A 131850-nucleotide genomic window follows, 5' to 3' on the forward strand; every position below is an offset into this window, starting at 1 on the left:
TTCAGTGCTTATGTCAAGCATATTTCACAGGGTAGCAGGAAATTGTTGCTTGTGCATGTGTGTAAATCACAATTCTAAGCATTCTCCGCTTACACAGCTAGCAAAAAAGTTTGTCACTTGTCCTGTAAGCGGGAATTGGTGATCACAAGCGCGGAATTCAGGGAAAAGCAGAGGCATAAAATTGGGCTGATTGATGGGTTTATCACCATTGTTTTCACATCTAAAACTGAACACTTCTTCTTGTTTTCTCATCATCCTGTTATTGGCACTAAATAAATGTACTGTTGGATTTGTAATAAATATATATTTTTCAATGAGAAAGATAAATAATGTTTTTAACCAATAACAAAGTAGAGTTAATTTGCCATCTGGTTCCAGGTGCTATTGTGAATGTTTCCAGTGTGAACGGTGTGATGCCTGTAAGTATTAACATTCAACACTCTTTAACTCAAACTTAAATATTTTTATATACATTTTGTAACTCAAGAAAAAATCCTCTACTCTCTTAATATAAAAGAGTGAAAAACCACTCGTTCTGTCCGCCATACCACTCTTGTAAAGGGCCATGGCGGGCAACTCTTTTTAGAGTGAAAGACAGGTACTTTAAACTCGATTTAGAGTGAAGTTTGTTCCAATTTCACTCAAACAGAATGACACAGAATGACTCACTCTCAAAAGAGTGAAACTGACACCAATTTTTACTCTTTTACATTAAGAGAGTATATGGTTTAGCCTAAGTATGGGTGCGTTCGTTTAGCTTCCCTGGGTCGACCCTGGTGTGTGGCGTTTTTTTTTCCAGGACGAACATGGGTAACTATCTGCACACTTTCGTCCTGAAAAAAGAAAACGCCACACATGGTTGTGTAGCATCAAGTGAGCGTGTGTCACGCACTTACACAACGCTGTTCAAATTGGGGCACCCCATTAATCCAGTAATTAGGCTTATCTCACATAATTGAAGTTTTCGTTAAGGCATATATAAAGGGGAAAGCATTCTAGAGAACAAGTAATGTATATGAAGATAAGAAGAAACTATAGTAAATAACTAGTAAACTTGCGGGTACAACCATGTGTAAATCTCTTAGGGTCAGTGTTGGCTCTGAAAAGAGCCGGTTGGGTCTTGACGTTTTGAACAGTAAACTCTGCTTGTCTTCAGGAGAGAAAGATGCTGTGAAGAAGAAAACAAATTGTCCTGATCAATAAAAAAAAGCGGATATCCCCTTTAAGGCCCGGTCACACAGGCCTGGATAACGAGAATGAAAACGAGAATGTTATTCAATGCACGCCCTCGATTGGTTGAATGAGCGCGGGCTTATTCTGTGTGGAGAAATTCAACCAATAGACTCCGTTCTCTTTGCGTTGTGATCCTTATCGTTTTCGTTAAAGCAGAGACTTAATTTACAGGCCTGTTATAAGGAATGAGTGACCAATAATGGCCGATCGATCTCAAACCACTGCCAGTTACTGTTTTCATAGTTGTTAGCAAAAACCAATTCCATAATATTCCTTCAACAGAAACTTTGTATACATTCATAAACGGACTGCCTTTGAAAGTACTAGATTGGATGTGAACCTGCGACTGATTTTACAGCGCGCAGTATACAACTGAGCTATCTAGCCCTAATGCTAGGCAGTCTCTAGGTGCAAGTCAGATGAATGGTTTCTTCAGAACTGGAATACAGGGACAGTTAACACCATTTTTATTTGTTTGTTCACCCAGTAATGTAGCTTAACAGCAGACATATTTAATTATTTTCAAAATACTTGTTCCTATAAGAAACTAATCCAACATTTCCTGAATAAATTATTCTTTTACACAAAAGCCTGTAGCAAGTTTGTCTACATTTTTTTAACCACAATTATTACTTACTTTAATGGTTGCGCCATCCCCCTCCCCAAGCAGCAGTAACACTTTAGGAAATGGCATTTTATCTTCCGAAAAGGCAATAATTATAGGTGAAGAAATTATACCGTGAATTTTATTACAAAAATATTATTAGCAAACTACACGTTAAAATACAATCAGGTTATAAAATGGTGCTTAAAAATGGTTGAGTGTAATTAAAAAGAATTAATATATTTTTTATACAAGTATGAAGTGACTACAACCTCTTCTAGTCGAAATGGTCTGAACCCAAATTTGATTTTATGGTCTGAACCCAAATTTGATTTTATGGTCGAAATTTAATGAAAAAAAGAAAAGCAGAAAAACAAGTTTAGATTTGAGTGTCACCAATTAATCGCCCAATGAAAAATTTGTAAGGACGATTAAAAAAAAATAAAAAAATATGTTGTTACACAAATTTTGTTGTCAAAGACCTCACCTAGTTTGGGTTTACATAAAATAATCATTATTGCACGAAATTTGTCCTCATCATTTTGGTAGTGAGATAAATCATACTCCTATCCCTTACCTTCAAATCATTTATTTTCTATGGGTGCGTTCAATTAGATTCCCGTGTCGACCCTTCGGTGCTGACTCAAGTGAACCCCTGACATAAGCTAACCGAACGATCACACTCGCCCTCTCATGGTGACGTCATGCACCTCGGGCCAGCCCCAAGTGACCCACTCCACAAGCAGGGCACTAGGGGCTGATCCAGGTGTGCCCCTGGAATGACGTCAGAGTTCTGCGAACGCACCGGGGTCGACACGGGGAAGCTAATCGAACGCACCAAATGGCTCACCCACTAGAGTTGTACTGGTCCTTTCAGGAGTAGAGCCGTCACAATAGCACCCAGTGCAAAGTCTACTGCAGGTTTCTTCAGTATGCCAATCAAAGTCCCGGAGAGACCAGTTCGGCGAGTCTCATCCGAGCCCGCCATCCTCTCCGCCGTCCCCGATTCCAGCGTGTCATCATCCTCATCCAGATCGTCTTCATAGTGGTCCTCAAGATGCTGCACTCGGCTGGTCATCTCCTGGGTCTTGCTGCACCGTCGGGGTAGGATCCCGGCGCTGAACAGGCCGTACTGATGATGATGAGTGGGGGCCGTCAGGTCCAACAGTCCCCCTGAGAGTGTCCTTAGCGTCTCGGACTTGCGGCATGGCGAGGACCTCGTCAAAGACTCCACTCCTGAGAGCCTGTCTCTGCATTCCATAAACTCCTTGGGAGAAAAAATAAACAAATGATATCGTCCCATGAAGCATTGATCACTAAAGCTTTCTTGCATTCTTCATTCCTTGTCACATTCTCTTTGTTCAATTTTAACTTCATAGAGCTGCACTTCAGAGACCATCATTTCTGTGTAATCAACATCAAACGCCCAGACATGACTGATAGTGTTCAGCTTTTGACATAGCCTTTTCTTGTAAAAATGTCTGTAAAACTCAATCTGGAACAGATATTTGGTTTTGTTTTAAAAATAAAGATACTATGTAAACACGGGAAAAATTGAAAAATGTCAATTCAGATCATGAGCTTTATTTTGACTCTTTTCGGTTAAGTGGAAGTAGGTCAGATATTGCAGCCATTCCCATGCAGAATTTAACCTTCCTATGACGACTAATGAATGACAGAAAAACGAACCAGCTTTCGCATTGCGTTGTTATTGAGTTCACATTGAAACACAATTTTCCACATCAATATTGTTAGCGTCCTTTCTCCGATAACATTTCACTACGCCCTTCCAAGCACACGGCAACAAAATTTTTGGGGAAAAAAAAATCTTCAGGTTAATCCACTGACCTCATCACTTGAGGTGCTATCATCAAATGGAGCCAAGCTGCCATCATGCTGTGTTACAGACCCCTGACTAGTCTCCCCTTCAAGCAGTGAACCATCATCACTGTGTCCCAACAGCAACCCCTGCCTAGCCTCCAGCTCTTCCCTCATCTGTTGACGTCTGATGCAGAATTCCAGCATGGCTTGCTGTATGACTCGGGCAGCGTCGTTCATAACCACTAGGCACTCCCGAACTTTCCAGCCACGATAAGCTTAAAACCAAAAATGATAAGAAACAAAGTTTACCATCAAATTTAAGATTTTTTAGAACATGGGACATATCTAGCCAATGTAAAAACTGAAGGTTCATTCGAAGAAAGAAACTTTGTCTTGCTCTTGCAGCACCTGTAAGTAAGTAATACATACCTGCTTGTATTAGAACTGCTGCCTTGAGTTGTCGATCGCTCTGTTGCTTTAGATATCTTCTCCACCATCGCTGGATGCATGTCACAACCTTTGACATCACTAGTGCCCTCTGACCTTCCAACTCTTCAAGCTAGTGCATTGGAAAAACCAAAAATTAGTTTAGAGTAAAGCACATTGTAGTATCCTTGCACTACACACTAACACTGTAGAGCTACCCAATCTATAGACATGTGTTTCTCATCCACATTCCAATATCATGATCCAACTAATGAATATGCATATAGAGACCACCACCCCATGCAGTGATTGTACCCTTGAAACAGTAGCCCATTGATAAGTATATATCTTACATTGTATGTGTACTATAAGCAAGACATGTGTGAGACACAATAAACCAAGCAAGCATCAAAGCAACAGCTCTTGTAGAACTCAAGACATTACACACATGTTCAGAGTAAACTCATTCGTGGTGTTTGAAGGGATACAATGTACCTAAGCAGAGCTGCTAACATTTGCATCTTGAAGGTCTCGTGTGCTGTGTAATGCACATAAAATAACCCAGAGCACTTATAAATAATAATAACAAATTCTTATATAGCGCATTTCACAATAAACCGTATCAATGCGCTTTACATTAGTCCCCTGGTCATTGGGCCAATAAACATCCCTTTAATCTTTCTCAGCTCCCAATAGGGAGTATACAGCCCCGAGCTGCCATGGCGCTCCGAAAGCTTTTCATTAACAATATCAACCTCTACCCTCCCAGGTACCCATTTATACCCCTGGGTGCAGAGAAGCAATTATAGTAAAGTATCTTGCTCAAGGACACAAGTGTCACGACCGGGATTCGAACCCACACTCCGGTGAATTAGCACCACAACTTGAATTCGATGCTCTTAACCACTCGGCCGTGACACTCTACAAACTTATCTTAAAGAGAAGGGGAAGGGGTTCGTCTCGCTGTTCCTGGTCTAATTGACAGCACATTGCGGCACAGCATCTTGTAAACCATTACATGGTGCTTTAAATGAATTGGTCTCATACTTGAAGACGTAGCTCCCCAAAGGGGTGTACCATCAAGCAGGCCTGAATCCTTGATTCTGATTGGTCGATCCATAGCAACAAGGAGGTGATATAAACTTATATCGCACAGCTATTATCACACCCTGCGTATTGTGTGCCGAGAAGTTTTTGTCAATTCAAAAGTGGCGCGTTTGCGTCAAATGCTGATCGCCACATGCGTTGCTTGAAGTTTGCTTGAAAATAAATTTGTTATCACACGCTCGCTCGTGGAAATACAGACAAAATATAGCACATCTGTCTTCCATATCCAATGGCCTCAATGGATATGGTCTGCAGTAGTGTTGTTTTTTTTGTATTCCACATGCACTTGTACTGTGATAAATACTATGAGCACCCATTATTATTATTGTTTTTATTATCGTGATTACCTGACCATCGCGTAGGAATATCTTTGTCTTTCCAAACTGCGCCGTTGCAGGTTCGTTCTCACGATCCTCCTCCAGATGGAAGATTCTCTCCATGACGGAAACGCACATTCTCTTGCTAGCCTCTCGACTTCCGCTAGATTCTTCTCCATTCATCTTGCCACCATTGAGATGGAGAACTCTGTAGCGATCGTAAAACTCTGTGTAGGGCATTCTAAGAATTAAAATAAAAACAATTAAGAGCCAATTGTGAGATTAAAGGGTCTATGTACTTTTTTCTAACACAAAACACAATGTCCACAGACTTACATTAGACTTAGTTTGAAGATAATGATGGTAGAAAGCTTCCCTTAAAATATTACTTACTGAGGTGCTGTAGTTTTTGAGAAATGAGTAAAACAATGTCACGGCAAACGCCTTCAGTGCCTCTGTGAAGAATTAGGACCAGACATTGCTGTTTCACCCATTAAGAAAATCAAGGGCTACCCTAGGTGATCAGGCATTTTGTACACGCTGCTCCAAAACTATGGAACAATCTCCCTCCTTGATGACTTTCAATCAAAGTTAAAAACCAATTTGTTTACTTCAAGCAACTAATTCATTCTTGCTCTGTTTGTGTATTTGTTTTTTTCATTATTCTCTGTATTTTATTAACGTTCTTGTATTGGGCAGTAGAGTATATTAAAATAGGTCACGGCACAATAAAAATGTCCGTATTATTCATGCAAATAGATTTTGATAGATGCCAATGATGGAGTAAAGGCCGAGTCACACTGCAGCGATAATGAAAACGATCATGACGCAAAGAGAACGCATTATATTGGTTGAATGAGCGCGTGCGTATTCTGCGTGGAGCAATTCAACCAATAGAATGCGTTTTCTTTAACAATCATAATAAAAGAGTATTTATATAGTGCCTTATGCCAGGCCTCAAGACGCTTTCCACTAAAATACAATGTTTTAAAAGCAACACTAAATAATAATTAATAATAATAATAATAATTTGGGGGGCTAATCGTCCTTACTCGCAGCTAAGAGCTGAATTGCGAAGGACGCGGCTACAACGTGTTCGAGAAGCAGGCATGCAAGGGCGCATTCAGCTGCCAGCCACATCAACCCAATATGACCACGGAGCACAGCCAAGATCGAAAGTGTTTGATTTTTTCCTGAGGGAGGAAAACCGGATAGTCTGGAAAACCCTCGTGGCACAGCAGAGAACCAACGCACAACTCAACTCACATATGGCCCCGACCGGGAATCGAACCGGGGTCACCTTGGTGAGAGGCGAGCGCTTTACGCACAAGCCAACCGTGCCACCCAAATAGAGACAAGGCAGTCTAAAAATCACAAAAAGAGTAAACAAATTAAAATTAACACAACCACCAGGAGCAAACCATGATTAAAAAATACTAGAGGTAAGAGGTTACCAGCACCTCGCCCTAACGACAAGAACCTAAGCAACAACATACTTAAAATAATTAAATACAATGACAAAATTTAATTTTGGGCCGTGATCGTTATCGCTGCAGTGTGACTCGGCCTTTATGGTGGTAATGGAAGGTTTTCACTGCACAGACCTTGCTGGGAAGCCCTTGGCGCTGATGGCGATTGTCTCCAGCACTCCACAGGCCCTGAGTTGACTGACTACATGGTTGCTGTCAAAGTCCCCAGGTTGACAGGTCAGGTTGGGCTTGATGCAGCGGATGTAGTGAGGGGCTGTAGACCTCAGGGTACCCATCAAGCTGTCCAGAGACGTCTGGTGAAAAAAGAAATATCATCGGTCAATATAGGGTGTGTTCCACTAGCTTCCCTGGGTCGACCCGATCGCCCCCCGGTGCATTCGAATAGCTTGGATGGACGTCATTCCAGGGGCTCACCCGGGTCAGCCCCCAGTGCCTAATGTGGAGCGTGTCACTTGGGGCTGGCCCGAGGTGCATGACGTCACCACGAGAGGGCGAGTGTGATCGTTCGATTAGCTCTTGTCAGGGGCTCAACCGGATGAGCACTGCGGGGTCGGCATGGGGAAGCTAACTGAACGCAACCATAGACTTGTTTTGCAGTAACACCATGTGTGTGTCTACTTGCCAGGTAGAGTTTGTTCTTAGAGAACTGTCTCGCTTTATTCTACTCCCGCGGAATAGATTTATCAGATGTTCAGGAGACTTCTCAGCTCTGAATAGAACTGTCCTGCTTTTTAACTACATGTACTACCCGGGCGGAAGGTAGAAAATGGGCTGGAACTACTACTTTAGCTTATTATAGGATCGTGGAAGGTAGAAAATGGGCTGGAACTACTACTTTAGCTTATTATAGGATCGTGGAAGGTAGAAAATCGGCTGAAACTACTACTTTAGCTTATTATAGGATCGTGGAAGGTAGAAAATCGGCTGAAACTACTACTTTAGCTTATTATAGGATCGTGGAAGGTAGAAAATCGGCTGAAACTACTACTTTAGCTTATTATAGGATCGTGGAAGGTAGAAAATCGGCTGGAACTACTACTTTAGCTTATTATAGGATCGTGGAAGGTAGAAAATGGGCTGGAACTACTACTTTAGCTTATTATAGGATCGTGGAAGGTATAAAATGGGCTGGAACTACTACTTTAGCTTATTATAGGATCGTGGAAGGTATAAAATGGGCTGGAACTACTACTTTAGCTTATTATAGGATCGTGGAAGGTATAAAATGGGCTGGAACTACTACTTTAGCTTATTATAGGATCGTGGAAGGTAGAAAATCGGCTGAAACTACTACTTTAGCTTATTATAGGATCGTGGAAGGTATAAAATGGGCTGGAACTACTACTTTAGCTTATTATAGGATCGTGGAAGGTAGAAAATGGGCTGGAACTACTACTTTAGCTTATTATAGGATCGTGGAAGGTAGAAAATCGGCTGAAACTACTACTTTAGCTTATTATAGGATCGTGGAAGGTAGAAAATCGGCTGAAACTACTACTTTAGCTTATTATAGGATCGTGGAAGGTAGAAAATCGGCTGAAACTACTACTTTAGCTTATTATAGGATCGTGGAAGGTAGAAAATCGGCTGAAACTACTACTTTAGCTTATTATAGGATCGTGGAAGGTAGAAAATCGGCTGAAACTACTACTTTAGCTTATTATAGGATCGTGGAAGGTAGAAAATCGGCTGAAACTACTACTTTAGCTTATTATAGGATCGTGGAAGGTAGAAAATCGGCTGAAACTACTACTTTAGCTTATTATAGGATCGTGGAAGGTAGAAAATCGGCTGAAACTACTACTTTAGCTTATTATAGGATCGTGGAAGGTAGAAAATCGGCTGAAACTACTACTTTAGCTTATTATAGGATCGTGGAAGGTAGAAAATCGGCTGAAACTACTACTTTAGCTTATTATAGGATCGTGGAAGGTAGAAAGTCGGCTGAAACTACTACTTTAGCTTATTATAGGATCGTGGAAGGTAGAAAATCGGCTGAAACTACTACTTTAGCTTATTATAGGATCGTGGAAGGTAGAAAATCGGCTGAAACTACTACTTTAGCTTATTATAGGATCGTGGAAGGTAGAAAATCGGCTGAAACTACTACTTTAGCTTATTATAGGATCGTGGAAGGTAGAAAATCGGCTGAAACTACTACTTTAGCTTATTATAGGATCGTGGAAGGTAGAAAATCGGCTGAAACTACTACTTTAGCTTATTATAGGATCGTGATTACTACCACGGAATGAGTTCATATTTGTTTCACTGTTTCGACTAGCTTGCCTTTGTTTCAACGGTCAGTTAACAAAAATATTGCATCTCTATTTCTTTATAATGTTGTATTTGCAGGACTTTAAATTTGGTTGGAGTACAATCAGGTGAGGTTGGGTTGGCAGAATGGTAACTATTCTTCCACCATTATTCTTCTATTGGTTCACATCCAACCCGGGGCACTATGTGGATTGGGTTTTCACTCAGTCCCTAACCTGACTAAGTGGATTTTCCCTGGAGTAAGTCTAAAACCGAAAGTTCCTTATTTTGCATGACTAAGACTTACCTTAAACTTAGAGACCACTGTTTTGGCTGGCACTTTCCCATTCTTTCCAGATTGGTTCTAAATTATGGAAACAAAAGTGCATCCAGAAATGAATGAAAGTTACATCTTCATATTATATTTATTCTGTTGGTAGCTATTCATCAAGTAGGAAGGTATTGTCTGACGAAATAAACATTTTTCTTGATAATAAAATATATGAAAAAACAAAGCATTTATATTGCGTTCTAATTAACAAAGGAAAGTACCAGAGTGCTTCAAACACAATAAACAACAAGCAAAGAGAAATAAACAGATTTTGCAACCAAATCAATTGAACAAGTGGTTCTTAAGAGAATTCTTGAAAAAGTGCATCCAGAAATGAATGAAAGTTACATCTTCATATTATATTTATTCTGTTGGTAGCTATTCATCAAGTAGGAAGGTATTGTCTGACGAAATAAACATTTTTCTTGATAATAAAATATATGAAAAAACAAAGCATTTATATTGCGTTCTAATTAACAAAGGAAAGTACCAGAGTGCTTCAAACACAATAAACAACAAGCAAAGAGAAATAAACAGATTTTGCAACCAAATCAATTGAACAAGTGGTTCTTAAGAGAATTCTTGAAAAAGTGCATCCAGAAATGAATGAAAGTTACATCTTCATATTATATTTATTCTGTTGGTAGCTATTCATCAAGTAGGAAGGTATTGTCTGACGAAATAAACATTTTTCTTGATAATAAAATATATGAAAAAACAAAGCATTTATATTGCGTTCTAATTAACAAAGGAAAGTACCAGAGTGCTTCAAACACAATAAACAACAAGCAAAGAGAAATAAACAGATTTTGCAACCAAATCAATTGAACAAGTGGTTCTTAAGAGAATTCTTGAATACTGCTAGTGAGCTAGAGTGGCAGATGAACTTTAACCCTTTCAGTGCCAAGGTTGTATATGTAAATGTACAATCTATTTTATGTATTCTGAAAGCTTTAGTATCGTACATGCACAATCGTTTTTATGTAACCAAAATGTGTCATTATTCGTTAATGTGAAACCAATAATACATGTCATCACAAGAGGGCATTATCACTAAAGACTTTGGGCGGTACCAAGTCAACACAAATCAGCAAGACTCATTTTGTTTGGTTAGCAATTAACTGTTCAAAGGAACATTACAGAACTGGTTTTTGCTAACAAAACAGTTGCTGGCTGGGTAAGCACGTTGTGCAATCCACCATACACATAAACTGACAAACCTGTAGAAGTTTGAGATCAATCGGCTATCTGGGTCACGAGAGAATAGTGAAAAACCGATTACAAACTTTGCATTGCATCGATGCCAAAATAAAAATGAATAAAACACTCACTGATTGATAAACTCCAAACGCGAAGTTAGATTGTTCATTTCTCATCAAATATGACATTTCAGACAGAAATATTTCAAGAGATGTTTTCAACTATCATCATCATTAGACCTTGTAAGTTTTATGTAAATCTGTGATCTTCACAATTTTTGTTTCTTACCAATTCTGTAATGTTCCTTTAAACGTGTTACAGAATTTTGAAAACTTTGAAAATCTTCGGCTAGCAATCCTCTTACCTGAATGCCTGCCAGGTCTATCTGCACCAAGTCACAAACGAATGGATTAGCGCTGCTGGCTGCCAGCTCTATCAACTCAATAGGAATGTGATCCTGTGTAGGTAAGCAAATTAATCCATACATTTAATATTCACACATGCTTAAACTCTAAACTAACAAATCAGACAGGGGGGCTTTCACAGGGGGTTTTCATAGAAAGAACTTTTAATATTCAACATGTTTAAACTCTAAACTAACAAATCAGACAGGGGGGCTTTCACAGGGGGCTTTCATAGAAAGAACTTTTGAATTTCAGTTTAATAATAATAATAATTCTACACTAGTGCACTTAAAGCGAAGGTACACGTTTAGTAATTACTCAAAACAAATGTTAACTGAAAAACTGACTTGGTAACGAGCATTGGAGAGCTGTTGATTGTATAAAACATTGTGGGAAGCGACTCCTGAAGTAACAGAGTTTTTGAAAAAGAGGTAATTTCTCACTAAAATATTAAAAGACTTCTAGCTAGAAGTCTTTTACTCCTATCTGAAAGCACACAAATTCGTCCAATAAGGTAATTTTTTCTTTCATCATTTTCTCCCAACTCTGATGACCAATTGAGCTCAAATTTTCACAGGTTTGTTATTTTATGCATATGTTGAGATACACCAAGTGAGAACGCTGGTCTTTGACAATTGCCAATAGTTTACCTTCCCTTTAAACTCTAAACTAACAAATCAGACAGGGGGGCTTTCAAAGTGGGCTTTCATAGAAAGAACTTTTGAATTTCAGTTTATTAATAAACAATAATTCTACACTAGTGCACTTAATCTAGATAACACAAACTTTAAAAGTCAACCAAACATTTCCTATACTATGTTCTTTTGGAGAATTGTTTGTTGCTCATCATGACGGGTGACACATTCCCCAAATCGTTCCTTACCTTGTTTTTCTCAATCAGCCCGTCTACACTGTATGTGACGTCTTGAGCATAGTGCTTGATGACAAATGCAGCGTGTCTGACGGAGACAGGTGGTTTACAAATGTAGCTGCCACGGATACCATCAACAAGTCTGCTACCGAATGCTGAGACATCCCTCTGCCGATTCAGGCGACATTCCTGCATGGATGCAAATCAGAAAACATTTCTATCAAATTCCATCTACCTCTTCATCTTCTGGATTCTGGCGCCAACTTAAATAAAAACGCTGAAGACTGTTATGAGACACATTGTGATGAGTGCAAAATACTCTTCTCTTTGGCATGGGGGCTGTAAAATGCAGGATGTTTTATTTAAAGCTGTATGAGGCTTTATGAAGATGTAGAGTAGAAGAGCAGTGAAGAAAAAGCAGAAGTAGAGAGACTGAATTGGGCATTGTTCATGTACACTGGGCTATTAACCGGAGAATGACTGAGAATAAGGGAATCAATGCGTGGTGAAGAGGTTTTCAACTAGTGGTTCAAACCCGCTGTGGCCTGGTTCTTGATAATTTTACCAACACTTTTTGGTCAAAAAGTAAAATAAATGCACAAATTATAATTGTTCAATGATTTCTTTCAACGCAACACCCCTCCAACTATGAAATGGTAAGGCCCTCGGGTAAACAACTCCTTATAAGGAGACTGCTGTGCGTGTCCCGCATATCGCGTGATGTGGCATAACTGTTCCAGCCGCTGCTCTTGACCAATAGGAATGAAGAAACTGTCCTAAGCACAGGTGCAAGCTCGCGTGTCACGCCCATGAATTAACACTTTTTACTGGTGTTATATCATCCCTTCAAACAACCCCTCGTGATGCTCTCTCTGTCTTAGGTATTTATGAATGGAAAATAAGACACTATATATTGGTTAGGAAGGGTCAGTGTGACATGGTCAGTGAGAATGAGGGTAGCCAGAGGTGATTTAACAAACCCATAAATTTGTCCAGTCTGGACACTGGTGTATGGGTTGGCATTGCATTAATTGGGATGGGCTTTATCAAGCCATCTTAGGGGAGTAATAGTGAAAAGGTTGTGTTGAACTGTTACCTCATTCATGAGAGAGAAGACGCTTGATTTGCCCTCGATGACATCTAGACACGGCTGGTTGTCGGTGAACGAGAACAAATGCCATGGGATACCTTCAGCTGTGTACTCCTCCTGCAGACAGAAAAAACAAATTATCAACATTCATTAAAAAAAAATCGGAGTTTGACCACAACAACTCAGAATAATAATAATAATAAGACTTGTAATGCGCACATATCCACCCTGCTGGGTGTTCAAGGCGCAGAAAGTTAACATCCTTTTCAGTAAATTGAATTACTTGGGTCAGTAAAAGCAAAGTTTACCTTTGTTTTGTTTTAACCATTTGAATGTTTTAATCCTTTATAAATGTAAGGTGTATACAATAAAACTAACTGTAGTTTCTGTTATTTTGACGAGGTCCCTAAGGCTAACTAGTCCGTCCAACCAGTGAAAAACAAAGAGAAGGGGAAACCAGCAGTTATCTTTTGTGGGACAATCTTGCTCAACCTGCATGTCAAGAATGAAACACACAGTGCATAATGAGCTTGACGCCCGTTACTGTGCCCTCCAAATCTTACACCCAAGTAAATTGGAATCTTACAAGCATGTAATTGGTAATGGAGGGAGGCAAAATATTTCAAATTGGTCTTCAATTCATCAGGCATAATCCCCTTGCTTAAAGCAAGAATAAACCTTTGGTTTTTGAAACCCGTTTTATTTCAGCAGAAAGAATCCCCAAGAAATTGGGCCGTACAGCGTCTAGTTTCAACTGCATCCACTTTTACATTAAGCAATAAAAGCACTACAGAGCCACTCTGTGCAAAATATAGTGTAGAAGGTACACTGTGCGGGGCGAGGAAATTTTTGTCTGTGTTTACTAGACTGTAATTCTGTTCTGTGTAAACTTCAGCCGAGCATGCAACTTGATTTTATTTTACACAGGGTTATTTGTAACGGCGAATTTAAACTTCATTAAAGGAAGAGTTGCATGTCTGTTAAAATACAAGATTCCACATAATGTCAAAAACATCAAATAAAGGGTTAACAAAAATGAATATGACCTACCTGCTCCGATCGCAAGAAGTGTGCCACAAAGTGCTGCTGGAGTTTCTCATTTGCATAATTTATGCAGAGTTGTTCTAGGCTGTTTGATTGGAAGCTCTCGAACCCATAGATGTCCAACAGACCAATGAATGATCGCCACTGGCCGGCACAGGTGGTCTTATTGATGAAGGTCACCAACCACACAAACAATCTTCGGATAAGAGAAAAGTTTTAACTTTGTGTTATTGTCTTGTAAAGGCACTGGACACTATTGGTAATTACTCAAAATAATTGTTAGCATAAAAACTTACTTGGTAACAAGCACACAAGATTAATAAAATGGCAATAAACTGAATAAGGTTAGACGTTTCAGTGAAATAAAAATATATACATTTATTTACAAGAACAATTGTCAAATAGCCAAATCAGACAAGCACCAATGCGGTCATCTGGTAGGCCAACTCAAAAACTGCTCTTCAGGAGTAGGAAAGTAAAGTATAATAAATGTGCATAAATTAACAAACCTGTGAACATTTGGACTCAATTGGTCATCGAAGTTGCAAGAGAATAATGAAAGAAAAAACACCCTTGTTGCAAAAATTTGTTTGCTTTCAGATGCCTAACAAAGGCATCAGACCTGAAGTATTTTTGAAATTGTTTCAAATGTTTCAACCTGATTAAAGGCAGTGGACACTATTGGTAATTACTCAAAATAATTATTATCATAAAACCTTACTTGGTAACGAGTAATGGGGAGAGGTTGGTAGTATAAAACATTGTGAGAAACGGCTTCCTCTGAAGCGAAGTAGTTTGAGAGAAAGAAGTAGTTTTCCATGAAATTGACTTCGAGACCTCAAATTTAGAATTTGAGGTCTCGAATTCAAGCATCTGAGAGCACACAACTTCGTGTGACAAGGGTGTTTTTTCTTTCATAGTAATCTTGCAACTTCAATCAAGCTCAAATTTTCACAGGTTTGTTGTTTTATGCATATGTTGAGATACACCAAGTGAGAACATTGGTCTTTGACAATTACCAATAGTGTCCGGTGTCTTTAATAAGTTTTATCGCCTATTTTGAATAACATGAACATGAACTTTTACGCTTCACAAACAAAAGAAATTCTGCTCAGGAATATATGTACCTTGCGTATAACAGTTTAGCCATGCAATCCCGTCTGTTTCCGGCCTCCTCCGCTGTACAGGGTCTCATGAAAATGCTCTTTCTCTTGCTGTGGGATGCAGTGATCTTCCTAAACATCAGACACTTCTCTAGCTGCTCCGGGTCCAGACCCAGGAGTTCTGTCGCAAACTTTGACGACAGTAGGTAATCTAAACATGGGAAATGAGAGCAAAGTCAGCTAACATTTAATTTAATTTAATTTAATAATAATAATAATTACTAGTTCTTGTATACATGTAGGGCATTTAACAACAACCGTATCAACGGGCTTTACACTTGTGCCCTGGTCATTGGGCCAATAAAATTCAATTAATCTTTCTCAGCTCCCTGGGGAGTATACTGCCCTGAGCTACCGTGGCGCTCAGAGGGCTTTTTCAAACACAATATCAACCTCTACCCTCGCATACACTTATTTAAACACCTGTCATTTTGTTGGGAAAGTTTTTCATTGCCTGTTGTTGCTGAGCGCCACGATCTAGATGGAATGGTGCTATACAAATCTGGTTATTATTATTAAAGTAAAATTTAGCCCTGAAATCATCATATGAAAGTTAAATAAATGAGTACATTTGACAAAAGTTGCTGGTAAGGAAGAAAAGTAGTGCGAATACAGTTGACAAAGATTTTATGATAAGGAAGAGTGGGTATTGAATGCAGCTGACAACATAAGTCGCTAGCTACACTAAAGAAATGGTTGAATTGGTCCTTGATGTGAACTTTCAAGTTGGTGAAATGAAAACCGGAGCGCTGGGAACTTCCTTTGGCTGTTGGCTGGAAACAAAATATATTACCTTTATTGTCTTCATCCACTTCGCAGGGTTCCAGCTCGCCATCGCTGGTGAAGCAGATATTACCGAGGTGCAGCAGGCCAGACAGTACCTAGCGACAGAGAGTTGCCAAAGAAATAACAAATCATTCACATTTCAAGATAGTCAGAAAAAGAGTTAGAGCCTTGGAGAGGTTTATCTCCAGAGATAAAACAGTTGGCCTGAACATCTGACGTTACACTTTATGAAGGCAGTGGACTAATAATTATTAGTATAAAACCTCACTTGGTAACAAAGTAACGGAGAGCTGTTGATAGTATAAAACATTGTGAGATACGGCTCCCTCGGAGGTAACGTAGTTTTTGAGAAAGAAGTAATTTTCCACGAATTTGATTTCAAGACTTCAGATTTAGAATTTGAGGTCTCGAAATCAGGTCTAAAAGCATACAACTTTGTGTGACAAGGGTGTTTTTTCTTTCATTATTACCTCGCAACTTCAATTGAGCTCAAATTTTTACAGGTTTGTTATTTTATGAATATGTTGAGAAACATGTACACCAAGTGAGAAGACTGGTCTTTGACAATAACCAATAGTGTCCAGTGTCTTTAAGGCTTGTTAATTATGCCTACTCCTGAGGCGGATTCCGTAGGAATGTAGACAAGGGTATCAACCACTAGAGGAGCCTGGCTGGTAGAGCAGAATGCACCACCTTCCCAAAAAGCAGTTATGGTGAAGTGCCTTGCTCAAGGGCACAAGTGTCAAGATTCAAACCCATACTCTGCTGCTGAAAACACCGGAGTTTGAGTCCGGTAAGCTTGACCGCTCGGCAACGACACACCAACAGACATGCAGATAAGGATCTCAGACTTGAAGTAAAGTCTATGTTTTACCTGGAATATATCCCTCTGATGGTTAGCAGAGAGGCCCACGTTAGTCATTGCTGCTCTGGTGGACCTGAAGGCATGATGGTCTTCCAGGACCTCGGCCTTGCCGTCACCTACTGGTAGATACCTCAGGCTGTGGTCCTCCTTTCCGAGACCCAACCACTCCTTCTCTTCAGCTGTTGATCCATGATACAACTGCAAGAACATTATTATAATAATAGTTAGTGGATAACAGTACGAGGACCCGGTCTTTACTGCTTGGTAATGACCGGGTTGGTGGCTGGCTGCTGTTAACAGACCAAGCCTGAAGCGATGTCTGATAACACAGTGAACCTTTTCCCTTGTAAAGCAGAGCAAAATGCTATGCAAAATGTGTCAGTTGCAACTCAAAAACATTATTTGCAACTCAATATTAGCATTCACTGTGCACAAAATCTGCTCAGTTGATTGCAAAATGACACCATTCCCTGTAACAGCCTTTTGTCTTTAAGCCATTCGGAAAACTTAGGTCAAAATTTCAGGCCATCAGTTTTCGTCTTTATTTGAAAGAATGCAACAACTCACACAAACCTCAAACCCCAAGACCCAAAACAAAATAAAACAGTAGTTAACATACTTGGTAAAAGATGTGAAAGTTTCTCTCTCCAGAGGACTGGTGAACTACTCTAGTCTTCTCCAATAAGTACGTCTGGATGGAAGCACCAATAATGTGCTGGCCCCTGAAAGAAAACAGGATTCAATACATAATGAAACTGCTCTGCCGACATCAACCTCCTAGATCTCTCTCTGCTCCTCTTCCCAAAACTTCCTCACCACCACCACACGATGTACTAAATCATACGGCTCCAAGGCGTTTTCATACACCTCACCCAATTTGTGGAATGCCCTACAATCTTCACTTAGAACAGCTGATACCCCGGACAATTTCAAATCCAACCTCAAATCCCACATATTTCAACTTGCATTCGCTCGATCTTTGTAAAAAAAAATCAGTTTGTAAAATGCATCTCTTCCAGTTATGTTTTGTGCTATATAAGTTTCATCTACCCAGGAAAAAATTCCCATTGCAAAAAATTAATGGGATTATATGGGATCCGATTGAAAATTTAAATGTGATTAATGTGATGCAATGGGATTGGTGTGGCATTTGGGACATATTCAATGGGATCCACAGGGGATCCTATTGAAAATGTCAATTGGATTCAATGGGAATTTGTTTGTATTTGTATTATTATTATTATTATTATTATTATTATTAAGACAAATAACTAGATTTTGTAACATTAAGGTTAACTTTATATATTTTGTTTTTTTGTCTTTTGCTGTAATGGAGTTTCAGCATGTTTGAGAAGTTGTTTTAAAGCCATTATACACTTTCGGTAAACAGTATTGTCCAAGTCCCACACTTCGTGTATCACAACTTATATATAAAATAACAAACCTGTGAAAATTTAGGCTCAATCGGTCATCGGAGTCGGGAGAAAATAACGGGAAAACCCACTCCTGTTTTCGCGCGTTTCGCCGTGTCATGACATGTGTTTACAAAAAGTAAAGCATTTCATGGAACAATATTTCAAGAGAAGTCTTTCATTGTTACCTTCTGTAAACCCTGTAAATCATTTGTAAATCTGTGATTTTTTTTTCTGTACCGAAAGTGTAATGGCTTTAAGTTTGGATGAATAATTTCCTCTGTGAAAAAAAAAGAAAAAAAGAAAGAAAAAAGCAAATTTTTATATTTTGTAACAGAATCAGTCAAGTGGAAAGAAATATAAGCAGAGGCTTCTTTCTGCTTACCTGTCGAATTGAAGCTGTATGTATTTGCCAAAGCGACTGCTGTTGTGGTTCCTGGCTGTGCCTGCGTTCCCGAATGCCTCTAAGATTGGATTTGAATCTAGAATCCTTCTCTCGATGCAGTCACCGGGGGACGGCTCAAAACCGCTGTAGATAAACAACAGAGATTCAATTCAATTCAATCCAATGTAGTGTAACATTTACTTCCATACTCACAATAAGAAACAATTTGAGCCCATCCTAAGTTAGGACGAGTTACTCCTTTTACATTGATCCCAGTGTTTCGTGAAATCGGCTGCCCATGTTATTCCCAGTGTCACCATTATACATTAAAACAGGGCTCGCTCTTAACACTAGCCCTGTGTTCATTGTCTAGTGACAACTGCTTCATGTACAGGCTAGTAAACACTCTTGCCCTATGGGCTACTAAAAACTGTGCAACCTTACTTCTTTAAAATGTTTATATTTCTTCCATTCACAGATGTGAATAATACATGGTTTAAATGTGGTAATTTATCAATAAAATAGAAATTAAAAACACCCATATGGACCCAAATAAAGTGTTACAATACAAGCAGAGAGTAAACATAACCAATGATATTGATAGTGAAAAAATGTAAACATGTCAGTTGTGAATAAGGAGGCTGTTCAAATAAGCCAAGGATTGTGGGGGACTTTGCCCTCGGGCCTGTGGTCCTGTTTAAAATTGAAGCCCTGGAGTGCAGGGCCCAATTTCGTAGAGCTGCTAAGCACAAAAATTTGCTCAGCATAAAATTTCTTCCTGGATAAAAACAGGGTTACCAACTAAATTTTCATTTATTACATATTGCTTGTTACTGGTATTCAGCTGTTGTTTGCTTATCCCGCAAAACACGTAGAAATTTGGTTGGTAATCCTGTTTTTTTCAAGGCAAACATTAAATGCTAAGCAAATTTTTGTGCTTAGCAGCTCTAAGAAATTGGGCCCAGATTGCATGTTAAGATTTAGTGCACATCTTATCGAGCACGATCACCTATAAAGTGTGCACTGCACAGTCACACATAAGGAATCTGGTCGGGTTAAGACCCCTTGCATATATGACCGCGTCACAATCTCAGACAGCGTCCTGGCTGTAGTAATAAGAAAGGCCTGTTGGATGAACGTTCTGCGTGGTGGGTCCATTCTATTATTTGACCCTTTGCGCCTATCCAGGGGTTTCCATATAGCAGCGTAAGTATTCCTTACCCAGGATTGTAGACTGCTACAGTGGCAAGGTATTTCATCAGGCAGCGGGCTGTCCAGGTCTGGATAACAAAGATTAGAAGAAAAAAAAAAACAGAAAAAAAAACCCCATAAAGCTTGGGAAACCAAATCAAATGGGTACATTGCCGTCGTTGCACTGCAAAAACTTCCATGGTATTTTTACCACAAACTTTTACTAATGTGCATGGTGCTACAACTCTTACGGCGAGTTTCAGAACGAGCTTACACACTGTTCTTGCGCCAGGCCTGGGATTTCATCCTTCAGAGGGCAAGCAATTTTCACTTTGCAAGGGAATTTCCATTTATATATTTTTCGTTTTTTTTTGTTCTTCTAAGGATCAGCTGAAGAGGAGAGCCTCTCGACAGGAACTGTGTTTCTTTTCCTTCGAGCTCCAGCTGTTTCTTTTTCTTTACTATATTTAAATTGCTCTTTGCTTGGGTTTTTTCCCCAATATTTGTAAGGTAGTGTATTTAAATTGCTTTTTGCTGTATTTGTCAATGTTTTTAACCTTATTAATGTGCATTATTGTAGTTTTGATTCCCGAGAGAAATAAAATAAATAAATAAATAAATAAATTTGAAAATCTTAAAGTCTATAGGAAACTTTTGAATGGGCACAATGGCTTTATACAGCACTGGTTCTATTCAGAACCCTAACTCATTACAGAGGAACATGTAATATACACTGTAGACGCAAACCTCAAAGTCTAGATTGTCTGCACTCCAATCCAAAGGCACTGGACACTTATTGGTAATTAATCAATTCAAAATAATTGTTAGCATAAAAACTTACTAGGCAACAAGCAATGGAGAGCTGTTGATAGTATAAAACATTGTGAGAAACGGTTCCCTCTTAAGTGCACACAGTTTTTGAGAAAGAGGTAATTTCTCACTCAAATAATAAAACACTTCAGCTAAAGCCTTTTATTATGCATCTGAAAGCACACAAAGTTGTGCAACAAGGGTGTTTTTTTTTCATTCATTATTCTTTTGCATCTTCGTTGACCAATTTTCATCGGTTTGTTATTTGATGCATATGTTGGGATACACCACGTGAGAATACCAACATGATCGAAGGTGTCCTGTATAAAACAAATGCTGTATGACCTGTGGTCTTGCACTTACTTTACCAGCTCCGCTCTCTCCGCTAACAATGATGGACTGGTTGAGGGGACCCACGCCATGCTCCATTTGACTGTACGCTCTCTCAGCCACAGCGTACACATGGGGTGCTTTAGTCTGTATAATCCAAGTCATGATAACAATTATTTATTTATTTTGTATATTATTCATTTACACATCCAACAAGCACCAATAACAGGATGAAGGAGACCAGAAACTTAGTGAAAAAAAAAAACTAAGTTTTGTTTGAAGCAAGCCCATAAAGCCATTTTGAGATATGGCGGACACAATGCTAACACTATTAATATTTGGGTAAATTTGTGTGTATATACCCAAACAAAACAGTACACTCCTATCCCGTCCGCCATACCTCAAAAAGGCTTGTAGAAACAACTTAATCACATTTTCCTGATGGGTATTATGTGTAAACTTCTTGTCTATGTTCAAGGAAATTTCATTTAACGATATTACAGTGAGGTATTACTAGGGAGGTTTAGCTGCACGTTCCGTGTAAACTTAGACGTCTCACATTTTTAGCATACGTGAAATTACCACGTCATATGTGACCACACATTTTTTTTTTTTCACGTTCACGTTTTTGCTCACGTAACGTGCAGCTAAATCTCGCTATTATTCAAGTGAAAAACACAAGACCATCGGGCTTGTCAAGTCATGGCTTCAAGGCCTGTGGTCCAGTGTTAAAGTCGAGCGTTGTCACTCCTTAATCACTTTTTTTATAAAGCCTTTTCCAGCGTAAAAATAGGACAAGCAAAATAAACTTTAATCCACCTCTCATTGTTAAGATTGTTTCAGGTGAAACCCCAGGAAGAGTTTGAGTGGATTACCGCAACACCAACTCACCTTAACAGCGCCCTCTCTGTAGCTCTGCACAGCCTCCTCTCCATAGCACCCCTTGACTTCCCTGAAGGGGTTGACCGCTATCAGAGTGATGCCAGCCGAAGTGCTGTAGGCTCCAGTGTGGAAACGGGAACGCAGACAATGAAGGACTGTGAGAAAGTTAGCAATAATAATTCCCAAAATAAAAACAGGATCAGCTGTCAGTTTCACCAAACTCTGCCTAACTCAGGATTAATCGACTTAGGACGAGTTAAGTTTTGTAACCATAGACGTCAGGATGCATTGAACCCATACTAAGTTAGGACGAGTTACTCGTCCTAGTTAGGATGGGTTACTCGTCCTAACTCGAGACAGAATTAGTCCTAACATTTTGTGAAATTGGCTGAAGAGTACATGTGTAGGAGGGTTGGGACATTCAACCGCTTAACTGTTTCAATTGTTAATATACTTTTGGTCGGGCAGTTGTATCAGCGTATCATTCAGACACACTAGCTTGTGCCTGGCGATAGCTGCTTAGCACACAAATTTGCTTAGCATGAAATTTCTTCCTTGATAAAAACGGAAATTTGGTTGGTAATCCTGTTTTTATCAAGAAAGAAATTTCATGCTAAGCAAATTTGTGTGCTTAGCAGCTCCATGAAATTGGGCCCTGATAGTTTTTGACACGGAATGGGCTCTCACCTGCAGCTTCACAGAGTGGGTTCAAAGCCGTCAGATCATCCGTCTCCTCGCAGCTCTTCAGGTTACCACTGATCGATGGGTAGTCTCCTTTTGGTGTCACTACAGACTCCTGGAAAAAAAGGTGAGGGAATGAATGCATGGCTCAAAATTTGGGAGAAACCCCCAAGACTGCTGGGTTTGTAGCTCAAAACATTTTGGGGTAGAAGATTAGATTTTAAATTGAGTAGAAAAAATAGCGTACACAATTTAACAATTGAACTGATATATTGGAAGTTTCAAAGCATTAGCAAGATTTATCCCATTTAGATCATGGGTAAGTATTCTTTTAACAATCAAAAGATTTATATATATTATCTTAAACAAAAGACAAACAGACTTGGGTTTACTGGCCTAACGCTAAAAATCACTGGCCTCAGATCCAGTGTAAAAGTCAAGCCCTTTATTAAACAGAACTTGTCCTTTCGCCTGATTTACCCCCTGCACTGCTGTGAGGTCGTGTCCGAATTGGCTACAGGTACGGCTAGATTTTGCGTCATCATGTGTTGAAGTATGGGACGTCCTTAGCACCAACACCCTTAGCAACAGCCGTAGCCATTGCAACTAATTCGGATACAGCCTCACACATGGCTAATGTTTGACCTACATGTATGGTCTGCAATTTTGGGAGTAAAAATTTTGCGTGCAACAACTAATACACACTGCACAGTAACTGTAATAAGACTGCCAAAATGGTGCTAACAAAATATATTTAAGGCAAAGACATCATGTTCACTTGGTCAGCACCCAATAACCAACAAGTTGCATTTGTGAACCAAATTTCAATGTGATTTTCACTTTTCAGGATTTAGCAAACAACAGCTGAATACTAGTGACAAGCAATATGCAACAAAATGGAAATTTGTTGGTAATCCTGTTTTTATAAAGGAAGAAATTTCATGCTAATAGCAAATTGTTGTGCTTAATAGCAGCTCTATGAAATTGGACCCTGATGGACTGTGGAACCATGGAAACAAAATCTCACCTGACCACTGCTCAGCTTGATGCATAAACTTCCATCTTTTTCAACTGATGTCACTGACGCTGGTAACCAAACTTCAGTGGGATCTCGAACCCACACGTCAAGGCCCTAAAATGAAAGAACAGTTTAAAGGAACATGTTGCCTTGGATCGGTCGAGTTAGTCTTTGGAAAGCGTTTGTAACTGTTTGTTATAAAATGCATTATATGATTAGAAAGATATTTTAAAAGTAGAATAATGATCAGCACAAGTATCACTCGAAATTGCATGGTTTTCCTTTTACCTCGTTTACTCACACGGTCGGCCATTTACATATGGGAGTCAAATTTTTTATGGGAGTCAATATTTTTGACTCCCTTAAATGGCCGACAGTGTTAGTTCGCAAAGTAAAAGGAAAACCACGCAATTTCGAGGCTAATTTGTGTAAATCATCTTTCTAATTAATGCATCTTATAACAAACAGTTACAGACACTTTTCAAAGACCAACTCGATCGATCCAAGATTCCAAGGCAATGTGTTCCTTTAAGCTCGCTTGTCAATCTCAAGTCCTCTGTTTAAAATCTTAACAAACACATACATGAAGAGAAAAATGTCTCAGCCTAAGCTGAACAAGCTAATATAAACTGCTCACAAAAAGTAAGGAAACTTTTTCAATCCAGTATATTTGTTATTATTTAATACTCTCTTTGTATATGTTATATATCATTGCAAAGCTGAACTGTTCCTCTTTAAAATGATACCACAATTGCAATGATTACATGTTGCTGAACTTGACCACATTAATGAGAATGAGACAAAGTCACAAATCAAATGTGCCAAAATTAGCAATTTTGTGTTACCGTGTGAACAATCAAATTGACACTGTAATTCAAACAAGCAAGACAACTTACTGATCTTAATCCACTTTATTGAGACAAGAAGTTTGGTATAGAGCAAGACAACTTACTGATCTTATACACGTAATACACTTTATTGATACAAAAAGTTCAGTAACGAGTGGACAATCCAAAGGCGTTGATGACAGCCTGGCACCTTCTTCTCATGTTGCACACAAGTCTTGTGATGCACTGATGATGAGGGATGGCGTTCCATTCTTCATTAAGGAACCTGGTTAGGTCAGCCACAGTTGATTTATTGGTGGTTCTGGCGCGGACAGCGAGGCCAAGCTGGTCCCACAAATGTTCCATGGGATTCAGGTCTCGACTGTTAGCGGGCCAATCCATCCGGTGCACCCCAACATTTTTCAGGTAGTCAGTCACCAGTCGGGGTCGATGGGGGTGAGCGTTTTCATCGTGAAAGATGGCATTTGGTCCAAGAGTCTGCAAGTATGGGACTGCATTTGGCTGTAGAATATCGTCTTGCAAATACCCATCAAACAAGGTGTTCAGGATGAGGGTTAATTGTGTCCACTGGTGCAAATCTTTGCGTACACTAATAATGGTTCTGAAAAGCTTGCATCGGTTTGATTATTGAGCATTACCTATTGACCATTCACAGACAACGGTAATTTTGGCTCATTTGATTTGTGACTTTGCCTCATTGTTATTCGTGTAGCCAAGTTCAGCAACATGTAATCATTGCAAATGTGGTGTAATTTTAAAGAGGAACAGTTCAGCTTTCCATTGATATATACCATATACAAAGAGAGTATTATATAATAACAAATATACTGGATTGAAAAAAGTTTCCTTACTTTTTGTGAGCAGTTTATTATAAGTCTTGAATAGGGCAGGGCAGCTTCATTGTTTACCGCCTGTAAAAAGATGATAAAGTTTTATAATTCCTAAGAACTTAGGGTAAACTGGGGTAAAAGCGCCCATGGGGTAAAAACGCCCACTTGACTTGTTTCTTCCGCTAGTAAAAAAAAGACAAATAGAATTACTAAATGAAATATATTTCTATTAAGGACAATGCATGGGAAATATAATAAAAAGAAGAATTAAACTCATTAACATGTTTTAAGGATGCATAGTTGCTGTAAAAAAAAAAAAAAATTAAAAAGTTTTGAAAAATGCCTGTCGAAGGTTTAACCTACTAAACCTAAAAAAGAAAAAAAACCAGCACATTGTGTATTTTTTTTATTATTCCATAGTTGATATATATTCAGAAGGGTTAACTACAAAGTAATAAATGATCACAATATTCAAATGAATTTTAATATTTTGCTTACTATTGTTTTGCAAGTGGGCGTTTTTACCCCAGGATAAATCAAGTACCTCGGGGTAAAAACGCCCAGTAGCATCCTTTAACATTGAACTCTATTAAAGCCCCATTAGTCATCAAAAACCTCATTATAAATAATTTGACAGCCAAATTTGTATCTGCCTCATTAACTAACCACCCTTCCCACTTGTTGTCTTTTGTGTTGTCCAACCTCTTTTGGTCATACCAGCCCCTCCCTCTGCCCCCCCCCCCTCCGTCAACCTCTTCTCCGTTCATCTCTTGTTGTCCTGTGTGCTCTGATCTATTTCCACCACTTGACTGTCTCTGTTACAACAGTAGGCCTTACCTATTACTGTTTGAGTGTGTTGTGTCCTCATTAAAATCTGGGAGGTAGATTCTGTCACATGCGCAAAACATGTGAGAGCACATGCGAGAGCACATGTGAAAACACATGCACAGCCTATGGACACACATGCATACATGACATGTTGTACAAGTACTGTATCTTTCAGAAGCCAGTCACACTTGGGGCTCACAGGAAGGACTCTTTTACTGAAGGTAAATATTTCAATTTCAATATTCCTACAAACTTTTAAACAATCTATTAGGCCAGTGTTATGTAGTCAATATTTCTTCATTAAGGCTTGCATACAAGTGCATGTAGGTCTGAAATATTAGGGTCAAGTTGTTAAGATTACATAGACCTACTGGTATTGCGTGTACCAGGCATATGCCTATGAGTTGGTCTTGCTATCCTACCATAGGCCTTGGTGCCTGCATCCACAGCAGCCCACTACATAATTAGTGCTGCCCGTATTTCAAGGGTAAACAGTAACCCTACATGCCCTAGGGCATTTTTCAAGGTGCAAGGTGGCATTGGCTTTATTTAATTGAGTGATTTTTCTTCCCCAACCTTTCGCATTCCAAACACTATTCTGTTGCCTAGCCTTTAGCCTTTCTTACATCTTTTTTTTCAGAGCAAGATGCCTCGACAGTATCAGAAAACTGGTTTGCGACAAAAGTATAGCACAATCACTCTAAAAACTGCCCTCTGCCGAGTGCAGAGAGGTGAAATAAGTCAACGTGAAGCAGAAAGGCAATACAAGATTCCAAGACGAACACTCAGAGAGCACATCGCAGATCCCAATCTTAAATACGGATCAGGAAGAGCTACAGACCTTTCGCATGCAGAGGAGGAACTCTTGGTAACAGCCATTATTGCAGCTGGGGAGTATGCATGTCCAATGGAGAAATCAGATATACTAGACATCACAGAAGAGTATGTCGCATCTCTGGCAAAGAAGACCCGGTTCAAGAATAACCGTCCAGGCGACGATTGGTTCTACGGCTTCACAAGACGCTGGATGACTGAACTTGCTCCTAGAAAACCAGAGGTGTTAACCATCTCTAGGGCTACATCCTGCAATGAGTTTGTCATATCAAAGTTCTTTGACATTTTAGAACAGAAAGTTGATGAGCTAGGAATCCGTGATTCTCCTGCTCAAATCATCAATCTGGATGAGACAGGCTTTGTCACCGATCCAAAATGCAAGAGAGTATTTGTAAAGAAAGGGAAACGCAACCCCAGTGTTGTCATTCCAGGTAGTGGGAAAGAAATGTACACTGTCTTGGGATGTGTTGCTGCAAATGGTAAAGTGTTCCCCCCATATATCCTCTACAAGGCCAAGAACTTGTATGATTCTTGGTGTGTTGGTGGTCCTTATGGTGCAGGGTACTCGACAACTGATTCAGGATGGATGGAAGGGACAACACTGGCCTCATGGTTCGAGAAGCGCTTCTTATACCACGTCAGACACATCAAGAAACCCATTCTGGTTTTGTTCGATGGGCACAGTAGTCACATCACTGTAGATCTAATAACCACAGCCAAAGCACACGATGTGCACCTTCTCTGTATGCCACCGCACTGTTCGCACGTTCTACAACCATTAGATGTTGGTGTGTTTGGCCCTGCCAAAAAAGACTGGAGCAAAATCCTGAAGCGGCACTACAAGGGTAGTCGACTGAAAAGTGTTGACAAGTCAACTTTTCCTGGCCTGCTGAAGCAGCTGTATGCTAAGGCTTTCCGTAAAGAGCATGTTATCTCTGGCTTCATGAAAAGCGGAATATATCCAGTGGACAGACATGCCATTCCCACAGAGAAGCTTCTTCCAGCCAAGGTGTTCTTCCGTCCAGATACAGATACACGTAGGCCTACATGTAGCACGGTACAAGTTAATCAGGACACACAGATGAGTCCAGACCAAGTTGCAGCTTCATGTTCCAGTGTAGATGAAGGTGAGACCACACAGCCAACACTTAGTCCAGCACCTGATCTTTCTTGGGACACACAGAGTCCAGCCCACGTTAGCTCTCCACCAAGTCCATTGGTTTCTCCTTCTAGTGAAGATGACTCCCTCACTGATCCTCTCACGCCAAAGCGAGCAATGAAGGTCGCTGTGCTTAACTCACTTCAGAAACGACAGGCACCAGTTAATGAAAAGAAAAGGGGGAAAGCTGTGAAGAGATCATTTGGGGAATGCCTAACAGACGATGAAGTGGTTGTAAGGCTTCAAACAGAAGAACAAGAAAAACAGAAAAAGAAAGCAGAAATCAAAGCGAAAAAACAACTGGCTAAAAGTAAGAAAGAGCAGCTGCAAAAGAATCGAGAAGTAGCAAAAGAGAAAAAAGACCTAGCACAGAAGAGGAAAATGGAACAAAAGAAAATGCAAGCGACATCGAATGACAACAAACAAGAAACACTAGTAGCGTCACAGGCAGCAGCTTCATCAGGGACAGTACACTCGGCAGGATCTTCTGAAAACGTGATTTCTGCAAATTATCAAGTGGGAGAATATGTGGCAGCTATATATGAGGAGGATTTATACATTGGAGTAGTGATGCTACCAATCACTCCGACTCATGTGACCGTCAAATACATGCTGCCTCGTGGCACCAACAGATTCATTTGGCCAGAAAAAAATGATGACATTCTCCAGACTCGACGCTGTGATATCCTCTGCAAATTACAGACCATCATTCCAACTACTGCACGCCACTGGGGATTAAATCAAGAAGACTTGGCTAAAACTATGGTCAAATTCAATAAATGGCAGATAAATATGCATTGAAATAGCTACTATCACAAAGCAGGCTAGAAACATATATGTAAATTTATGACTAATAACATTGATTTTGCTTGGGGTAAAAACATGATTGACTTTAGTAAGGCATGTTTCAAACTGAATTGACCGAATATGTTTTAAAGTTGCTTGTAAAAGCATGATGTAAGATATAGAGTCAAAGCTTTCTAAGTAATACTGAAAAAAAAGAAAAAAAGAAAGAAAAAAACAGTTTTAGTATGAAATGCGTCTTCTAATCTTAGGTCTTAAAAGAAATATCAGTGATCCAAGCTTGATTTTACAAAGAGCTAAGAATGGCCTTATTTGCAAATCTTTGCAATCTTAACTGACAAGTCATTTTAACATGAGTCTTAGTGCTTTGTGAAATCAGGAGCTTCTGGGACGATTTCCTGGGAACAGTGTGCTTCAGTTATGGGCTTTGTAACCTTAGACCTTTCAAAGTTGGTACATAAAATAAGTGTTAAAGTTTGTTGTGCGTTAATTATGTGCGCTAATGTTTCAACCTTCCACATAAAATTACGGTTTCAAATGATTGAGTTTATAGTTATATAATGAACTAACTGTGTTTAAAAAATTGTTTGTAGTTAGTGTAGGTTCCTCAATATTGAATCAATTGAATAAATATGATTCCACTACAAAAACCTGTATATAATAGCAATCGCTTTTGGGGGTTTACATATGCGCGGGCGTTTTTACCCGGGTCTTGGGCGTTTTTACCCCAACACCCGGGTAAAAACGCCCGCCAAACTTCCTTTCAAAAAGCAAGGAAAATTTCCCTTTATCAACATAGTGAGTTTAATTTTATATTTGCACACAATAGAGGAGATATGTAATGGATAAAACCACACATTAATTTCCCTCTGTCTCCAAGAAATTCGGAGACATTTCTCATAAACTAGAAAAACGGGCGTTTTTACCCCAGTTTACCCTACCTCTCTGTATTGTGGTTTTCGCTTCTGTGGTGTAGCTTTCCTTGGCTTCTGCAAAACATTTGAAAAGGTACATTTTATTGACCAGAACTTTATTCAGAAAATGTTCATTCCATTTTTTTATTTTGTTTTTTCACTTGATTTTCTTTTTTATTTATTACTTGAAAACAAACACAATTTAAGGCTTTTTAAAATATGGGTTTGAATCCGACCAAGCTTACCAGACTTCACAATGACTAATATTTAGAATAAATTAGTATTGTCATATATTGCTGAAATCATACTTTAAATTCATATTATTATTACCAGATTACTATTACGCATACAGACAGTGGAAAAATTACACTCTAAACTTTGTGTGCGTGCATGCTGTTCATCCCGAAATAATATTCTGAAATTTAAAACTTTGCGCGTTGCACGTGAGACTGGAAGATAAATTCCTTATAACACGCGCGCTTGTGGAATACAGAAAAATATAGCGCTTCGTCCCATATCCAACTTCGGCCTTGTTGGATATTGGACGAAGAAGCGCTATATTTTTCCATATTCCCCTCGCGCTTGTGTGATAACTTATAATATTTCTATTTTAGTTAGCGGTAAAAGCCAATGTTTGCATGAATCATGATGAGTATACTGGCTGTTACCACTTTACCAGCTTGGTTGGTTGGTAGGTAGACCCTAGCCCTATATAGGACTCTTTTCTGTACACAGATACAGAGTCCTAACTATTGAGGCCCGTTTCTGGGGCGGAAAAATTTCAAAGCTTCATAACTCAAATCTTACCTGCAACCATGGCAACAAGCCACTAACTTCAACAGATTCACATTCCATGGCGGCCTACATTTTTCTGCGGTGGGTTTTGGTCCTCATATTTTCCTCAAATCCGTCATTTTCGTGAAATAATGCAGCTCCCAACGTTAACAATTTCCCGTTAGTGGTCGTTTTCTCACAGTGTTGTCCGTTGTCGTGCGTACGCATATACATTCGCGTGCAAGTTGCATGATGCAAGCTTGACGCATAAATTCTTGGTCACCGTATCTTGATTGCACAGCGTTAAAGGCTACTTTTTCCTAACAAAAAACACAATGTCCACAGATGTACATTAAACTTACACAATTTGAAGATTATGATAGTAGAAAGCTTCTCTTGAAATTTTACTTACTGAGGTGCTGTAGTTTTTGAGAAATGAATAAAAGTAATAATTTTCGTCTCAGTTTTAGCATGTAAAAACGTATTAACCAGTTATGCTATGGTTTTGGTATAATATCATAACTGGTTAAGGGGACTTTACGTGCTAAAATAGTTTTGGTCTCATGAGACCAAAATTATTTTGTGACTTGTTTTACTCATTTCTCAAAAACTACACAACCTTAGTTAGTAATATTTGAAGGGAAGCTTTCCACTATCATTATCTTCAAACCCTGTAAGTTTAATGTAAATCTGTGGACATTTTGAGAAAGTACACGTACCCGAATCCTTTTACACGCAAACGTAATTCAAGATTTGCGCGTCGTGCGATTTGCGTACACACGGCAGACTATGAGAGTACGAACACAAATTTGAATTTCTTAACGTTGGGAGCTGCATTATTTCATGAAAATGACGGATTTGTGGAGAATATATGACGATCAAAACCCACCGCAGAAAAATATATGCTGCCATGGAGTGTGAATCTGTTGAAATTAGTGGCTTGTTGCAGGTAAGATTTGAGTTATGAAGCTGTGAAAATTGTTTGCCCCAGAAATGTACCCTGATGTCCAGGATGTCACTGTACAATGTAGTACAAAACGAAAGTGTAAGGCCGCCAGGGCTAGGTATGTAGACCCAGTAATTGGGGCGTACTGCTTTTTCAAAAATGTGTCATTCTTTTTATCGACCACGATCCGATAATGAAAAAATTTCAAAAAAAAAGGAGTACAGCGCACCAGTTACTGGGTCTAGTGTAGTTGGTTGGTGTTTATGAATTTGCTGAGTTCACTTCAATTCACTTGATTGGCTGTGGGATTGAAACTCAACTGAATGACTGTTATTTATTCAAAGGAAACAAACGGATAACTTTCTGTATGGATGGCGCGCCACCACTTAATAATTCACTCATTTTTACAAAAAGGGATATCTCATTCTCATTGAATGAAATAATATTTTATTAACCTCAATGATTGAGGTCAATAAAATATATTATTTCATTAGGAAGTTCATATTGAATGAAAAAGTGGTGGCGCCATACGGAAACTTTTCCAAACAAAGTGTAGTGTAGTTGTAGTGTAAATAGTAATACAAATATATGTTTTTAAATAGGCTTAAATAAAAAAATTAACAAAGTTATTTCAATCATTCATAATATCATTATCGTCATATGATAATAATATAGTAAGATTAACAATATTCCATCATGATGATTGCAAAATTAAAGGAACACGTTGCCTTGGATCAGTCGAGTTGGTCTTTGAAAAGCATTCTGAACCATTTGTTATAAAATGCATGGGTAGAAAGATGTTGTAAAAGTAGAATACAATGATCTACTACACAAATATGCCTCGAAATTGCGTGGTTTGCTTTTTACCTCGTCGACTAACACTGTCGGCCATTAAAAATTTTGAGTTTGACTCCCATACCGTTTACTGTGTTAGTTCATGACGTAATACTAACTAATAAAAGGAAAACCGTGCAATTTTGAGTGAAACTTGTGTGGATCATTATTAGTTGCGATAACGTAACCCTCCTCCCGACGGCCGCCATGCCGGGCGGCCGTTGGGAAGAGGGTTACGCTATCGCAACTAGATCATTATGTTCTAGTAACTTTAAAACATCTCTCTAAAAGTCTAACCATGCATTTCAAAACAACGGTTTCAAACGCTCTTTATATAATTTATAATTATAAATAAAGACCAACTCGACAGATCCAATTCCAAGGCAGCATGTTCCTTTAATTATTTTATAATAATAAAATAATATTAATTATTAATATAATTTTATAAAGAAAAAGCCATACCTCCAATGATTGATGATATAGCTAGCTATCTAAGTTCAGTCAGAACATAAAAAAGAAAAAGGCATAGTTTTTTCTGTTTAATTTTTTTAAATCAACACCACCACTAACTTAAAATAGCGCCCTCTAACGGTGTTCAAACGTCATTTGTAAAGTGAACGCAGAAGTTTAGTTTTTACAGCCGTCCAACAGTCGGTTTATTTCATTATTCTGTCTAATTCCAGATAAAAACTCCCTCCATACTCCTCATGTAGAATAAAAGAACAACATAAAATCCTCTGAAAACGAAATGACAACTTACCTTTCGCCATTCTTTCTTAGAATCCAGAAATATATTTCCGATTTTTGATGTCACGGCTTTCAAGGGAGCAGCCATTTTGATTTGAGATCTTTCGAACTTGGCACATCAAACAAATTGACCAATCATTGACGCGGTATGAAGCTCCTCCCATTATTTATTGAGTTTGGAGAAAAGCTGTAGAGGGCGCTATACAAAATGTCATCGTCAATTTTGGTAGCAGACTACGGATCGTCTGATTCCGAAAATGAAGAAGAAACAACAGTTGAGAAGAATAAATTGGAGCTTAAAGAGTAAGCAGAGATTTCCCAAAATGTTTAGTTATTGTTTAGTGCAAATGTACAATTGCAGAAAATGGGAAAAATGCCAATTAAAACAAACTAAAGAAGGACTGAGTTTGTTTTTATTTTGGACGTTATTTTTGTATGACGAGAGATAGTTAACATGGATAACCGGTGTGCATGCAGAGAAACTTGCCCGGTCAAATTCAAAAGTTTGTTTGTCTGTTTGTAGGGCAAGCTTGTGTTTGGTTCAACTTTGCGCATTCACACTCACCATGGAACTCACACAGTCACCGTTGAGGCATCAATGAGTGTATGTCAGACTGAAATTGTGAATTGCCATTATGTGTATGGCCAAAGGCTAGCTGAATCCTTTTTGCTTTAGTTTATTATAGAATAGATAATAAAATCAAAAGAAGTAATCACAGTAACACTAACAGTAGGGGAACTTCGGGACGCGGTGGCACAGACTTATCAGATAGGTAAAATCCATTGTTCGTGGTAATGTGTGCGTGCACAAAATTACGTAAACAATGACATTTACCTGGACTGGTGAGCCACCAAGCTGTCGGTGTCACCTAGCGTTCCAAAATCTCCCCATCTCTGACTGATCTTATGAAAGTCTTTCAAGACAGTCATGGTAATTGTTTTTTCTGAGTAGAAATATTAAATGCCTTGCATTGAAATTAAATTAATGATTTGCAATGAGGTAATCATCTGAAAGTCAAAGATTCAATTTCAGTGTAATAGTCCAAACATAGATGAATTCCAGCACAAAGATAGATCAAGCTTTATAGCGTCTGATAGTGATATTTGATACTTCAATTTAAAGCATTATTGATTATTTTTCTCATGTAGAGTTTCGTCAGGAGTGAATCTTCTCGCAAGCACTGAAGAAAAATCTGACAGTGATGCAGATGATGATGTTGCCAGTAGGACACAAGATGGAGCCCTCTCCAAGCGTGGAACAAAATCTAACCATCAAAAGGAGCCCGAGAAGTTACCCCTACCCAGTGTCATTGGACTTCTTCCAGACCCATCAGCACCAAGTACACTAGCCCCCTCTTCCATCTTTGCCAATCCCTTTCAAGAGGCAGAACAGCACAAGTTGTCCATCTTGGAGCAGCACGTGAAGCTCACCTCTGCACAGACGAAGGAAGCCGAGCTCGGCGGTAAGAAGAAAATCTGCTGGAAGTTCCGCAACGGCAGATGCCGCTTCGGACACAAATGTAAGTTTGCACATGATAGTGACGTCCCATCGACAATCACAACAAGCAGTCATCAGGAGTCGTCGCACTTGGTGCCAGCAGCTGGTAATGAGAGAACTAGTTTTAGGGAAGAGAGCATTCCTCATGAGGGGTGGTCAGCGCAAGGGGATGGTGAGGATGGGGAAGAGGAAGTGCAGAAGAGAAAGCGCCGACCGGGCCTCAGCCAAACGCTCATCCCCTCCAAGAAAGTGATGACAGCCTACAATAGACAGAACATGCAAGAGAACCCATGGACACAGCGTTGATAAATGTGGCATAGATTTGAATCCCAAGTCAATTATTTAGGAATTAATGGAATGGGTGGTGTACCTGTAGTGTCTGAAGCCCTCGCCTCTCACTAATGTAATGTGGCCCTGGCTCGATTCCCAGCTTTTACATGTCACCGCTGTTCAGAGCTCTACATCGAGTGCCAATTAGTTTTGCGCATGCGCGAGATTTTCAGAAAGTCCAACATGAGATGAATTATTCATAGCAGTGACCCCATCGCTGTTTTGTGCATGTTTCTATGACTTTAACAGCGAGACCGAATGACGTCAACGATGAGTTTTGTTAGACTGTTGTGAGTAAAATTGAATTTCCCTGATATTAAAACAATGTTTGTTGTAGAGGAAAATTATTATTTTATCAAATTATTCCGTTTATATAGCAGCAAACCCTCTCTGGAATTATCAAAATCAGTGGGATTCCACCGACGTTTTTCTGACGCGGCCTACATGTTTCACATACAAACTTAACAAACGCATACACTGCACAATGTTTATACAATGTGCACACGTCACAAAAAGCGCAATTGCCCAATGCTTGTGTACATTACCCTTGATAAAAATTCTTCACCAGAACGTCGTCATGTGTTACAAAAATAAACAGGGAATTGTTTTCAAAGGGTTTGCTTTCTCAATTTTGAGTGGAAAACATCAGTTGTTATATATTTCTTACGTGTGAGGTCTATTTCTCAACAAGAAAATTCACATTACGTAGATTTTGAAGGATCAATTCGACTCAAAATCCGACCATCGCAACTAACTTCATTGCATATTCATGTTTAGTCTTCCATCAATCGCGATGACCCCAGATCGTTTTCAACGGTTGAAAGGCTATGTTTTGTTTACGATTTTGACTCAAGAGGGCGCTCGTCAACAATTTCCCACATGCGCAAAACTAACTGTCTGCGAGTAAGCAGCGGTGATGTATTATGTAAAAAAAAGCTATGCATTGGTTCCCAGTTTTTTTGTCTAGGCCCTCTGGTTTTCCATCCTCCAGAAAAATCAAACACTTTCGATCTCTGGCTGTGTTCATATATGGATTGATGTGGCATGCCTTCTTTTTGAATGTGTTGTACCCGCGTCCTTTGTTTTAAATTTATTTTACAGATTTGAACCAAGAAAAATACTTTTTCAAAACAAAAACATACAAAAACTTGCGCATATAAATGCCATGTAAAATTGTGTGAGCAATTCATGAGCATGGCTAATGGACGTGAATTAATGCTGGGTTCTTGACAGTAGTTCAATTAACAACCACTTATCATTGGCAAAACTTGTTGACGTAAACGAAAGATTTTATACAATTATTGTAGCACTATTTAAACATTTAGAGTAAAATTTGCCAAAATCCAGACCAAGCATTGTTAACATTCTGTGCCTTCATAAAAAAGGTTCAATTAAATATAGACAATGTGACCTGTGACATCACATGTTTACAAAAGAGCCACAAGAGCCTGGACTTCCTGCAGGCACGTTTTGTACACAGCCTAATGGAAGAAAACATAAAATATTATATTTTATGTAGATTATACTGTCGAATTCCTATCAACTTTTGATATGATGAAAGGGTGCACATCTCAAGACTTGTTCAGCTTTTACTTTCATACCTCTTGGATTTATGTGGAAATTATGACACAAAATGTCAACTTCCCCATAGGACTAGTGCAGTATCTTGCCTGCCAGAATACTCAAAGAATGCACAAGGTTACACTTATTGTAAACAAAGCTCACATGGTCTATAGACAGAATGCTTTTGTAGGAGGCGGCACTAGGCTATTCTTAAATATTAAACCTTTGGGATCAAAACTTTTAATCCAGAAATGATTTCAGATTTCTTAAATGAAATACTGTGTACTAGGAGGCAGCAGTACTAGGCAGGAGCTAAGAAATTAAGGAAAAGTGTTTGCCCTCTCTCTTCAAATTGTAGCTGGTTTGTTTCCACAATCTACACTTTGGGTACAGAAAAAAAATACATTCATTAATCTGTACACTGGAACCATAGACTGCCACAAAGTATTATACCCTTTACATAGGCTAGCATTGGATTCATGGGTTTCTTGTTTGAGTCAATCAATCGAGGACATTTATAAAGCGCCAAAATCAACCAAAATTGTTCAAAGGCGCTCACAAGACAGTTGGATGAAATTAATTATGATACACTTGTTGGAAAGTAAGGATTGCTTTTGAGAAGTTTCTTGAAAAGTTTCTTGAAAATGACTTTTGGAAACCACGTGGCTTGTGTACTGTGGTCTTTACATTCTCCTGTGGAATTTTGTGGCTAGTGCCAGTTGGGCAGGAGCAAACTGATAGTAATGAGCCCTTGTTTCACTGCTGTTTTCCCTGGGGTTGCTGCCTTTTTTTTTTGCTATGATCTCTTTACTCCAGGGGTAGGTTTCACAAAGAGTTAGTCTGTAAGACTAGTCTTTTTCCTCCTACACTAAGGACTAGCCTTAAGTATTTAATATCTCCTACATGTAGGACTAGTCAATCCCAACCTTACTCTTTGTGAAATCAACCCCTGGTCTGCCCGACAAATGGGCATACCCCGGGGAATAGCCACCCCTTCTCCGGAGTAGGCCTTTATCACGCTGTCACCATCTAGGTCATGTTCCCTGTTTCCAACAACAGTAATAAATGCTAACATTTCATTGCGCATGGCACCAGACTAATATTTTGTCCAGCCTCAGTTTGGTTACAATGAGTTGGATTGGAGTAAAATCAAGATGCCCACGCCATTTTTAAGGTAAATTCTTGAAATTTGCAGCCGAACAGTGTGAGTATTCTGGGTTATCTGTGGGGTAAACACAGTTTCAGGACCTCATACTCCCCAGGGCTGTTGGTGAAAAGGGCCACACGGTTAAACCAACAGCTAACACAGACGTTACAAACAAGTTGTGTAGTCTTTTGGTTGGTAATATCTGATGTAAAATCGCCAACATTTATTTTGTCAACAACTGCTTAAATACAATGTTACAACTATGAAACAATGTGAAAATGTAAAGTTATTTTGCAGTTTTAAACAGAGTGTTTCTGTTACAAACTTTAGTGCAAATTCTGTTGTCTTTCTTCAAGTTTGTACATTTAAATTTAGTGGCAAACATTGCAGTTCTTAATTTTACATGTTCATAATTATGATGAAAAGGAAGTAAAATTGTAGTTGTATTCGTGCAAATAACAAAACTCTCCACACAAATTTCACCAAAGTAAACAGACACAAAACATGAAGAGTTTAGAACGCAAACAGAAAAATTGAACAATTTACATCAGTACTACAGAGCTTGCAACCTATTGTAATCCATGTTACAATTATACCCACACTCCAACATACACTAAGGTGCCTTGTGCAAGGTAGCAGACTGGCCACTCAGAACATGACAACATGCCTGTTTTTGTAGGGTGGAGTAATTATACACGAAACTGAATGTCATAATGCAGGTGTATCTCAGTATAGTCTTTCCATAGCCTACATTGTATCTAAACCATAGATCTAAACTGAAGCTGTGAGGTTAAGTAGTCTGGTTCCTTGCTATGACATGAGACTTGGAACTACAGATACAGGTGGTCTGACTGCTTGATTTAGGGAACCAGACAACAAAACTGCATCAAGAGAGGAGGGTTGGCCCTCTTAAATATTTGTTCCTAATCCAACAGTGATACATTATACAATAACACTTTATTTCTTAGGACTAAATATACATGTACTTTTAGAAAATTGACGTTTAACATCATCTTTTTCCTCTCTTTCAAAACACTGTCACAAAATTGTCTTTTAAAAACATTTTGGATGATCTGTTTTAGTCTACTATTTACAATCAATAACATCAACTAGAAAAAAGGGTCAAAACAGAAAACCATCCAAAAGACAAGACTGAAACAGTAAACATCAGAAGACAAAAATCGACATAAGTTTGGAAAAGCCCCAAAGGCATGAAAGGAATTTAAACAAATCTCAAGAAAGATAAAATTTTATTTAGGGAAGTATCTAATAAGAAAGAAGAGAAAACATATAACAGTGTAAAGAAAATGTGAAAATCTGTGATGACATTGCTAGATAAACAGAAATATTGAACACCGGTTTATTCTGCTTTGAATAAACTATCCACCCTTCTACTCAACCACAACAAAAATTTTCATAAAAATGCATTTCTACTTTGCCACAGAAAAGTTGTAAGTGTCAATCTCTTTGAGCCTGGGATTTCATCCTGTAGCGTTCCTACTCTTGGAATTGACTTAAATTTGTGCATTACTCAACCATTTAAAACATTCACTTGCACGGGGTGTGAAGAAATGTACAGAGACACTTGTGCACAAAACTAACTGTACTGTGTGGATGCCATTATAGTAACTATATAGTCTTATATAGTGCACCTATCTACATTCACATCAAGGCTCTTGAACAAACAGACATAATTTTAGACAGGTTTTTAAATTTTTAAATTATGAGACTGATTTTTGTAGCACCTTATTGGGTTAATTACAATGTGCTTGAACAGTTGTTGGGCGTCGTTGTGATGGGGGTTATTGGGCACCAAAGGCGAAGGCCAAGAGTGCAATATGCCCCAAAGGGTGTACACAACCCATGTATCTCAGAACATGCAACAATTTGTTTTGTTATACCATGGTAATAGGTTCCTCTTCTTTCAGTCTTTGGAGGCAATCTGTCACCTTCCGACACTATTTCAATGAAATTACAATTTGTTTTATATAATGGGTTTATTCTGTGTTTTAAACAATGCAACAATTGTGACACCAGCTGTTACTACATACATTTGCATGTAAAGGGAAACTTAATGTTTCGAGTGTGGACATATAATAAATGGAGTGTTTCAGCACTGAACTAGCCAGCTGGATCACTTGCAGAGAATTTTCACTGGTCCTCATGCATGTTTTAACTAGCATTTGGCCACCAGACCACATGGGGGAACACTGACGACCTAAGGGTATTGACCTCTTAAGCCTACCAGTATGTGCAACGCCAGGCCAGTATTGTTGAAATATTTGAGTACAGAATCCACTAAAATCGAGCAACTGCAGTAACTGCCCAAGTTTGATAAAAAACACTTGTTTAATACACTTCAAAAACTTGTTATCATACTGCCTCCATCTTTAATTCTCATGTTCCCAAAATTCAGGCCTGGATCAACATGGAGGCCACGACCTTCGTTGCATTGGTCTTGACCTTGCTATTAAAATGTCCACAAACTTTCAGATTTTCCAATGGAAGTGCCTTTTTGCAAAATGAAATAACCGTCTCAAAGATGAAATTCCAGGCCTGCTAACTTTCAATGAATTAAAGAGGGACCAGAACTTTCAGTCTCGGTTGATTTGCATTCATGTGAATGGAATACAAACAGATGGCTGCAGTTGACATGCGCGAATACTGTCCACCATATTGGGAGTCAAAAAATAGACCATGTGAACTTGTTTACACTAAGTGTGACCATGTACATTCTGTCAGTATTCTGGCAGGCACAATACTAGACAGGTCCTATGGGAAAGTTTACATTTTGTGTCATAATTTCCACACAAATCAAAGAATTATGAAAGTAAAAGCTCGACAAGTTTTGAGATGTACCCCCTTTCATCATATCAAAAGTTGATAAGAATTAGACAGTGCAATCTCCATAAAATATAAGATTTTATGTTTTCTTCCATTAGGCTGTGTACAAATCCTGCCTGCAGGAAATCCAGGCTCTGTGGCTCTTTTGTAAACGTGATGTCACGGGTCACATCGTCTATACACAAAAGATTTGACTCCCAAAATGGCAGACGTGCGTTTTGCAGAGACGGGTGCCGCATCGTGTCTATGTTTTTACATTGTTGGTCTGGAACCCACACTGGAAGGTTGGCTCTTGTTGTGCAACATTACTGCTTCACTATGTACTTATAACTGTTCTGTGGCAAGAGGACTAAAATCAACAGCAACTAGACGACTCTTCTGACTTCGAAGAAGCGTTTAAGGTAGTAGACTTGTCCAAGTGTCATCGCAACCAGCACTAAACTTTCAAAGAATGACCATAAGACTACCCTGGAGTTTGTGTTGTCATTAACTGGAGAGAGAACGAATGTAAAGATACAAAAATTAGCAAGTCATGATGAAGCCAGGATCAGTGGTTGGAGTGTTAGAGTTTTTATTTTTAAACAAGAACAATGCAAAGAAAAATGAAAGATAGAAAACTGGTAACAGCTTTGTTCTCCCCTTGGTCAAACCCTGTAAGGTCTCAAATCTGTGTGACAAATTAGAGGAGACTCGTCTTGAATCAACCCTTTACGAATGTGGAAATTCCTGAAAAATTACTTGTATGCCTGGGTGAGCGGCCTGGGTTCCCCCCTTAGACCCCGAAGCCCAGATGTTACAATTCAGAAGGTTTACAGACTCTGTAACACTAGAAATACAGAACTACAGGTGAGGACACAATGTGGACTATTTCTTTCTCCGCCCCCTTGGTGACTGCTTTACTTCTTTAAAAAAGGATTTTAAGGCTCAAGGAGATTTTGAAAAATCCTGAAATCAGGGGAGCGTCAAGAGAAATCACAGGCCTGCCTCTACCGCAATACATGTTATGTATTTTCACTTTACAGGCCTGATACTTCATAGAGGCAACAACTTAGGTGATTGCCTCCAAACATTTCAAGGGTCACCAAGGCAATGAACAGGGCACCTGGTCATTGCCTTGGTGACCCTTGAAATGTTACAGTAGAAATTTACAATTTCCTCATAGGGTGCCCTTTACCAAGGAGAAAATGCCCTGTTGCCCTTGCACTTTAGCGAAGCATACAGACCTACATGCACTCTTCAGAATGCAACACTGTGCAACAACAGAAAGATGAAATCCTATCCAAACAAAATACTCACTTGATCTATGCACTCGTTCCCTGACCTCCATGTATTCTTGCTCGTGCTTGACGGCCGTTAGCCCGGTGGCAAGTTGGTTAATCATATCCTCTAATTTGTTATGATGCTCTGGAAAACAGGAAAAAAAGGGAGAGATTGTCAATAAATATTTTTAATTTTAAGCAATCCAATGGTTTCTCAAGCCTGGTGCTTCTATAATAGCCAACAACCCAGCAAAGAATATTTCACTTGACATGATTGTCACCTGCAAACTAGAAAATTAGTTCAAGCTTTTTGCTACAAGGGCCCAATGTCATAAAGCCTGTTGGCACAGAAACTTGCTAAGCACAGTAAAGTATTGCTACACAGAGACAGGTCACCAGCCAAAACAACATTAAGATTACATTGCTGTGACTGGTGCCCCACTCAATTTTTGCATAGCAATGAAATTTGTCAAGCAGTATAATTGCTGAAAAAAAGGCAACAAAAGGACCTTAAACTTGGATCAAACTTTGGAAGGTATGCAGGGCTAAGCTTGGGCGATATCATGATATTATCGAAAATCGCGATATTATTTTGGAAACGATTTCGATATCGGATGGATTTGGTTTTAATCGAAATATCGCGATAATCGCGATATCGATTAAATATCGTGATGTATTTGCTAGCTGAGACATCTTGCACCCCATAGGTTTGGAGTAAAACCAGAAGAATAGGTCATTAGAACACCTCTCTTATGCTATGACTGTCTCTTCTACAACTTTCACTTGGAGTTTGAAGACTGATGATGTCAAATTTAATTAATCGCGATTGTATCGAATATCGCGATATATTGTCAGCGATATATCGTGAATAAAATAAATCGATATCGCCCAAGCTTATGCAGGGCTTGAGAAAAATCAACAGGAAAATGTAGCTCAACAAATTTACAGGACCAGACGTTTTAACAGAAGGCCAGAATCGAAATTGAAAAAGAAAATCCTGACAACATGTAATTAAAAGTTAAAACTTGAACTGTGTGTGAGAGAAGATTGATAAAGTCATACTTAATAGTTAGGGGACATTCATAATAGTCAATGTTAGAAAAATTCAATATTTTTTTGAAACTGTGGGTGGGGGGGGGAACAACAACACATTTTTGGACGATCTCGGCCCCTAATTTCTGCCCTTGATAATCTTTTTTTCATCAACATTTTATGAGAGAGCATATAATTATATTGTAAAGTAAATCAATATTTGAAAAAACATACAGTACAAAGTCAAAGTTCTCCAGAAACAGTACTGTCAGTGCTAAAAAAAAAGGCAGACACAAAAAGGTCTGAATTCAAATGAAAGTCTGAAATTTGTCATCACTGCTCTCTTATCAGAATTACCTCCTGGTTTGACTCCTGGTTTGATGTTTTTTTATGGCATAACCAGGCTTTGAATCTCTTCTTTTGAAAAGGACACTTCCACTGGAAAATCTTAAAGTCTATGGGAAACCTTTGAAGGGGCAACAAGGCCAAGACCAGGGCTCAATTTCAGAGCTGCTTAAGCGCAAAATTGTGCTTAAGCAAAAAAATCCTTGCTTAGTAAAATCAGATTACTGGCCAAGACTCCACACAATTGTTATGCTAAGTAAACAACCGCTAAATACCAGTCACAAGCAATGTATATGGCATGAAATTTTGGCCAGTAACATTTTTATTTGTAAAATAAGCACGCTATTTTCGTGCTTAAAGCAAAAAATTGCTTAAGCAGCTCTATGAAATTGGTCCCAGGGCATGGTCTCTGTGACCTCCGTAAAACTCCAGGCCAGTATAACAAATGCAATGGGTTACTGTTTACCCTCTGTATCCATTGACGTGTCTTTAGGTGAATCCCCAACATCGATGGAAAACATGACAACCTTCGGTGTCATGGTCGACATCTTGTTGCTGAAGCAGTAGCGGTACTGTCCGTCCATGTGTGCTGGGAAGGTGTACTTGCCGTTGGATTCTCTCTCGCCAGCGTAGATGACTTTGTTATCAGGCCCTGTAATCTGTGGAGCATTGAAACAAAATTATAAATCAATTATTGGTCGAGTAAGATAGTTGTCAGTTAAAATTGTCCAACTGTAAACCAAAGCATTTACAAGGTGAAAATACGTACAAGTTTAGTTGACTACCACAGCAACTGCATCACATGTGTGTCAAGCAACAACATTTGCTGCATGGTTTGAATGGTTTTCTTTTAATAGAATATCTTTGCCAAAGTTATTATCCTATTTTTTACACAGTTGCGCGCATTTAGTTTTACAGAATGCAAAATCTGTACGCAACTTATGTGCGTAACTTTTCACAATCTGCAGATTTGGCATAGCCAAAACCGCTGACACATACATCATGTACATCTGTGTACCTGTCCCGTCTAGCATGTCTAGTGTAGACCATAAGCAGGTTGGGAGGATGGTCATGATAATAGGAGGGTTACGAACATTGTAAATACCGTCAATCTGTCTCTGCTGGCTACAACTTCAAGTACAATACAATAAAACTTATGTAATAATAATAATGGGGGTGAGACACGACACTGAATTTTTGTTGTAACCCTTCTCTTCGGTTCAGATCTGCAACAATAAGGCTTATCGCAAATAGCAAAATCGAAAAATATCTAGAGAGGGCGCTGTTGACCCAAATGGAGATATAGGTCATGCGATGATGCGTGTGTGCACGTCGTGCATGAAAACATCGCGATTGTCGCCAAATGCCCCTAAGCTTGGGCGATATCGATTTATTTTATTCACGATATATCGCCAACAATATATCGCGATATTCGATATAATCGCGATTAATTAAGTTGTAGAAGAGACAGTTGTAGCATAAGAGAGGTGTTGTACAGACCTATTCTTCTGGTTTTACTCCAAACCAATGGGGTGTAAAACTAGGGGCCATTACGTACATGCGTTTAAGATGTTAACGTCGGCGCATGACAGACTGCTCTATTGTTTGCATGACTAATAAGTTCCCGCTAGCGCTACTTGCACACACGTGGTGGTGCAGCACACACGTGGTGGTGCAGTGAGCATGCAGTGACCCTGACGTTCTGCAGACGCACTGTAGTTTTCGGTAGTCTGTGTGAGACCGCCTAATCCCCGCTTTGATGTTTTTTCCCCCCTGAAACAACCCGGCCGGTCCAATCTACAAAGGAATCTTGCGGCTGCGTCACAGACTGAGAGTGAGGAGGGAGGCCAATATTCAGTACATGTAGGTCTTTACTTTTATTTGACGGCGCAGTGTGGCAGCGCTTATCAATTGAATACATTTACCAACAGATCGGTAAATGTATTCAATTGATTAGCGCTGCCGTCATAAAAGTAAAGGCTTACATAATTTAGTAATGTTTGGTAATTCAATGACGCACCATTGGCAGTTGATTTCTTTTTTCAAATAAAACTTTCTTTTTGAACGGGTAAACTTTCTGGTACTCATAAATTATTACCTTTTTAATGAAAAAAATAAACAACCAACGTTAACAGGACTGATCTTTGCCTCAGCCTCTTAAAAACAAAATAACAAAATAATAAGCACCATTACACTTTAACTTTAGTTGAATGAAACTATAGGCTATATCAAGTCAAGTTTATTTCAGCATTAGTGACAACAAGAAGATAACATCAAGAATAAACAAAATGGAAGGAAAGGAACAAGGCACCTCCGTTAATTTTTTTTTTAACACAACAACAAATTAAGGTAAGCAGTTTTGTAAGAGTTTACCGAGTTAAATTTGAAACCACTGAAAAATAATTTGTTAGGGTAAGTATATTTGCAGTCAGTTATTTTGGATCAGCAAGTTTTACTGAGAAGAATGAATGAATAAAGATCTGCTTTTTTAATTATTTCCAAACTGAGTTGACCATCACTCTTCTCTATAGTGCCTAACCAAATAAACTACCAAGTTTAATAGCCGATTTACACCTCGGATGGGGCAGACAGCGGCCCTGAGCCGCACACTCAAAGGGAGTGTAATGTAATACAATAGTGATACTAAATGTAGTTTTCGGTAGTCTGTGTAAGACCGCCTAATCTCCGCTTTGATTGGTTTTTTTTCCCCGAAGAAACCCGGTCGGTCCAATCTACAAAGGAATCTTGCGGTTGCATCTGAGACCGTCACAGACCGCAGGTGACTAGCAGCTCTTTAGTGATGATGTAAGATTATCTCCACTATGAGATTTATTGTCGCAAGACGTCTCGGCTAGGAAATACATCGCGATACTTAGTCGATATCGTGATTTACCGATATTTCGATTAATACAAAATCGATCCGATATCAATATCGTTTCCAAATTAGTATCGCGATATTCGATAATATCGTGGTATCGCCCAAGCTTAAATGCCCCCTCTGCCTACCCATAAAAAAGGCATAATATAACACATTGCAGTTCTGAATTGCCATAAACCTTGTGCAGCAATACCGTTCGTTGTGTCGGGAGAATAAGGTTTATCGTGAATAGCAAAATATCAAGAGAGGGCGCTGTTGAACCACACAAAGGTATAGGGGTTGCGTGCGCTAGTCGTAGAAACTGCATAGAAACCACCCCAAATTCCTTCCCTTCCCACAACGCATTGCGGTTCTGAATCGCGATAAACCACTTATGGTACAGGGACTGCTCAGGGCGACAACAGTCAGACAGCAGACGAAGCAAGCTTTGTTCTGTTGGTTTTGAACGATTAATAAATATAGACCTTATGCACATGACGTCATTTCAGTACGGCGCCCCCGCATTGAGGTCAAAAGGAGATTGTTCATTGGTCAATCTATGTGCGTTTCGATTGTTTCGTCACCGTTTGACCTCAAAGATGGCGGCTGGATGAAGTCAATGCATAAGGTCTATTATTATTAATAATACAAATACAAATCCACATAAATTGTATACCAGAATAGAACAACCAGGATGAGACCGTAATTCTTAAAAATAAAAAAATCCTTGATTTATTGATTGTCATGATTGTGTTGCCTACCTTCACATCAATATCGAGAAAACCGCCCTCAGCGACCTCAAAAGTGAGGGCCATTTTTGTTCCGGATGTCACTTTATCGTGAAAACATTCTTCTGCATGGGCATCAATGGCCACAAAGTACCCATGTATCGACGTCAAACAAGAAAGGATACAAACTCCTAGGAGAATATACTGCCCGTCTCCCATTTTCAACTCTTTTTCCGGAACAACCTGCAAGCGAGCGAGTTTTCTTAGAAAAGTTGCTAGTTTCGTACACAAACCATACGTTTACGCACAAACCGCTGCATGCCACGTCGACCTAAACTGCGCATGCGCTAGTTGCAACTGATTGCACTTTTCTTTGTTTTAAATGTTCAATACATAATTAAAATCAACAAAATTATATTAATTCATAAAAGTATTTTTGAAAAGAGTCATTCAGGATTTTTAGAATTTAAAACAGTGTAAATTTCAGAAGAAATATAAAGTAATTTGTACACAGCCGAACGAGCCAGCCGAAAAGGGACTATCCCACAAATCATTGCGCGAAAGAGCAGTAGTTTTATCTGTCCGCAGAAACGAGGAAGTCCAACGGAGGCGAGCTCTCAATTTTCGTAAAAAATAACTCTGTGAAAACATTGTAAAGGTAAAACTGAGTGATTCGGGCACTTAATACTATAAAGGTACTTGTTGTCTTACTTATATTTATTAAAATGGCCCTATTGGTGAGCCTGCAGGGGAAACAGTCTCTTGCGTTTATTGCAATCGTTGATGTTTGGCCGATCTCGTCATGCATCATGCATGTCATTTCATTGCGTAGCAGCTCATGATGGCAAAGTGTACGGGTTTGCTGCATGACGAATACGCACGCACGCGATCTCACACACGGTCATGGTGTGGAGCTAGCTGTGCCCCCTTCGTCGTGCACACATGCGCTTCAATACACGGATTCCAATACACAGCTCACTGGGTTCGTGTGGACTGGTGTAGTGTTGTACACGAATAGACTGTTATTAGTTCTCAATATTAGTTGGGATTTTAATTGTGGGATGATCCGATGGGACAAGTGCCCGGCCAGTGGGCAGTGGTCAGGTGGTGGTAATCATTTTATGAACAACATTTTGGGGGTTTGGGGAAAAGTTTCTGTATCATCATCAGTCACGGCTCACGCCCCCACTTTTTCATTCGATATGAAATTAAAATTAAAAATAGTATCTAATTAACCTCAATGGGATATCCCTTTTGTGTGTACAAATGAGTGAAAAAGTGGTGGCACCATACGTTATAAAATCTCATTTTAAAAACAACATTATGGTTTTTGATTTGAGTAAACTTAAATTTTTCCAAATTAATTATAGATCTTAGCAAGAAACGGATGATTACTTTGGAAAAATATCTGCATCCGCCACCACTTTTCAACTTTGTTTAAAGTTTAAAGCAGAGATTTATGTTAATTATAATTGATGTTTTTAATTATGTTCGACTTTATTAATAAAACTATTTCCCTTTTTAAAATAGGAAACGTATCCTGCCACTGCTTTTTACTCAATATCTTACGTAAGCAAAAGGATATCTATTTTTGAGAAATTAAGCCCTTTTCACACTACACTTTAATCCGGAGAATCTCGGTGTTTAGAAAAAGTTTAACACCGAGATTCTCCGAATTAAGCGGAGCGTTCACACTACACTTTTTGAGACAAAAAATTCTCCTGATTAACGGCCCAAAAACTGGCTTAAACCGGGTAATACTTAACCCTGCCCAGGAGTAGGGTTAACCCACCAATCTCAGTGTTAAAAATGTTTCACTCCAAATTCTCCGGATTAGATTCTTAAGTGTGAACACTCGCCGGGTCAGTGTTTATTTGACAGTGGCTGGTGAAGACTTTTATAACAAAAATATTGCATCATCACCACAGTATTTTGACTTCATGAAAAACTCAACGCAAAAATACCAAAAAAACAACAACAAAACTATTAATAACATAAAAAAGAAAGAATAATACATCACAGTAAAATAACTTTTACACGGGTCACAACTTACACGGATCAAAGTTGAGTATTGTGAAAAGGGCTTTAGTTAGTATTTAAATAATTTATTTCATATCATCATCGCTTGAAAAAGTGGTAGCTCGATACGGGCATTTTTTCCTTTAAATAGTTCAGAGGAATTGCAACGGGTAGCTAAAACCCTAATTTTCAATTTTACAAACCCACATTTCATCAAGTGGGTCAAAACTCTTGCTGAAGAACTTCAAATGGAGTGTAGCGAACAGTGTTGCTGTTGTCAAGACTACCACCAACAACTGTCATCAACCATCATAAACCATAAAATAGCTTATTTTTCATGATTTTGTGTTAGGAAATCGTCTATGAACTTCCTTCCATCTTCCTTCCTGTGAAGTGCAGCCTCACATAAGCGACGATAAATGCACTGCGTGTTTGCGCATGCTTCCAAGAAAAATAAGTAGGACATGCTGTCGATTGCGAAAATAGTTTTTGTAAACAAGTGCAAGTAAAAACTGTTGGATTTGGAGAGCTACTTAGATGGATGAGCCTTAAGTGCAAGCTTAAAGGCGTCAAGCGATTTGTACTCCGCTGGGTTTACTGCTAGGCTATTCCCGGATGGTACATGTACATGGAAAGAAGGAGTTAATAAACACAGTTGATTTGGTGTGAGAAATGACAAAGCGGGATTTGTGACCTCTGGTTGATGTAGATAGTATACAAATATTGACTGCTTCGAGTGCCATGGTTAAAACTATGACTCCCGAGGTGATCCCCGGAGCGTATTTTCCCGAGGCGAAGCTTAGGGAAAAAAGAACGCCTCGGGGATCACCAAGGGAGTCATAGTTTTAACCATTGCACGAGTAAAAGCAGTCAATATTTGTTTTATAACACCCCGACCATTTCTAAATATTGTACTATTATTATTAAGTTACAGACCTGAATGCTACAATCCATGGACGACGCGAATACAGATTGCAAAAACTTTTACTGTGCTGCATGTAGTGTCGTGCAATCCGAAATGGTTACAGACTATTAATTTATCATCCTCGTACACGCAACGGACGTCTGGGTACTGCACGCCGTGTGCTATTCTTCGGACTAGCACACGGCAAACCGACGCACTATCACACGGCCGTCGTCTAGCAAAACTTAAGACATGTCATGTGACGCGCTCTAAACCAATGAGCAGGCAGAATACTTGTAAAGGGTGTTATAAATGTAAATAGATGGACGATTTACATCATAGACGGGCGACTGCTAGTGCTTCTTACTGCTTGTGACTGTTAGAGTGTAAGATGTGTATGTCTTGGCATTTGTGCTTGTGTGGAAGCATACTCCACACTAGTCTAAGAGACATTTCCAGCTAGCAAAGGGTGTTAATCACGAGCGCATAATTCGGCAGTAGCAGAGCCATGAAAGAGTACCCTGATTTTGAGGGTTACAGACAACCAAAGGAAACTCTGATTTTCTCCTAAGAAATTTATATATAAAAAAAAAATTAGGATAACATTCCATACCACGCCACCACTTTTTAACTCATTTTTACAAAAAGGGATATTTCATTGAGGCAAATTAGATACTGAATTATTTCATGTCAAATGAAAAGTCATGGCGCCATACGAAAACTTTTCCATGTATTAATTTACAAAATAAATAAACTTTTTATTTCAAAAACACAGATGAACGGGCAAATTGGAGCAGATGGACAGGACCTACTGCTGGCAGCTTTGTCTGAGAGCGGACTCGCATTTGATGATTTCCCTACCATTGATCTCAACGATCAAAATGATTTTGATCTCGGCCTTTTGGGGCCACCAGACCCTGGAGGGTCTGAAGTCACTGTAAGTAGTTTCCATTGGTATTCTTTTCTGAAAACAAAAAACACGGAAGTGAAGTCCTTAAAATAGCCTTTTTTTGGCGATTTTAATCCTGACGGTGTTCTTAGCTGAGACAATCTAAACAATTTGTCCCCCTTATTTCACTGCACTTCAATACAGAGTAACTTTGTCAAAAAAAGGATGTCATCAGTGTTGTAGCTAGGACATTTTTAGTGGTGGGCGCAGCTGAATTTAAACTTGGTCAGAGATTGCGAGCAGTGCGCACATACTCTGTTATAAGGATTGTTTTCAGGGCTAAATATTAACATTCCAATCACTTATTTTGCACAATCTGCAAAATGCACATCATGTAAGATTCAAGAATCACAATTTTTAAAATATAATACAACTATTACAAAAAACGTCGTTGTTATGTAGTTTCATCATTTTGAGTTAAATAAAATACGTTTTACAACCAAGTATGTCTGCTTGTTCTTTGTGTTTTCGCCATCAGCCGCCGGCCCGCCGCAGAAGTTCGCGACCCCGCGCAAGCGCACAGTAAAACCTCAAAAGAAACCGTCGCTGCTGCCCCAGCCTATCCGGCTGTTTAAGATGCAACTTCCCATTGCGCATGTGATCAAAATCAATGCGTCTTCATCACAGCGTTATTGACTTGGCAAAAATACCCCGCAAAAACTTCCCCGAATCAACAAGACAAAACAAAACAAGGAAGAAAACAATCTTACGTTATACAGTAAAATAATCTTTCTATCAATCCAAGGTATCGTAATGGCGTCATTTTGGTCAAATAAAGCCTACACGTTGTGTTGTTTTCGTAAACAAGCTAACATTTCCGAGGAACTATATGCTTCCCAGACCACGCTGTCGGCGGCTATTGCGTGCGTACCAGCAAAGACTATGCTGTTGTACGGTTTAAGCGTGCACACCAGCGTTTGTGGTTATTACAATTCGGGGGGAAAGCCCGTTTGCCCAAGCATGCACAGACATGTGCAGTCTTTGGTCAAGGCGGTATCGTGTGATGCACTGCGTTATTTCGACAATAGAGGGCGTTCTAGCATTCAATGTTTCTTGCCTTTATTATAGAATGCAAAGTAAAAAGACTACGAGCCTTTATTGGAGACTATGTGACTGCATGCTGCGTGCGTTGTATATTGTGATTGCGGAGTGGTAGGTCTGTGCATGGTCTCTGTTTTGCGGGATTTTCCAGTGATTTTTTTTTCGATGATTATCTCAACCATTTTCAACCATAAAGGTAGTGTAACATACCAGCGGACATTTATTATGTATCTAACAATATTGCTTCTACATGTATAAAGAAGCGCCACGCTCCTAACACACTTCACTCTCCACATAGAACGGTATATATATTTCTACCTCCATCAGTATATATACCAAGTGCTGTTTTTAGGCTTCATCTTGCGCGCGGGAAATACTCGATATATCGAATATACTCGATATTAAATTTTTGATATATCGGTTATGGGAAAAAACCGACATCGATGGACGTTATTATGTTGTTAAAATTTACTCAAATCAATTTAAAACCCAGTGCGCTGTCAACACAGGCATGACAACAGTGGACAAAGCGACATGTTTACATGCCTACATCCGGATACGCGATCTGGTACACTAGACTTTACACGCCCCTCACACTGTTGTGTGGCGATACTGTTTGTGTGTCAGGTAATGCGTGAAATCCCTGCGAAAAACCCACGACTAGACTTGTAGTGCACTCTACGGTCTACCACAGCGAGCGCTGATGCACACCACATGTACATACATACATCATGTACATGTACATGGTACCAGCACACTGCGTCTGTATGTCAGACTGTAGACGGTACGCCTTCTACACTGTATGTTCAATAAAAACGTCAGGGCACATTTCACAAAGAAAACTGATGCAAAAGAGGCACGTTACGGCTCAACAAAATTACAAACTGCATTTAAAATTACAAAACACGAAAAACATGACATTTTAGTCTTGCAATGTGATGAATATCGGCAGAACTTTTCATTTTTTATTAATTTTTGGGAAAATTTTGTGGTGGGCGGCAGTCTGTTTTTCAGCTGAAGTGTCGGGCAGAAATTGTCAGTGCTGGGCAGGCCCGCCCAACGCCGCCCACCGTGGCTACAACACTGGATGTCATTATCCCATTTAATCCTTTTTTGTACTTGTCGTAAAAAAAAAAAAATAACCCACGTAAACACAACCATGACTACTGTCGTGACTGTATGGTCTTTTTACCCATAGAGGGAGTTCCCCTAATCACCGCCCTTTGTCAGGGACTCAGGTCTGACTCACTAATATTTCCTCCACACACATGTGTGGTACACAATTTTGATCAATTGCACTTCCTTGTTTGTCATTGACATAATACATTTTGAAATATCGGTGGGAAAAAAAACAGCATATAAACATGTAGTAACTAATAGATAGATGAGGTGAGCTTGTTGCATTTATTTGTTAGACTCACTCTGTAGCCGGCTCATTTGAAGACTGTTCGTATCTAATCAAACTAGATACATGTATCACACTGTTGCCTCATTGAAGCGTGATCACTTTTATACAGATGGATCTATATCGGGTTTGTTTATCAACAAATTTCTTTCTGATTTTTCCCCTTCACTATCCACACTGTGGAATTTTATTTTTGTTGACTCAATGGAAAAGACCAGTACCAGCCCTGGAATTACACATAAGGCCACAGATTGCAACAGCCAATTTTCGACTTCCAGTTCGTCCAGTCGCTCTTAAACTGTTTCAGAGTTCCGATTCAAACTTTTCATATGTAGATCTACTTTTGTTCAATAATTTAGTTTGTCTCGACTCTAGAGCACCTTTCTGAACATACATGTACATGTACGTGACATAGTGTTAACCTTGGTAGTTAGTGCCTTATTGAGAGTCGGATTCCTCAAGTGTTATATTGAAAAAGGGAAATGTTCTCGCGATTTTGTAATGTCGGCCAAATTTACTTCTGTGTTTACCGTGTCTCGGAAATGGTCCCTTATGCATGCCAGTACCAGGGTGTGCCATTTTGCAGGTCATTTGCTCCAGCCTTTTACTGGTAAACATAATGGACTTTCAATCTGTGTTTCTATGATGTTTATGGTATCGGTGTAACGAGAGACAAACAAAATAACTGTAGGGGAAATATTAAACAACTAGAGACAAACAAAACAACAAGGAAACATTAGACAAGAAAAACAATTGTTTTTTATAGATTTAAAATTTGTGGCAAGATCACAGATCATGCCTCGAAATAACCACAGCAATTGCCAGGGTGTCCTGTGCTTTTGCTGTGGTGCCCTTTGCAAAGTTCTGATACAAGTTTAAATTTTCCTAACAGAAATGCCGCTTACTAGAGAAAAATTGCTGTGTCCCTTCTAGAACAAAATTCAAGGGCTGGGACCTCTTTGTCACAAAGATCTGGAATCGCTTGTTAAACAATAATCCTCGGAAAGGGATTTTACATGGCATGTTTTCCAGATACTTTTGTTGCTCTCTGTTTGTGTGAAACAAAGCGCACTTGTAGCCTGTCTTTGAACAATACACAATCATGACGATGAAAAGTCATGGTGTGTGTTATCATCAACCTAAGTTGTCTGGGGTTAAAAAATGACATGATGTAGTCTCTGTCAACTGTAAAAGTTTAAAGTTAAAAACGCTATCCAATGTTAAGTGGTTAAAGAATTAGTAACAAAAACAATAAAAATGTTGTGTCTGTCTTGGTTTTTCTCTTTTTAGAACCAGTTCTCATCCGGTATTGCTGCAAACCCAGGGACTGATCCATTACTTGCAATGCTTCAACAACCAACAACTATGGCTAATACATCCACGCAACAGGTACATTCCACATACATTCCTCCACAGTCACAATCCTTACAAATGGAAATTGTAAATTTTTCTTTGGTTGATTGGGCTTGGCATTGACATAAGCTTGGTGTACATACATGTACAGTAGTTATCTAGTAAAAACTGATGTGCAACAGTTTTTCTTTTCTTTTCAGAAAGAATCTTTTTTATCTTTTCTTTTTCGGAAACACAAAAATTTAGTGTTGTGAGGCAATATGCCTTTTTACATAACACCCAAGCACATCCTTGGCATTTGATTGGAGGATTGTCCGTCACGTGATAGCAAATAAAAGTACTATTGCACGCTAAGTCACTCACCGTACATTTTTCGTTCCATCGGAAAAGTACTACTGCTCGCTGAGTAAAAACATCACTGTGTGTGCGTGTCTTTGGTAACGCATCAGTGTTTACTGCAAGGCACATACATTTTGCGTCTGCGTGTCTTAAAATAGCTGTACAGAATGCACATTGTCACTTTTGAATCCAACAGGCGACCCAAAAGAACCGGGTGTAATTTCACAATTAAAAATTGTAGGCCTACGCTTTGTTTGTTTCGAAAGTTGTATCCTCCAACTTAAAATGACAAAGATCTACATGTACTTGGATGATATCCTGGTGTCATGTGTTTTCAGTAGGATAACAGGAAAATTGTTCACAATCAAAAACTGAATGTTTTTTTTTCAAATCATTTCTCCAATTTGTTAACAATAAAACTTACACTTCATGGTGTGTTGAAATTTTTAAAGTTTTGGTTTTACGTTGCGAGAGACAGTCCGCCATTAACAGAGCTTATGCATGCACGACATTGGAGCAACGTCATATGTTTTCACACCTTTCACTGGTTGGTATTGTATTGAATATTCCGAAGCTAGTATGGCGTGCAAAATAAATCAAAAATATTATTCAATTACTACTTAACAAATTTAATTACATTTTTGTCCCACGGCATTATTGCTACTATATTAGAATCGAGAGATATCATAAGGCATGGTAGTAAAACACCCCACCCCCCCCCCCTTAAAACACACACACTTCATAACAATCCATTTTCCCCCATTTTAGACCAGTAATGTTTTGTTTCAGGAGATAAGAAACCAATCTATGATATATTCTCTTTAATATAGACGTAATATTTTTTACGCTTATCGGAATTTATTACAGTATGCAGAGGGGTAATAAAAAAAAATTGTTTTGTCATTTTCACTTAAAATATTTTAATTTTTTCCTCATATTGGCAAACCATAGAATCCCAAATTGTAACCACCTCACGTGATCCATCTAATGACTAAAACAGAATGAAACTCAATCTTGCAGATAGTAATTTTGTTTTGAACTTTCGAGGTTGCATGATGTTTCTTTGACTCATATGACTGTTGGCATAATAATGAACTAGTGATTTGTACCCAAAATCAATCATTTTATAAATGTTTGAGCATAACCAACGACAGGAAACTTTATTCTCAGCATGATTAAGCCTGATGAAAATACAGACCGTGAGTAAACTGCATAGCTCCTGTCACCTGTGCAGCTTGCACAATCTTGCGGTAAACAGGAACTAAAGTTGGGGGTTCGAAACATATGAGGGTCGATAATGTATGCCGCTACGATAAAACAAATAATGAATGTTTTTCATTCGTGCAATAGTGCAAATATTTTCATTCGTTGAAAGCTGGAATGTTTCATTCAACTCAGCTCTGCCTCGTTGAATAGAACATTCCATCTTTCAACTCATGAGCATATTCGCACCATTGCACTCATAAACATTCATTATTTGTATACCATTGCAGCGTCACAGCCCGAGAATTTACCAACCAAGGTTGGCAAATTATGAAAAGCCACAAATGCAAAAAAAGAAGATATCAACAGTTTATGTACAAACAATGTCACACAACTATCCAAAATAGTTCTGAGTTTGTTGGAAACAAAGCATCCAATCATGGGAGGATTATTTAATGGAAAGTTTGAATTTCTGTGAACAAGATGGAATGTCCATGCCAACAAGCGCAGATTGTTTATCAGCAAAAGAAAGTTCTGAAGATACTGTACTGTCCTTATGGAAAGAGGGAAAATAAAATTATCTAACCTCAGGTTGCATTGCTTTAAAATGTTATTTCATTTTGGTACTCTTTTAGTGTAAAATTAAAATTGTTTTGTAATTGATGTGCAGTCAATGGGGACTGAACATTTTACACAGGATTTTGAAACTTAATTAATGAGCCCAGTAAATAAAGTAAGTAAATTCTCAATGATTGCAGCTTGCCCAACCAGCCCATACATTCACCCAGCACCAGACGTCGATGGGTACCAACGCTGGCATCATGTACGTCATGAACAGGAACCGCAGCTGGACGCCGTTATCCACGACCCCGTCGGCCCCGACGCAGACCGGTAACACCAAACCGAGCTTCTTTCAGACAATCGCATCACCAAAACCCGCACCCACTGTCAAGAACCCAAGCGTGATGAGCGTAACACCAACTCTAAATAGGCCCAGTCCTATGGTCAGGAACAAGACTGCGCCCGCAGAGCTGAGCGCTCTGCTTAACAGTATCCCAAGCACGAGCAGCACGGTGTTGAACAATTTTAAAGCAGCGCCACCGAAACCCGTTGGGAACGGAGTCGCGTCAATCCAGAAGGAGCTGACACACAAAGACGTTTCAAGGCTGTGGTCTAATGAGGATCTGAAGCTGGGTAATATCACGCCCAAAAGCAAGGTAAGGATGTCCGGGCTGTTAGAGGCTGGGGCTTTGGCTCCAACTTGCTCCAGCTTAAGCCCGGTTAATACATCCTGCTCAGGGCTTGAAAGTAACTCTGGACTCTTGTGTTTTTCAATTGACTTCTAATGACAGTATCACCTCATTGCTTAGTATCTTTGTGAAAAATGTTGACAATGAATCTGATATGTCTTTTAGTACTGTTAAGTATTGAAATAGCTCATTTTGAAGCTTGTAGTGTAAAATAAATGTTAAGCCACAAACCCTGCAGTCTTAAGGATTTTTCCACAAATTCAATCCCGGACGCTATACTAATTGCAAAAGCCAGGGGAGTTATCATGCGAATTTCCATGTTTTGCGTTGAGGGAATTCAGTTCCGAATTGCTTTAATGAACCGGGTTTTAGGCATGGTTCTAAGGTTTGCCCTACCTTTTTAGTGACTAGCCATCGAGAATCATTATCATTATCATTTGCACTACTCTGGAAGAATTTCACACTTTCCCTTGTCAAATGTTACACTTGTATCAAAAGTTGAATTTGTTTTTCAATGTAGAGACCGGCAGAAGAAGACATAGATGATGAAGAGGAAGAGAACATGGGTCATGCTGAGACCTATGCCAACTACATGCCAAGCAAGTGTAAGTCAAGCTATCAATATCTATCAATCAATCAATCATTCAATCAATCAATCGATCGATTGAGAACATGGGTCATGCTGAGACCTATGCCAACTACATGCCAAGCAAGTGTAAGTCAAGCTATCAATATCTATCAATCAGTCAATCATTCAATCAATCAATCGATCGATTGAGAACATGGGTCATGCTGAGACCTATGCCAACTACATGCCAAGCAAGTGTAAGTCAAGCTATCAATATAAATCAATCAGTTCGTCAATAAATCATTCAATCAATCAATAGATCAACTAATCATTGAATGATGATCGGCCTCATGGGTCGTCCATGAGTGTCAGGGTTATCCTGTTTCTTTAAATACAAGTTTATGTACCTTTTATTGTATATTTGATGTACTTTTATCTTTTTGTCTTCTCCATTTTTTGAGGTTTTGAGGAAATAAATAAAAATATAAATGAATCAACTATTCATTCAATAAATCAATCATTTAATAAATCAATTATTCAATCAATCAGTCAGTCAATCAATAAACCAAATCATTAAATAAACAATCAATCAATCAATAGATCAAATATTCAACTAATCAATTGATCAATAGATCAAATATTCAATTCATCAACTTCAATAAAAAAAAATCATTTCCAATCATCCTATTTCAGTGAAGATCGGCTTAGCGCATCCAGACCCCGTTGTAGAGACCAGCTCCATGGCCAGCGTGCAGCCGCCCAACGTTTACTACAGACTCAGCATATCGGAGGAGGTGATCGACCGCAGACAGCTCTCCGCTCTACAGTTGGAGTCTATTACCTATGCCTGCCAGCAGCATGAGACTATGCTGTTGAATGGAGAGAGGGCAGGCTATCTCATCGGTAACCATTCAGTTTTTGTAGTGATCTTCAAATTATTTAAATATTGACTGCTTTGAGTGCAAACTAAGACGTCCGAGGTGATCCCGGCGCATTCTACGGGAAACTATAAGAGCCGACTACAAGGGCTGTATATTCCCGAATTTCTTGATACAACATTTTTATACATAATTGTTCTCTAACCCTGATTTGAAAACTACAAACTGTGAAAAGTTGCAATCCCTTAAGTTGATCCCCAGGTTGTATTGAAAATTTGGTGTGATCCCTGGCAGTTATATGGCTTCTGACTGGCACCCCTGAACAAAGATGAAGACAAAATAGGGTGACTGCCAACATATGGCTCAATAGGTCAGTTGGTAGTGGCGCCGGCACATTTCCGGAGATCGTCGGTTCAAGACCCGCTCTAGTAAAAACAAAATCTTTGATAAACTCCGAATCAAATCCACTTCAAATTGTATTAACTTTATGCTGATTTGTTTGTAGGTGATGGGGCCGGTGTAGGCAAGGGTAGAACCATAGCTGGCATCATCCATGAAAACTACATGCTGGGGAGAAAGAGATCCATCTGGTAAGTCCATAAAAACCATTATAAACAATTTTAAAAATTCTTGCCTGAACTTTACTGCTCAGCTGTTGTCTAGTGTCAGCAGTCCCGTCAAACCACAGGGTGCTCAGTGCAGTGCATTGGCATGTTGTGCATTTGAGAACTGATAACCTTACAGCGAGTTGAAATACAGTCCTGACCGAAATCCAAGTAAAAAATTTCACATGGAACCATTTTTATCCGACTACCTTTCCTGAGGCCAATATCACAAAGAGCTAAGATCGATCTTAATATATTTGCTAAGCAAACTTTGCTGACTCAAGGTCACTGTTCCCAAGGTTGACCACAAACCACCTATGTGGACACCTTGTGCCGGGACTCTGGACTGCGTCGGGAAGAGCTACGTACAGCAATGGAGTACCAACGTGTTTGGAGCGCCATCATCCGATGCTCCGCATCGACTGAATGAATGAATGAAGCAAACTGTGATGTCACAATACCTATTCCTTTCGCAGTGCCCAAAACTCATCTTTAGATGAATCTTAATAGTTTTTGTGTGAAATTGAACCCTGGATTAATTTTGACAAGAGCCCTAAAGGAGCTCTTTTCTGTGCCTTTATTCCTTGTAAGAAAAAGAGGCCTGATGTTTGTTATATTTTTATGTGCAGGTTCAGTGTTTCCAACGATCTTAAATATGATGCCATGAGAGATCTGAAGGACATTGGTGCTAGCATCCCTGTACATTCCCTTAACAAGGTAAACACGATTTCTTGTGGTTAGTTTAGCTTGGTGCTTTACATAGTTGGCAGCACAGGTTGTATACTCCTCTGGGGGAGGGGGGGGGGTAGGGGGGCTGAGAAATCGTTTAATATCATGATGTTGTTTGAAATAATTTTAACGTGTCTCTGTGCGTTATTATTTTTTCAGAACTTGGGAATCTTTTTGGTTGAGATTATCCTTGTCACAATGATCCCTTACTAAACAAAGTTAAGACAACAAACGTTCTCATAAGTTGTATCGGGGTGGTTTGGTTTCTTTCGAGAAAATATTTAACACAATGAAACCCTGACTAAACAAAGTAAAGACAACAAATGTTCTCATAAAATATATCGGGATGTTTTGGTTTCTTTCGAGAAGAAAGTGAACACAATGAAACCCGGACTAAACAAAGTAAAGACGACAAACGTTCTCATGAAATATATTGGGATGTTTTGGTTTCTTTCGAGAAAATAGTGAACACAACGAAACCCTGACTAAACAAAGTAAAGACAAGAAACGTTCTTAAAAACATATTGGGATGTTTTGGTTTCTTTCGAGAAGATAGTGAACACAATGAAACCCTGACTTAACAAAGTAAAGGCGACGAACGTTCTCATAAATTGTATCGGGATGTTTTGTGAAAATAAATAAGACCATTTAGAAAAACAGAGAAATGTTAGTTTGTTGACTATTTTGTTTTCTTTCGTGAAAATATTGAACACAATAAAACCCCGACTAAACAAAGTTATTCTCATCAAATGTTTGGTTTTCTTCTGAGAAAATATTGGATGACCATTCAGAACAATATAGAAATGTTTGTTGACCATCGTTTTTTTTTTCCCGTTCCAGTTCAAGTACGTCAAGATCAATTCCCAATCCAACGGCTACGTCAAGAAGGGGGTGATCTTCGCAACGTACTCATCTCTGATCGGTGAGAGCCAGGCTAAACACAATTACCACTCGAGGCTCAAACAGCTGTTGCACTGGTGTGGAAAAGAGTTTGATGGTGTGGTATCCTTCACAATGGAATTGCTTTTCTTATTTCCCAGATTGCTTAATAATAAAAATAACAATAAGCAGGATTTATACAGCGCCCATCATCAAGCCAGTCACTGAGTGCTTTGAAATATGTTAAAAAAAATAGTCAAAAGCATCGACTCAAAACCAACAACATCGCAAACAATTTACAATGATAAAAGTCTCCTTTTGACTATAGTCGGAATGTTAAGACCAATTCAGAACTGACTCCGCGGCAGTACAGTTAATTACGATCCTGAAAGCTAAGGTAGTAGTCCAGTCTATTTTCTATACCATCCGCCCTGGTAATAGTTAAAAAGCAGGACAGTTCTTTTCAGAACTGAGAAGTCTCCCGATTACAAAGTTGAACATCTGATTCAGAAAGCAAAATTTTGTTTAAATAGAGAGCTCCTTGACTTACATTGCTCAGTTAATCTTTGATGAGTGCCACAAAGCCAAGAACCTGGTTCCGGTGGGATCGTCTAAGCCCACCAAGACCGGACGGACAGTACTGGAATTGCAGAATATGCTGCCTAAGGCTAGGGTCGTCTACTGCAGCGCAACAGGTAAAAATGTTGGCACTGTACAGGGTGTTAAAAAAAACCTATACACTTTCGAAATGGCTGCCAAATAATAAGTATATGATTCTGGGGGAAAAGGTTTATATGAATGGATAGCTTATGGACTGAACTTTCATAAGACACCAAAAAGTCCAAAAATAGATCATGCTTGAGGGTATGAAAGTTAGGTTGCGCAGGAATTAGCCTTCAAATTTGTTTTGGTTCATATGAAAGTTAAGTCCATAAGCTATCCATACTTATGAATTTTTTCCCCCAGAATAGTATATTTTTTTAGTCGGCAGTCATTCCAATAGTGTGAGCGACACGGTATTACTTAGAGGAATTCAGATTTTGTTAAATTTACGTCTTGTGAAACAGGAATTGTATTGGCCCAATGACCAGGGCACTAATTTAAAGTGCGTTAGTGCCCCTACAAGGCAGTACAAGAGCAGCATCCAGCAACAAAGTCCAGCATTCTCCTGAAGATGATTAGAGCATATTATATAACACCCAAGCAGATCCTTGCCATTTGATTGGAGGATTGTCCGTCACGTGATAGTAAATAAAAGTACCATTGCACGCTGAGTCACTCGTCGTGCTTTTTCGTTCCATCCGAAAAGTACCATTGCACGCTGGCACGCTGCCAGCGTGCAATGGTACTTTTCGGATGGAACGAAAAAGCTGAGTAAAAACATCACTGCGTGCGCGTGTCTTTGGTAACGCAGCAGGTGTTACTGCAAGAAGGCATAGTAAAATTACTAGCATTCGGCTTCTACAGTTGAAATTGTTTGTTTTGAAAGTTGTATCTTTCAATCAAAATGACAAAGATCTACTTGGATGTTATATAAAACAAATAATGAATGTTTTTCATTCGTGCAATGGTGCGAATATGTTCATTCGTTGAAAGCTGGAATGTTCCATTCAACTCGGCTCCGCCTCGTTGAATAGAACATTCCCTCTTTCAACTCATGAACATATTCGCACCATTGCACTCATAAACATTCATTATGTGTATACTAATCTAACAGTGATGCGTTAACCACCGGTTGTTTTAAGGACCATCACCCTTTCAAAGAGATTTTCACATGGTGTTTACACAAACCTCTCTTAGTTAAAAAGTGCATTGATACATTTTTGTAAAATGTGCAATATAAGAACCAGTTATTATTGTTTATTATTATTTGAAATATTATTTTGATTTGTCTTCACAGGTGCTTCCGAACCGAGGAACATGGCGTACATGTCAAGGCTCGGGATCTGGGGAAAAGGAACGCCGTTCATCGACTTCAACGCCTTCATCCAGGCAGTGGAAAGAAGGTCAGTTATGTTAGGCACTAACTAACCCCCCCCCCCCCCCCCCCCCCCCCCCGCTATACCCAGTCAATACGTATGCACTATTGCTGAACCCTTCCAGCACAGCACAATTCTTGTATTTTATCACATCATGGCAGGTGTACTAATGCGCTATATAAAAACCCAGTATTAACATAATTAAAAATTCTGAAAGATGCCTTTAATGTTGAGATTATATTTGTCTCTGTAGGGGTGTCGGTGCCATGGAGATTGTTGCCATGGATATGAAGCTTCGGGGTATGTACATAGCGAGGCAACTGAGTTTCCAGGGCGTGACCTTCAACGTCAACGAGGTGGTTCTCACTCAGGAGTTCAAGAAAATCTACAACAAGGCCGTCAGACTGGTAAGTTTTTTATTGTATTGCTTATCAGAAACAGGTTATCTGCTAATTTACATTAAGTTTGCACAGTTGTAAACTGGTACACTTCTCATTTTTTGCTGAGTAAAGAAATTTGCTAAGCAATATTTTTTCTGTGCCCCTAATCTTAAAGGCAGTGAACACTATTGGTAATTACTCAAAATAATTATTAGCATAAAACCTTTCTTGGTAATGAGTAATGGGGAGAGGCTGATGGTATAAAACATTGTGCGAAACAGCTCCGTCTGAAGTGCCATAGTTTTCGGGAAAGATTTAGAACTTGAGGTCTCGCAATCAACCATCTAAATGCACACAATTTCATGTGACAAGGGTGTTTTCTTCTTTCATTATAATCTCGCAACTTTGATGACCGATTGAGCTCATATTTTCACAGGGTTGTTATTTTATGCATATGTTGAGATACACCAACTGTGAAGGCTAGTCTTTGACAATTACCAATAGTGTCCACTGCCTTTAACATTCTCACCAATATTACAATTTCAGTGGTTAGCCGCAAGGGAGAGGTTCATGAAAGCTGCTGATCTGATTGGTGCAGAGCAACGCATGCGCAAGTCCATGTGGGGGCAGTTCTGGTCAGCCCACCAGCGTTTCTTTAAGTATCTCTGCATCGCGTCCAAGGTGAAGCATGCAGTCCAGCTAGCCAAGGATGCTGTCAAGATTGGAAAGGTAAGCCTGGGTACATACAGACTGAGCCCCTGTCTTTATACCTTGCTACAAAAATCCAGTGATTCCATTGGATACAATGATATCACTGGATAAACGTGCACAGTGACATTAGCTTTCCATTGATGCCCAAACAGTACGCTCCTATCACGCCCGCAATAGATTCGACTGCGTATCTCTATGTGGAATGAATGTAGGTCAAAGGTAAAAGTTAACGCTGGTCTTCATTCGCACGTTATTCACCAGGCTTGAAGTGTGATGTCATATATATAAATGACATCACACTTCAAGCCTGGGGTATTGTACTTACAGGGCTTGATATAACCCACAGCAATTGCAAGTGAGTTTTTCACATGTTATTTTTATTGTAAACTTCATTTATATAGGATTCAAACATTTTAACGTGTTGAATGGTTCCAAAACCACAGGTTTATTTTACCTTTAAAGGGTCTAGGTACTTCTTGTATGACAAAAAAAACACAATGTCCACAGATTTACACTAAACTTACACAGTTTGAAGAAAATGATAGTACAGAGCTTCCGTGAAAATATTACTTGCTAAGCATGCTAAGGTGCTGTAGTTTTAGAGAAATGAGTAAAACAATGTCATGAAAATAATTTTTCATCTCACTGCTCATGAAATGAAAATTATTTTGGCATGTCAAAATGCATTTTCATGACATTGTTTTACTCATATCTCAAAAACTACAGCACCTTAGTAATTAATTATTTAAGGTACACTTTGTACTATCATTATCTTCAATCGGTGTAAGTTTAATGTGAATCTGTGGACATTGTGATTTGTGTTACAAAAAGTACCCAAAACCTCTAAGCACTGGGATTATGCCCCATGATTTTTTAAGATCAATTTGATATAATTATTTTGTCTCCCTCCATTACCAATTACATGCTTGTAAGATTCCCATTTACTCGGGTGTAAGATTTGGAGGGTACAGTAACTGGTGTCGAGCTCATATATTCCCTGTGTGTCTATCATACTTGACATGCAGGTTGAGCAAGATTGTCCCACAAAAGATAACGGCGGGTTTCCCCTTAATTTTGGTTTTCACTTGCATCGATATACATGGAATTTTACTTGCACCCTACAACGGCACTAATGTTTTTAACACGCCTGTGCGTAAAGCAGTCATTTTTTTGGGGGAGCCAATCAGCAATGACTTCCAGTACTTCCCTACCAGTGTTAAGAGGTATCGATACAGCGCATTGCCCATGGTAGTGATTCTGAGTCAATGTCTTTTGAAGAGATTGTTTATTTCTATTATTATTATTATTTTACTTCCCTCCACAAGTTCACTAAAACTACACACAAAAGAGATATAAAAAAAGTTCTGGAGAAGGCAAGATTGAGGAGGAAATGTGAATTTTCCTTTCACCTAAAATGATCAGTCTGCCGATAACGAATATTTCTAATAGGTACAGACATGCATAAAAATACACAGGCATGACAGGACGGAAGTGATAACAAAAATTACAAAGATATCAAAAACCTGGAATTTCATCTTTGAAAGAGCAAGGCCATTTTCATTTTTGCAAAGGACACTTGATTGGGAAAATCTTAAAGTATATTGGACAATTTTGAAGGGGCACCAAGGCCAATGACCAGGGGCAACAGAGGCCATGGTCTCTGTGGCCTGCATGTACTCCTAGCCCTGTATCAACATAGTGAATTGCGTGTGTTACTGATTTTCGTTCTACAGTGTGTGGTTATTGGGCTTCAGTCCACTGGAGAGGCTCGGACTCTAGATGCATTGGAAGAGGCTGGTGGAGAACTCAATGATTTTGTTTCAACTGCAAAGTGAGTTCAAAAAAGCTCTAATCTCTCTGTTGGTAAACAGATATATATATTTATCATTTTCTATTGGTTTTTAATTTTCTGCTTTTATTATTGCTTTGTGTCCTATATTATGTTAAATCTATATTAATTTTATTGTGTACCCCAGATGTGGGGCAACAGATCTACGGATCATAGTATGTGTTTGCTTTTGTTGTCCCTTGCCCATCTTGGGGTATAATGTTTAGGGCCACTGATTTTCCGCGATCGCGGAAAACGGACGGAATTCGCGGAATCCGCCCTTTGAAACGGAAAACGGGATTTCAGAAAATTAGGTTTTTTTTTTTTTTTTTTTTCCTTGACGCCAAAACTATTGAAATTGCATTCTTTATTAAGATTCTTTTTGTTAAACTAAAAAGGCATCAGAAATCAGACCATAAAAAAGTACGAGATCGTAACCGTGGATCATTCTGTTCTACTTCACACCATCCTCAATGTTTACACACATGATGTACACACGTTGTTAACATGGTTAAGCGAAGGGCATTATTCGCGGCACGTTTTAAGCATTTTTTGTTCACCCAAATTGCATTTTCTCCCTCTCCTTTACCAACAATAATACACAAACTAGCTTACCTATGATCTATAAGAACACATACAATGTTTTTTCATCTCGGAAAGGTCTAAAATAAAACCGTAAACTGTCAACATTCTGTCGCCAAAGCGAAAACAAAATGGCTGACATTTTGTTTGTGGATGGAGAACGGTCACGTCCATAGACTTGTTCCTAAGTCTTTGATCATGCTGAAACAGCGCCCTCTTGTGGATACACTCCTGTCATTAGCCTACAATGTGGCTGATGCAGAGAATCAACTGCAGTTTTAGACTTGGAATCAAGTCTATCACATCATGTGCATTGATACTGCAGTCACAGTGCAACCTTTTAACCCTGACTACTACATGTTTTTGTTTCATCGAACAGTAGTATACAAAATAATCCACAATAAAAATTATAAAAAAGTATTTTTTTGAAATTTGTCAGTTCAAATAAACATTTTACGAAGTCAGCAGTGCAGCTTATCTCAAATTGATTTTTATAAGTGTGTCCCTGGGTATTAAACAACCTTTTATCTAATTAAAAAAACATGAAACGGAATTTTTTGTGCCTGAAACGGAATTCATGTTTTTACCAAACGGAATTTGCACTTTTCTGAAACGGAAAATCAGTGGCCCTAAATGTTGTCAATGTATTTTTTTTTGTACTGTTATGGCGAATAAAATAATAATAATAATAATAATAAAACCTACCAGGAAATAAATTATTGTATAGTAGTACCCCCCACCCCCATTCTCCTGCGCAAACTCTAGAGGGTGCTCAATGTTGAGGATCGCACTTAATTTATAAAGCAGAAGGATTATGCCTAAACAAAAAGTTTAGGTCAATTTGAATTGGTCTCCCTCCATTACCAATTACATGCTTGTAAGGTTCCCATTTACTTGGGTGTAAGATTTGGAGGGTACAGTAACTGGTGTCGAGCTCATATATTCCCTGTGTGTCTATCATACTTGACATGCAGGTTGAGCAAGATTGTCCCACAAAAGACAACAGTCGGGTTTCCCCATGGGTCTCTGAGAAATCATGGGAGAAGTTCACAGTGCCTGCAGCCGATTTCACAAAACGCTAGGATTACTCATATCTCGAGTTAGGACGAGTTACTCGTTCCTAACTTAGGATGGGTTCAATGCGTCCTGCGCCTTTGGATACGGAACTTAACTCATCCCAAGTCCTAAAAATAAGCCTAAGTTTGGAAGGGTTGTATTTGAAATAACCGGCAGGTGTCACATTATGCCTAAGATACCTTGTCAAAACTAGTTCAAAGCAACAAGAGGATAAGTAACGTCTAGTTTTTTTCCCCTCACCTCAAAGAAATACAGTCCAACAAAAATCCCCCAAAATAGTTATATTGGAGAATTGTTATCCGACTACCTGTCCTGGATTAATTTTGGGGAGAACTCTTAAAGACCCTGGACACTATTGGTAATTGTCAAAGACCAGTCTTCTCACTTGGTGTATCTCAACATATGCATAAAATAACAAACCTGTGAAAATTTGAACTCAATTGGTCGTAGAAGTTGCGATATACTAATGACAGAAAAAACACCCTGGTCTCACAAGTTGTGTGCTTTCAGATGCTTGATTTTGGGACATCAAAATCTAATTCTGAGGTCTCAAAATTAAATTTGTGGAAAATTACTTCTCTCTTGAAAACTACATTACTTCAGAGGGAGCCGTTTCTCACAATGTTTTATACAATCAACAGCTCTCCATTGCTCGTTACCAAGTAAGTTTTTATGCTAACAATTATTTTGAGTAATTACCAATAGTGTCCATTGTCTTTAAACCAAGCCATTCAAAAAGGGCTAAGAATCAGTTGTTTCAATTCAGCGGTTCTTATCACCTTGAAAACAACTTTTCAAAAGCTTGATGTTTTTCTTTTCTACAGGAGTGTGTTCAGCTCGTTAATTGAGAAGCATTTCCCAGCTCCAAATCGGAAGAAGACGGCCGACATGCTTGGTCTGAACAGTCGTAGTGGAGCAAGCAGTCCAGCCTGGAGTGATAGCAGTAGAGGTGCAAAGAGAAAGAGAGGTACAAAACTTTAAACTTTTTGTCACAACCCTTTGGGAGCGAGTGTCTATAGACTCGGAGCCCAATTTTTATAAAGCCTGTCGGCATAAAAAACTTGCTAAGCGCGGACAAATTTTGATACAATTTGGTACCCCTGAATCTTCTCATTTTAGATAAATTGACCAACGGACTGAAGCCCAAGCAAGCCAAGCATTGGTGGGAGGAAGACAGTAAAGAGAGCAGCAGTCCCAGCAACGGCACAAGCACTGCGGCAGAGAGTGACGACAGCATCACCCTGCTGTTGTCTAGCGACAGCGAAGATGAGGACGGCTCGTCGTCGCGGGCGTCGTCAAATGACGAGGACGACTTCAATCCGTTTGGAGACAACTCTGATGATGGTAAGTTTCCATCTCACTTTTGGGGATGATCAATCTCGCTGCGTCATTTTTTTTTCCAGTATGCCTTGCTCGCTCATAACCCCCTGACATTGACTCAACAAATTGTGCTGGAATCTGGGCACATATTAAATAGGCCAGCTGCCGATTCTCTCTGCTTGCTGGTGATGGAGAGTTTGCTCTGTGAACTTAAGGATGCTTGCAAAACTCTTGATCAATAAACTTGTAATATTTTTTGGACTTCCTTCTAGACCCCTGGTTGACTCGGAAGACCAAAGACAAAGCCAAGAAGGCCAAGAAGAAGACGAAGAAGAAGAAAAAGGATGTCAATACGTTGTCCCAGACATTGAAGATGGACCATGAGGAAAGGATGAGCAACGCACTCTATGCAGCTGGTATCATTCCAAAACCCAAAGCAGCACCGACAGCTGATATCATGTCCTCTATACCTGCAGGTGAGGGGAACCAGACTAACCTATTCTAGAAAAGACCATTATGAATGACTGATTGTAATTTAACAAATGTTTGCATTATTTGTTAATGGGGGGTGGGATTTTCTAGAGCTGGATTTGAGCCAACGACCTCCAGATTAGCGTGTAGGCTCTCTACCAACTAAGCCAATGATGGCCGTCTCCCTATTTTGTAAAAAAATTAGTTAAGGAGTGCCATTTAGAAGCCATACAACGGCTAATTGCCATTTAGCCAAATATAACCCTTGAACTCTGCTCCTGAGAAGGGACGCAAGAAAATTTCAATGGCAATGCTGTAGGTGCTGTTTGTTTATTTTGAGACCTGCAAATTGACAAAGTGATATATTTGTGGTCTTGATTCCAGCAACCAACTCGATGCTCCTTCCGGGCATGGATTCCTACGAGCGAGCCATCTTAATGAAGCAGGAACTATTGGACATGTGTGAAGAGGTGGGACCTTTCCTTCCTAATAACACCCTGGATGAGCTCATCGATGAGCTAGGCGGACCACAAAACGTTGCCGAGGTAAAGTGAGCCCGCTTGGACAAAATGGAAACCCCATTTAGAATCGGGGCATTGCATCGACCTTGTTATCAAATTTTTTGATGAAAATAATGACTTGTGTTTGTTGAACTTTGCGATAAATATTTTGGCCAAAGTTCATAGAGCTTTTTAAAGAGAAAGTATACCGTTGGGTTTTGGAACGGTTGATTGTTTTAATCCTATGTAATGTATATACAATAAAACTAACCTATGAAAATTTCATTTTTGAGATATCGCCAAAAATCTTAATCGATGTGCACGCAGGAAGACTAACTCGTAATTGGAATACACAATCTCTATTTAAATTTTGGGAGAACTAAAACTAGATTACCAGCCAAAATACATTCCACGCACACCGTATATGACTGGTGTTCTGCATAAAATATAAAAACTTGTATTTCTGAAGTTTACCTAAAAAATTTCTTTTTATTCTCTGTTTAGATGACGGGCCGTAAAGGTCGGGTAGTTTTCAATGAACGAGGTTATGTACATTACGAGTCCCGCAGTGAGTATGACATACCGCTGGAAACCCTGAACCTGACTGAAAAGAAGAGATTCATGGATGGAGAAAAGGTATGGTTCCCCGACTCCTCAACAGATGGGAAATTAAGCGAAATTCACATTTTTGTTTTATTATGGAAAGTTAGCGCTTTAATTACAGGGCCACAAATAGGACGAAGGCCCAGTACCAACTGCCTGCGAGTTTAATGACACGAATATAATAATAATAATAATAATAATAAGACTTGTAATGCGCACATATCCACCCTGCTGGGTGTTCAAGGCGCAGTAAAACCAAAAACAAAACAAAAAAAAAAACACAACACAAAGAAAAACAGACACAACAAAATTAGTCATTGAAAACCTGTGACATAAGATAAGTTTTGAGAAGAGACTTGAATTTTGCAGTACAAAGACAAGATCGAAGATTAAGTGGTAGAGAGTTCCAGTAGATAATGGGCTATCCGGGAAGTTCTTGTAATGTGGCAATTTCTTCTGTGATGAATGTAGTTTTTTTGTAAAGCGAATTTAGGGTAATATGACCTTTGACCTTTACCTTGCCTACAGCTTATAGCTATCATCTCCGAGGCGGCGAGTTCAGGTATCTCACTGCAGGCCGATAAACGGGTACCGAATCAGCGGCGTCGGGTTCACATCACACTAGAGCTTCCATGGAGTGCTGACCGGGCAATACAACAATTCGGTAAGTACTCCCTCCCCACGCCCATAAAATTTTGAAAGGAAATGTTTCAGCTGTATTGTTGTTTTACACAGAGACGATACTGTTGGCTTCCATGACTAGGCCCTTTTTCACATAGAGCTGCTTAAAGGCAGTGGACACTATTGGTAATTACTCAAAATAATTTTTAGCATAAAACCTCACTTAGTAATGAGTAATGGGGAGAGGTTGATAGTAAAAAACTTTGTGAGACACGGCTCCCTCTGAAGTGGAGTAGTTTTCAAGAAAGAAGTAATTTTCCACGAATTTGATTTCGAGACCTCAAGTTGAGAATATAAGGTCTCAAAATCAAGCATCTGAAAGTACACCACTTCGTGTGACAAGGGTGTTTTTTTCTTTCATTTTATGCTTTTTGAGCTCAATTCAAGAATCCACTTCTATTATTATTACTACTATTATATTGTATTGTTTTTTTTTTAGGTCGAACGCATCGATCCAACCAAGTACATGCGCCGGAGTACGTCTTTCTTATCTCGGAGCTCGCTGGGGAGAGACGGTTTGCCTCCATCGTCGCTAAGAGACTAGAAAGCATGGTGAGAGCATCACAGATTCACCACTGAATCCTCCAAAATTCACCCCTTGGGTATTTGGCTGAATTTTATGGATCCATTACACTGTACAGCCAAACCTTTGAATAGCGGTGGTGTTTGTCAAATAGTGATGTGATTTCTCCGTTTTCAACTGGAACTCCATGGCACAGTGGTTTAAAACCCTGTGGGACCCACACATCGTCAACAATTTTAGTACAAGAATCGGTCAAAATACCTTAGATAATATCTCAAGCATGTCTCAATGTCATCTTTCGGCAGATAAAACTTGGTCGTCTTTTAAAATAGTACACAATTTACTGATTCGTGTCATGAAACTACAAATAAAAAAAATAATAATAATAAAATTATATATATATTTTTTTTTTAAATTAAGATCAATTTCATGAAAACCACAGAATGCCCCAGATTGCAGAGTAGGACTTTAAAGGGTCTATGTGACTTTTGTAGGAAAAAAAACACATTGTCCACAGTTTTACATAATGGTAGTATAATAGATGTTAAATTTGCACCGGGGATAAAGAATATTAATTTTGGTTTTTACCCATACACCGATGTGTGTTAGCACTGTATACTCAGTACTTTCCCCGAGTCCTGTGAAAAAAAAAAGGACTTCACAGGACTCGGGAAAGTACTGAGTATACAGTGCTAACACACATCGGTGTATGGGTAAAAACCAAAATTAATATAATGATAGTAGAAAGCTTCCCTGAAAATATTACGTGCTGAGGTGAGTTTTGGGGAAATGAGTAAAATAATGTCATGAAAATAGAGACGAAAATTATTTTAATCATTTACAAACGTATTTTCATGACATTGTTTTACTCAATTCTCAAAAACTACAGCACCTCAGTAAGTAATATTTGAAGGGAAGCTTTTCACTATCATTATCTTCAAACCCTGTAAGTTTAATGTAAATCTATGGATATTTTGAAAAAGTACCCAAATCCTTTAAAGCCATTGGACACTTTCGGAACAGAACAAAAAAAAGTTCACAGATTTACAAATAACTTACAGGGTTTACAGAAAATAATGGTGAAAGACTTCTCTTGAAATATTAACTTATGAAATGTTTTACTTTTTGAGAAAGTGTTAAAACAATTATTAATTCTCGAATTACAGATTAACACATGTCATGACACGGCGAAACGTGCGTAAACGAGGGTTGGGTTTTCGATTGAGCCTAAATTTTCACAGGTTTGTTATTTTATATATTATAAGTTGTGGGCTTTTGGAAAATACTGTTTACCGAAAGTGTTCAATGGCTTTAAAACCAAAGATAAATAAATGCAAGCAGACTTCACGCTTAAGAAACTTTCACACTTTGTGCTCTTAGTTCAGGCTATCGCATCTCTGTCTAGAAATCTCATAGACGGTACGTTTTTCATTGTTTTGTCACCAGGGTGCCTTAACACACGGTGACAGAAGAGCGACAGAGTCGAGAGACCTAAGCAAGTTTAACATTGACACCAAGGTAAGTTATTAGCTGCAACATGTTTAAATGTACAATGACTTCCATTAGTCACAAGTGAAAGCTGAAATTTGAATTCCTCAGACTAATCAGACAGTTGCTACGTCAAATGGTTCGGGGAAAGCTTTCGTATTGCAACCTCCAGATAAGCAAACCCTAGTACCATTGTGCCATACACATCCATTCAGGATTGTGTATACAATGTAGGTGGTCGCCTTCTCTTAAAGGCAGTGGACACTATTGGTAACTACTCAAAATAATTATTCGCATAAAACCTTTCTTGGTGACGAGTAATGTGGAGAGGTTGATGGTATCAAACATTGTGAGAAATGGCTCCCTCTGAAGTGCCATAGTTTTCCAGAAAGAAGTAATTTTCCACGAATTTGATTTTGAGACCTCAGATTTAGAACTTGAGGTCTCGAAATCAACCATCTAAACGCACATAACTTCGTGTGACAAGGGTGTTTTTTTCTTTCATTATTATCTTGCAAGTTCGATGAACCACTGAGCTCAAATTTTCACAGGTTAGTTATTTTATGCATATGTTGAGATACACCAACTGTGAAGGCTAGTCTTTGACAATTACCAATAGTGTCCACTGTCTTTAAGTAACTACCCAAAAGCTAGCCCTGTAATTTGTGACTATTAAAACCAAGTAATTGTACCAGACTTTATTCAATTCAATTCAAATACACATTTATTTCCATACTGCCATGAAGAATATTGACAATTACATGTACTACGGAGTTAGGCAAAAATAACATTAAATAACAGTAAGCAGGATTAATGTAAAAAAATAGAGTATTGGGTTATTCTGATAAGCAGAAGCTTGTAAAAAAACAGCCAGACAGACAAAGAAACAAAACAAACCGATGGACATGCAAACAGAAGGACAGACGAACATAAGACATGACAACTACTCTTAGATTATTCAAATCTAACTTCCAAAATCTGAATGAATGTGTACAATAGAATAGGAGACTTTCCAACACTAGGTGGCAGCAGACATACCGGGTAAATTTCCATTGTTTACGTAGTTCTGAACATGCGCATAATTCTGAGAACAATGGATTTACCCGGTAAGTCTGCTGCCCTCTATCGTCCCAGAAAGTCTCCCATTGGTACCAAGTTTTACACATCTTTACAAAAGCTTTCCCTAAACCATGTGCCAAAGGAAAGATAGCTTATGAAGAAGGCCCCTTTTGCTAATTACTGTTGTCTTTTTGTTTTGCTATTTGCAGTACGGCAGAGCAGCGCTGGAGTCTATCATGAAATCCATTGTCGATCTGCAGACTCCAATGGTGCCACCTCCTGCTGGGTATAATGGTCCCTTCCTAAAAGGTAAACAAAAATAATGAACGTTAAAGGCAGTGGACACTATTGGTAATTAATCAAAATAGTTGTTAGCATATAAACTTACTTGATAACAAGCAATGGAGAACTGTTGATAGTATACAAATATTGACTGCTTCGAGTGGCACAGTAAACTTAGTCACTCGAGGTGATCCCCGGAGCAGCCTATCTGCCCGAGGCGAAGCCGAGGGAAGATAGGCTGCTTCGGGGATCACCGAGAGTGACTAGTTTTACTATGCCACAAGACAAAGCAGTCAATATTTGTTTTATAACACCCCTTCCATTGATTCTGTATACTTTAACAATTATTCATGTGATCCACTATCTCCAACGTTGTGTTGCGTACAGAAAAGTACTGTTGAACAATTCTTTCGGCGTATTTCATGCTGCTTTTAGTGTACTCTGAATCTGCTGAGTCTATAAAATCTCGTAATTCATCTTCAGTAAGTAAAACAAATCCAGACGGGGCTCATTGTCCTCCATTTTCCTTGTAGAATTGCCAAAACACTTTACGTACGTCGGGCACAATCAATCGTCAAACAAGAACTGTAAAATCTTACGTTGAAACACCAAGTTTTGACAAAATAAGAGTGTACCAGACTATTGCTGTTACGTTCATTCTCTAAACCGTGTTTCAAATGCACATATGTTGTTCATACACCGGGTTCGAGGTTGTCAAGCAGCTCGTTTAAATCAATGGTAGTCAAATGTAGTCTGGGTACCAGCGTATCCATGCAATAGTACATCGTTTGCTAGGCTATCGTTGAATAGTCCATTGAGTAGTTACTTTGGTCGGTGAACATGTACAAGAGTAAAAATACACAAAACGCTGACACGCTCTCGGCCAATCAACAGACAAAATCAAAGGAAGGGGTGTTATAATATAAAACGTCTTGAGAAACGGCTCCCTCTGAAGTAATGTAGTTTTCGAGAAAGAAGTTATTTTCCACGAATTTGATTTGGAGACCTCAGATTTAGACTTTGAGGTTCCGAAATCAAGCATCTGAAAGCACACCGCTTCGATTGACAAGGGTGTTTTTCTTCCCTTATTATCTCGCAACTTCGACAACCAATTGAGTTCAAATTTGCACAGGCGGTCGACAATATCACCAAAGTTGTCCAGTGTCTCTCAGTCTTACCAGCGTCAATAACATTGAATAACCTTGTTACACCCAACCTTATCTGATTTTCCCAGATGCCCAGGCGGCCTTGGTTGGTGTAGGCTTGATTCAGGTGGATGAGAGATACAACGTAACAGTACTAGATAAAGGTATGTAGTCACCTTCTTAAAAGTACAGGGGTTGTTTTCACAAAGAGTTGGGACAAGTCCCATCTTAAGACTAGTCCTATGAGATATATAAAATGTATGGCTAGTCCTAAGTTAGGACTAGACTCGAGATAAGACTACTCTTAACTCTTTGTGAAATCAACTCCAGGCCTGATACTTCACGGAGGCAACGGAGGCGATTGCCTCTGTGCCCCCTGGTCATTGCCTTGGTGCCCTTGAAATGCTCAACAGTAGAAATGGACAATTTCCTCAAAGGGTGCTCCTTAACCAAGGAGAAAATGCCCTGGTGCCCTTGCCCTTTCAAAAATGAAGCATACAGGGCTGAAGTACATTTTTTGTACTGAGTGGTAGTAAGCACATTGTAGTTCCATGGCTTCAGGCCTGGGATCAGTGTCATAGCTCAGCCTCTGACACTACTCGCTCCTTAACGCCCGGTCCCACTGCAGCGATAACGAGAATGAGATTGATAACGATAACATAAACGACGCAAAGAGAACGCATTCTATTGGTTGAATGAGCGTGTGCGTATTCTGCATGGACCAATTCAACCAATATAATGCGTTCTCATCGTGATTGTTATCGTTTTCGTTGTCGCTGCAGTGTGACTCGGCCTGCATTAAGCCGCACCTTTCACGTTTTTGCTCCTCGTACCTGGACTGCGCTCACACTACCAATCAGAGAGTCTGACTCATTATGCACATTCAAGAATTGTATCAAAACGTTTGGATATCCAATCTAAGGCGCTGCGATCTTGATGTAGTGGTGCTTTATTAATGCCTTATATGTATATGTATGTATGTATGTATGTATATAGCGTTGCTTAACAGCAAGCAAATTTTCATTTTCAACTGAAGCAGAAAAAAATTGCACACATTATGTAGTAGTAAGTAAACAAGGTTAACCTTCCCAAGAACTGTGCTCCTCTGACCATGTTGTTGACGGCTTTTGACTGGCCTTACCTTAGCTTGACTATACCTTCCCTACAGGAATAGTCAAGTCTGTAATGCATTTATTCAAACGATGGTGTTTCTGTTAAGCAGAGTGTGTCTTGGAATCCCCAGCCCTGACACTTGTATCCTTAAGCAAGACACTCAATGGGTTGGTCCCATGTGTTGTGTTAAAGAACCCAGTGCACTTTAGCGAAAAGAGAAGGGGTTCGCCCCGGTGTTCCTGGTCTGATCGGCAGCAAATTGCACCACAGCATCTTGTAAAGCATTACATGGTGCGTTCTAAGGATTAGGTCTCATAATTCAAAAACGTTTAGTCCCACATCTTGCAGGAAATACTGTATGTTACGCCACCAGGAGCGTCATTAAGTGATGGACATGTGCGCTATATTAGTGTTCTTATTATTAATATAAATGGTTTATTTATTTGTAAAAATGTCATCGCAGCTTACCGCTGAATTGCGACATAATGCACAATCGTTAAAAATACTCCAATAATTATTATAAATTGTTTTAAAAATTATTTTAATAATCACAAAGAGGCCTGGTAGAAATGTACAAACAGTTAATAGTATCGTCATTCTCTATTCCCCATCAGATTACAACAACATGTCTAAATTCCTGAACCGCATCCTTGGGATGGAGGTTGAGATGCAAAATCACCTGTTTGCCTACTTCACGACCACCCTAGAGGCGATTATACAGCAGGCAAGACGAGACGGAAAGTACGACATGGGAATCCTAGGTAAGTGCTGTAGACACATGGTGAATGGTTTCACTATCTCTCTAGTTTTGCTTTTTCAAGACATGCCTTCCCACTAAAAAAGCGCCTTCATCGTAGGTGAGTGCTGCAGACACACGGTGAATGGTTTCACCATCTTTCTAGTTTTGCTTTATCCAAGACATGCCTTCCCACAAAAAAAAACCTTTAAGGCACTGGAAACGTTTGGTAATTGCTCAAAATATACAAGTATAAAAAGTTACTTGGTAACGAGGAACAGAAAGCTGTTGATAGAGTGTGAAACATTGTGAGATACGATTCCCTCTGAAGTAAGGTAGTTTTTAGGCCTGTGTGTTTATGGTTGTTTTTGTAAAAGTTTAACCATTTTTGTGGATGCTATCATCCTAACATCCTTCTGAGTTGTGAAGGGGGGGTAACCCTGTTTCAGCCCCAGGAGTAGGTGGTAGTGTGCCCCTGGTGGCAGTTGATCTGGGTCAGCAGCCGAAATCGGTTAAGTGTAACTCTTACCTTGAAGTGGCCATCCCTTTCTGTGGATGATATCACGCCAACATTCTGACGGGTTATGAAAGGGGGTAACCCTGTTTCAGCCCCAGAGTAGGTGGTTTTGTGCCCCTGGTGGCAGTTGATCTGGGTCGACAGCCAAAATTGGTGAAGTGTAGCCCTTACCTTGAAGTGGCCGTTCGACCTTGTGAGTTGGGCAATATGTCACAAATAAACAAATAAAATAAAAACAAGGAATGTTGTTATTTTTGTATCTTTTATTCAATCAATTACTTGCTCAGATATTGGATCCGTGTCCGAAGGTCAGAAGGTCAGGAAGCTTCAGACACAGACGTTCGTTCGAACCTTCTCAACGGGGATTGTTCACACTGAACTTCACAAGGTAAAGCTAATAATCCCAACCTTCCCAAAAATCCAACTGCATGTATTGTTTGATAATAGCTATTATAATAACTGGACTGAGGATTGCACCAGTGACCTTGTTATGCCATGCATAGGATCAGACATCAGGCATGTGAGACTTCCTCTTTTCAGCTGATTTCCTCGTTTGGGGTTTTGATTTTCCTCATTTTTTTCGTCACTTTCTGTGTACAAAAGTGAAGGAATATTATCTTTTCCCTTTTTTTTTTACTTGCCCAGTTTTCTCTATTCCTCTTTTTTCATGGAAAGTTTACTCACATGCCTGTATGCACCATAATCAGAGTTTAACAGTTTGGGTTCTGATTTACTGTAAGGTGTTAGATTTTGTGAAATTTGTTGTACTTGCATTGGGAAGGTTGTCTCGGTTGTCAAGTTTTGCTTAAAGGGTTGTTGTTTGTCGCCCTCTATAGGTGAGTCAGGAGAGAGGAATGTCGTGGGACAGTGCAATGGACATATGGAGCGCCCTCGCTAAGCCTGAGGAAGGATTCTACGTCACATCACAGGTATGTCTTTCGCTTCAACCTACAAAATTAGTGAGGATGTTTAAAAAACTAAGCCCACGTAATGGGAAGTTTTCCGCAACCTCTTTCGGCCTGTTAGTTTTACAACGGTGACAGTAATTTGACAGGGAGGGCAGTATACCATACATCCCAATAAGATTTAATGTGTGGTACTTCAACAAAAATAAGTTCAATGGGAACACGGCTTAAGTTAAAAATGAAGAGGAAAAAAGGCACTGAAAGAGCCAAATAATATTTTTTTATTCCAGTAACCAACTATCATGACTGATTTACTGTGTTTTATTATTTTGTGTGAATTCAACTAGCAAAGTGACTTTACTTGTTTTCATTGTAGCTGTCGAGCAACAAGAAGACGGCAATCTTAGTGAAGTATGGATCAACGACCCACGCCATTAAGAAACAATTAGTGAATGTCTTCAAACCAAACATTGGCATGCAGGTTAGTTCAAAATTAATACAGTTTTTTGCATTGAAGGCACTGGACACTATTGGTAATTACTCAAAATAATTGTTAGCGTAAAAACTTACTTGGTAACGTGCGATGGAGAGCTGTTAATAGTAAAACACATTTAACAGTAGATTTTGAGAACAAAAATGTTCGAATTGATTGCGAGAGCTCAGCTGACGTCTCGAAATCAAGCATCTGAAACCGCACAACTTGTGCGGGCATGGGTATTTATTCTTCCAATATTCTCTCGCAACTTCCACAACCAATTGAGCTCAAATTTTCACAGGTTAGTTATTTTATGCATATGTTGAGATACACCAAGTAAGAAGACTGTTCTTTGACAATTACCAAAGGTGTCCAGTGCCTTTAATTTTGCACTTGCAAGTCGATCTCTACATCATGTGATGCGATCAAGCAAAATGAGTTGTTCGACTCAGGTATTTTTTTATTTAATTGTTTTATTTGAAAAGAGCATAATCTACGCTTTAAAGGCAGTGGACACTATTGGTAATTACTCAAAATAATTATCAGCATAAATCTCACTTGGTAACGAGTAATGGGGAGAGGTTGATAGTATAAAACATTGTGAGAAACAGCTACCTCTGTAGTGACGTAGTTTTCGAGAAAGAAGTCATTTTCCAAAAATTTGATTTTGAGGTCTCGAAATCAAGCATCTGAAAGCACACAACTTCGTGTGACAAGGGTGTTTTTTTCTTTCATAGTTATCTCGCAATTCTGACGATCAATCGAGCTCAAATTTTTACAGGTTTGTTATTTTATGCATATGTTGAGATACACTAAGTTAGAAGACTGGTCTTTGACAATTACCAATAGTGTCCACTGTCTCTAATACTGTTAAAACCCCATGACGACGCCACCTTTGGTTCAAAAGTTGTGAAAGTATGAGACCAAGAGACGTGACAGAATAAAACTGAGAAAAAGGGGCTTAATTAAAGTGGTTGTTTATTGAAAATACATCGGCACATTTTCTTTCAATGCTAATTTAGCTCCTTTTTAATGTTATTTACATTTATCTGGAAGGGACTTGCCAAAATAAAATACCACCTCTGTTGGCTTGCTTTGGCTTGTTTCTCCCAACTGATGTTTTTGGAGAAACAACTCATTTTAGCCGCATCACATCACCTGTAGGTACAAATGTGATTTCTGATTGTCAATATTTTACTAATCTATAATCAACAGATTGACAGACTTTAGGGTCACAGGACCAGTGCTTTAGTTGCCATTATAAAGCACGTATGCCTTCATGTTATTCTGTTCAACATATTTCTTTTGTATTTTTTCCTTTAAAGCCATTGGACACTTTCTGAACAGAACAAAAATATAAAGTTCACAGATTTATAAATAACTTACAGGGTTTTCAGAAGGTAATGGTGAAAGACTTCTCTTGAAATATTATTCCATGAAATGCTTTACTTTTTGAGAAAACATTAAAACAATTATCAATTCTCGATATCGAGAATAACGGATTTATTTAAAACACATGTCATGGCACGGTGAAACGTGCGGAAACAAGGGTGGGTTTTCTCGTTATTTTCTCCCGATGACCTAATGAGCCTAAATTTTCACAGGTTTGTTATTTTATATATGAGCTGTGATACACGAAGTGTGGGCCTTAGACAATACTGTTTACCAATGTTGTGCGATTGCTTTATCTATAATCTTATTTGCAATTACATGTATTGTCTGATTGTTACTGTTCTTTGTGAAACGGCCAAATAAATAATAAATAATAATAACCCTATGTGCCAGTTCCTATTAAACAAATTTCCGTTACTATTTCAGGTTAAGATGGAGAGCCTGGTTGATATAAGGAAGAAGTATCGTAAAGTGATGATTCCAGACGAGGCTCGGATGTTTTGGGAGGCTCAATACAGTGCAGCGGAGATCCTATGTGTACATGCATACTGGTAAGACAACCCCCCTCCCTCCCTCCCTCGGGTACAACTTCAATTCTATAGAGCTGCTCAAGCAGAAAATAATACTCAAAAACTCCCTTCTTAGTGCTAATGAGCAGAAAACCAGTCACAAATTGTCCATGTGACATAGTATTCCGGCTGGTAACCTAATTTTGGTTAGCATAACTCTGTTTTGCTTAGCTTATTTTGTGCAGTTTATGATCTGGGCTTAATTTCGTGGAGCTGCTTAAGCACAAAAACTAGCTAAGCACAACAAAAAATATGCTTCCCAGAACAAGTTTACCAGGTAAAACAAAAATTGTATGTGCAGCATATCTGACTGGTATCCATTACATGTAAAGAAATGGATCCCATATTCTGAAACGTAGAGCTCTCCACAAACCTTGCAAGGAAAAATATGCCCATCTGGGCCAAATTTCATAGAGCTGCTAAGCACAAAAATTTGCTCAGCATGAAATTTCTTCCTTGATAAAAACAGGATTAGCTACCAAATTTCCACGTGATTTTCAGGATAAACAAACAACAGCTGAATACCAGTAACAAGAGATATGCAACAAATGGAAATTTTGTTGGTAATCCTGTTTTTATCAAGGTAGAAGTTTCGCGCTAAGCAAATTTGTGTGCTTAGCAGCTCTCTATGAAATTGGGCCCAGGTTTGATAAAGCGCTATATAAGAACTATGTATTATTATTATTAAAATATTGGGCCCCTCGGGAGTTGACTCAAGTTCTTCATGTAATCTTTGTAAATCCAGGAGAGACTCGTGCAAGCGTGTCCTAGCCGGCCTCCCCTGTGAGATTGGTCTCAGAAGACGCACCCATTATGTCCTCTCCGGCTCTGTCCTGAGTGTGTGGGACAAGATTGAGAAGATCTTGGCATTGCAGCCGGGACCCGCCTCAAAGATGCAGATATTCCGTCTGAGGACAGACGATGGATCCAAGATTGTTGGTGAGTACCAGTAGTGATTAGATCATAGGCCTGAAGCTTTGTGGGGCAAGGGCATCAAGGCGGTTTTTTTCCCCTTGATAACTCTATGAGGAAATTGTAAATTTGTTTTGGAACATCTACATGTATGAAGTAGGATTTGAAACTTTGCAATGGTGGGAGTATGACTAGGTTAGGTTTGCGGTAGCACCTCAATTAAATCTCTTTTGAGTAATGTTGGTTCTGAAATGAACCGATTGGGGGGAGGGGGGTTGGGTAGACAACTCAAAATTTTGATCTCCAGAACCAACACTATTCAAAAGAGATTTACATATGGTGCTACCGTAAACCTCACCTAAGCTGCATATCAGGGTTAAAGACACTAGACAGTATTGGTAATTGTCAAAGACCATTCTTCTCACTTGGTGTATCTCAACATATGCATAAAAAAAACTGAAAACTTGAGCACAATTGGATGCCAAGTTGCGAGATAATAGTGAACGGAAAAAAAACCCGTGTCACACAAAGTTGTGTGCTTTCAGATGCTTGATTTCGAGACCTCAAAATCTAATCCTGAGGTCTTGAAATCATATTCGTGAAAAATTACTTCCTTTTCGAAACTACATCACTTCAGAAGGAGCCGTTTCTCACAATGTTTTATACTACCAACCTCTCCCCATTACTTGTTACCAAGTAAGCTTTTATGCCAATAATTGTTTTGAGTAAATACCAATAGTGTCCACTGCCTTTATGATTACAAACTCTAAGGTTAAGGAATGATGCTGATCCACTAGACAACACTGACCCGAATTGTGCCTGGGACAACTCATTGCACACTAACCCCAACTCTTTGTTTTTCACACCTCAGGAATACTAATTCCTAGCAACTGTATCACTGCTGTACGCAAGTCCCTCTTAGAAGATGCCACGACTTATGTTGACAACTTTGACGATTCCGCTGAAGTCATTACAATAGACTGAGTGGCTACTGAGAGTCCACTGTAGACAGCTATGAGACCAGTCCACTAGTGCATCCACACCACGAAACACCGCGTTGTCTAGTCTGCACGTACTGTTCCAGGTTAGCAGCCTTATTGGAGATGGAGGTATTGGGGACCCACTGTACACGATACTCGAGACGTACCTCACATGAGACACCGCAAATAAATTCAACGGCTTGTGGTGTGTGTTATTCTTTGTGACAAGACACCCGTTGTTACATATCAAGGCACACCACAAGACACCACAACGCCTTGTCGCGTGTGTTCTTCCTTGTAACGGGGGGGGGGGGGGGGGGGGTAAGTTAATGCCAAGCAAGGGACACCACTAAACACCCCATCGGCTTGTTTCACGTGTTTCTCCTTGTGGCTGTCTCTGGAGCATCCTTTCTGGACGTGAACATTGAGGGCACTGTTTTGATAGACTTTGCGAGAATGACCGTTGGCAGCAGTGAGATCTGAAAGGCACTGTTATTGGAATGTTACACATCACATCTGTTTTTCATCTTTCTAGCAGCATTTGAGGGTGCTGTTTTCAATTTTGCTGCTATTTATTCAGTCCATATTAGGGCATGACATTTACCCTATCACATACGATCTTTGCTGCCATTGGACATCTGGAGGAAGTAATTGCTCATTGCCTTGGACATTGAGGGCGCTGTTTTCAGTTTAATTAACCTCCCCAAACTCGAGCGTTTGCTGTCTGCAGTGGAGATAAAATATCATATTTAAGTGTAAATCATGGGTCCTGGGTCCAACTTCATAAAGCTGTAAAGCAGAAAGAATTTGCTTAGCACTGAAAAGCCTTGCTTAGCAGAAACAAACTACCACCCAAACTAAGGATGCCCGACTGATTTTTGCTAACCATTGAAATTGTTTTAGTACTATCTTATGAAATTAGGCCCTGAACTCAATTTCATAAGGCTGATGCATGAACCCAAAACTATTCCTACCAGTCTAGGGTTACCAGCCAAAGTACAGTGATCATGTACATCTGTAAATGGTATCCTGATTAATTTGTGCTAACCAGAAAAGTGTTAAGCAATAGTTTCTGCTTAAGCATCACTTTGAAATTTGGGCCCACGTCCTCAATTACAAGTTTTGCCATGTACATGTATAAAACAAAATTATGTTTACTTACCCAGAGGTAGTCTAAATTTTTGGTCTTGGTTTTTTAAGTTTTTGTTACATTTTCTTTTCTGTGATATGTATCAAGGCTTTACAAATATCATAAATTATTTAAACATAAGAGTATTGGTTGAATTCCAGTTATCGAATCCTGAGTTTTAGTTTACATCTTTTCAATACTTCAATTTTTTATATTCATTTCCTTTTTTAGTTAAGCCTTGATAAAATGTCTTATCTTTGCCACAAAAAGTTTTGTAATCTGCGTTATGTTTACTGTTCCAAGAAAAGAATTGAGAAAAGAGACTATTTTATTTTGCTTGAGAAAGAAAGAAGGGAAAAGAAGCTGTTGTGAAATTGAAGACAACAAGTTTACATTTTCAGCCATTGCTATGACAATTTTGGCGTCTTTCAAGAAATTTCGCATACATTATTAAGTTGGGTTAATAATACATATATTTTTTGAGGAATGGTTCAAAATTGTGTTTTGGATATTATTTGTTTATTAAAAAAATCTGGCCCAAATTTCATAGAGTTGCTTACGCAGGACGTACGTGTATAGCGTAACAACTGCTAAGCAATAATTAGCGGAATACCAGTCACAACTGGTACATGTAACACGCTATGATGACTGGTAACCTCATTCTGGTAGAGCAGTTGTGCTAAGCTACATTTTGTGCTTAATCAACTCTATGAAATTGGGCCCAGAATAGACAATTATTTGTAATGATTTCCAATGCATTGTATGATGGAGGACTACTGTGGTCTTAAAGGCAGTGGACACTATTGGTAATTACTCAAAATAATTATTAGCATAAAACCTTACTTGGTAACGAGTATTAGGGAGCTGTTGATATTATAAAACATTGTGAGAAACAGCTCCCTCTGAAGTGATGTAGTTTCTCGAGAAAGAAAATTAAAATTTTCCACGAATTTGATTTCGAGACCTCAGATTTAGAACTTGAGGTCTTGAAATCAAACATCTAAAAGCACACAACTTCTTATGACAAGGGTGTTTTTTCTTTATTATCTCGCAACTTTGATGACCAATTGAGCTCAAATTTTTGTTATTTTATGCATATGTTGAGATACACCAAGTGAGAAGACTGGTCTTTGACAATTACCGATAGTGTCCAGTGTCTTTAACAGTATGCCATTTTGTGGTAATATCATGAGCCCAATTTCATGGCTCTGCTTACCGTAAGCAAAGAATCTGCACTTACTGATGCAGGGATTTCCGTGCCTTCGTCAAAAGTATATCACTGGTCAGCAGCAGCTGATTTCACGAAACGCTAGGATTAATCCTATCTCGAGTTAGGACGAGTAACTCATCCTAACTTAGGATGGGTTTAATGCGTCCGATTGTCTATGGATACGGAAGTTAACTCGTCATCAGTCCTTAGATTAATACTAAATTAAGAGTTTGGTGAAAATCGACCTCATGGAATTTGTGCTTATACGCATACATACTCCATGTTACCATACATTCTATGCTTACTCAGCTAGCGCATCAATTCAGCGCTCGAACACTTCTATCGCCCCCGCCTTCTCATTAAAAATATTAGCCATCCCAGGAGAGGGCAAGGCCATTTTCATTTATCAAAATACCCTTCCATTTTCCTTCTATGGGAATTTTTTGAAGGGGCATCGAGCCTAAGACCAACCATGTAAATTGAGGCCTTCATTCTTCTGTCTACTCATCCAAAATCAACTTCTGTAGTGTTTTATCTTCGTGTATAAACTACACAGAACATGTACTATATCCCTATACATGTATATACAGAGTACACAATCCCCACCTTAGTCTTGGTTCAGGACTCTCCTGGATTTGTAACAAGAAAGCGCGCTATCACCCCCAACGCGCTATCAACCACGAACCGCTATCACAGGAGAGTCTTGGAACATTCGTTAAATCTCCCCCCAAAATCGGGGGGAAACATAATGCGCGTGCGTAGGTTTCCCGCAGAGCCCGCCCCTTTTTTGGGGGGAGATTTAACTAATGTGCCAAGACTCTCCTTTGATAGCGGTTCTCGGGTGATGATAGCGGTTCGTGGTTGATAGCGCGTTGGGGGTGATAGCGCGCCCTGTTGTGACAAATCCAGGAGAGTCTTGAACCAAGACTATCCCCACCTTAGAAAACCGGGTTTGTTGGGGTTTGTGGAGTCCTGCTTTTGTTGTTCTATAATTCACTTTTCTACAAGAATTCCTCTTGCGGGTCCAAATTGAACAAAGACAAATTTTCCAGGACCCATTGTACGTTTGTGTAAAAGACCCCACAAGGGCCCATCCGTAAGCCCACCCAAGCTTGTGTACGCCTGTAACAATGGACCTCCTACAGGCCTTTTGTTAAAGGCAGTGGACACTATTGGTAATTGTCAGAGACTCGCCTTCCCACTTGGTGTATCTCAACATATGCATAAAATAACAAACCTATGAAAATTTGAGCTCAATCGGTCATCGAAGTTGCGAGATAATAATGGAGAAAAAAAACCTTGTCACACGAAGTTGTGTGCGTTTAGATGGTTGATTTCGAGACCTCAAGTTCGAAATCTGAGGTCTCAAAATCAAATTCGTGGAAAATTACTTCTTTCTCGAAAACTATGGCACCTCAGAGGGAGTCGTTTCTCACAATGTTTTATACTATCAACCTCTCCCCATTACTCGTCACCAAGAAAGGTTTTATGCAAATAATTTGTTTGAGTAATTACCGATAGTGTCCAGTGTCTTTAATAACAACTTTTTAGTAACGGCGCCCATTGGTTTTGTACACGTTTTCCAACTGTGGACCTTTCCCGAACTGTGTACTTTATTGTCCTGTTTTGTTATAGGACCCGGTGTGGCGGTTTCAGTTATCCGCCGTGTTCAGTTTTCCGGGTGAAGTAGTCGGACATATCAACATGTTGTTCGAACGGTTTTAGCTTTCCGGCGTGTTCAGTTTTCCGGGTGACCTGTCAGATACCGCCGCGAGTACCCTGGCGAGTACTGTAGTTCTCTCAGCAGTGACCCCAAATTGTTTATATTACGATTCTTTTCTGTGTAGTCACATAATCTCTTGCCCCATCTTTACATGTATTCATGGGTACAACTTTAGGCAGGTCACACTCTGCTTGCATAACAAAAACCTCATACGATGCACGCGTTTGCCGCTAGTTGTACTCGCCTCGTGGACGCCGCCATGACAGCTACCGGAGGGTAACGGATGACTCAATACGGCACTAAAAATGGACTACTTTCGCTTGCTGTGCGCAGGCATCGCATGACGTAATGCTACCGTATTTGGTCATTCGGAAAACTGAACACAGCGGAAAGTTGAAACCGCCACACGGGTTTGAATGTGTATACCTACTCAACCTTACACATGGCAGTTACAAGGTATACTTCCATTGTTGTTTTGTTGTTCCCTTTTCGGGAGAAATCTTCAGTGGGGTAGTGCGGGGGCAAAGACAACCCAATTAATTTTGGTGTTTACCCATACTCCGATTTGTGTTAGCACTGTATACTCGGTACTTTCCAGAGTCCTGTGAAAAAAAATATATTGCAGGCATATTACTCGGGTGGGATTCGAACCCACGACCCTTGCAATTCTAGAGCAGTGCTCACCAACTACCGACAGAAAAATACAAAGGATTTCTATATTTGAGAACAGCACTGTTAATATTTTGTTCACTCTGCTGATGATACCATGGCACAACCTGTGCCACCACACCATGCTGTCTTGTGTAAATCGTTTGAAATGACACTTAATTTCACTTGAAAATTTATTAAAGGCAGTGGACACTATTGGTAATTAGTCAAAATAATTATTAGCATAAAACGTTTCTTGGTAACGAGTTATGGGGAGAGGTTGGTAGTATAGTATAAAATGGTGTGAGAATTGGCTCCCTCTGAAATGACGTAGTTTTCGAGAAAGAAGTGATTTTCCACAAATTTGATTTCGAGACCTCGGATTCAGAATTCGAGGTCTCGAAATCAAGCATCTGAAAGCACACAACTTCGTGTGACAAGGGTGTTTTTTTCTTTGACAGTTATCTCGCAACTTCGACAACCAATTGAATGCAAATTTTCACAGGATTGTTATTTTGTGCACAGTTGAGATTGACCAAGTGAGAAGACTGGTCTTTGACAATTACCAATATTGTTCAATGTCTTTAAGACACATGTCTTTGTGCGCCAAATCTCGAACTGCCATCGTCCATGTAATGGCGGCCCATCATTCATCTCTTGTGCATATCTGTTGGTCCATAGAAACAGTATTGTTGGGAAAATGAATGACTTTCATTTAGAGTGCAATTTATCTAGGATGTCAATTCAATCAAAAAGCTATATTGGTCAGGTTCTCATTCCACCTATTGACAAATATAAAAGCATTTAGGAATGTGTAGAAAGGGACCTGGCTCTTTTCTCCTCCAGCTATCTTTTGGTTAGACTTGTGGACAAGTCGTCAAATGTCTGACGCGGTGATAACGTTCCGACTCTATATTTTTTTATTCCGAATCTCTTTGCGATTCCCGCGTTATTCTTGCGAGACTGCTGACCCCGCAAGACTACTGCTCTCACACCTACGGTCCATGGGGAGTAGAAGTCAGCAACCAGCAGTTCATGCGAGAGCAGTGATCTCGCAAGAGCACCGCCACAACTCGACTATCTCACTACGGCAGAACATTGACGACTTGTCCACAAGTCTATATTTTGGTGAGTCCAAAATGGCTCTTGCTATGGGCAGGCTATGCTTCAAGGCAAATTTAACATCTATTATAAAGAAAACCTTAGTAGCTTTCTAGTTCCATTGTATCAAATATCTAGTAAGTTGGCGTGTGTAAGGGAAGAAACACTCTGTGTACTTTTTTGTACCACCATTCACAGCATGTGTATCAATTTATATCCATCAATTTGAGAACTTTCCTTTGTCACTTTTACTGAACACTTTCCCTATAAACTTGGCACACAAACTAAACGTGATGACAGAAAAATACAGAGGATTTCATAATTATTTGAGAACAGCACTGTTGATATTTTGTTCACTCAAAACTCTTGATGAGAAAATACTTAGAAGCAGTGGACACTATTGTAGGTTATTTTACCTTGTGTCCAGTAAGTGTCCAATAGTGTCCAGTGTCTTTAACAGCATTGTAGTTTGATTGCAACAAAAGTTTTAAAAGTTTAATTTTGCTTGTCAGAGTTCTAAAGGAAGCAGTTATTACAAACTTAAAATAGCGTAATTAGTTATATTTTTTATAGTACTCCTACATCATTGTTTGTATGTGTGCATTGTTTTTGTTCAAGGATCTAAATGAGGATAGTATTCTAAGCTGTTTTAAGAGCAGCACTCGATGGAATGTGATCGAGGAAAACTCTTTAGACGCGATGGAGTTGATTGAGTTTGTATTAAACTGAAAATAAAAGTTAACTCTCTACATTACAGAAGTAACTCTGAAGTGGTGTGTGGTTATTCATGCTCATGTTATTCAAAATCACTGTAGACCCCTGTGCATAGATATGCAAATGGATAATCCAAGCAAGCACTAAAAAAATAAGCACCCCCAATTCCCTAACCCCACTCCCCTCCCCCTTCCAGTTTGGCTGAATCATTCGTGTATGTCCTATCTTTGCCTCATTTTACAATTTCATCCATGGCAAATCAACCTTAATTGAAAAATAAATGACATTTCTAGAAAAGGGTGTACATATGGGTTACATATTACATTCACTACTACCGCGACGGACGTGGCGATAACACGACGCGACGGCACGATGCGACGAGCGACGGAACAGGCAACGCGACAGCACGACGCGACGCACATCGAAGGACGAGGCGATAACACGACGCGATGGCACGATGCGACGGGCGACGGAACAGGCAACGCGACAGCACGACGCGACGCACATCGAAGGACGAGGCGATAACACGACGCGACGGCACGATGCGACGGGCGACGGAACAGGCAACGCGACAGCACGACGCGACGCACATCGAAGGACGAGGCGATAACACGACGCGACGGCACGATGCGACGGGCGACGGAACAGGCAACGCGACAGCACGACGCGACGCACATCGAAGGACGAGGCGATAACACGATGCGACGGCACAATGCGACGGGCGACGGAACAGGCAACGCGACAGCACGACGCGACGCACATTTTGTGTCGTCTTTAGAACACCATAGAAAGCACACAATATTGTGCAACAAGGGTGGTTTTTCTTTCATTATTCTATTGTTGCAACTGCGATGACCAATTGAGTCCGAATCTCCACAGATATGTACACCAAGTTAGAACACTGGTATTTGACATTGTTTAGTAAATGTGTCCAGGAGTGCAAACCATATCACGCAACACACCACTTCACCATTGTTCTTTGAAAAGTCCAAAAAACAAGTGGGATATTTGTCGAAAAAATGAGTAGGCCTACATTTAAATATCCATCCGAATGTCACCTTGCGAATTTGTGTTGCTGTGTTTGTAAAAAAAAAACAAAAAAAACATGGATCATATCACTACAACCTGCAGTCGATTGCAGCCGTGGTTTGGGAGGTCGCCCCCCCCCCCCAACCCTCTTCCCATTTTGTTGATGTTTAACGAATGACAACCGAATTATTATTGTGATTATTCAGTCGGCAATTTCACAAAGTACAATAACAATATTTGCAAACAAAAGTTTAGCTATAGGAAAATAAACTTGTTGTAGGCATGGCCTTCAGGCTAAATAAATATAGCACTGGTCCTGAATAAAGACGACTGGCAGAAGGTTTGGATACAACAAGGAACATGTAAAAAATGGATGAGAGATGAGGGTGGTTTGGGTAAGGACAGGATATTGGGTGGGAGAGGGGACAGCAGGGGATTAGGAACAGATACAATCCAGTTAAAGCTGGCTAGGATTATCAAAAGAACACTGTGACCCGAAAGTCTGTCAATCCCCCAAAATGTACAATACTCTTTGATACATTCTACAGTGTGGCCCGAAAAGGCAAGTTTCGTTGGAAGAATCAAAACTGCACTTTTTGAGCACAAAACAGTTATACATGTACACCAAGCTGTCCTATGCTGATGCTGGTATTAACGGTATTTAAATTCAAATGGTGGTCTTGATGTTGATCTACCTTTCAGTCGAATACTGTACCGTGGAGACCACACTTATTCATTATTTGAATATCAATGCACCAAGTATAGGTAAACTGTTCTATTATGACACGAAGGGGAAGCCCCTGGCAATATGGTGGGCAGAAAGTATGGGAGCCACAGAACGCTATCATTTTACATGATGGAAATCGGGGGAAATTCCACAAGGATGTACAGTTTAATTAGTTATTATCAACTATTCAACAATAAATAGCATAGCTTTGACTGCAAACCACAGGTGTCTAACCTACCTCACAAATCTCGAATGTTACGTGAAGCCGATTGGTAAAGCAGTTTTTCCATGGCATTTATGGTGCTCCGTAGAATCGGCAAAACAAGTTTATTACACTTTGTGGTACCTTGATCACGTCATAAGGAAGTTAGTTGGTAAAAATTGTTACCTGAATTCTGGAACATTTACCCGTAATTTACATCTTGCCGACAACGATAACTCCATAGGTATGTACAATTTTCTATCACTCATTAAGAATGTGGGTGTTCTGGAGTCAATAATGTACCGAGAATTCCAGTTGTGTGTCACTTACAACCCTAAATGGGCGCTGGAAGTTGGGTGACATGGGGCCTGATGGGGAAGGGCAATGGCATAAAGGTATTCGGTGTTATTTAAAGGCAGTGGACACTATTGGTAATTGTCAAAGACTAGCCTTCACAGTTGGTGTTTCTCAACATATGCATAAAATAACTAACCTGTTGAGCTCTATCGGTCATCGAAGTTGCGAGATAATAATGAAAGAAAAAACACCCTTGTCACACGAAGTTGTGTGCGTTTAAATGGTTGATTTCGAGACCTTAAGTTCTAAATTTGAGGTCTCGAAGTCAAATTCGTGGAAAATTACTTCTTTCTCAAAAACTATGGGAGCCGTTTCTCACAATGTTTTATACCATCAACCTCTCCCCACTACTCGTCACCAAGAAAGGTTTTGACCTAATAGTTATTTTGAGTAATTACCAATAGTGTCCACTGCCTTTAAATGTAGGATAATTGGCAAGTACTCCCAAAATTATCATAACACTTACTTAGTAAGAACCACTGGAGCTGTTGATGTTGATGTGGATGTCAACATTCATGGACATCATGACGGATCCCTTCCAAGTCATATATTAATATTATATAGTTTGGATATTTTTCACGCCCCCCCCCCCTCCAAAAAAAGAAAAAAAAAGCGGCAAAAGACGAATGGATTCGACGTTCGTGTGAAAATACCGTGAACGTTTGTTGGTGTTTTCTCAGCAAGTGGTGTAGATAGTCACACGGGTTTCACTGCTGAAACTTTCACAGTGACTTTTAGTGTAAGACCCTGCCTTGTATCAAACCACTTAGTTGTGTATTTTTTCCGATCTCTTTTTTTTTCTTTCCTTTTTTCTTTTTTTTGTCCCCGCTTGTTATTAATTCTCATCACACCAACCCGGTTTTTCAACCGGTATTTTAATAGAGTTCGCAATGATCAATCACCAGTTCTTGTATGCATCTTAAACTACTCTGACGAAACAAACAGAGTCAGATTTTAGTATCATCAAAAGTTGTCAAACTGCAATTTGGAGTGTATGCAGATAATAAAGCACATCGAGAGATCCACCCTATTTCATCTTTTAAAAAAATATATAGGCCTATTCGTTGAAATAATCGAATAAATAAAACAAACAAATAACACGTCTGGGCTGGACTCAACGAAACAAAATTATAGATGAATCCCACCCGTCCTCTTTTGCTTACGGGTATCAATTATTGGATTGTACTTGTTTGCAACTAAACAACACAGAGGAAGGTTGATCAGAAGGAATGTTCAACATCGGGGTCCCGTAGACTGCAAGACTTGCAAAATTACAAGGTTTTGGGTTAGAATCCCTCAAGCTACCTGCTGATTTCACAATGATAAGTTTTGTCGTATATTCAATAGTTATTACTGAATCACAATCTGAATCTTGATTTTTGCAATTCACAATTCAGAATCATGGCGTTAAAGGCAGTGGACACTATTGGTAATTACTCAAAATAATTATAAGCATAAAACCTTGCTTGGTGACAAGTAATGGGGAAAGGTTGATAGTATAAAACATTGTGAGAAACAGCTCCCTCTGAAGTGACATAGTTTTCGAGAAAGAAGTAATTTTCCAAGAATTTGATTTCGAGACCTCAAATTTAGAATTTGAGGTCTCGAAATCAAGTATCTGAAAGCACACAACTACGTGTGACAGGGGTGTTTTTTTCTTTCATAGCTATCTCTGAACTCTGCCGACCAATCAAGCTCAAATTTCCATGCATATGTTGAGATACACCAATTCAAGTGAAAAGACTGGTCTTTGACAGTTACCAAAAGTGCCCATTGTCTTTAAACCTGTATATGAAAGAGTTGGCTGTTGCAAGCTTGGCGGTTAAATCCCCTTGTGGGAGTTTTGCCGAGTTCCATTGACGGGAAGATCATCCTAACTAAAGTTCCCCGATTCAATTTAACATCTATTAAATCGTTTGCAGTACCCGCTGCTAAATAGAATATGATTCAAACTGCCTCTATCGGGCAATCTCTGTATAGTCTAGTTGGTATGACACTGCTAGCTAGAATTGCAAAGGTCGTGGGTTCGAATTCAACCCCGGGTAATATGCCTGATTATTTTTCACTGAACTCGGGTAAGTACCGAGTAAATACAGTGCTAACACATATGAGTAAAACCCAAATGAACATAAATATAGTTCTATTCCCAACCAACCGCAGAATGTACTGACTGGGAGTATAGAAACATATTACAAGCATAAAGCGGGTATTATTTATGCTATGTACAGCGCTTTGTATTTTTTTTAAGGCGCTTTATAAATTATTCCCTATTAATTTACATTGTGTACTAAAACAATAAGCAACTTTGTGGTTGACGGGGAAATTTGTTATCTGTCACATTCAATTAGGAAACAATGGGATCCACTGAATTGACACTGTTTATGTGTTGTCTTGGTGCCTTCATCTGCATCTGTCAGTCATCAACCTGCAGTCATGCGCAATGTTTTTACAACTACGTCACTGCAAGGGCTGACTGCTCCTCGCTCAATCTTGACTGCATCCCCGTCAACTACCCAGATGCCCTCATCATGGATCTAAGCCACAATAACATATCAGAGCTGTCACCAGACGATTTCAATGGCACATTCTCCAGTCTGGCTGAATTGTACCTCGACCACAACAACATATCTGATCTGACGTCACTGCTGGGATCCAATGAGCTAGAGAGCCTGCAAATATTGTCAGTTAAGCACAATGTAATTTCTTACTGGGATAGATATACATATCGTGCTTGTCAGCTGAGATCTCTCACTGAGCTATCAGTAGACTATAACTCCATTACATACATGTACATGCATATAGCTCATAATTCACGCTGCGGGAAGTTACAGCGGTTCTCGGCCGATTTTAATTTAATCAGTAATGCAAACGTATACTTGTATAAACTGTCAAACATTGTCATAAGCCTGCAATACAATCGACTGACTAGAGTGAATGGCTACTCTAATTATGGTGAAAATAATTCTCTTCTTTTAGATCACAACGAAATACGATATTTACATTTTTCTACCTATAATAGCCACATGGTTACAATTTCACTTAATCACAACCAACTACAGTCGGTAAACGTGTACATTGGAGCAACATATACATTTAACATAGGCAGTAACGGATTAGCAAACTGGACTGGAATCTACATTAGATTATTAAGAGACTACTACGCGATGAAGAGACTGGACATGAGCAACAACTCATTCGATTCTTTGATTCAGCCACCCTGGGCCGAAGCTCTAGAGTTCTTAAACGCCGATACCAACCTGCTGGCAAACCTGTCCTCGACAACCCTGTCAGGATTTGTCGATCTGACTGAACTGCATGTAGCCAATAATCGTCTCTTGTTCATCTCACCCACTGCACTGAGTCAACTCTCCATGCTTCAGTCACTGTATCTCGACGACAATGACCTGACGTCTTTGTTTGGAGGAGTATTTTCCAACCAGTCTTACTTAGTTGAGCTCTCTATCACCACCAACCGACTCAGCATGTTACATCCTGATTACTTCATGGGTCTGGTGTCGTTGGAGCGTCTGTACCTCGCAGGGAATCAACTCACTAGCGTCAACGCACAGATGTTTCAAATGGTGCCGGAAATTCTTACCTTGGACTTATCCCAAAATGAGCTTCAGCTTGTTGACCTGCATGACTGTGCCCTTCATCTTACAAACCTACAAAATCTCTCACTGCCTCACAATAAGATTCACGACACAAACACTATCTTGGGTTTCTGTGACAACTTGCAAATACTGGACATGAGTTATAACTTGATCCAAGTCATGCCCGGTGATTCTCTATCTGGGAGGAATAGAGCATTATCCCAACTCGAGCTAGAAGGCAACCCACTGCAGTGTGACTGTAGGCTCACAGGTCTACGAGACTGGCTGCGCAACAATCAACCGCACGTTGAGCCTCGATGTGAAGGACCGAATCATAACTACGGGTCGGTGATTTCAGACTTGGAGATTTATGATCTCTCATGTCAACCACCGATGGCGATGGTGGACATCAAGCAGCTGACAGCCCTGGATGGACAATCTGTGACTCTCAAATGTACCGCTACTGGCATTCCTGCTCCGACCGTAACCTGGCTCTCACCAAACGACACAGAGATAGCTCATGACTGGCAAGGAAGATTCACCATTCTGCAAGGAAAAATTCTGCATATCACACCTGTTGAGAAACATGACCAAGGGAGGTATACATGTCTTGTCCAAAACATATTGGGTGAAAAGAGTAGAGCTGTTGTCAACCTTACAGTGACTAATAGCACTAAATCCGACGCCCCACAGCCACAGCCACAACCAAACTCACTGGCTTCTTCCGTTCTCCCCACAATGTTTATCAGCATCATAATAACGGTTGCTGTAATTGCTGTTATCATATTTCTCCGTCGGTATCGCAAGAAACATCACAGCCGATCAGCAAACTCCACATCCGCAACTAAGACCTCCCATCTGAAAGTTGGCTTCCGTAATTCGGAGAGAGGTTGTGTGAACAAAGCTCTGGACGAAGACTATGAGATTCCGAATGAACAGCAGGCTCCTACTCAGCAGACCACACGTAGTTATGCGAATAGTCCTGCTACAGGGCGTCGCCAACCATCTCTGACCCATGCTCAGACCTATGAGGATCCTAGTGGAGGCAACGGAGACAGCAAGGCAGATGAAGAAGTATATGAGAGTGTGTCTGACCGTTATTTGGATGTTTTTTAGGGTGTTCGTTACATAATTTGCAATTACAATTATAAGCGTTTAAATTTTAAAATTGTATGAAGAAAAACATAATACATGACTTTGCCGTGTAAGACACGACTAAATGCATACTTCCTATAAAAGTGTCATTCACCTTTCCTCTTTCTTTGGGGCTGAAAGCTATATAAAGTCTGATTATATTAAAAATAATGAGTTGGGTAGAATGATGGCCTTTAATTAGCTTTCGATCCAAACCGGACCTTATTCAGAGGCATAAAACAAAATTATCAATTTATAGAAAAAAAAAGAGGGGAAAGGGATTAAGGGAAGGATCCAGAAATAGCGGGAAAATTATAGCCAATGAAAGTTTCTATTTCAGAAACAATTGGCTATGAACCAATAGGAGTCAAGTGATGAGGACAAAGGATGTTCAGTATGAAAGGATGGATTACTGGACCACAAAAGTGGAAGTTTCATTATTTTGTATACGTAATGAGGCGTAGAGTATTGTAAACACTAATGACTTATACACTCCTAAACTTTGGGGTCAGAATTGTCCCGGTCAAGGACCCGAATATGGTACAGATGATGACCCGGAATGTGTTTTAATAATAACTTAAAATTGTATATTGCGCTCTTTACAAACAATTATCACATAGGTCATTGTAAAAAAAAAAATAAAAAAAAAAAAAATGGAAGAAAAATAATATTTGAAACACTAATAATTATTTGTATTAAAGGAACTTTACAGAATTGGTAAGAAACAAAAATCGTAAAGATTACAGATTTCCACAAAACTTACACGGTCTATTGATGATGATAGTTGAACACATCCCTTGAAATATTTCTGTCTGAATTGTCATATTTGATGAGAAATAAATAATCCAACTGCGGTAACCGATGTTAAATCTAATACTCATTTTGATAAGAATATAGCTTTAGAATTTTAGTTTGTTAATTTTGTACTCAAGAGTTATCTAGTATGTATGTACTTTGAATTCCCGTTTTACATTATTTTTCTCTTAGTTAATAGCTTTAGAGTTTTAGTCATTGTTAATTTTGTATTCCATAGTTATTTTTGTGTATGTACTATGAATTCCTGTTTTACATTATTTTTTTTCACCCAGAAAACATTATATAAGCTTATAAAGCAAGTATTAATTTTTTAGAAACTAGAACATGTATATTGGTGGTGACTGGTTCACTCTGAAAACTACCGTGTCAGAAGTGACCCAGATTCGATTTTCGGGTCCCGGGTTGCGCTCTTTACAAACAATTATCACATAGGTCATTGTAAAAAAAAAAATTAAAAAATAAAAAATGGAAGAAAAATAATATTTGAAACACTAATAATTATTTGTATTAAAGGAACGTTACAGAATTGGTAAGAAACAAAAATCGTAAAGATTACAGATTTCCACAAAACTTACACAGTCTATTGATGATGATAGTTGAACACATCCCTTGAAATATTTCTGTCTGAAATGTCATATTTGATGAGAAATAAATAATCCAACTGCGGTAACCGATGTTAAATCTAATACTCATTTTGATTAGAATATAGCTTTAGAATTTTAGTTTGTTAATTTTGTACTCAAGAGTTATCTAGTATGTATGTACTTTGAATTCCCGTTTTACGTTATTTTTCTCTTAGTTAATAGCTTTAGAGTGTTAGTCATTGTTAATTTTGTATTCCATAGTTATTTTTGTGTATGTACTATGAATTCCTATTTTACATTATTTTTTTTCACCCAGAAAACATTATATAAGCTTATAAAGCAAGTATTAATATTTTAGAAACTAGAACATGTATATTGGTGGTGACTGGTTCACTCTGAAAACTACCGTGTCAGAAGTGACCCGGATTCGATTTTCGGGTCCCGGGTGGCCTGACATCATTCCGGGTTAGCCTGACACATTACCGGGTCAGGCTATGGCCCGGTATAAGTGGTAACCATGGGATTCTAACACGGATTCTGCCTAATAGTTGAACCATTTTCGGAGTCATTTTGACATCAATTCCAGGTCATAATGACCAAGAAACGGGTCAGGGCCACACGGGGCTTAGAATCCGGCAAACTCTGACACGGAAGTTTGTAGATTGTATTTTAGTAAGTCCGGATGGGCGGCTAATTGGCTGCGGGTGCTAATGTTGGCGTCATTAAATACCCCCTTTTTTTGCAACGTCACGACAGCCCGATTTTTGCCAACCGAGGATGGAAACCTATGAAAAGCCATTTGCAAATCAACAACAGAGTTTCATAGTTTGTGGAAATGTTACACAAACATTCAAAATTATGTTGAATTTGTGGAGACGAATCAACAAATCATTGATGTTTCAGAAAATTTACTGACAAAATTGATTTCAATAAAGGTCTATACTAATTTTCAAAGCATGTAATGTTGTTGATCAGCCAGCTGCCAATCCTGACACAGCTTTACAGTAAAAACTCGATCTTTTGTGATTCAACTAATATTAGAGATGTTAAATTTGCATCGGGGATAAAGAATATTAATTTTGGTTTTTACCCATACACCGATGTGTGTTAGCACCGTATACTCAGTACTTTCCCGAGTCCTGTGAAAAAAATATCACAGACATGTTACTCGGGTGGGATTCGAACCCACGACCCTTGCAATTCCAGAGCAGTGTCTTACCAACTAGACTACCGAGGTTGCCCGATACAACTAATATTGTATAATCGGTACGAATTTTATATGAAAACGTTTTTGTGATTGTTTTAAAGGCACACAGACACTGCAGTTATAAAACAAAAAACATAAATAATTACTTGGTAACAAGCAAGGGAGAGCTGTTGACAGTAGTATACTAAAACATTGTGAGAAACGGCTTTCTCTGACAGAAGTAACGTAGTTTTGAGAAAGAGGTAATTTATTTCTCAATAATTTTTTTTTAAAACACTTAATTACCAATTGCGTCAGTTTGTTCTCACAGATTTCGGTATTTATGCATTAGTTCGTTGGGATACACCCAGTGAGAATATCGGTCTTTGACATCCAAATGTGTCCAGTCCTTTAACATGATTTCCTCAATCACATCTTTATGATACTATTAATACAGAATGCGGTGAACTAAATAAATCCATTTCACAATGTAGGAGATGGAGATGGTGATGGCATTAAAATGCATGAAATTGAGATTTTGTCTAACTTTGCATGTTCTGTGTTCAACTTTAAAAATGTCATTTTTTGTTACAATGTCATAATGGTCACAATATTGGTCTCTCCGTCATTGGTTCCGGAGTCAGAAGACCCAGGAACGGGTCAAACTGATGCAGAATCTGAGAGACATTAATAAGGGAATCAATGTGTGGTAAAGAGGTTTTCAACTAGTGGTTTAATCCCAACGAGGCCTGGTTCTTGATAATTTTACCGAGACGAAGTCAAGGTAAGAACCAGGCCTCGGCGGGTTTAAACCACTAGTTGGAAACCGATTCAACACACTTTGATTCCCATTTATAAGTACCTTTTCGGTCAAAAACATCATCACTTTTTGGTCAAAAAGTAAAATAAATGCAAAAAATAATGTTAATTGTTAAATGATTTCTTTCAACACAACACCCCTCCAGCTATGAAATGGTAAAGCTCTCCGCCGCCCTCGGGTAAACAACTCCTTATAAGGGAATGATGTGCGCGTCGCGCGTATCGCGTGATGTGGCACAACTGTTACAGCTGTTGCTCTCGACCAATAGGAATGAAGAAACTGTCTTATAAGAACAGGTGCAAGGTCGCGTGTCACGCCCATGAATTAACACTTTTTACCGGTCATAAACAAAGGTTTATACACACCCACTAGACGCGCTCTCCACCAATAGGAATAGCGAAACTGTCTGAGGTATTTATGAATACACTTTTTAATTCCGTTCCTTGGGTCAGCTGGCGCGCTGGCGTAACCCACAATTACAGGTAAGAACCCCTGAGCTGGAATCCTAGTCAACTGACCCGGGAGTTGGAGTGCTTCAACGAGTATTGCGGGCCGATCAAGGTTCAAGATTCAAGGTTCATTTTATTTTCCACAGTATCAACAAATAAAATACAGCATAGGCCCTAAAAAAGTGCAGGAAATATCAAGATGACGATACCGGGATCCATTTTAGAAGCAGCTTGTGAGCAATGGTCCCTATAAAGACATGCATTTGCATTGAGACACATACTAAGACACTTTGGTGAATGAGCGAAAAGTACGTATCATTTTGCTCGAGAGTAACCACTGCGTTTTCATAATTATTAGCCGGTATCTCGGGGGGGGGGGGGGACACAGAATCTCCTCACCGGCCACACCAACATAAAAACTTTAATCAGTATATGGGCCGTTTTGTCAGGAGATTCTGCAAGGAGGTTATGCCTAATTAGGCCAACAAGTTTTGTTCATAACACCTATATCCACCTCCATGGTCTCAGAATAGCAGAAAAGCAGATATTAAGGGCTTCAACTTTCTGCTACCTGGGGAGCAGATTAAACGTTTTGTAGCGGCCGCTCTACTACCAGCTCCTACCGCCCCCCCCCCCCCAAAAAAAAAGAAAGAAAATAACGAGCGCCCTCAACTGTCTGGCACATTTTCTTCTTTTTGTCAATGTCCTATTAATTAGTTTCGTCTAGTCTGCGCAGCAGCTGTGTTGACGTTTGTGGTGAACAAAAGTGATTCACCGTTTTTGAACCTTTGTTAGTTCATATTCTTTATAACATATCTGAAACTTGGAATTCTACCACTCATTATTTTTACTTCAACTGGGTTCTTTTGAGCTTTAAAAAGGCGCAGAGCAAGTAAATTTAGCCGCCGGACCCCCAGTTGAATGGCCAGCAAGCCAAGGACACTTCTTCACTGAGAGTTCCTACTGGTACTGCTGCCTGTCCGTCCACTCGATCCATTGCATAGACTTCAGTGGTTTGGATGGTATAAAGAAACGACGCTTTCTCCTGGAGCCTACTTTCACATGATTGTCAAAAATTGCAACATTTCATGACATCACTTTCTACTGTTATTATATTATGCCAAAATGAATTCAAATAATTATTGGTGAGTATGCCGAACATGCCGAATCTAGTGGTGCAACTTGTTCTTTTAGTGTTTTTTTTGCATGTTGTTGTTGTGCTTGTCAAACATTAAATTGTCACTGTCAGTGTCAGATTGTGGGCTGTATGGCTTCTGAATCGCAGGAAGCGTTTCCAAATGGCGCCACCACTTTTTCATTCGATATGCAACAATAATTAATATAGTAGGCCCCCCTATCTTATTTATCTCAATGAGATGTATCCCTTTTTGTAAAAATGACATTTCTAGAAAAGGGTGTACATATGGGTTACATAATTATTACATTCACTACTACCGCGACGGACGAGGCGATAACACGACGCGACGGCACGATGCGACGGGCGACGGAACAGGCAACGCGACAGCACGACGCGACGCACATCGAAGGACGAGGCGATAACACGACGCGACGGCACGATGCGACGGGCGACGGAACAGGCAACGCGACAGCACGACGCGACGCACATTTTGTGTCGTCTTTAGAACACCATAGAAAGCACACAATATTGTGCAACAAGGGTGGTTTTTCTTTCATTATTCTATTGTTGCAACTGCGATGACCAATTGAGTCCGAATTTCCACAGATTTGTACACCAAGTTAGAACACTGGTACTTGACATTGTTTCGTAAATGTGTCCAGCATCGCAACTTACGACGTGTAACAGGTCGCAACTTGCACTTGCGACGCGTCGCAAGCTTCGTGAAATCGGGGGCAGGAGTGCAAACCATATCACGCAACACACCACTTCACCATTGTTCTTTGAAAAGTCCAAAAAACAAGTGGGATATTTGTCGAAAAAATGAGTAGGCCTACATTTAAATATCCATCCGAACGTCACCTTGCGAGTTTGTGTTGCTGTGTTTGTAAAAAAAAAAACATGGATCATATCACTACAACCTGCAGTTGATTGCAGCCGTGGTTTGGGAGGTCGCCCCCCCCCCCCCCCTCTTCCCATTTTGTTGATGTTTAACGAATGACAACCGAATTATTATTGAGATTATTCAGTCGGCAATTTCACAAAGTACAACAACAATATTTGCAAACAAAAGTTTAGCTATGGGAAAACAAAGTAAACTTGTAGTAGGCATGACCTTCGGGCTAAAAAAGCACTGGTCCTTAATAAAGACGACTGGCAGAAGGTTTGGATACAACAAGGAACATGTAAAAAATGGATGAGAGATGAGGGTGGTTTGGGTAAGGACAGGATATTGGGTGGGAGAGGGAACAGCAGAGGATTAGGAACAGAGACAACCCAGTTAAAGCTGGCTAGGATTATCAAAAGAACACTGTGACCCGAAAGTCTGTCAATCCCCCAAAATGTACAATACTCTTTGATACATTCTACCGTGTGGCCCGAAAAGGCAAGTTTCGTTGGAAGAATCAAAACTGCACTTTTTGAGCACAAAACAGTTATATACCAAGCTGTCCTATGCTGATGCTGGTATTAACGGTATTTAAATTCAAATGGTGGTCTTGAAGTTGATCTACCTTTCAGTCGAGTTACTGTACCGTGGAGATCACACTTTCATTATTTGAATATCAATGCACCTAGTATAGGTAAACTGTTCTATTATGACACGAAGGGGAAGCCCCTGGCAATATGGTGGGCAGAAAGTATGGGAGCCACAGAATGCTATCATTTTACATGATTTGACCCCAAAATTTAAAATTCAATAGGTATTTTGATGGGGGTCGAAAAAGTTACAAGCTTTCATTTGAGCCATTGCTCGAAAAAGTCCGCCAATTATTAGTAGCAGTGAAATAAAGTGCTAAAAATTAGTTTTTGTCGGGATCCCGACAATAATATATCACGTGACAAGTTCTTATGTGTTTTATAAGAAACGTTTCAAATTTTTGTCATGGTTCCTGACCATTAAAAATAAAAGTTAAACTTTTGTTTCGTTAGAGCGGGTGATACTCTTTGAAATACCATTCAACACTAAAAAAAATCTATATTTATGTTTGGGGCAAAAAATCTGACATAGTATCTTTAATTAGTTATTATCAACTATTCAATAATAAATAGCAAAACTTTGATTGCAACCACATGTGTCTAATCCTACCTCACACATCTCGAATGTTACGTGAAGCCGATTGGTAAAGCAGTTTTTCCATGGCATTTATGGTGCTCCTTAGAATCGGCAAAACAAGTTTATTACACTTTGTGGTACCTTGATCACGTCATAAGGAAGTTAGTTGGTAAAAATTGTTACCTGAATTCTGGAACATTTTCCCGTAATTTACATCTTGCCGACAACGATAACTCCATAGGTATGTACAATTTTCTATCACTCATTAAGAATGTTGGTGTTCTGGAGTCAATAATGTACCGAGAGTTCCAGTTGTGTGTCACTTACAACCCTAAATGGGTGCAGCGCTGGAAGTTGGGTGACATGGGGCCTGATGGGGAAGGGCAATGGCATAAAGGTATTCGGTGTTATTTAAAGGCAGTGGACACTATTGGTAATTGTCAAAGACTAGCCTTCACAGTTGGTGTATCTCAACATAATTTATGCATAAAATAACTAACCTGTTGAGCTCTATCGGTCATCGAAGTTGCGAGATAATAATGAAAGAAAAAACACCCTTGTCACACGAAGTTGTGTGCGTTTAAATGGTTGATTTCGAGACCTCAAGTTCTAAATTTGAGGTCTCGAAATCAAATTCGTGGAAAATTACTTCTTTCTCAAAAACTATGGGAGCCGTTTCTCACAATGTTTTATACAATCAACCTCTCCCCACTACTCGTCATCAAGAAAGGTTTTGTGTTAATAATTATTTTGAGTAATTACCAATAGTGTCCACTGCCTTTAAATGTAGGATAATTGGCAAGTACTCCCAAAATTATCATAACACTTACTTAGTAAGAACCACTGGAGCTGTTGATGTTGACATTCATGGACATCATGACGGATCCCTTCCAAGTCATAATTATATAGTTTGGATATTTTTCACCCCCCCCCCAAAAAAAAAAAAAAAAAAAAAAAACGTTAGTTGGTGTTTTCTCAGCAAGTGGTGTAGATAGTCACACGGGTTTCACTGCTGAGACTTTTAGTGAAAGACCCTGCCTTGTATTTTTGCCGATCTTTTTTTTTTTTTTTTTTTTTTTTTTTTTGTCCACTCTTGTTATTAATTCTCATCACACCAACCCGGTTTTTCAAACCGGTATTTTAATAGAGTTCGCAATGATCAATCGCCAGCTCTTGTATGCATCTTAAACTACTCTGACGAAACAAACAGAGTCAGAATTTAGTATCATCAAAAGTTGTCAAACTGCAATTTGGAGTGTATGCAGATAATAAAGCACATCGTCACATGAGATCCACCTTATTTCATCTTTTAAAAAAAATATAGGCCTATTCGTTGAAATAATCGAATAAATAAAACAAACAAATAACACGTCTGGGCTGGACTCAACGAAACAAAATTATAGATGAATCCCACCCGTCCTCATTTGCTTACGGGTATCAATAATTGGATTGTACTTGTTTGCAACTAAACAACACAGAGGAAGGTTGATCGTGTTCAACATCGGGGTCACGTGGTTAGACTGCAGGACTTGCAATTACAATTGTTATGGGTTAGAATCCCCAAGCTTACCACTGATTTCACAATGATAAGTTTTGTCGTATATTCATAGTTATACTGAATCTTGATTTGTGCAATTCACAATTCATAATCATAAACGTTAAACCTGTAGGCCTATATGAAAGAGATTGGCTGTTGCCAGCTTGGCGGTTAAATCCCCTTGTGGGAGTTTTGCCGAGTTCATTGGACGGCAAGATCATCCTAACTAAAGTTCCCCGATTCAATTAAACATCTATTAAATCGTTTGCAGTACCCGCTGCTAAATAAAATATGATTCGAACTGCCTCTATCGGGCAATCTCTGTGGTCTAGTTGGTATGACACTGCTAGCTAGAATTGCAAAGGTCGTGGTTTCGAATTCAACCCCGGGTAATATGCCTTGATTATTGTTCACTGAACTCGGGTAAGTACCGAGTAAATACAGTGCTAACACATATGAGTAAAAACCCAAATGAACATAAATATAGTTCTATTCCCAACTGCAGAATGTACTGACTGAGAGTATAGAAACATATTACAAGCATAAAGCGTGTATTATTTATGCTATGTACAGCGCTCTGTATTTTTTTTTTAAAGGCGCTTTATAAATTATTCCCTATTTATTTACATTGTGTACTAAAACAATAAGCAACTTTGTGGTTGACGGGGATATTTGTTATTTGTCACATTTCTGTATAGGAAACAATGGGATCCACTGAATGGACACTGTTTATGTGTTGTCTTGGTGCCTGTATCTGCATCTCACAGTCATCAACCTGCAGTCATGCGCAGTGTGTTTACGACTACGTCACTGCAAGGGCTGACTGCTCCTCACTCAATCTTGACTGCATCCCTGTCAACTACCCAGATGCCCTCATCATGGATCTAAGCCACAATAACATATCAGAGCTGTCACCAGACGATTTCAATGGCACATTCTCCAGGCTGGCTGAATTGTACCTCGACCACAACAACATATCTGATCTGACGTCACTGCTGGAATCCAATGAGCTAGAGAGCCTGCAAATATTGTCAGTTAAGCACAATGTAATTTCTTACTTGGATAGTTACAATGCTTGTCGGCTGAGCTCTCTCACTGAGCTATCAGTAGACTATAACTCCATTACATACATGTACATATCTACTCGTTCAAGCTTCAGGAAGGTACAGCGGTTCTCGGCCGATTTTAATTTAATCAGAAATGCAAACGTATACTTGTATAAACTGTCAAACATTGTCATAAGCCTGCAATACAATCGACTGACTGAAGTGAATGGCCACTCTAGTTATGGTAAAAATGCTTCTCTTCTTTTAGATCACAATGAAATACGACATTTACATTTTTCTACCGATAATAACCACATGGATACAATTTCACTTAATCACAACCAACTACTGTCGGTAGACCTGAACATTGGAGCAACAGATACATTCAACATAGGCAGTAACGGATTAGCAAACTGGGATGGAATCTACATAGGAGACTACTACGCGATGAAGAGACTGGACATGAGCAACAACTCATTCGATTCTTTGATTCAGCCACCCTGGGCCGAAGCTCTAGAGCTCTTAAACGCCGACACCAACCTGCTGGCAAACCTGTCCTCGACAACCCTGTCAGGATTTGTCGATCTGACTGAACTGCATGTAGCCAATAATCGTCTCTTGTTCATCTCACCCACTGCACTGAGTCAACTCTCCATGCTTCAGTCACTGTATCTCGACGACAATGACCTGACGTCTTTGTTTGGAGGAGTATTTTCCAACCAGTCTTACTTAATTGAGCTCTCTATCACCACCAACCGACTCACCATGTTACATCCTGATTACTTCTTGGGTCTGGTGTCGTTGGAGCGTCTGTACCTCGCAGGGAATCAACTCACTAGCGTCAACGCACAGATGTTTCAAATGGTGCCGGAAATTCTTACCTTGGACTTATCCCAAAATGAGCTTCAGCTTGTTGACCTGCATGACTGTGCCCTTCATCTTACAAACCTACAACATCTCTCACTGGCTCACAATAAGATTCACGACACAAACACTATCTTGGGTTTCTATGACAACTTGCAAATACTGGATATGAGTTATAACTTGATCCAAGTCGTGCCCGGTGATTCTCTATCTGGGAGGAATAGAGCAGTATCCCAACTCGAGCTAGAAGGCAATCCCCTGCAGTGTGACTGTAGACTCACAGGTCTACGAGACTGGCTGCGTACCAATCAACCGCACGTTGAGCCTCGATGTGAAGGACCGAATCATAACTACGGGTCGGTGATTTCAGACTTGGAGATTTATGATCTCTCATGTCAACCACCGATGGCGATGGTGGACATCAATCAGCTGACAGCCCTGGATGGACAATCTGTGACTCTCAAATGTACCGCTACTGGCATTCCTGCTCCGACCGTAACATGGCTCTCACCAAACGACACAGAGATAGCTCATGACTGGCAGGGAAGATTCACCATTCTGCAAGGAAAAATTCTGCATATCATACCTGTTGAGAAACATGACCAAGGGAGGTATACATGTCTTGTCCAAAACATATTGGGTGAAAAGAGTAGAGCTGTTGTCAACCTTACAGTGACTAATAGCACTAAATCCGACTCCCCACAGCCACAGCCACAACCAAACTCACTGGATGATTTTTGCGTTCTCCTCACAATAATTAACATAATAATGGTTGCTGTTTACTTCGTGTCTCCGTCGGTATCGCAATAAACCCACCGCCGGGCAGCCAACTCCACATCCGCAACTCAAACCTACCATCTGAAAGTTATAAAAAATAAAATCCGTGAGAAAGTTGGAAGTTTTCGAGAACGAAGTAATTTTCCACGAATTTGATTTCGAGACCTCAAGTTTAGAATTTGAGGTCTCGAAATCAAGCATCTGAAAGCACACAACTTCGTGTGACAAGGGTGTTTTTTCTTTCATTATTTTTTCGCAACTTCGACTACCGATTGAGCTCAAATTTTCACAGGTTTGTTATTTTATGTATATGTTGAGATACACCAAGTGAGAAGACTGGTCTTTGACAACTACCTATAGTGTCCATTGCTTTAAATTTTTGTGAAATCCACCCTTGACAATGACCATTGTTGTCCCTGGGCTTTGAAGCTCACATTAACTATTTTTGTTCCATGACGTTCTCTGCAGCGGTTTTTATTTTTTATAAATTTAAATCTCTTCACGCCACAACAAAAGCCAAAATGCTGGTTCGTTACATAATTTGCAATTACAATTATAAGCGTTTAGATTTTAAAATTGTATAAAGAAAAATATGCTAAAAATGAATTGAAACATAATACATGACTTTGCCGTGTAAGACACGACTAAATACATACTTCCTATAAAAGTGTCATTCACCTTTCCTCTTTCTTTGGGGCTGAGAGCTATATAAAGTCTGATTATATTAAAATAATGAGTTGGGTAGAATGATGGCCTTTAAGGGGAGACTTTCTGGGACGATAGAGGGCAGCAGACTTACCGGGTAAATCCATTGTTCTCAGAATTATGCACATGTTCAGAACTACGTAAACAATGGAAATTTACCCGGTATGTCTGCTGCCACCTAGTGTTGGAAAGTCTCCTATTAGCTTTCGATCCAAACCGGACCTTATTCAGAGGCATAAAACAAAATTATCAATTTATAGAAACAAAAGAGGGGAAAGGGATTAAGGGAAGGATCCAGAAATAGCGGGAAAATTATAGCCAATTAAAGTTTCTATTTCAGAAACAATTGGCTATGAACCAATAGGAGTCAAGTGGTGAGGACAAAGGATGTTCAGTATGAAAGGATGGATTACTGGACCACAAAAGTGGAAGTTTCATTATTTTGTATACGTAATGAGGTGTAGAGTATTGTAAACACTAATGACTTATACACTCCTAAACTTTGGGGTCAGAATTGTCCCGGTCAAGGACCCGAATATGGTACAGATGATGACCCGGAATGTGTTTTAATAATAACTTAAAATTGTATATTGCGCTCTTTACAAACAATTATCACATAGGTCATTGTAAACAAAAAATAAAAAAATAAAAAATGGAAGAAAAATAATATTTGAAACACTAATAATTATTTGTGTTAAAGGAACTTTACAGAATTGGTAAGAAACAAAAATCGTAAAGATTACAGATTTCCATAAAACTTACACGGTCTATTGATGATGATAGTTGAACACATCCCTTGAAATATTTCTGTCTGAAATGTTATATTTGATGAGAAATAAATAATCCAACTGCGGTAACCGATGTTAAATCTAATACTCATTTTGATAAGAATATAGCTTTAGAATTTTAGTTTGTTAATTTTGTACTCAAGAGTTATCTAGTATGTATGTACTTTGAATTCCCGTTTTACATTATTTTTCTCTTAGTTAATAGCTTTAGAGTTTTAGTCATTGTTAATTTTGTATTCCATAGTTATTTTTGTGTATGTACCATGAATTCCTGTTTACATTATTTTTTTTTCACCCAGAAAACATTATATAAGCTTATAAAGCAAGTATTAATTTTTTAGAAACTAGAACATGTATATTGGTGGTGACTGGTTCACTCTGAAAACTACCGTGTCAGAAGTGACCCGGACTCGATTTTCGGGTCCCGGGTTGCGCTCTTTACAAACAATTATCACATAGGTCATTGTAAAAAAAAAAAAAAAAAAAAAAAAAAATGGAAGAAAAATAATATTTGAAACACTAATAATTATTTGTATCAAAGGAACGTTACAGAATTGGTAAGAAACAAAAATCGTAAAGATTACAGATTTCCACAAAACTTATACGGTATATTGATGATGATAGTTGAACACATCCCTTGAAATATTTCTGTCTGAAATGTTATATTTGATGAGAAATAAATAATCCAACTGCGGTAACCGATGTTAAATCTAATACTCATTTTGATAAGAATATAGCTTTAGAATTTTAGTTTGTTAATTTTGTACTCAAGAGTTATCTAGTATGTATGTACTTTGAATTCCCGTTTTACATTATTTTTCTCTTAGTTAATAGCTTTAGAGTTTTAGTCATTGTTAATTTTGTATTCCATAGTTATTTTTGTGTATGTACTATGAATTCCTGTTTTACATTATTTTTTTCACCCAGAAAACATTATATAAGCTTATAAAGCAAGTATTAATTTTTTAGAAACTAGAACATGTATATTGGTGGTGACTGGTTCACTCTGAAAACTACCGTGTCAGAAGTGACCCGGACTCGATTTTCGGGTCCCGGGTTGCGCTCTTTACAAACAATTATCACATAGGTCATTGTAAAAATAAAAAAAAATAAATAAAAAATGGAAGAAAAATAATATTTGAAACACTAATAATTATTTGTGTTAAAGGAACTTTACAGAATTGGTAAGAAACAAAAATCGTAAAGATTACAGATTTCCATAAAACTTACACGGTCTATTGATGATGATAGTTGAACACATCCCTTGAAATATTTCTGTCTGAAATGTCATATTTGATGAGAAATAAATAATCCAACTGCGGTAACCGATGTTAAATCTAATACTCATTTTGATAAGAATATAGCTTTAGAATTTTGGTTTGTTAATTTTGTACTCAAGAGTTATCTAGTATGTATGTAGTTTGAATTCCCGTTTTACATTATTTTTCTCTTAGTTAATAGCTTTAGAGTTTTAGTCATTGTTAATTTTGTATTCCATAGTTATTTTTGTGTATGTACTATGAATTCCTATTTTACATTATTTTTGTTCACCCAGAAAACATTATATAAGCTTATAAAGCAAGTATTAATATTTTAGAAACTAGAACATGTATATTGGTGGTGACTGGTTCACTCTGGAAACTACCGTGTCAGAAGTGACCCGGATTCGATTTTCGGGTCCCGGGTGGCCTGAAACCATTCCGGGTTAGCCTGACACATTACCGGGTCAGGCTATATGGCCCGGTATAAGTGGTAACCATGGGATTCTAACACGGATTCTGCCTAACAGTTGAACCATTTTCGGAGTCATTTTGACATCGATTCCAGGTCATATTGACCAAGAAACGGGTCAGGGCCACACGGGGCTTAGAATCCGGCAAACTCTGACACGGAAGTTTGTAGATTGTATTTTAGTAAGTCCGGATGGGCGGCTAAGTGGCTGCGGGTGCTAATGTTGGCGTCATTAAATACCCCCTTTTTTTTTGCAACGTCACGACAGCCCGATTTTTGCCAACCGAGGATGGAAACCTATGAAAAGCCATTTGCAAATCAACAACAGAGTTTCATAGTTTGTGGAAATGTTACACAAACATTCAAAATTATGTTGAATTTGTGGAGACGAATCAACAAATCATTGATGTTTCAGAAAATTTACTGACAAAATTGATTTCAACAAAGGTCTATACTAATTTTCAAAGCATGTAATGTTGTTGATCAGCCAGCTGCCAATCCTGACACAGCTTTACAGTAAAAACTCGATCTTTTGTGAATCAACTAATATTAGAGATGTTAAATTTGCATCGGGGATAAAGAATATTAATTTTGGTTTTTACCCATACACCGATGTGTGTTAGCACTGTATACTCAGTACTTTCCCGAGTCCTGTGAAAAAAATATCACAGACATGTTACTCGGGTGGGATTCGAACCCACGACCCTTGCAATTCCAGAGCAGTGTCTTACCAACTAGACTACCGAGGTTGCCCGATACAGCTAATATTGTATAATCGGTACGAATTTTATATGAAAACGTTTTTGTGATTGTTTTAAAGGCACACAGACACTGCAGTTATAAAACAAAAAACATAAATAATTACTTGGTAACAAGCAACGGAGAGCTGTTGACAGTAGTATACTAAAACATTGTGAGAAACGGCTTTCTCTGACAGAAGTAACGTAGTTTTAAGAAAGAGGTAATTTATTTCTCAATAATTTTTTTTAAAAACACTTTATGACCATGCAATTGCGTCAATTTGTTCTCACAGATTTCGGTATTTTATGCATTGTTCATTGGGATACATCCAGTGAGAATATCGGTCTTTGAAGTCCAAATGTGTCCAGTCCTTTAACATGATTTCGTCAATCACATCTTTATGATACTATTAATACAGAATGCGGTGAACTAAATAAATCCATTTCGTAATGTAGGAGATGGAGATGGTGGTGGCATTAAAATGCATGAAATTGAGATTTTGTCTAACTTTGCATGTTCTGTGTTCAACTTTAAAAATGCCATTTTTGTTACAATGTCATAATGGTCACAATATTGGTCTCTCCGTCGTTGGTCCCGGAGTCAGAAGACCCAGGAACGGGTCAAACTGATGCCGAATCTGAGAGACATTAAATAAAGGAATCAATGTGTGGTGAAGAGGTTTTCAACTAGTGGTTTAATCCCAACGAGGCCTGGTTCTTGATAATTTTACCGAGACGAAGTCAAGGTAAATTATAAGAACCAGGCCTCGGCGGGTTTAAACCACTAGTTGAAAACCGATTCAACACACTTTGATTCCCATTTATAAATACCCGCCCTCGGGTAAACAACTCCTTATAAGGTAATGCTGTGCGCGTCGCGCGTATCGCGTGATGTGGCACAACTGTTACAGCCGTTGCTCTCTCGACCAATAGGAATGAAGAAACTGTCTTATAAGAACAGGTGCAAGGTCGCGCGTCACGCCCATGAACTAACACTTTTTACCGGTCATAAACAAAGGTTTATACACACCCTCTAGACGCGCTCTCCACCAATAAGAATAGCGAAACTGTCCGAGGTATTTATGAACACACTTTTTAATTCCGTTCCTTGGGTCAGCTGGCGCGCTGGCGTAACCCACAATTACAGGTAAGAACCCCTGAGCTGGAATCCTAGTCAACTGACCCGGGAGTTGGAGTGCTTCAACGAGTATTGCGGGCCGATCAAGGTTCAAGATTCAAGGTTCATTTTATTTCCACAGTATCAACAAATAAAATACAGCATAGGCCCTACAAAAGTTCAGGAAATACCAAGATGACGATACCGGGATCCAAGCAGCTTGTGAGCAATGGTCCCTATAAAGACATGCATTTGCATTGAGACACATACTAAGACACTTTGGTGAATGAGCGAAAACTACGTATCATTTTGCTCGAGAGTAAACTTTGCGTTTTCATTAAGGGCTTCAACTTTCTGCTACCTGGGGAGCAGATGTAACGTTTTGTAGGGGCCGCTCTACTACCAGCTCTCCTACCGCCCCCCCCCCCCCCCCCCCCCCAAAAAAGAGAGAAAATAACGAGCGCCCTCAACTGACTGGCACATTTTCTTCTATTTGTCAATGTCCTGTTAGTTTCGTCTGCGCGCAGAAGCTGGTGTTGACGTTTGTGGTGAACAAAAGTGATTCACCGTTTTTGAACCTTTGTTAGTTCATATTCTTTATAACATATCTGAAACTTGGAATTCTACCACTCATTATTTTTACTTCAACTGGGTTCTTTTGAGCTTTAAAAAGGCGTAGAGCAAGTAAATTTAGCCGCTGGACCCCCAGTTGAATGGCCAGCCAGCCAAGGACACTTCTTCACTGAGCTGAGACTGACTACTGCTGCCCGTCCGTCCACTCGATCCATTGCATAGACTTCAGTGGTTTGGATTGGGATAAAGAAACGACGCTTTCTCCTGGAGCCTACTTTCACACGATTGTCAAAAATTGCAACATTTCATGACATCACTTTCTACTGTTATTATATTATGCCAAAATGAATTCAAATATTGGTGAGTATGCCAAACATGCCGAATCTATTTAGTGGTGCAACTTGTTCTTTTCGTGGTTTTTTTGCATGTTGTTGATTGTGCTTGTCAAACATTAAATTGTCACTGTCAGTGTCAGATTGTGGGCTGTATGGCTTCTGAATCGCAGGAAACGTTTCCAATGGCGCCACCACTTTTTCATTCGATATGCAACAAAAGTAGGCCACCCTATCTTATTTATCTCAATGAGATGTATCCCTTTTTTGTAAAAATGAGTGAAAAAGTGGTGACGTCATTGTCCATATAATATGGACCGAATAGCACCCCGAACAAAGTACGCAATGACGACAAAATAGGGAGACATTCAAGTATAGGGCTAGCACAATTGTACTCCTAGCAATGGGTATGAGGTTCTATCTGTCTATCTTCCATTTTCAAACAAAGGTTCGTTCCGCCCGTCTCCATGATATAGCGGAATGAACCTCCTCTTAAGTAGCTCAATTCAATTGGTTGGGAGTGCTGGTGTCATGTTAAAAAGTGTCCACAGCTAAATAGTGTCCGCTTACCTCTAGAAACTGGTGTAGGCTCACGGGGGAGCCTTAGTTTCTAGACTAGAAGTAGTGTCCGCCTATTGGCATATAATATTGGGATCTGATTGGTCCTGTGTCTATGAATGATGAGGTCATATTGTTTGCTAAATAGTGTCCATATATGGTTAGTGTGCATTAGCATTGCGAGCCAAAAATTGCTTCTGACCTGGCAAGACTGAATAACAACAGATAAGATAAATTCCCCCCCCCCCCTGAGTTTGCCTTAATATAATTTTGTTTGAACGCTTTTTTGTTGTATGTGATTACAACAGAACAAATAAAAGGTCCAAACAAAATTTGAAAAGGCAATTAGAAATTCAGATGAAAAAAAAGATCTTCACCTCGCCAAATAATGTCCATTCCCGAACATTGTCATACACTGTCCGCCAACTAGCCTACTAAACTGTCTGTTCAAGCCTGCCCAAACTGTCAACTTTACTCCCAAAAAGTTTGGGATCTGAGTCAACAGTTTGGACCAAATACTGACCATTCTCTGCCAAATACTGTCTGTGCGGGCATGCATACATTAGATTGCAGCATGGTGGTGCTGGGCACTTAATCTGAGGACACTATTTGCCACATACTCCGTGCCAAATAGTGTCTGTCACCCACTGCGTATGCTCACAGACACTATGACTTCATGTGTAATTATTGGCGGACACTTTTTAGCATGACGACACCGGCACATATGCTTCAAATTCTGCTCTAGTCAATTTTCCATTTCAAATTTATTGATTGCAACTTATTATTGTTCAGATGATGAGGTACATGTAGGTTATTTTGTTTCTGATCATTTAGGCCTACTTTGTTTCTTTTAAACTTAGTTATTGATCAGAAGCTCTACAAAATTTCAGGGGTCAAAGTAACCTGCTTATTTTAGAGTCCAAATAATTGCAGTTTTCTTTTTACTAAAGCTCTTGACATTTCCTAATTGAATTACCAGTTGAGAATGGTGGCCTGATTGAGAACGCAAACCATCTACTCTGTGGCAAAGAAGATCTTTTTGATGGAATTACACTTTCCACTGCAGACGAGCAGTGGAGCTCAGCATCAGAGTTTGGCCAGAGGCTTCAAGGTACAGTTCACTTAATTTTGTTTGTAAAGTGGCTTGTTGTGGTCGAGCGGTCAGGTGCATTGGACTCAAGCTCTGGTGTTTCTGATCAACAGACTGTTAACTCGAGAACAGTCTTCTCACTTGGTGTATCTCAACAAATGCATAAAAAAATGAAAACTGTGAAAACTTGAGCTCAATTGGTCGAGAATACTGGAAGAAAAAAGGCCCGTGTCACACAAGTTGTGTGCTTTCAGATACTTGATTTCGAGACCTCAAAATCCAATTCTGAGGACTTGAAACCAAATTCAAATATTTTAGTGATAAAATTACTTTACTTCAGAGAGAGCTGTTTCTCACAATGTTTTATACTAAATCATTATCAACAGCTCTCCATTGTGCGTTACCACGTTTTTGTATGCTAACAATTATTTGGAGTGCTTACTGATAGTGTCCAGTGCCTTTTAAGCAAGACACTTACAGTCGCCTGGAAATATAATTTTTTTCTCTCAAACATTGTTTAGTAACAATAAAACAATTTTTTTAAAGTAATTGTTTGTAACGATTTATATGTTTAAACAATAGATATAAAGTTGTTTGGGGGGTTGACTCCGCCTACCCCTTTTGTGACGTCAATCGAGGCAGACTTTGCCTTTGATGCGTAGAGTAAACAAACGTGCAAGGTACATGCAAGTCCAAGTCGTGAGTTTGTACGTATTGCTGCTGGATGCAGCAAAACAACTAAAGATGGGGTCAGTCTGCATGGCTGGTCAGACTCACAAGAGCAATAGTGCCTAGTGGTACGGTCCGACGTCTTTTTCAGCGCTGTGCAGCATTTTCTCTTCAAATTTCGTGCCTCGATTGACGTCACAAACAGCGCCCTCTCTGGTCAGGGCCTACTCTTAAATTTGAAAATAAGATAAGAACCAATTTTTTAGAACCTTAGTTAACTGTTTATTCACATTCCACTCATCAAAACATTGATATTAGTGACAAAAGCTTTATTTTCACAAAATACCACTTCCAGGTGACTTTAATCATTATTGTTATGTCCTTCTGATGGGACAAAAAGCTGTAGGGTTCTGTAGGTCTCATGTGTTGTGTACATTGTGTTGTATAATGCTGGGGTTTAGCCTGAGGTGTCAGATGAGTTGTATTGCTGATGCCTGGTCGTTGAATGAACTCAAGGGAGTGACACATCACACAGAATGGTTTCAGGAATACGATTGGCATGGGCAGGGCTTACATCGTCCTGGTTGCGCGCCCCTGGTCACACCTGACTGGTTAATTCTAACTCTTTCATGTTGCGTAACGCATGCATTTAAAACAACCAGTTACATTTGTTAAAGGCAGTGGACACTATTGGTAATTACTCAAAAAGTGTTTCGCATATTATATAGCATAGTATAAGCAATTATAAGCATAAAACCTTACTTGGTGACGATCAATGGGGAGAGGTTGATGGTATAAAACATTGTGAGAAACGGCTCCCCCTGAAATGCCCTCGCAACTTCGTCGATTAATTGAGCTCAAATTTTGACTGGTTTGTTATTTTATGCATATGTTGAGATACATCAAGTGAGAAGACTAGTTGACAATTACCAATAGTGTCCATTGTCTTTAAAATAGGAGGTATTTAATTGCCCCAGTGTTTCTGGCAGAGGTTGGTTGCGCGCACCTAGGACCATTAGGAGGAGCACCTTGGTAACCCTTGGAATTTCTAAATGGGTCTCATAAACTCAAAACAAAGTCTGCTTACAGTTAAAATCAATAATGACTGCTTTGATTATACGCCCCCTTGGGGTGTGATGAATTGCTATTAACAAAGAACAAGTTTCAAACTGTTTATAGTCTTCTTATTCTTCCGTAAAAGTACAGTCCACCATCTGGGCCCAGTTTCATGGCTCTGCTTACCCTAAGCACAGAATCGGCACTTACGGAAGCAGGGAACTATGTGCTTACGGCAAGCGTATTTCAGGGGTTAGTGGCAAATTTTGGCTTCTGCGCTTGCGTACTCCACATTACTAGGCATTCTACGCTTACAAGGCTAGCACAGAAATTCTGCGCTTGCACGTAAGCGGGGAATCGTGATCGTAAGCACAGAATTCGGCGGTAAGCAGAGCCATGAATTTGGGCCCAGGTGTATTATGTACTGTGGCCTCAGCCTCATTCAGCCTCATTGTTAATATGAGTGGTCAGATAATTCATTTATTAATTTGTTTCTTTCTTTGCGGGGCTGGGGCCTCTATGGGGCAAATAATTTTATGAAGAAAAAAAATCGTAAAGCTGAAAAGAACTAATTTTTTTCAATAAAAGTGTGTTATTTTGTTATAATGCTATAACATGGAGTGTGACACAGTTTTACACAATGTTTTATATCATAAATAAATTTGTGAAACAAATATTGAACAAAATTTACTGCATTAAATATTATATTGTGACATTGTATAATCCCTGCCCATATGAAAAACTCACTCTGTTTTTTTTTAAAGTGGTTTTTTCAGGTCAACATTTTTGATGATAATAATATTACCAATGGTCTGCAATGTATGGTCATTTACCAACAAAGAACAATGATTTTCGATACAAAGCATAATCAGTGAAAAAAACACAGCACAAACAGACAATAGGATAGCCACAAGAAGGAAATGTACAAACTGAAGCATGTGAAAAACCTCCCACAGCACTTTACATACAATGGACAAAGGTCAGGTTTGCATGCTGATATACATTGTAGCAGACTCCTGGTTATTGTGCTATCAATAGTACATGGTGTACAATGTAGGTGATTAGTAGGCCTACATGTATTGTAGTTGGGAAAGTCTACTAATCAAGCTGGGTCAATTACACATTGGATAGTTTTTTGAATGAATTTATAAATAAATTAATAATAATATTACCAATGGTCTGCAATGTATGGTCATTTACCAACAAAGAACAATGATTTTCGAAACAAAGCATAATCAGTGAAAAAAACACAGCACAAACAGACTGCTTTTTTATGTATGCTTTCTAACCCCATTCATGTATTTCCACTTCACTGCTTATGTTTCACTTAGTTACCTGTTCATGTTTGTTGTGTTGTCATTTAGCCTTCGAGAAAGACTCTGCTAGGGTCGAAACGTCAGGCCATTAACTATTTTTTATAAATAAGTAAACAGACATTTCAACACTAATGGGCCAAAAAGATAACTTTGCAAGAGAGACATGAGAAACATGAAAGTGTGAAACAAAAGTAACAAATTTGTCACAACTAGTCTCTTCTGGTGTATTCCAAAGCTGTTTCTACTATGCAAACCAAATATTTTAATCTGTGACATAATAATAAGTTACAAGGTCAGTTGAAAAAGTGTTACATGTGTAACAAAGTAAACCAATATTTATTTGAAGATTGTCGGCATCAGCAACACTGAGATATTACCATGGGTACTAAGGAAACAACACTGAGAAATGAAAGACGTAGGGCCTACACTTGTACATGGGAGTGTGAACCAAAAGTCTTTTCCGGTGCATTCCAAAGCTATTCATGATTGTTTCTACTATGCAAACCAAATATTAATCTGTGACATTATATAATGCAAATTATTGGACAACCAATGTTGTGACAAAATTCTGTCTATGTTCGAGCGTACTTTTTTTGTATACTTATAATTTCTTTATACAATACTTGGACTGCTTATCTTGCGGGAGTGACTTACCCTTGGAGCTATCCCCAATCCATGGGTTAGAAATAACATTGTTATAATGTTTTAAAAAACTTTTAGATTCCCTGGAGCATTGGAAGTCACTGAGCAAACGAGGTGTGTGGCTGAAGATTGCCATCCAGCATTCAGAGCTTATTCCAGAAGCAGTCAAGGTGAGTGACAGTACATGTACAGTGTAGGGTGAGATGTGTACAAAGTTTGGAAAACTTGGAGACCGTAGGGTCGGCAGGTTGAACCAGTTAAATTGTTTTCAAAAACCATTTAAAGCAAACAGTGCAGTCTGTTTCCAAATATCCTGTTTATGTTTTAACCGAGGCAACTGTAAGAAAGAATTTAAGATGTTAGCACCTGGACACTGCTCCATGACATTATTTTGTCTCTCATGAAGGTACATTTTAAAACAAACCACAAGGGAAACTGACAAGGTAAATTCTGACATAAATTTGGGTTGAACTACTTAAAAAAAAATTCTAGAATTTTACTTGAGTCTGCGACTTTAGAATTAACATGCAGTCGGATTCTCTACTCTACCAAATGAGCAATCTAACCCCAATGTTTGCGGTCACCCTATTTTGTCAATTGATACAATTTGTTTTTAGTTTTTAGGACAGGAGTCAGAAGTTGTAACTGCCTTATAGCCAGGTATCACACCTAATTAAAGGGTGGCTGCAGTTTTTTTTCTCTTTCATTTAAACGATTGAACATGACTTTTTAAACCTGAAATATTTTTTTTATTAAATGCGCAAGTATTTTAAAAATGGTTTTCAAGAGATTAGGGGAACCCACCCGCCTTCATTTGCCTAAAAGTGACGTCATGTCGGTAAACTGAGCCGCCGGGCCCCCTGGCTGTGTGCATATAGAGACGTGTGCACTGTGTGGCCTGGTACCTAGGCGCGTGTAGTTAGGGACCAAACTCTTTTTGCCGACTATATGGTAGGGGGGGCGGTAACAATCCACAAAAGGGGGGGGCATGACTTATTCGCTAATTACGCAAGTCAGATATGTCTGGAATAAACAAAACACATTTTTATTGATGTTCAATACATATATCAGAAATAAATGACAGCAAAATTAACTGTTTCATTTGAATTCACTGCAGCATCCCTTAAAGCGAAATAACCAAAATCTGTCCTTTATGACTTTGTTTGTTCTCTTCTCAGAACAAGTTTGTTTTCCACCATGCACAACCGTTGTATGTGATGATGACAGCATGGTTGCCCAGTAATGAACCCAATCAGCTTCCAGGCTATGCCAGCAATTACATAGGTAGGTACACACACATTACGTCAACATGGCTCACTGGGGACTTTTTTTTTTTTTTTTTTTGGTGATGTCCCAGGTCATGATTTACACGCAGGCCACGCATAGCTCATGTGCCCTTAAAACTCGAAGGTTTCCCATTGACTTACAGATTGTCCAATTGAAGTGCCCTTTTCAAAAATAATGAAACTGACCATACCCTTTCAACATGTTCAAAAATGAAATTCCATCTCCAGTGTTCTCCGACACTTTAAGAGAAAACCTTGGTTGTACTACCCACGTCTGTGGCACCTGACACGTTTAAGAAATCGCCGTTTAAAATCCATCTGCCACATTCCCCCCCCCACTTTTTTGGAGAAGCCACAAGAATTGAGCACTTTTGTAGCTCAAACCCTTTACTGGCCACAAGACTGGAGGACCTGTACATGTAAGATCGGAATCAAAATAAGAAGAACACTATTTACACAGTTTCACATTTGAGCTATTTTTAAAACAAGCACTAAGAGAATATCTCCTTTTCTTGTGGGCAATACTTCAATACTCAACGAAATTGAAAAAATAGAGTTAAGTGTTATTATTCAAAAGCCAAGATTGCCAGACTTGTCAAGACATCTAGTCTATTGGCACCAAGGTGAGATCACTGGCCTCAGGCCTGTAGCCCCGATGATTAAGGGAATCAATGTGTGGTGAAGAGGTTTTCAACTTGTGGTTTAGACCCAACGAGGCCTGGTTCTTGATAATTTTACCGAGACAAAGTCAAGGTAAATTATCAAGAACCAGGCCTCGGCGGGTTAAAACCACTAGTCGAAAACCGATTCAACACACTTTGATTCCCATTCATAAATACCTTTTCGGTCAAAAAACACCAACACTTTTAGTCAAAAAGTGAATTAAATGCAAAAATATTATTGTTCAATGATTTCTTTCAACACGCTCGCGTGTCACGCCCATGTTTTTAACCCTTTTTACTGGTCATAAACAAAGTTTTATACACACCCACGTGACGCGCTCTCCACCAATAGGAATAGCGAAACTGTCTGAGGTATTTATGAATGATTAATTATGACTACTTACTGTTGTTTATTAGGAGTTGGAGGTTTTGTCACGAATGACAAGAACGAGCTTCTGGTGATTAAGGAGAAGTACACGTATGGAAGGAGGGCAATATGGAAATTACCAGGAGGACATGCAGATCTAGGTAGGGGTTTTGAGTAATTATTATCAGAAAAATAATTATATATTGAATATATTTCAGAATATAATAATCGACTTCTGGCTTTCACATACCAAAATACAATACTGAGCGCTACAGAAAATCCAGGCTACCCTTATTAGCCAGAATCATGAAAAAAATTATTGGGTTGCTGGGTAAAGTTTGTGAGGGGTGTACATGGTGTATACAGATGTATGCCTTTTGCCTGCTTGTTGATGGGCCATTTTCTTTGTTTTTGGATTGCATGGTTTTACCCGTTTTTTGCCTAATTTTTATTTTCTTAAAAACAAATTGTGTGTTTGTGTATAGACGTTGTGACCTCTGACATCACTAGAAAACCATAACATGATTCGCGCACATACCGCCTAGCAAAACCTTTGTGTTTTGGCAGCCAGCTAGTGTACGCAGTGTACGCAATCTTACCATGACTACGCGTCTTTTTGCCCGGCGAAATATGACGTACGTGTATACAGTGTTTTGTCAACACAGGGCGGTTTGAATGTAAGCATAGGTCACATTGTCTAAAGATTTTGCCTGTTTATTGTTAATTCCATTTTTCTAAACTCTGTAAAAACTTTGGTAAACTTTTGCTTGTTTTTAATCAGATTAAATAAACCATTAATATAATAATAATATTTCATCCCAAAACATTTGAGTTTGAGAAACGATTCATGCATGAATCTTTTCTCTGATTTCTGTGTGCTGCTGCCAGAGGTGCAGTTGGTACCCTCTTTCACTTTGCTAGATGTGGATGGAACGGACGGACGAACGAACGAACGAACAAACGAACGACAAACGAACGAACAAACAAACAAACAAACAAACAAACAAACAAAACTAATCTGTGAACCTACCCTTAAAGACAGTGGCTCTCTGTTTGAACTTTCCCTTTGCTCAGATGAAGAACTGGCCGCAACAGCCAAACGAGAGGTGAAGGAAGAAACCGGTATCGATGCAGAGTTTGTGTCCATCGTCTGCTTCAGGCATCAGCACAAGTACAAATTCAACCAATCGGATATCTACTTTGTGTGTCACATGAGAGCGCTGACCAATGAGATTAAAACATGCCCTCATGAAATTGCAGAGTGTAGATGGATGAATGTGAGTAAAAAATTCTCCCCCCCCCCAAAAAAAAAGGTTAAATAATATGAACTCTCTGAATGCTTTTTTTTTACGGTCAGTGAGAACTCTGTAAAAGTTATATTTAAAGGCAGTGGACACTATTGGTAATTACTCAAAGTAATTAATCGCATAGAACCTTACTTGGTGACAAGTAATGGGGAGAAGTTGATAGTATAAAACATTGTGAGAAACGGTTCCCTCTGAAGTTACATATAAAGAAAGAAGTAATTTTCCACGAATTTGATTCCAAGACCTCAGATTGAAATTTGAGGTCTCGAAAACAAAGCATCAGGAAGCACACAACTTTGTGTGACCATGGTGCGGCAAGGGTGTTTTTTCTTTCATTAATATCTCGCAACTTCAACGACCAATTGAGCTCAAATTTTCACAGGTTTGTTATTTTATGCATATGTCGAGATACACCAAGTGAGAAGACTGGTCTTTGACAATATCAATAGTGTCCAGGGTCTTTAACAACAATAATGAATAAGTCTAGTGACATTGTCAGAGTTGCATCAAACACACTACGATTTTGTAACTCCGTTTCATCAGATGAATTTAACTTTACATGTACAAAGAGTGTAGTTGTTTCGCGGAAGATGATTTATGTAGGCCTATCATACATTGCCCCTATATCATTACTCTATAAACTACACTGGCTACCAGTCAATCAGCGTATTCAATTCAAAATCATCATACTCACATTCAAGGCACTACATGGTTCAGCTCCACCCTACATACACGATCTCTTGACACCCCGTACAACTAGACCAGGTCTAAGATCTATCAGAAATACGCTCCATGTTCCTCGAGCTCGACTGGTCAGTTATGGGGACAGGGCTTACTCCAACGTAGCACCAAGACTCTGGAACTCACTTCCAGATTACCTCAGACAAATACACAACATCACTCTCTTCCAGCAGAAACTCAAAACACACTTATTCTTGCTTGCTTTCCAACATCTTGACAAAACTTGACCGGCGCCTTTGAATGTTTCTCCTTTTCAGTAAAGTGCGCCTTATAAATGCTGTAGTTTATTTATTATTATTATATCAAGATTGCTGACTTTACACTGTGGATAGTACCAAGTGGGTACTATCTCCAGAAAGTTATGGTGGGGATTCTTTTTTGATTGTCTTTTGTCAATGGGACAGCCTTAGTCATGCTCTGTTTTATTTCGTCTAACCCTTTTCCTCCATCCTCTGTGCTCATTATTTGGCATTATTATGTGTATGTTATTTTGGGAAGAGTGGTACACATGTACACTGTAGCATAAATGTTGAATTGAACCGAGTTGAAATGAAACGAGTTGAATTGATATGGTCTTTTGCAAAGAGCATACTGTATTTCAAATTGTATATGTGGAATGTCCGTAATGTAATCCTATACTATACGTATTGTATTTATAATCATGCATTCTCCTTATCATGCTCACATGTACATGGCTTATAAAGTTGTCTATTGTTTTTTCTTGATTGGACATGTTGGAATGACAACAAATTGATCAAGATGTATGTACTGTGCTACTAACCCACAACTTTGTATTCACATTGTTGAGATTCATGAACTGTTTTGTTTTAATACATTATTTGATGCAATTGTTGCTTGCCTTAATGTTTTATTTTCTAGCCTTTTCCGCATTTATACTTTCTCCATCCAGTACTATAGCTATCTTTCTATTTCCTGATTAGGCCTATAAATACTAATTGTAAATAAGTGGTATCTAAAATATTAAATTTCCTTTACCTGAATTGAATTGAATTGAATGAAACTATTTTTCAGTTGCAAAGTTTTTACGTTGTATGTGGAATGTTCCCATGTACATTGTAACACTCAATCCATCCTTTGGTTGCCATGTGATTTTTTTAAGAAACCTTTAACAGATTGATGAATTAATTAAATAGTTAATGACAAATGTTCATTTCGTTTCTCTTTCATGCCAGCTCGATGAATACCTGGTCGACCCAGATGTGACAAACTTCAACAAAGAGATCACCAAGCGCTACCTTCAGAACCAAAAGAGTAATCAAAGCATCCAACCAGATCAACTGTGGTCAACCTTCAGCAACGCCTACCAACTAATGTATTCAATACATGCTGGCAAAGCAGACTAGTAGCACCCAGACTCATGGCATGGTAATCAAGTATCACTGTCCCAGGAGGACCTGTCGAATTTGACACTCATGCATGGCCGTTCTGAGAGCAAGTTCGAGTGTGCACAATGGTTAACTAAAGGTTGAGCATTTGCACTTGAACCCAGGCTGGTCGACCATTGGTCTTCACTGGTCCCAACAACATGTTCCATTCTAACATGTGTAAAGCACAGAGGGGAACCAGTGACTATAGGGATAATGCGGAAGATTGACTAGACTTTAATAAGAGTGAGCGCGTCACTGCGCATGTACGATGCTAGTCAATAGTCAACCACAGGTCGACTAAATGTTTCTACTCGAACAGAGGGGAACCAGTGACACTATAGCGAAAATGCGGAAGGTTGACTAGACTTCAAAGTGAGTCGTGCGAGTGAGAGCGTCACTGCGTATGTACGTTGCTGGTCAGTAGTTAACCACGGGTCAACTAAATGTGCCCACTCAAACTTGCTCTACGATGAAGGGGTTTGTTGGATAAAAGGCATTGTGCTGGTGTGCAATATGAAGTCATATGTGATGCAAAGTAACTGTTCCACCAGAAAGTCACTCTGATTTGTATGGTCAGACAGCTCTCTCTCTCTCTTTCAAATTGTACTAACTGTATCGGATGTTTTTAACTGGAGCAGTATGAGATGCATGTAATAATAATGATAACAATAATTTGGAGGGCTGATCATCCTTACTTGCAGCTAAGAGCTGAATTGCGAAGGACGCGGCTAAAACGTGTTCGCGAAGCAGGCATGCAAGGGCGCCTTTGGCTGCCAGCCACATCAACCCATTATGACCACGGAGCACAGCCAAGATCAAAAGTGTTTGATTTTTCCAGAGGGAGGAAAACCGGATGGTCTGGAAAACCCTCGTGGCACAGCAGAGAACCAACGCACAAGTCAACTCACATATTATGGCCCTGGCCGGGAATCGAATCGGTGTCACCTTGGTGAGAGGCGAGCGCTTTACGCACAAGCCAACCATGCACCCCTCGTGTAGAGGTAAAGTAAGCCGGCTTACAAGCTGGATCAAAAATCAAATATCTGGTACAAAAAGTCGCATCCCCTTAAAATCCATGAACGCCGCCTCAAGCTTGCTGGACACTGTGTCCGCCACTCGGAGCTTGCCGCTTGCCCAACCATCCTCTGGGAGCCCACCCAAGACAAGGCTTCTAGTGGGAGAAGATGTCTCTCCTTTGTAGACACACTAAAACGAGACACCGGCTTGACCAGCGCTGAGGAATTTCGCTCCTGCATGCTGGACCGGACCATCTTGAGAAAAATCACTGGGCAGGCTCGAGCTTCTAGATGGCGCTCGACATGATGATGACAAGCTGGATACCTTATCTTCTTAAATTCTGATATTGATATCTGGTACTAATCTGGTTTTAATGAAAATGTGAGTGTGATTTAAAGAATGTGTCAAAAAACGTTGAAAAAATCAACTCAAAGTATCATAAAAGAAAATTGTATAAAATGATACTCTCATTACTTTACTAAAGCTTACCAAAAGAACCTTTTTACAAACTTTTAAAAAAAATAGTTAATGGCCTGGCAATTAACATCTGATATACTTTCAAGGCCTAAAGGGGGAAACGGCCCTTAACAAATTTTCTTTGTTATTCCCAAAAGGCCTAATGTTAGGCCTTGCCCTGAATGGTGACCATTTTAAGCACATAATTTTGCAGTAAGCAGCCTCACATAACTTGGACTTGGTAGTTTGGATACCATTAATTTTTAATACACTTTGCTGGAAAATCTACAAATCATGAGCTTTGCCCATACTGATCAATATGACTTTTCACTTTTCTAATAATCATTTCATATACTTGATGCAATTATAGAAATTTTACCAACTCTTTGAAACGCACAAATATTTTTCAACAGCATTTTTACATTTTAAAACACAACCATCATGTGACCATGAATTTTTATTAACATATAAATGAATTAAGTTGACAATAAAATTCTACTAACCTTTTTGAATCAAAACAATTGCATACATCAAATTAAATGCAACACTACTAAATTCTTGCCAAAAACACTTGGACAAACATCCAACTGAAAGGTAGGGTCATGTAGATTGATAAATACTTTGTTTTCTCAGCAAGTAGAAACTGTGTTTTGCTGAAACTATTACTTTTGTGGTATCTATCTTTTTAATTTTGACAATAAATCAGCATAAAGCCCGGTTCATACGTATTGCGAATGCGATGCAAAGTTGACATGAATTTGACGTCACAATTCTGTTTTCGCTGCAATATTCGCAGGAGAGTTGAGCATCACTCAGCCCCTGGGAATTGTTAATTGCGAATTTGTGACGTCAACATTCGTATCGCATTTGCATTCGCAGGAGGTATGAACCGGGCTTAGCACTGACGAAAACCAATCTATAACCCTACCTTTATCTTGTTAACAGAAATTTGAGTAAACCTACCAAGTCTCTGAACTTCACAAAGTTGGTTCTTAAATTTGATTGAGAAAAAAGAAACAAGTGAGATTAAAGAAGTTACAATTAATAGTTATATTTAATTCCTTACTATTATTGTTAATCTTGATGTGAAACTCCTGTGCCTCTCTATGTAGTCTTTCAGTAGTTGTCTAGATTATGTACATGTATAGAAAAGATATATCGGTTGATATAATTACATATTTCTACTCCATTTTTGTCCTCTTTGGCTGAATGTTCTCAACAAGCAGTTTAATTTGCTTAAAACGCCAGTCATCACACTGACTGCAGCAAAAATGAAAACGATATCGAATCACATGCACCCCCTCGATTGGATGAATATATTGCGCGTATTCTGCGTGGAGCAATTCAACCAATAGAATTTATGCATTCTCTTTGCGGCATGATGGTTTTCGGTATCGCTGCAGTGTAACTGGCCCTTTACCAGCGCTTGTAATCAATGTTCAATACAATGTACCAAAGCACCTTATACATATACTGTTTGTAAGCTTTCCTGAAAGTATTTGAAGTCCTTCGAGCACCGGGCAGTCAAATAGGCTGCTCAGCATTCAAATAAAAAAAAAATTCTTGACCCTCACAGTTTAATCACAGTATTCAGATTTTAAAAAACTTTAGAATGTAAAGTTATGTTATATCACACGTAGTTTTTAAAAGTATTTTTTTAATGTGTTTCATGATGTTAAAAGGTTACCACTTTGTTGACCGAAGATTTGACCGCAGAGCTCCACAAGTGCCACCACATATCCAACAGGATAAGTTGTTTTGCAAAGTCGGCCGCTCATGAAACTAAAGATCTTTACACACCCAGTGCACTCTAAAACTGTGTCCCTATCCCACGGGGTTCCGGTTGCACTTATAAGAATATCCCGCTTTTTACTGCTTTACCCCTACTCAAGAGCAGGGGTGGCTATTCCCCGGGGTATGCCCACCTGCTGGGGCAGACCTGGGCCCAATTTCATGGCTCTGCTTACCGTAAGCACAGAATCGGCGCTTACGGAAGCAGGGAATTCTGTGCTTACGGCAAGCGTATTTCACGGGTTAGCGGCGAAATTTTGGCTTCTGCGCGTGCGTACTTCACGTTACTAGGCATTCTACGCTTACAAGGCTCGGGTAGAAATTCGGCGCTTGCATGTAAGCGGGGAATCATGATCGTAAGCGCAGAATTCGGCGGTAAGCAGAGCCATGAAATTGGGCCCTAGGCAGACTGGGGATAAAGTGATCATAGTGTGAAAAGGCCAGCATTTATTCCGGGGGCAAACCTTGGTATAGTATTACAAAAGGGCTCAAAATGTAAACTGCCCAGAGAATCTATCTCCAAAGATGACTAACTGGTTACTCAACACTTTTTTAGTTTCGCTAAAGCCCGGTTAAAGCCATTGGACTCTTTCGGTAAACAGTACTGTCCAAGGCCCACACTTCGTGTATCACAACTTATATTTAAAATAACAAAATTTAGGCTCAATCAGTCATCGGAGTCAGTAAAAAATAACGGGAAAACCCACCCTTGTTTCCGTGTCATGACATGTGTTTAAAATAAATCCGTAATTCTCGATATCTAGAATTGACATTGTTTTAATGTTTTCTCAAAAAGTAAAGCATTTCATGGAATAATATTTCAAGAGAAGTCTTTCACCATTACCTTCTGTAAACCCTGTAAGTTGTTTGTAAACCTGTGAACTTTTATTTGTTGTTCTGTTCCGAAAGGGTCCAATGGCTTTACTACTTCTTGCGAATGCGATACGCATTTGACGTCACAAATTTGCAACGAATAACTCACATCAGTTGATGACATTATGCTCAACTCCTGGAAAACATTCGCTGTGAAAACAGCCCTGTGATGTCAACATTGGTATGCTTGGCATTGGCGGGAAGTATGAACCGGGCTTGGTATGAACAAGTTCAATTATTTCATAAAATATGATGACTTCGCTGGATACTTATCTTGTTATCTGAATAACGAGAACATTTTTCAAATATCTGCTAAAAACTTCCCTGTTCGCTCATTATTATTTTTTAAAGCGCTTCGGGACAGTTGTGTGAAGCTGTATATAAGTGCTGTTCCTTACTGTTATACATGTATTTGTCACTCGTGGAGATTAACAGATCCTTGCCATTTGATTGGAGGATTGTCCGTCACGTGATAGCAAATAAAAGTACCAATACACGTTGAGTCACTCACCGTGCTTTTTCGTTCCATCCGAAAAGTACCATTGCACGCTGCCAGCGTGCAATAGTACTTTTCGGATGGAACGAAAAAGCTGAGTAAAAACATCACTGCGTGCGCGTGTCTTTGGTAACGCAGCAGTGTTACTGCAAGGCATATTAGTAAAATTACTAGCATTCGGCTTCTACATTTAAAAATTGTAGGCCTACGCTTTGTTTGTTTTGAAAGTTGTATCTTTCAATGAAAATGACAAAGATCTACTTGGATGTTATATAAAACAAATAATGAATGTTTTTCATTCGTGCAATGGTGCGAAAATGTTCATTCGTTGAAAGCTGGAATGTTCCATTCAACTCGGCTCCGCCTCGTTGAATAGAACATTCCATCTTTCAACTCATGAACATATTCGCACCATTGCACTCATAAACATTCATTATGTGTATACTGCATATATAGATAAAAGGGAGCTCGTAGTCAAATGTTTTATAGTGAAAAGGTGCTAGATATGCTTTGCATGACCAAATTATAGGTGCTTCTATCTGACCCTTGACCTGGTTCCGATTTCATAGAGATACTCTTAGCACTTAACAATTTGCTGCCAATGAAAACTTAGCAGAATACCAGTCACAGTTGGTACATGTGAAATGGTATTTTGGCTGGTAACCTTATTCAGATAAACACATTTTTGTTGTAGGCCTACTTGGCTGCTTTTTGTGCTATATAAGCAGCTCCATAAAGCTGGCCACCTATGGCTCAACATATTTAAAGCTTGAGTTGAGTACACTTTAAGAAGCTGTAGGTGTTTTTGGCACTGTTTGAGCAAGAATTTAGTCAACTTCACTCTTTTCTTTTCTGTTGGGGCAATTTTAAAGTTTTACTTTAAATCTGACATTGTTATAATGTATATTATTATACAAAAACAAAACTTCCATTAATTGATGTTATTGCTGCAATGATTGCAAAGATGACATGGTAAAGGTAAAGGCATTGTAGATTTGACATACTCCATGCTCACCCACTTTGATGTTGCATGGATGGAGGCCAAAAAAGTCTTCATGAATTTAAGGAAGTCTGTCACAAAAATCCTAGGTGTGTTTACGGTGATTTTTGTAAACTGTAAAATTGTAAATGTGAGAGGATGATCGGTGGGTTTAATGTGTAACTGGCACAGCCGACAGGTCTCAATCTCATGTTATTTTTGTTTTTTAATCAAAGCATGACAGAAGTGTTCAGTAACCAGGAGTCAATTTCCCAAGGAGCCAAGTTTGATCTTAACTGCAAATCAATCGTAGTAAAGTCCAACAAAGCACTAACATTTATCTTAAGAAAATTTTTCAGTATTACCATAGTGGTTTGTGTTGTGACATCACACTTGGCAACATTTGATTGAACTGCAGCTAAGATCAATCTTTACTGTTTGTGAAATTTGCCCGAGTGCATGTTTCGCCATTGCTGAGGTCAAACAATGGCGTACGTCTGTACATGCCAGGCACAACTATCAGCCAATCACAGGTCTTTCTTTGACCTCACCGAGGACGCTGATCGCGGGGTGCTGACATTACGCAGGCATGATATTTTGCCTTGGGAAAAAAAAAAAAAAGTAATATTGTATAGCTCAGTTTGTAGAGCGCCGGTATGTTAGTCCAGAGGTCGATGGCTTATTACTTGAACATTATAATGAGTAAGGGTTGTGACTAAAGGCCCGTACTTCCTGCGAATGCGAAGCGAATTGACGCGAGTATGACGTCACAACTACCTTTCGCAGCGATATTTGCAGGTGAGTTGAGCAGAGCTGAACTGCTGCGAATATTCGTTGCGAATTTTGTGACGTCTATTTTCGCAGGAAGTATGAACCGGGTGTTACACGGTGAAGGTAAAAGACTTTTCAGGCTAGTCAATTTGATTTTTGTCCATGGGCCAAACAAATGTAAGTTGGACTAAAGAAGTAAGATAATAGAGCTGGCGTATGCAAGAGGTGTTTTCATAATGTCCTAAACGGAGGCAACAATTTTTAGTAAATAACCAAAACTTCCATTTTTATTTTTGTTGGTAAGATTATTGCCATCTGAACAATTTATAATGAATTTCATATGCCTTTTATAGATATGAATGCAAATCATGGGTATG

The 131850-nt window shown here is 39.1% G+C and overlaps 7 protein-coding genes and 2 non-coding genes across 12 annotated transcripts; 5 read left to right on the plus strand and 4 right to left on the minus strand.

The window, feature by feature from the left end:
* Window positions 1-2607: 2607 nt before the first annotated feature.
* LOC117289883 (unconventional myosin-XIX-like) lies at window positions 2608-33367 on the minus strand. Its single transcript, XM_033771071.1, has 22 exons — window positions 33246-33367; window positions 29959-30006; window positions 23724-23828; window positions 22703-22811; window positions 22025-22170; window positions 21167-21280; window positions 20024-20082; window positions 18803-18946; window positions 17625-17727; window positions 17015-17203; window positions 16148-16235; window positions 15319-15505; window positions 14198-14387; window positions 13154-13264; window positions 12070-12246; window positions 11147-11239; window positions 9559-9615; window positions 7113-7291; window positions 5539-5749; window positions 4088-4217; window positions 3686-3933; window positions 2608-3104 (listed from the first exon to the last, which is right to left on the minus strand). Exons 1-22 carry the CDS (start codon window positions 33318-33320, stop codon window positions 2691-2693), a joined length of 3177 nt encoding a protein of 1058 aa, XP_033626962.1. The 5' UTR covers window positions 33321-33367; the 3' UTR covers window positions 2608-2690.
* A 68-nt stretch (window positions 33368-33435) lies between these two features.
* On the plus strand, window positions 33436-35161 carry LOC117289884. Its single transcript, XM_033771073.1, has 2 exons — window positions 33436-33535; window positions 34382-35161. Exons 1-2 carry the CDS (start codon window positions 33441-33443, stop codon window positions 35034-35036), a joined length of 750 nt encoding a protein of 249 aa, XP_033626964.1. The 5' UTR covers window positions 33436-33440; the 3' UTR covers window positions 35037-35161.
* A 5587-nt stretch (window positions 35162-40748) lies between these two features.
* On the minus strand, window positions 40749-47160 carry LOC117289885 (transmembrane emp24 domain-containing protein 2-like). The gene is made up of 4 exons (XM_033771074.1): window positions 46869-47160; window positions 43717-43909; window positions 41911-42018; window positions 40749-41104 (listed from the first exon to the last, which is right to left on the minus strand). Exons 1-4 carry the CDS (start codon window positions 47052-47054, stop codon window positions 40980-40982), a joined length of 612 nt encoding a protein of 203 aa, XP_033626965.1. The 5' UTR covers window positions 47055-47160; the 3' UTR covers window positions 40749-40979.
* A 246-nt stretch (window positions 47161-47406) lies between these two features.
* LOC117290326 (protein strawberry notch homolog 1-like) lies at window positions 47407-83495 on the plus strand. Of its 3 annotated transcripts, none has more exons than XM_033771650.1 (31): window positions 47407-47493; window positions 50534-50695; window positions 54444-54542; window positions 56807-57265; window positions 57819-57903; window positions 58560-58769; window positions 59250-59334; window positions 59979-60066; window positions 60919-61080; window positions 61517-61652; window positions 62858-62963; window positions 63190-63343; window positions 63863-64045; window positions 65761-65858; window positions 68339-68481; window positions 68634-68858; window positions 69107-69310; window positions 69690-69850; window positions 70310-70441; window positions 70937-71072; window positions 71529-71641; window positions 73059-73130; window positions 74369-74468; window positions 75676-75750; window positions 77314-77460; window positions 78240-78340; window positions 78789-78881; window positions 79234-79338; window positions 81151-81275; window positions 82039-82232; window positions 83077-83495. In XM_033771650.1, exons 2-31 carry the CDS (start codon window positions 50534-50536, stop codon window positions 83187-83189), a joined length of 4266 nt encoding a protein of 1421 aa, XP_033627541.1. In that variant the 5' UTR covers window positions 47407-47493; the 3' UTR covers window positions 83190-83495. The 3 variants fall into 3 exon arrangements, with proteins under 3 accessions (XP_033627541.1, XP_033627542.1, XP_033627543.1); XM_033771651.1 differs by having other exon boundaries at window positions 47427-47530; XM_033771652.1 differs by lacking the exons at window positions 47407-47493; window positions 50534-50695; window positions 54444-54542; window positions 56807-57265; window positions 57819-57903 and adding an exon at window positions 58081-58123.
* An 8327-nt stretch (window positions 83496-91822) lies between these two features.
* LOC117290180 (leucine-rich repeat and immunoglobulin-like domain-containing nogo receptor-interacting protein 4) lies at window positions 91823-96735 on the plus strand. The gene is made up of 2 exons (XM_033771438.1): window positions 91823-91912; window positions 94374-96735. Exon 2 carries the CDS (start codon window positions 94380-94382, stop codon window positions 96732-96734), a length of 2355 nt encoding a protein of 784 aa, XP_033627329.1. The 5' UTR covers window positions 91823-91912; window positions 94374-94379; the 3' UTR covers window position 96735.
* A 2581-nt stretch (window positions 96736-99316) lies between these two features.
* On the minus strand, window positions 99317-99389 carry Trnas-gga. Its single transcript has one exon. It is a non-coding gene; the product is annotated as a tRNA-Ser (tRNA).
* Window positions 99390-101361: 1972 nt separating this feature from the next.
* LOC117290013 (insulin-like growth factor-binding protein complex acid labile subunit) lies at window positions 101362-108183 on the plus strand. 2 transcript variants are annotated; one of them, XM_033771235.1, is made up of 2 exons: window positions 101362-101752; window positions 106034-108183. In XM_033771235.1, exon 2 carries the CDS (start codon window positions 106040-106042, stop codon window positions 108053-108055), a length of 2016 nt encoding a protein of 671 aa, XP_033627126.1. In that variant the 5' UTR covers window positions 101362-101752; window positions 106034-106039; the 3' UTR covers window positions 108056-108183. The 2 variants fall into 2 exon arrangements, with proteins under 2 accessions (XP_033627126.1, XP_033627125.1); XM_033771234.1 differs by lacking the exon at window positions 101362-101752 and adding an exon at window positions 103911-104039.
* A 3739-nt stretch (window positions 108184-111922) lies between these two features.
* Trnas-gga lies at window positions 111923-111995 on the minus strand. The gene has a single exon. It is a non-coding gene; the product is annotated as a tRNA-Ser (tRNA).
* Window positions 111996-113639: 1644 nt separating this feature from the next.
* Window positions 113640-125206, plus strand: LOC117290842 (nudix hydrolase 8-like). Its single transcript, XM_033772400.1, has 7 exons — window positions 113640-114036; window positions 115546-115677; window positions 119418-119509; window positions 120518-120623; window positions 121705-121815; window positions 122729-122931; window positions 124896-125206. The coding sequence occupies exons 1-7, from the start codon at window positions 114021-114023 to the stop codon at window positions 125064-125066; spliced, it is 831 nt and encodes a 276-aa protein (XP_033628291.1). The 5' UTR covers window positions 113640-114020; the 3' UTR covers window positions 125067-125206.
* Window positions 125207-131850: the final 6644 nt, after the last annotated feature.

The sequence above is a fragment of the Asterias rubens genome, chromosome 5 (genome assembly GCF_902459465.1).
Source record: "Asterias rubens chromosome 5, eAstRub1.3, whole genome shotgun sequence".
NCBI lineage: Eukaryota > Metazoa > Echinodermata > Asteroidea > Forcipulatida > Asteriidae > Asterias > Asterias rubens.

Excerpts from the sequence above, each read along its gene's own strand:
- LOC117289883 (XM_033771071.1), bottom strand. The coding sequence starts at position 33,320 with ATGGCTGCTCCCTTGAAAGCCGTGACATCAAAAATCGGAAATATATTT. Across the intron at positions 12,247-13,153 it reads TCTTCTCTCTCATGAATGAG|GAATGTCGCCTGAATCGGCA; the intron begins GTAACAGTTCAA and ends GCATCCATGCAG. Across the intron at positions 3,105-3,685 it reads ATAGCACCTCAAGTGATGAG|GAGTTTATGGAATGCAGAGA; the intron begins GTCAGTGGATTA and ends TTTTCTCCCAAG.
- LOC117289884 (XM_033771073.1), top strand. The coding sequence starts at position 33,441 with ATGTCATCGTCAATTTTGGTAGCAGACTACGGATCGTCTGATTCCGAA. Across the intron at positions 33,536-34,381 it reads AATAAATTGGAGCTTAAAGA|AGTTTCGTCAGGAGTGAATC; the intron begins GTAAGCAGAGAT and ends TTTCTCATGTAG.
- LOC117289885 (XM_033771074.1), bottom strand. The coding sequence starts at position 47,054 with ATGGGAGACGGGCAGTATATTCTCCTAGGAGTTTGTATCCTTTCTTGT. Across the intron at positions 43,910-46,868 it reads TTCTCGATATTGATGTGAAG|ATTACAGGGCCTGATAACAA; the intron begins GTAGGCAACACA and ends AATGCTCCACAG. Across the intron at positions 41,105-41,910 it reads GGAACGAGTGCATAGATCAA|TTAATGACAACACAAACTCC; the intron begins GTGAGTATTTTG and ends TTCTCTCTCCAG.
- LOC117290326 (XM_033771650.1), top strand. The coding sequence starts at position 50,534 with ATGAACGGGCAAATTGGAGCAGATGGACAGGACCTACTGCTGGCAGCT. Across the intron at positions 62,964-63,189 it reads ATCCAGGCAGTGGAAAGAAG|GGGTGTCGGTGCCATGGAGA; the intron begins GTCAGTTATGTT and ends TTGTCTCTGTAG. Across the intron at positions 69,311-69,689 it reads CATGTCCTCTATACCTGCAG|CAACCAACTCGATGCTCCTT; the intron begins GTGAGGGGAACC and ends TCTTGATTCCAG.
- LOC117290180 (XM_033771438.1), top strand. The coding sequence starts at position 94,380 with ATGGGATCCACTGAATTGACACTGTTTATGTGTTGTCTTGGTGCCTTC.
- LOC117290013 (XM_033771235.1), top strand. The coding sequence starts at position 106,040 with ATGGGATCCACTGAATGGACACTGTTTATGTGTTGTCTTGGTGCCTGT.
- LOC117290842 (XM_033772400.1), top strand. Across the intron at positions 115,678-119,417 it reads GTTTGGCCAGAGGCTTCAAG|ATTCCCTGGAGCATTGGAAG; the intron begins GTACAGTTCACT and ends AAAAACTTTTAG. Across the intron at positions 120,624-121,704 it reads CTATGCCAGCAATTACATAG|GAGTTGGAGGTTTTGTCACG; the intron begins GTAGGTACACAC and ends GTTGTTTATTAG.